Source organism: Pogona vitticeps, chromosome 6 (assembly GCF_051106095.1).
Source record: "Pogona vitticeps strain Pit_001003342236 chromosome 6, PviZW2.1, whole genome shotgun sequence".
In the NCBI taxonomy this organism is placed as follows: Eukaryota; Metazoa; Chordata; class Lepidosauria; order Squamata; family Agamidae; genus Pogona; species Pogona vitticeps.
This window is the reverse complement of record NC_135788.1, coordinates 4,680,303-4,824,481: the sequence shown is the minus strand read 5'-3', so window position 1 is coordinate 4,824,481 and position 144,179 is coordinate 4,680,303. Positions and strand designations below refer to the sequence as shown.

The 144,179-nt window shown below is 45.3% G+C and overlaps 2 protein-coding genes across 3 annotated transcripts; one reads left to right on the top strand and one right to left on the bottom strand.

Moving 5' to 3' along the window:
• Nucleotides 1-42,429: 42,429 nt before the first annotated feature.
• Nucleotides 42,430-63,743, bottom strand: FXN (frataxin). The gene is made up of 6 exons (XM_073002818.2): nt 63,634-63,743; nt 49,630-49,810; nt 48,515-48,612; nt 46,451-46,571; nt 44,896-44,993; nt 42,430-43,635 (listed from the first exon to the last, which is right to left on the bottom strand). Exons 2-6 carry the CDS (start codon nt 49,792-49,794, stop codon nt 43,482-43,484), a joined length of 636 nt encoding a protein of 211 aa, XP_072858919.2. The 5' UTR covers nt 49,795-49,810; nt 63,634-63,743; the 3' UTR covers nt 42,430-43,481.
• Nucleotides 55,449-140,064, top strand: MINDY4 (MINDY lysine 48 deubiquitinase 4). Of its 2 annotated transcripts, XM_073002815.2 has the most exons (18): nt 55,449-55,714; nt 60,026-60,145; nt 62,244-62,464; nt 67,059-67,305; nt 68,206-68,660; nt 82,570-82,628; nt 84,098-84,207; nt 86,579-86,695; nt 88,100-88,188; nt 93,059-93,160; nt 94,108-94,171; nt 95,901-95,966; nt 97,701-97,768; nt 108,245-108,308; nt 110,087-110,248; nt 123,889-124,069; nt 128,945-129,017; nt 138,427-140,064. In XM_073002815.2, exons 1-18 carry the CDS (start codon nt 55,652-55,654, stop codon nt 138,473-138,475), a joined length of 2,310 nt encoding a protein of 769 aa, XP_072858916.2. In that variant the 5' UTR covers nt 55,449-55,651; the 3' UTR covers nt 138,476-140,064. The 2 variants fall into 2 exon arrangements, with proteins under 2 accessions (XP_072858916.2, XP_078234432.1); XM_078378306.1 differs by lacking the exons at nt 55,449-55,714; nt 60,026-60,145 and adding an exon at nt 60,810-60,983.
• Nucleotides 140,065-144,179: the final 4,115 nt, after the last annotated feature.

The window sequence follows — 144,179 nt, the reverse complement described above, 5'->3', positions numbered from 1 at the left end:
CAGTGAACGGCGTCTCTGAAAAGCAATGTTCTCAGAAGCCTTTTAAACATCTGGAGGGAAGAGGCTAGGCACAGCTGCTCCAGGCTTTTTTTTGGGGGGGGGGGGAGAAGTAACACCACCTCTCCCCATCTGGTAATACCTTTCCCCCCTCCAGCCCTGAGATTTGTCTCTCCATCTAGAAATCTAGGTAAGTAGCCTAAGTTCCCTGAGGCTCCAAGCCAGGGGTTTCAGACCTCGCCAACTTTCATCGCTCTCTACCCACTCTCTAGAACAGCAACAGAAGAGAAATGTGTTAGGGCTCCCCCCTGCTCACCTGTTCTGATTAAGCCTTTTCCAAATACCTGAACAACAAACAGCTAAATAGCTCAGTGCCTAACGTCGGTTGGGAGTTCAATTCCCCCACAGTGCCTTCCGGACAGGGTCTAGACAGCATGATCCACTGGGTCCCTTTCCAGCTCTGCAGTTCTAAGATGATAATCAGAAACTGAATTTTCATCCTGTTCTGAAACTACATTATCTTCTTATCTATGTCTGTACGGTCTCGGATGTAACAGACTGGGAGTGGAAATGCGTGCTGGGTGGAGGAGGGCTATGATTGTGGGGGGCTTTAGGGGGCACCCTATTTTATAATACTCTCCTACATGACAAAGAAGAAAATTAAAAGCCATTTTCTGGCAACAGAAAAGGGAATGCCGTAGAAAAGCCATCTGCAAACAGAAAAGGAGAGCAGAGGCGCCGGATGCCTTAGGATTACTGAATTTTTAGTGTTCTGGGTAGTTTTTTACAATTTCACTGGCATGAAAGCATTTCTCCTGCTTTTATTCGGGAAGAGCAAAATCACCTGCAGCATCAAATAAGAACGTTTAGATCCATGGAGGAGCAGCACTATGATCCATTAGGTCCACCATTTTGTTCCTCACAAGGACCAATGAGATGGCCAGGGAGAAACAAACGAATTCTAATGGCCCAATTTGCCATCTTGGGATTCCAGCAACTTTTACCATAGTCCCCTATATAAAAGCAAAGGAAAGCAAGAATTTGGAGGTCTCCTCAGATTACAGCCTGTAGTCAATGAGCAAAAACAAGCAACACACACGCAGAGAAAGACCAAGGGTTCTAAAATATTGGTGCTGGATACTAGATTCGTAACTTTTACCCATTATTAGGCTGTCCATCTGCTAATACTACAGTATCTTCATTGGGGTTTTCCAGCCCTATAACTCTCCAGAATCTCTCCTTCTATCAGCATCAGCCAGATTCTGGATCAATAGCATCGTGTTTCCAAATTGGTCCTTACAGAGGGAGGGACGGAGCAGAGGATAAATAAAAGTCATAGAAACTGGTTTTTACCTGCTTACGTGTTCTGACAATCACCACAGCTAGATCCAGTACCTACAAATTTAGCCATCGTTTTAGCTACAGATTAACCTTGGCAGTATTATAGTGTGATTCTGTTGGTCTGCATTTTGCTGGTTCCATTTGCACTCCAAATGTTTAACAATATTCTTTGGCAGCTTCTTCCTCCTGTTCCTCTCTTAAAAATCCACCTGAAGCAGGTGCTGGAGTTGCTACCGGCCTTGCTGCTTTTTAGAAAGAAGACAGCTTCAATAGCTTTAAAATCCACACTGGGCTTTTGTGTTTCCTATTTATGTTGGAATTATAGCAACCGGCACATTATACCTTTTAGGAGGTTTGGATGGTAAAGACTTTAGGGGGTGGAATGTCAATCACATGGTAGGAGGCAATTGTTCCCTCTCTTACCTCAGATTGCTTTCCCCACCTTTTTTTACTCAATCAGGATGTGGTGTCACTTAGCGATATCCACATTCTCTCTCTGTGTTAAGAGTCTTGACAGTTATGGAGCCAGCAAGTTAAGATTCTGAATGAAGTGTTTATGTAACCAGTCAGTTATTTCAAAATAATGAAATTAACCAGTTAAGGTCTCATATTATGAAACTAATAAACATGTCTGTTGGTCTGATATATATGAAGATTTGTGAGTAAAAGAGAAACATTTCTGTTCTTTCTCAACACTAGAGCCTCTGGCTGAATCTATTGAGAATTGCTGGGTCAAGATAGCCCAGCGGGTCAAGTTTGGTCCAACTCCTGCCTGCTGGGTCACATCGACTCATCGGGCCAAGTCCTGTAGAACTTCTGCCTGGCACGGGTCAAACCAGATCAGCTCAGCAATCAGAATCCAGGCGATTTGGCGACGGGTGACGCACAGACAGGCTTTGGCGTGGGGCAGAGCCTGGCCAGCCCTCTTGGCACACCAAATGTGACTATCGCCACGACAGGTGGCCGGGCCCTTTTGACCCTCCCCCTAGAAACAGCTGGTCCCCTTACCGCTTGCGGCATGTGTGTAGCAATCCTTGTTCGCGCCGTGCCAATTGTGGAAGTAGCCTGGCTGGGGTGGCTTCCCCACTTTCTTGCACTTCTGACCACTCAGCAGCTGAGCACAGACTTGTCAGCTCCCCTCCCTGCTGGAGTGGTCAACACTGCAGGGAGGTGGGGAAGCCCCAGCCGAGCTACTTCCACAATTAGCATGGTGTGAAGAAACACTGGTGGGCAGATTGGTTTCCCACCCCTGGGTTAGAGGGGTTCCTAAGAGGTAGGTTTCTTCTTCCCCTGGGTTATAGAGCTGGCTTGCAGGTAGATTTGTTCCACCCCCCACCCCCAGATTACAGAAGTTGCTAAGGGGTAGGTTCATTTTCCTCTGAATCACACAAATGGCATAGTAGCAGACACAGGCCTTTTCCTCTGACTCTCAAAGGTGGCATCCAGGGAGGTATATTCCTCCATACCCACAGACAGACACACAATTCAATCATCCCAAGGCACACCTCAAGAAATATCTAGAAATAAAATGTACCCGCTGCGTAAAGCAGTGTTCAGGAAACAGGGGCAAATTACTCCAAATGGAGTAAAAAGAGAATCCTGGGATTGATTCTACCCACTCCTATATATAAACAAGGGAAATGTAAGAGACTTTCCCTATCCTCCCCTACCCCGCCATTAATGGTTCCTCTTCCCCCATTTAAAAGGTGCACCTCATGCTCCAAAAAGGTCTTACAGACAACCATGATCTCTGCTTTTTTGTCTGGGAGAGAACCTCACCAGCCTTCTACTTCTCAATTTTGCAAGAACTTCACTAAACAAGCCGTTAAACTCCAGCAACAGCGTCTTCGGTCATTCCTCTGGGAACGTTCCTTGCAACCAGCTCAGACTATGGAACCGTCCCAAATTTCTCAGCCCCCGAAAGAATCTCTGGGTGCAACTACCACCTCTCTGACAGCTGAGTCGATTTACAAGTCTAAACCGAAATCCAAGCCCAAGCCTCCCAGTTCAACAAAGTCCATCCTGGTGCTGAAATCTCCCTAGGTATAAGAACACTCCAAATCGAAGAAACGGAACACGTCTCCCACCGACACTCATCCTTCCAGACAGAGGCCGATACCAGACCTAGCACCATTACATGACCAGCCTACAATCTGCCTTGACTCGCCAGAAGAGACCCTACTTCCCCCCCCTTCTGGTCAACCACCATCTCCACTACTCGCACATTCTCCATCTTCTGTTCTTGATTCCGCTGAGGTTACCATCCTTCCTTGATTGGCACAATTGAGCCCCATGTCCACGGGTTGCTCCGTCTCTATGGGCGATTCCAAGTCAGTGTACCCAGTACCTGACATATCACCTCCGGTACCTTGGTCTCGAGTTCAACTGGAAAGGTTGAGTTGTGCCCAAATGCACCTCAAAGAAGGGGATGCTAGAGGAGATTTCAATGGCCCCTCTCAAGCCTTACCAACACCTGGACCTCCTTAAGAATTTTGCCACCCCCAAACTTAACGCACAAATTGGTCCTGGGGAATGCTCATCGAAATACTCTCAAGAAGATGGATGTTCTGGTCCGGTCCCATGTTTGGAGGTGGCTCCATCTGCCCAAAGACACACCTCTTGGCTTTCTTCACGCTTTAATTCGGGACAGAGGTATTGGTATTCCATACTTTGGTACGAGTATTCCTGTCCTTCAAAAGAACCGGTTTTCTAAGTTGCTGTCCAACCCAAATCCTATCATCTCCGCTCTTACTCAACAGAAGTCCTTCGCAGTCCTTCAGCGGTCAATAAATCGGCCTCTTCGGTTGAGTGGTGAGCTGATCCAGTCAAAGTCCGATGCTGAAAAGGTTTGGTGTGGTGATCTCCAACACTCGATTGATGGCAAGGATCTCTTTGGTCAACTTGTCGATTTGGCAAGTCATAATTGGCTACGGTATCCAGAACGGGTCTCCCCTCGTCTTCATCTCCGTGGGATTCAACTATGTGGTGGTCTTCTACCAACCAAGTCTCGCATTGCATGTTGGTGCAGATCTTCTGACCTTTATAAACTCTGCCGTGGTGCCTGCCATCAACCTGAGACGCTTAATCAAATTCTTCCAAGTCTGTGAAACTACCCATGACGCACGATGTACACGGCACAACAGGATTGTCCAAAGAGTTGATCAATTTCTCAGACGCAAGAAGTTGCAGACAAGGATCGAGCCCATTATTCCATCTGGTTCGTCCTTCATCAAGCCGGATATCGTGGTGCTGGCCAATAATCAGCTAGTGGTTTTGGACGTGTCCGTTGTTGCTGGTTATTGCCTCAAAGAGACCTGGGACCTGAAATCTTCTAAGCATGGCTCCCCTACCTGCACCGCTGCCTTGCAGAAATGGCATGGTTCTCCGATTCCAATTTGTCATTCTCCAGTTATCATCTCCAATCGAGGTCTTCTCTTTGCTCAGTCTGGCTGTCACCTGTGTACTCTTGGCTTATCCTCTTGCGATCTTTCTGATCTATGTCTTTTAGCTATCGCGGGCTCGCTCAAGTGCTACGATCTGTACACAAGAAGTACAATGGATTACAAAAGACGCCGACGAAGACAGGACGCCGGTTGCAACTTATGACCTGCCTTTTGGTGGTGATGTTCCCAGATGTTGATGTTAATATCGATTTTCGCCTCAGATTTACCAAGTGATGAATGATTCTTCTGGTGGACAGTTAGTTATCTTGTCTCTTTTTCACCATTCCATGTTTTCCTGTTACAAAAGGTTAAAGAAGGACGTCACAGACGTGTCATCCCAATGCTAATCCTGTATGACCCATCACTCCAACGGGGTCTCTGGCATCTCAAGAGCCTTCTACTCGGTATCGCCACTCCAAATGGGTCACACTCTATGAGCCTCTGCAGTATTACGACCCTACACTTAAGCGGTCTTGACATCGAGCATATTGGTATCACCAACCCGAGCTTGACTTCTATACTGACCATCGGTAACCTCGACGCCAATACTATGACCAATCCATACTGGAGCCTGGCTTGTCTTTGTGTGAGATACCTCAGAGATCATATGAGCATCTGCAGGACCCATGCATTTCTGATGGGATTTCTCTCTTTCACACACACACAAAAGCAACCAATGGATTCTTGTCTCTGGGTGGGACCCATTGGTCCTTCAGCACATACATTGTGCATCCACATTTGGCTTCAAAAACAAAGAAGATGTTAGAGCTGAAAATGTTCTCTGCAGCCAATGGTGGCCCTTCAGGGGAATGTAACATTAACTTAAAATGGACGGTCCCAATCAGAGCATCAAAAACGCCATCTATTGGACTGTAATTCCCAGAATCCCCCAAGCAGTGGGGCTATAAAGTGAATAAAGTCACTTTTCCAAATGTCTGGTCCCCATGTTAACTATGTAGCTGTCTAGGGCGACGGGCTGATTTTTAATTTAAGCACCAGCCACTCACCGCCATTGATTTATGGTACAAGTAATAGGGAAGCCAAATCAAATCTCCATACACTTTCGAAAGCTATTAAGTTCTTTCTTGGTTAAGGGTGTAATTCAAATTAAGAGTTAATTTCTTACTGTATGTGCCCAGAGAATCTGTGAATTAATTTGCAAGAAGGTTTGTTGGAATGATGAGAAGAACTTTTTAGGAACAGAGTTTGCATTTTCTGTTAGCTGTGTCGCATATAGAGAGATCTACATTCAAGACAGAGAGATTTTTTTTAAAATGCCCAAACAGGAAGGTTGTCAAGATGCCCTTGACTTTCAGTCTCAACCAGGTACCACACTGGACGCAAAGTTGGTCAGAACTGGCAGTCTAGGGAGACATGGATCATGTTTCTGAGAAAGCCATCAAGGAGGCTAGATTTTGGGATCTGAATCTGGATCCGGCACAGTAAACAAGACAATGTGAGAGGTTTCCTCTCTTCGCTACTGGATGGTGAAGGAGTTGGGTCTCCATGTGTCTCATCGTGGAATTTTGCGCATTTTTGACTTTTTGGACAGATACGTAACATTAAAAAACGCACAAACTCTTGCAGGATTCTTAATGGATATTTAAAATCTGTCGCATCTTGGTGCTCTTCGGGTCAATCTCTCTGGGGGAACGCTCAGAGAGTTCTCTCTCTTGTCACACATCAACAACTTACCTTCCCATATCTGTTAATGAGATACGAGATATTTCAATTTTAATGGAATGCTTTCCCATCAAGCTACATGGAAGTGCGCGACATTGATTCCAACATATGGCATCCGTAGGAGAAGCAGAGAAAACTCCCGCAGGCTGTTCGGCATATAAATAAGGGAGGTTATGAGCCAAGCAGATGGAACGAGAACACTTAACAGGGGTGTAATGAGGAGTTCTCATAGAAAGACAAACCACTTAATTGTCTCCCGAAAGCAGCTACATATTGTTGAGCAGATGCAAGAGGCTTTAAAAATTTTTTTTATCAGCCTAGGACTTTGGCCTGAAGAGGACCCAGAATAAGTGTTCATATTTTCCCCCCTCTTTGATTCCATTCACTTGCAAGCAGAAGACAGGCATACAAGAAAGGGATCCGTTGAGCGCCATTTCTGTTCCGTTTGTGCTCCAACCCTGAAGGCATTCAAGAAAAACTTAGATCATCACCTGGCAGATATGCTTTGATTGTACTCCTGCGTTGACCAGGGGGTTGGACTCGATGGCCTTGTAGGCCCCCTTCCAACTTCACTTTTCTATGATTCACTGCTCTCAGAAGTCTACTATTACATAGTAAATGTAAAGGTTCTCCTTGACATTTAGTCCAGTTGCGTCCGACTCTAGGGCGCGGTGCTCATCTCCGTCTCCAAGCCGTAGAGCCAGCGTTTGTCCTAAGACAGTTTCTGTGGTCATGCGGCCAGCACAACTAGACACAGAACGCCGGGACCTTCCCACTGTGGCGGTACCTATTTATCTACTTGCATTTGTACATGCTTTTGAACTGCTAGGTTGGCAGGAACCTACTATTACGTACAGATGTGCAATTACTGATACGCACATGAAGCTCCCTTGCAATGACCATCTCCATTCACCCCTGTGGAGAGCATCACTCTCCACGCATGTTGAGCAGTGTACATAGTGTAACCCTCCTAAAGCAAATGGAGAAGGCCACCCACATTTGGTACACGGGAGAGCGAAAGATGCCAGAGATACGCTTCGATGAACTGGGAAAAGCATCAGCATAAATAAACAAAAATAAACAAATCAATCATTACATCAGATATTTAAGAGGTTGCCTGGTAAAGCTCCTTTTTTTTTAAAAAAAATGTTTCCTGGAGCATTGGGAGAAATTAAGATATGCATTTAACTGTTCTCATTAGGTCCAAGGTAATGAGTCATGTTTCCCATTTTAAATTTCTATAATGTGAGGTGTAGGAAGGGAAGCAAGCAAGCCTGAAAAAACCTCGCTCACATGCTGATCAAAAAGCAACCAGGCTTCTGATTCATCACAGCCCTCGAAGACATTTGCCTCGTTGTGAAAAGAAAGAAAGAAAGAAAGAAAGAAAGAAAGAAAGAAAGAAAGAAAGACAACAACTCAAAAGTTCCAGACTTGGCCGGCTGGCTTGTCACGTTGGAAAGAAGAGGAGGGCAATAGGTTTGTGCAGAAATGGATTCATGCCACGGGTCTAGAAACACATGATGGATGGGTGATAATTCATGTGGACTACAACTCCCAGAATCCCCCCAAGTAAGACAGCTGAAGAGCAGACAAGACCACACAATTCCTGGTTCATTGCCCGTGACAGAAACATTAATCTGTGCTGCAGAGATGTCTTTCCAGCAATCTGGAACAAAGATATTTATACTGTGATTTTGCTGTTTTTAAGAGCCAACTTAAGACCTGGCTCTTTAGGCAGGCCTTCCCTCCGGTCACTACTTGATTTTCTTTTCTATCTTAACTTCCATTTTGCTTTTCCACCTTGAATGCCACTAATATGATTGATTTGAATTGTTGTCTTAATTGTTTATGTGTTGTTTTTCATGTTTTTACCGTAAGCCACCCAGAGTAGACGTGGCGGGTGTGAAGGTGTAGGTCAGAGTGTGCCGTCCTCAGAAGAGAAAGACCTGAAGGAGGAGAGTGGTTGCGCAGAGGGGATATCTTAGTGGAAATAGAGCGAGAGGAAGAATCACAGAGGAGACTGATGGAAGTGTGCTTGGTTGATGAGGGAGGAGCCGAATTGGACTTGATCATGTGGGAGGAGATGACAGGAGAGGGGAGAAAAGCGGGGGAATTCAGTTGGTTGGGAGAGGGTGAACTGGGAAGATGTATGAATAGAGGAGTTCAGACGGACTGGATAACGGGCGAGAAAGGCCAGGCTGATTTGGCTCAAGGCTTCCCGAACTTGCAGAGAGGTGGAGGATTGCTCCCTGAGCCCCTTCCCCCTAGCGGACGTGGGTTTCGGTCTTCCCAGTGAACTACCCTGGTGGGGGCAGGAAGGTCATCCGCCCGGGCCCGGAGTTCCAACAGAAGCCCTCAGAAGGGGATTGGGCCCGGCATCCCTGCTGTGGGACCGTGTGTGCCGTGCGGAGTGCCCCACTACGACCACTGACGGACCACGAGCGTTTCGGCCCGGCTCCCTGGTAAGGGAAGAACTAAACCCGACGGTAGTGAAAGCTAAAAAGTATAATGTGTTGACTGATGAGATGTTAAAGGATCCGTTTGATCCAGTTGAGTTAAGCGTGTATTCAAATAAAGCTGTTAATGTAGAAGAAATAGATTCGCCTCCTTGCATCTTTCCCGCCTTCACCACCCAACCCCCCCCCGGGCGGAAGACGGACCTTATCACAGCGGGATACAAATCAAATAAAAAAACAAACGAACAGGCACAATCCACTTGCAACACATTCCACCATGTTTTAATGTAAGGAAAGTCGACACCGAATCTGCTGCAGTTTTGAATTTCTGGTAAAATTCTCTTTTTTGCTATGAAGTGGAAGTAGAGTTCCGCAGACGATAACTACAGCACAAGTTCCATGGAACCCAGCCCATCCCTTTCTCAACAAATGATGCTTAAAGTCTCAGTAACTCACACTCAGACATTTGTAAAAGAAAAAAAATTATTTGCTTACAGGTGCTCTAAAGTTATACACTTGTACATGCCAACCAACCAAACAGATCAACAGCAAATAAACAGCTACCAAGGAAAGAGACGGGGGGGGGAGAAGCACTCAGCAGAGAGGCAGGGCTGCCTTTTGAATTCAAAAGCTGTATTGGTTAATACTGGATAGACAATCACTCCAGGCCAGAAGAGTCCTATTCTAATAGTGAACCCTGCACACAGCATGGTCTCTTGCTTGTTCTAGTGATTAGTTCTGCTAACTTCACCTTTAGATATATATGTTTCTAGGGTTTTTCTTTCAATATCCGTTAGTATTTTCAGAGTGTGGATAGGTGAATCAACGGATAGTGATCCTGTGGATAAGAGAACCCCTACTCACTCTCTCTCTGTTCACTGATCGTCGTAATGCGAAAAATCGGTTCCCGAAGCAGGATCATCGCACAGCGGATTTTGCCCATAGGAAGCATAGTTTTGCAATCGCTTTTGCGATGCAAAAAAGGCATCGTTAAGTGGATTCGTCATTATATGGGGCAATCATAAAGCAAGGCACGACTGTACATATGTAGTGTGTGTGTATTACATTTAAAAACAGGCTGACTCTAATTAAATGCAATATTAATTTAATTTCAAGTTTCACTTTATGTTTTTTGTTGTTTCACATAATTGCCACTGTTGTAAACAGTGCGACCAGTGGTCAGACGGGCAGTTTAGAAATCAATCAAATAAATAAATAAAAATTTTAAAAAGCAACAATAAAATTCCAAGGATGTGGGGAGTCACCCACACATACAGTATTTGTGTTTCGTAACCTCAGTGTTCCTTTTTCCTTCTTCTGATTCTCCAGAACCGAGGATGTTTTCTGCTGCAGAATATTTTATTTATGGCAGCCGCCTCTCTGAGCAGAAGTTCACGTAGAGATGTACGAATGCTCTTGGTAACAAACTGTGACGGCCACAGCGATGTGGGTAATAAAACCACAAAGAGGAACTTTGTGGTTTTATTGACACAGAAGAATGTATGACGGGGTGGAAACATTACTCTCGCCACCCTGCCTGAGCGCTGGCATCCCATAACTTCAAACGACAGGCGATGCCAGAAGTTCATCACTGCTTTGGAAAGCTTGGGAGGAGGACCCCATATATTGAGAGTTGGAAAGCTAATAAAAGTGGCATGTTTGCTTGTCCTTGGACTTTCCAGTGTTGTACGTTTAAAAAACAGAGACACAGAACCCCCAAAAACAGGAACTGGAAGATCAATCTAGGTAGAAGATAATTCCCAAGGTCGCAACAACATTTATGGGGACTATAAAATTGGCATGATGCCGTTAAAGATAACAGACTTGATGGCTCTTCATTAAGTCCTGCAAGAAAAGGGGGGGTGGCTCAGTGGTTTAGGTCTCAGCCTGCTGAGCTAAAGTTTGGGAGTTTAATTCCCCACCGTGCTTCTTTGACAGAGACTCAAATGCATGATCCAGTGGGTCCCTTTCCGTCTCTGCAGTTACCTTTATCATCATCCTTGATGATAAGGTGGCTGCAATAGGGCAGTGTTTCTAAACGTGGGCCTGAGCGCTCTCTCTCTCTCAACCATGCAGACCTCAAAGAAAGGGGAAAATGCTTCTTTGAAGGGCTATTTCAGACACCGGGGTGGAGGGTTGGAATGAAAGCTGATCCCTGTAGAAACTGTGTTCCAACTGTACAGTGTCTAGAGTTCTGGACCCTGCAGTTTAAGGAGGACATTGATCCTTTGCAATGTGCATGGAGCAAGAAGACCAAACCTTTAAAACATCTGGAAACAAAGTCCCATTAGGAACCACTGAAGGAGTTAGTTGGGTATATTTAGGCTAAAGGCGGCTAAAAAGTGGAGTGAGAGCCACAGTCAAATACCGGATGGGCTCTCACATGTGGAAAACAGAATGGACTTGTTTCTCAGTGGTTCCAGAAGGTAGGATCCAAGCTTAAGGATTCCAATCACCAAAAATGAGATTTTGGACTAAACATCGAGAACTTCCGAGTTGCTGCCAAGGAGGTGGAGGTTTCTAAACAGATGACAGGTTTCTAAACAGATGACAGCTCTTAGCTGTGGATTTCTTCTATTGGCCGAGGACTGAATTAACTGGTCTTTGGGGTTCCCTTCCAACTCTACACTTCTATCATTCTACCGAACCCAAGTGTGAGCCGGTGGAGGAGAAGAAGGAGACAACAGAGAGTATGCTATCCCCTCAATCGTCTGAAAGGGAGATCCAAGAGGAGGGGAGTATGAAAGAGGAGATGCCAAGACAGAGGAGATGAAAGGGTTAAAGGTGGTAGAAAAAGGGGAGGAGTTGGGCAAGGGGATTCAGAAGGAGGTAGACGTTTTCCTCACTTGGAAATCAGGGGAGACACAGAAAGTGGTGATTATTGAGGATGATTGGCTAGAAGGACAGAATGAGCCACGAGTATTTAAAATACAGAAAAAGGTGATAGAGAAAGAGGATCAAGTTTGGGATTTGAATGCAGGCAAGAGTGAAGGGATTAAACCAATTATAGAGGATGGCCAACGATCAGGAGCGCTTCGGGAAGACTTACCGTTAAGAGAAAAGTCGTTGGAAAAAAGTTGACATTATGGGATTGTTTATCTGAGGATTTGACTTTTAATGATCCTGTTGGGAGTTGTTGTAGAAAAAAAGTTCTAGTTGTGTTAATAAAGAATTGTTTAATGAAACACCACTCCTGTCGTTTGCTGTGCAAACTGAGGAACTGTCAAAAGAAGTCAGTGCACCCCGTTACACACCAAGTCTCCCCCAAGCGTGGCACAGGTAAAAAGGGCATCTCAGAGCCCCACTGAGATGCATATAAATTCCATACCCAATGGCACCACCCCATTTTTGGATCTTAGCCACTGTACGAAAAATCTGCCTTCAGCTCCAATTTGTAATTTGACCCTGTTTGTCCTCTTTCTCCCAAATTTTTCCTTCCAAGCTGCAATGAGGACTGAACAGGACGTGAAATCTCAAAAACAACCCACAAGTGAAACAAGACCCCCTTTTCCAGCTTTCTCCGTCCTTTAACGTCTCTTATTGGCATGAAACTCTGTGCAGGGACAAATAATGAGGCGTTAATCTCTCCCTTAATTAGTTGGTATTTGCATCCCATCTAAACACCTCCAAGAAGGCTTTTTAGTAATTCACCCAGATTATCCCTGCGTTTTACAGAGGTTTAATTAGTTTTATTTACTTTAATAACAACTTATTGGGAAGAACATGATACAGTGGTTCCGAATTTCACGTTATTTAGCCTGGGCAAATACAGACGAGCTTCTCAAACACACCAGCTTAAGAACACAAAAGCTTTGCCACACATTTGAAAACACGTTTATGCTGTGTTTTTTTTAAAAAAAGAAAACGTCACAGAGGGATTGACATTTCCATGTAATTCTCCTTGTTTGCACACTGTTGCAGAGAAAGTTGGTTCCACGCTCTGAAAAAATCGGATGCCAAACACGCAGGGGCAGACATTTTTCACAAAACTGCAGAGGTTCAGACGACACAGGAAAGGCCAAGGCCAAAGAACAATCTGCACTTCTTGTGTGCAGATGCAACATTTTGTAGTGGGTTGTGGCTAGAGATGGGGACAACTACAAAAACAGATCGGGCGCCACAGGCTCGCCATCGCTGCCCTAAATCATCAGGACCGTGTGAGAAAGAAATGGAGGAAAAAAAGATATCGGAGAGTGTGCCATCCCCTTCTCCAGCTACAACTATGTGCATGCATGAGCAAGGAGACACCAGTGTGCCGTCCTCCAAGGCATCCAGCCCGGAAGAAGACCGCGGTTGCATTGAGGGAGCGCTGGTGGAGATAGAGCAGGAAGGGAAAAAGAGGGTAGAGATATTAGAAGTTTGCCTGGCTGATGACAAGTGGGAGGAGCAGGATTTGATTGCTTGGGAGGAGATGATAAATGTGGGGGGAAATGCGCACACTTGGAGAATAATGAACGAATCTGCTGGTGGAAGGAAGGATAAGGCAGTACAGACCGAGAGAGAAAGGGGACAGGAGGATATAACCGGACTACTGAAGGAGTTCCCAAACCTCCGCACTGGAGGAGTCTTGCTACCAGATTCCATCATGGATAGTGCTGCAAAAGGCGAACTGGAGCCCGTAGAATGGACTGTGGTCGTGTACCCCCGTAACCAGTGTGGGGGACGGAGGATGATTCATCCCAGTCCCTCTTTACTCCAGCAGCCGCGCGAGGGGGACTGGGCGAGACACCTCTGTTGTGGGACGATCTGGAGTACACCTCTGAGGCCGATGACGGATCGAGAGCGGTTTGGGCCACCCCCGATGTGAGGAGTGATTGGACAATGGGTCCGGAGTTACAAAGTTCTACCAGAGTTAAGTTTGACCCATTTGAAGCAGTTGAACAAGAAGTGTTACGTAATAAAAGAGAACCTGTTAAAGTTTTAAGCCAGCCTCCGTCCCTCATTTCCACGCCTACTGGGGAGACCCCATGGCTAGAAAAGGACCTGTTGACAGCATGGATACAGATAATGAGGGAAAGAGACCAGAGAATAAGGAAATTGAGGAGGATCAGGGAGAAAAGGAAGTGGAAGGAGACAAGGAGAAAGTGGAGGTTGGCTTAGTGGACGATCAAGAGAATGGAAAGGGGCGAAGTTAGTGCTGCTGGTTTGGGAGGAGGATATAGAAGGGAAGGGAGAGAGGCCCGAGTTCAGAGTGAAGACTGGAGGAGGAGGTCAGAAAGTGAATAGGGATTGGGATGGGAAAGGTGAGTATGAGAGAATAAAAAAGCTGTTAGAAGACTTCCCCAACTTGAAAACTGAGGGATTGTTGGCAACACCTGAGAAGCCTCACCCTGAGAATATACCAGAATCCACTAGAATGGACGGTGGTGGTCTATCCAAGGGGATTCGGTCCTTGGAAGAGAGTAGTCAGGCCGAATTCCTCCTTCAACCAACCACCTCCGGAAGGCGATTGCGTGAGACACCCCTGTTGCGGGACTCTATGCGCTGTGAGGAGCACTCCTCTCCACTCCCTCATGAACTGTGACGAAAAGAATGTTGAACCGTTGTCCACCAGTTATGAACAGTTAAAAAACAGAAGCCACTGGCAATGGTGCGGCTAAAAAATATTGTAAATAAAATAAATAAATAAATAAATAAGCTTGTTAGAACCGGCGGAGATGGTTGTAAATTCACCAAATGTTGTTCATAATAAATATGTTAATGTTTTAAAAGAACCTGCTATCATTTTTTTCTGCTTCACAAGGGGAACTGCTAAATAATTATTCCGAACCCAATCACAGGCAGGCAATACCTATTCAGGTCTCCGGCTCAGAGTCATCACATCACTCTCTTCGCAAACATAGAACAAAGAGGTGACACCTTTCTCCAATCCAATATCCTCCGTCACACAGGGAGTTTTACTATTATCCCGAACCATCTCTGTATCCAACTAGAGATGACCATGGTACCATCACAACGGCCCCCGCTATTCTAAAGACCTGACTAAACAGGTCTATTATTATGAACCAAGGAGGGTGAGATACGCTTCTCCATCCACAACCCTCATGATAAATGATGTAAGGGAATAGAGTTGGCTTCCCAGAATGTCAAGTTTCCTTCCTTCTCGGTTGGTGGGAGCCACAGATGATTTGTTATATGCTCTTGATTGATTGGATTCTACAATAATTGACTTTGGTGTGGGATGTTTGGATAGAAAAGCTGTGTTGGGGCTGTGAGTTTTATAATGATTTTCTACTCAAATCTGAAGTGACGAGGGGGTTTGTCCCATGATTCCTTTGCTAAATCAAGCATGGCTGGAATGAAAGTCAAACGCAAGAGGTGGTGTTTTATCGATGATTAAGATCATCGAAGACCAGGTCTTTTTTCTGAGGCGGTGGTTCTTCGATGTCGAGTTGTAACGATTTTCTCATTTGCATAGCCAGCTGGGAATAAGATGTGAAATCTTCTGATGGGGATGGAGGATGGTTTTTGCCAACGTCATAAAATGGAGTAGATAAATTAGGAGACAAGAAGGATGGCAAGTGTGTGAGAGAGAAGGTAGACATGTTTCTGACCACGGAAGAGAGAACAAAGTCTAAGGAGATGGAGAAAATAACTGTATTCAGAGAAACCTTGACAGATAAAACCGACAGAGGTGTACAAGTTTTTGCCGTCCCAGTGAAACGAACTGCTGGTAGCACGATTGATGAGGAGGCAGAAAGTTCAGCTAGTGGAAAAGTAAGACCCATTATCCCAGGTCTCAGTCCAGAAGAATGGACGGTGCTGGTGTACCCCGAGTCGAGGTCCCCCCCTACCATGGAGAGAGAGGCATTGAAAAAGGAAGATTGGGCCCGCCACCCTTGTTGCGGGACCCTGTATGCGGTCCGCAACTGTTTCCTGAGACAACCGACCGAGGAGATAAAGGCAAAAACTTACTACTAAAAGATTTAAATAATGAAAAGTCATTGTTGTGGTTTTGGGAGAGTTCCCCTCCCCAGTTAATACAAAGTTCTGTTGAATATAATAAAGACACGAATAGTTGTGTTAATAAAAGTTTGTTTATGAACAATTCTGAATCATCATTTGTATCATCTGATGAAAAATTGCCTAAAACTAGTACAGAACCCACGTACACTCCCCGTGACATCAAACAACGCCTGATGTCACAACTACCTCCACCATCACTACCATCGACATCAGCGACCAAACCCGCTAACCCGATCATCCTTCACAATCGTCCCTTTCCACTCAAGAGTCAACATCCAGTATGCCCCAGGAATCACCTTCTAATTTACCTACTCCATTTTATGATGTTGGCGAAAACCACCCTCCATCCCCATCAGAAGATTTCACATCTTATTCCCAGCTGGCTACGTGAATGGGAAAATCGCTACAACTCGACATCGAAGAACCACCGCCTCAGAAAAAAGACCTGGTCTTCGATGATCTTAATCATTGATAAAAACACCACCTCTTAGTTTGACTTTCATTCCAGCCATGCTCGATTTAGCAAAGGAATCATGGGACAAACCCCCCTCGTCACTTCAAATTTGAGTAGAAAATCATTATAAAACTCACAGCCTCAACACAGCTTTTCTATCCAAACATCCCACACCAAAGTCAATTATTGTAGAATCCAATCAATCAAGAGCATATAACAAATCATCTGTGGCTCCCACCAACCGAGAAGGAAGGAAACTTGACATTCTGGGAAGACGACTCTATTCCCTTACATCATTTATCATGAGGGTCGTGAACTACCAAGCTGCTATGGGCGCATAACACCGCCAGCTATGGGATAGGATCCTACCGGTCATCCACGTGGCTCGACACCCCCAAGACAGAAGCCCTGAACTTTCACGCTGAGGCTTCAGCCTTAGCTAAACAACAAGAGGCAATTTTATTAAATACCTAGGGCTGTGGACCTACAAACGGAACATCGCCCACATCTCTGGTTCAAATCTTCAGGTTCTCCAACTAAAAAGGATCAACTACAGGAACTGAGGGCTGTTAAGAGGTGCGAACAGGTAATGTGGGAGGGTGGGGGCTCTAATAATCTCCTGAGATTTTTGGCTCTAGAAGGGGCCCATTTTAAAAGTGCCACCGCTGCGGCAATAAACTGCCCCTCTCCGACGGGCATTCCCTTTGCCTTTTTTGTTTTGGAGAAAAGTACAAGCCGCAGTCTTGCCAACGCTGCTGGGGTTTTACCAAAGCCACCCTTTGATGCCGACGTGATTGTTTTGAATGTTCATCTCTGGGAAATCTTCCTTCAAGTTCCTGAGAGGGATTCCTCTTGAGATGCTCAGCGGAGCATCTGATCCCACAAAACCAACTCCTTCCTCCGCTTCTAAGCCTTCAAATCCAAAGCCTCCGAGACCAAAGCGAAGTTTTCGGCACTGAAGACCTCGGCCGCTCCATCCAAATCTTCAAAAAAGAAGAAGAAACATTCGGCCAATTCCGAACCGGCGGCCGATTCCGAAACCCATCCCAGACCAGTCCCAAAATTGACACCTTCTCAAGATGGAGCTCAACGGCACCCCATCCAACGGCAGGTTGTCACCGAGACTATTGCGCTGCCATCCGATGTGATTTTGTGTGCCCTACAGCAAGTCTGCCATGCTGCAAACCCCACATGGCACATTTATTACAATACTGGTATGTATCTGATGTATAGGCATTCTGTTATTTTGATATCTCCCCATCTCATAGCATGGAGAATTCCCCTCCATAAACCAGCTCTTGATTAAGGCAAGAAAACCTACAGTTACAAGTGGGTGGTCTTCTGTGAATTCACATATTCCACTCAGCTTTCCGTCTTTTTATCATGCTGTCGTTTTCCTGGATGCAGCTGACTTTCAGAACTAAGGAGAGTCAGTTGGCGTCAATCTAATCTATTGGTGGCGAGGGCTAATTAATAGCTTCCCCTTGTATCATGAAGAAGCTCTAAAAAGGCCTAATGAGCTTTCCACACATGTGCAAAACACCCAAGATGTGAATTTCACAGAAGACCACTCAAAGAACTAAAGTTACAGGCAAGTCACCTCTCCGTATCCCGTTGCAATCCGCATTCCAGGGGAAGACAAAGGCAGGCTGACCCGCTTAGCTGATGAACAACCTCCTTCCATTCATGGGAGTGGTCTTCCAATATCTTTGTGCACAAGGGACACTCCTGGAAGTGCAACCTCTACTCGTCATGGGCAGGCCTTGGGAAAGACAATGGGGATACATTCCCCATCCCGGATTAAGACTGCACGTGAGGGTTATGGCAGAGGGACTGAATTGTAGGCAGTGAGAGGGCAGCCCCACTTGAGTCAGGCCTGCTCTGCTCCGGCAAGAGAGGTGGGGAAAGAAAAAAGCATTATGCCCTTCAAAGAAAAGGATTCCAAAAGTAGTTTGCTAGAATATCAACACTCCAAGATGGAGGATTTGACCATGTTTAAGGCCATTATCAGGTCCTTCCAAGTGAGGGCAGTGAATCCCTGGAGAAAAGAGGCAGGACAAGAGCATGGGAAGATACAGTGTGAAAATGTGCGAAGGAGGCAAATGATTGAGGCCTGCCATTGTGAGGTCACCTAAATCCCATTCATGATGATCAGCACCCATTTGACAGGGGGAAGGATAGGGCAGAGGCTGGTCCCATTTCAAGAGAGATTTGCTACAGCTAGCAAACTGGATCCTACCCCCAGGTTCTCTCAGAAACATGGTCCACAAGTTTAATGTGGTCCTTTCCGGGCGCAGGGGTGCATTTCTGAGCAGGAGCGCAGGCTGTCCAGGAGGATTAGTGGGGAAGGGGGTCCACCCCGGCCCTTGTTTGTCCTCCCGGTTATGCTGTCCAGCACCAAGGTAGACTGGAGGGATGGGGTGGAGTAGCCATTGTACATAAAAACACTCTTGAGGTTACTAGGTGCCCTGTGGTGGTGAAGCCAGGTTTGGAGGCCCTTCATGTGTCGATAGGGGCCAGGAACGGTATTGGGATTTTGCTCCCCGTGACCCAGCCATCTCCTTACCAGAGCTGGTGGACTTTGTCTCCGCGGCTCTGTTGGAATCCGAGGCTTCTCGTCTTGGGGGATTTCAACATTCATGCGGAGGTTGGGACCTCTGGTCCAGCTCTACAGTTTTTGGAAACCATGGCTTCCTTGAACATGTCCCAACATGTCAACAGCCTCACACACGTTGGGCGGTCATATGGCAGACCTGGTTTTCTCCACCAATCGGAGTGAGTGTGGTCTTCAAGTAGGGGCAGTGAATCCCAGGAGAAAAGAGGAAAAACAACAGGATAGGAAGCTAAGGTGTGAAGATGTGGGAGGGAGGCAAACGATTGAGGCCTGCCATTGTGAGGTCACCTAAATCCCATTCATGATGATCAGCACCCATGCGACAGGGGGAAGGATAGGGCAGGGGCTGGTTCCATTTCAAGAGAGGTTTCCTAAGGCTAACTGTGAAGGAGGAATAGGCCAGAAGGAGAGTGCACCATCTGCTCAAGTTAAGAGTAGGATCATTAAAAGAAGAAAGGAGAGGAGATGCAGAAGGGGTGACTGTAAAAGGAGAAGAAGAGAAAGTGGTTAAAGTAGAGGTCTGTTTGGTGGAAGAAAGGGAAAGGGGAGGAGTTAGCATTGCCCGTATGGGAGGAGGATAAAAAGGAGGAGGAATGTGGGAGTCGGTTTAGAGTGTCCTGGGAAGATACGAAAAAGGGATGAGGGTGAATGAAAGAAAACGCGCAATTTATTGGAGGACTTTCCCAACCTGAAGGTGGGAGGACTATTGCCTAGCAAACTTGACCCTACCCCCATGTTCTCTCAAAACGATGTTCTCCAAATTTAATGTAGAGCGAGCACTGCAGATTCTTCTCAGGAGGGCAACGGGAACAACTACTTCAAAGTCTACAGAAATCTTCAAGGGAAGGGATGGAGAGACGGGACTTTTTTTCAGCACATTGCTATGGTTTCTCTCCTGTGAGCTGGTTGAGATGAACTAAGACGAGAGCTTTTGCTGAAGCTCCTTCCACATTCCATGCATTGATAGATTTTCTCCCCTGTAGGAAACCTGTCAATTGCAGAAGCTGCACCTTGACCAAATGCTGCAGCCACTGATGAATCCACGGACTTCGGTCTGCACCCGAATAACCCACGACTGGTTAGTCTCACAAGATTTGTAAGTAGGAGAGGGGAGGGGCAGGTTACTTAAGGGGGTGCTCCCCCCTCTCTTTTTGACGGAGTCTGGAGCTGCACTGTTGGTTGTTGCAAACTGCGTCCCTGAAGTTCGATCCTCTCAGATAGGCAGGGAGGGTAGCATCATCTGTCTCCCAGGGGTCTGTCAATTATTATTTGCTTTCATACCGTATATTGTTTGGTGGTAAGTGGTTGATGGAGCGAAAGGGAGGAAAGCGTTGGTGCTTTGCATGAGCCGTGCTTCCACATAAAAGTTTTTTTAAAAAATTAATTAATAAAGAATTAAGCTGTAATAGCAGCGGGGAGTAAAATAAGACAGTGTACCGGACGAACAACCTTCAGTATAGCAGTTATTGATACACAGCCACCGTACGGTCGAATTGGATACCGATAGAGAATCCATCCCGCCAGTCTCAAGACAATCACCTTCCCCGCTGCTTACCAGATCCCCATCGCGGGCAGATACCTCGGCCGAGGTATGCTTTTTAGAGTATTCGGCCTGTTTGAGCCCCAAATCTTTGTTGGCTCCATATCAGGGCTTGAGTCTGGATCATCTTCTATCCCTGATCCAGTTACAGTAAAAAAAGAAATCAAAATTCCACCATACTGGCCATTCCGATAATGCCACATGTCAGCCTCCGTGTCATTCCAGTTAAGAATGAATGTATCCAAGGCTCAAGGGCTTGTGAACATCAGCCCAAGCTTTTTGAGCCTCCACTAGTCTTCGAACCGCCGACCATGCCATACCGCCACCGCCGTCGATACTGGCAGCACGGTATGGAACAATATTTTGATCAGGTCTGCGTACTGCTACCCATCGGATTTGTCTGCCTCTTCCTCACCTCGGTACCAGCCGAACCATTATGAGGAACCCTCACACACGGTCTCCCTACTCCAGTACCTAAATCCCTTACCGGACACCGTAAGCGGCACACGAGTGCTACAACAGCACAGCCGGTGCTGAAGAAGCCTAAGACTTCAAAACACTTGGTACCGGCTTCATCTCGGGACCGAGTTGCCTCGATGCCTACTTCATCTAGGGACTGAACTGCCTCGGCCACAACTTCATCCCAGGACCAAACAAACCTCTTAGGTATGGGCTACCACAGTTTATGCTGGCCCATCACCTGATACCAGGCACATGATAAAGCCTCAAAAGAAAGCACCAGATGGTCTTCCACTATCGGAACCGCAAAAACAGGATGACAGGCCATCCAAACGTCGATGAGTTGAGTACTCTCCTGATATCTCTGAGTCCTCCTCTTCTCAGTCATCTGACTCCTGAGTCCTCAGACTCCTTATCCTTCCAAGAATCACCTCCTAATCTTGCACCTCCAGACTCAAATGTCACGGACACCAATCCTACTTCTCCAGCTGAGGATTTTGTGTCATATTCCCAAATGGTCCAGCACATAGCAAGGGCATTGGACCTCAACGTCCACCAACCCACTTAATGGACAAAGTTTATCACGATATGGACGGGGACAAAACACCACACCTCCGTATAGGGTTTACCCCATCATTAATGAAAGTGGTTAAACAATCTACCTCTACTCATCATGGGCAGGCCTTGGGAAAGTCAACGGGGATACATTCCCCATCCCAGATGAAGACTGTACGTGAGGGTTATGGCAGAGGGACTGAATTGTAGGCAGTGAGGGGCCAGCCCCACTTCAGTCAGGGCTGCTCTGCTCCAGCAAGAGAAGTGGGGAAAGAAAAAAGCCTCGTGCCCTTCAGAGAAAAGGATTCCAAAAGTAGTTTGCTAGAATACCAAGACTTCAAGATGGAGAGCTGGACTGTGAAGGACAGGAGGACCCGAGTGCGCCGTCTCCTCCAGAAAGAAAGAACACTGGAGGGGAAAGAGAAGAGAGGGATGTGTCAAAGGGGAAGAGTAACCAAGAAAGGGTTACGGTAGAAGTATGCTTGTCTGAAGAGGATATAAAAGAGGGAACTCTCACGTGGGATTTTCAAATACAGACTGGAAAGAGAATAAAGAAACAGAAGAAGCTGAAAGAGGTGAATGACCTGCTGAAGGACTTTCCCAACTTAAAAGATTGGAGGACTGTTACCTGATCCGGTGTCTGACCAAGAGGGGATGACGGTGGAAGAAACAACAGCACTCAGGCGACAGAGGGAAGGATAGGGCAGGGGCTGGTTCCATTTCAAGAAAGATTTCCTAAGGCTAGCAAACTGGATCCTACTCCCAGGTTTTCTGATAAACATGCTTCCCAAGTTTCATGTAGAGTGGGCACTGCAGACTCTTCTCAGGAGGGTAACAGGAACAACTACTTCCAAGTCTACAGAAATCGTCAAGGGAAGGGGTGGAGAGATGGGAAGTTTTTTTTCAGCACATTGCTATGGTTTCTTCTCCTGTGAGTTGGTTGAGGTGAATTAAGATGAGTCCTTCTTCGTGGCCTCTGTGAATACACACAATAGGGCTTTGGTCTGCGCCGGCACAGGACTCCTCGGATTATTCCAGAGCTTTTGTAAGAAAGTTACATCGTTCAGAATTGCTCCTACAGCGCATGCTCCGCTGCCTGTGCTAGAGCTCCCAAAGTGAACCGACAAATAAAATATAAAAAAACCTGTGAAAACGTTCATTGACTTGGTTTGTTGTGCCAAACTGGCAACAAACCAACAAACTGGCCCAATTCATTTATCAAGCTTCATTTTTCAGTTTGTGCCCACCTCTAGTTAATTTCCTTTACTGGAAATGAATGGCTGTTGACTCTTGTTTAACTCTGGCCACCCTGCAGTGCAATGTGGTGGTCTTTGCCTTGAAAGGGTGTTCTTCCTCTCTCTCTGAATTGCAGGCTGAGACCTGGTTGAGGATGCATAAGGCAGCAGCAGTAGCAGCCCTGAGCGTAACTAGGTGTTTGTTTCGCCAGCATCCATCAGGTGGCCCTCCTCTAAGAAGCAAGACTCAGTAGAAGAGAGTAGTTGCACGGAGGGTATCTTGATCAAGATAGATCAAACAGAGGAAGTGACAGGGAGACCGACCGAAGTGTGTCTAGCGGATGAAGGAGGGGCAGAGCTAGACCTCATTATATGGGAGGATATAAAAGAGAGTGAGAGCGCGCGGGTTTTTAGATTATCCACAGAGGGAGATCTAGGAAGGTATGTGGATAGAGGGTTCCAGACAGAACCCATGCTCTATTCAGGAGAGGCGCCGGGCATCGAGAAGAACTTTCCCAATTTACAACTTGGCGGGGGATTGCTACCTGACCCCTTGATTCTGGGCGGAAGAGGGCGAGGGTATGATCCCTTAGAATGGACAGTTGTGGTATACCCCCGGAATCACCCTGGTGGCCGGAGGGTAATTCGCCCTGGCCCTTCATTCCAGCAGAAGCCTCCGGAGGGAGACTGGGCCAGGCATCCGTGCTGTGGGACGATATGCGCGGTTCGGAGCGCCCCTCTGCGACCTTTAACGGACCGGGAACGTTTCGGGCCGGCCCCCTTTTAAGGGAATCTGATGGGTTCAATGTTGTAAGACCCAAGAAATACAAACTGTTAACGGAGGAATGTTTGTTAGATCCATTTGATGATGTTGAATTGAGTTCTGTTGCTAATAAAAGAGTTGATTTAGAAGACCCCGAGCAGCCTCCACTTCTTTTTCCCCGCCTTTACCACGAGCGCCCCCCTGGACAGAGAAGGACCTTGTCACATTCCGGTCTGGCCGGATAGCCTTCGTCCCTGAAAACGTTGAGCTATGATCCACCGGGTGCTGCCTCTCTCTGCCTTTTCCCACCTCTAGTGTTGTCCTCTGCCTTCAGCGTCTCCTCCAGTGCCACTTTATCTGCCGTTCTCTCACCCCAGAAGTATGGTTTAGCAAATACTGAAAAGGGTTTCCAGTCCTTATTACCTTGCAAGTCCTTCTGTGGTGGCTATGCCACCGAAGTCATTGAAAAACCCACCCTGCGTAGGAGACTATTACATGGTTACCAGTGGAATCAAGAGCTCCTCCATCACTTGTGCTTTGAGGTTGTCCTGTAGGTGGGCTTTCACCTAAAGAGATTGACGTCATGTGTCCTTGGGCACCGTCATGGTAACAATGATGGCCACACAGGGATGTTCGCCAAACCTCATTTCCCAGCTATATAGAGGTGAATTTAGCAGGTCATTTTGGTCACTCCCATTTAGTTTCCTGACCTCGAGGAGTCCCACATGCCAAGCATGAACGGTGCCTCTCACCCACTTGGTGTCTAGGTTTTCTAGGATGTGAGAGGATCAAGCATTATTTGCAAGCAGTGATGCGTCATTGTATTAACCCTCCCCTTTTTCCTCGGAATCCTTTCCAATACACATGCCATGATACTGTATTCCTTTACAGGGGCGTGCTTCCAAAGGAGGGTCTCTGTGTACAGATCCCAAAGTTACAAAGAGGAGACGAGCTAAGCAGCTAGTAGCATCCCAAGCTGGATCTCTTGGCCAGAGAAAACCTGATTTGTCAAGATTTTCGTGTGCTCTTGGGGAGTTGCTTCAAATATACACTTTTGCTGATGCCATCTGTCCGATGGCAGAGCCACATGGTTGCTTGCCACTTCACTTTTGCAACGGCCATGCTTGTCAGCAAACGATTAGGGCTGCACTTTTCTGTCCATTCTTCAAGGACCTGCTGCCTGCCTGCCTCTAAGCCCTGCCATGTTTGCTCATCCCCCATCCACGGGTAGTGGGCTTCTCCTTATGGCACTCCTTCTATTTCGTAGGAGACATGGCATATGCTCCACTGTGCCTGCCCTTATGCCGCCTCTTTTGAGTTGGAGGAAAATGCCAATGCCTGCTACTCTGCCACCTGAGGGTCAGAAGAAATACTTGTGATACCGGTATGTCAAATCCAGGCATTAACAAGGGCTCCCACTCCCTCTGTCCTGCATCTACTTGTTTCCCTCCTACTTACAAATCCACATTGTTGGGCGGTCGTTTTTTCGGCCAGTTTAGCAAAACCTTTGCCAGGTGCCTCCCTGGACAACAAGGAGCCGGGCTGAACAAAAAGCCTAGAAAAAGTGATGGATACACAAGCTCGTCAAAGGGGAAACCAAAGGAGGATAATCCTTGAAGTCAGGTCCTGTAATTGGCTTTTAGCTTAGCATCTGCTTGCTGAAAATCAGGCTCTTTTGAGGTGTTTAAAGAGCTGGGCACCTGGCTTTTCAAAAAAGGAGAGAGAGAGAGAGCCGTCGCTTAATGAAAATGGGTCACAGAGACCCAAGGCTGCCGTTTTATATGATACGCAAATCCCATGATAATAAAACAAAACAAAAATCAGCCATCTGCTTTCTGTGAACGACTTCAGATCTGGCTCCATGAGGCAGTGGGAAGAGCAACGGGATGTTTTTGACAGGGGATGGAACTTGGGAAAACAAGGGAGTCACTCCTTAGCTTTGTTCTGCTGCCGGCTGACATTTTAAAATCCCCGCTGTAAATCGTGCAAAACACTTGCAGGATTTCACTCTGGCCTCAGGATTCTCCCCAATCCTTCCAAATTACAAGGGACAGATGATTTACCTCCCTCCCCCTTTGTGTCCTCAATTCTTTAAATAAATGAATAATAAAAATATTTTTTTTTTTAAAAAAAGAAGAAAGCCTCAGGGTATTATAGGGTTAAAACACTCCTAACTTGAAGTCTGTTTCAGGACATTTTCTCCTCTTTTTTCCTTTTTTTTCTGGGAAGTTTGGAGATCACAAACGTCAGCGTTCGGAGACGGAGATGGGCACGAAACAGTTCTGTGATTCGTACTCACCCATTCCCCAGGCAATGTGCTCTTCCTTCTCTGGCTCCCCAGCACAACTGGCCACTCACTGTTCACAGCACTTGCTTCCCTTCCTCTGCCTCCTCTGGCAGCTGCCCAGTCAGATGGAGGCAGGGCAGGGAAGCTTGCAGATCTGAGGTCCCAGCTGGCAGTCCTTGCCCTCCAAAAACAAGGAGTGGTGTTTGCCTGTTCCAGTGACAGATACAGAGGTAACTCTGGTTCTTTGAGTGGTCTCTGTGAATGCACACTAATGGGTTTAATCTGCGCATGTGCAGAGGTCTCCGGAATATTCTAGAGCTGAAACATGCGCTTGCTGGAACTGCCCCCCCAGTACACATGGTCATTTCCGTTTTGCCACTGCTGAGGTCTCATCTCTGAGCTCCATTCACAAAAATTGGTTCTTTGTGGAAGAAAACAAAATGAAACGTTCGTATTTCAAATAGATTATTTTCTTCAATCATCGTCCTTTATCCCCCCCCGCCCAATTGTCCCATCCAAGCCCTAAAAGGGTGCTGAGAACAGCTTCTTTACCTGACCTTCCTTGATCTCTGCTCCCTGCTCTCATCATTCCTTTGTCTCCTTGCTATGCATCCCTGTTGACCTGACTCAAGATTGCCTTCTTGGCTTCCTCTTGCTTGCTCCCTGACTGATTGATCCGATGAGGCCTTCCTTGATGGACTTGACCCAGCTTGTACCTTATTTTTCCCCTGCTCCCTGAACTACAGTGAACACCTTGCCCGTGAATTGACGGGGCTTTGCTTTAGACTCCCCCTTTCACCTCTGCACTGACAGTCCATATCCTGGACCATTTCTCCTGGGTTGAAGAAAATTGTGGTCTAAAAATAAGACCATCTAGAGTCTGCCTTTTGCAAAGCAGAGAAGAACAAGAACATTTCAACACATTTTCACCAGAATTCAGCAGGAGGCGAATGCAGAATAAATAAAAGCAGACAAGACTTGCTCATACTAACTTAAAACATTTCTTACATCACAAGCCACTGTTTCTCCTTGAGGTTTGTTTTGCTGTTTTCTGGCTCACTGCTTACTGTTTTATCTTTCACCTCGTGTTCCATATATTGCTTTCCACAGCCTATTTTATTTTGGGCAAAGAAATACCGAAGCCCTGACAAAATTTCAGAGACAAATAAGGATTCAAAATATTCAAATGTGAGATGACAACAATCACCAGAACATTGAGCCAAGTGCAGACTGAAGCATGCGTCTTCTGTTTGAAAATTCACTTCCAATTGTATTTAAGACAATGTTCCTTATGGATATGCCATTAATCAAGCCAAAAAGATTCAGACGCTGGAAGGGAATCTAGCGAACTAGGAAAATCCTGGATAGTTTCAACGACAGTGTATCATATAGAAAACACCAAAGAATTCCACTGATTTGGCATTGATGATTGATATTTTAAACGAAATTTCTCTGCTTTCCAATGCACTACAAGCAAGAAATATAGACATAATAAAGGCTGAAAAAACTTGTGGTACGATCTATTAAAGCATTTGAAATGCTTGAAAAAGAAAAGGGTCCGTACCAAAAAAAAAGTTAATGAATCACTTCAGAAAGCTACAAAAATATAGATTTTGTAGAAAATCATCGATTTGTTGGCCTTCCTCAGCAAACACTTTTAGCTTTATGCCCCTGGCAGAGATGAGGCCTTCCTCTTTGACCAGTGGCTGCACCTCATCTACCTGATGCACGTAGCCAGGGGTAGAATCAGAAAGTGTCACCACAAACGAATCGAGGCATCACATGCCGGAAACATCACCATGGAAACACAGGTGGCATCGGTAGTCCGCACCGCCTTTTTCCACCTTTGGCGGATTGCCCGGCTGCGACCTTACCTAGACACAGGGGCACTCACTACCTTAGTACATGCGCTCGTAATCTCTAGATTAGACTACTGTAACACGCTCTACGTGGGGCTCCCTTTGAAGCTGACACGGAAACTTCAGGTGGTGCAGAATGCGGCGGCCAGACTCCTTACTGGAGTGAGAAAATACTAACATATCTCTCCTACTCTGGCCATGCTGCACTGGCTGCCCATCCGTTTCTGCATAGACTTCAAAGTGTTAATGCTTACATATAAGGCCCTAAATGGTTTAGGACCTCGATACTTGGCGGAACGCCTGCTCCCACCTAGATCTACTCGGATCACCCGCACGAGCAGGAGGTGAGGCTGAGGAGCCTAACGCCGAGGGAGGCCCAGAAGGAAAGGACATGAAACCAGGCCTTCTCGGTGGTGGCTCCTCGCCTCTGGAATAAGCTTCCTCCGGTGATTCGTGCGGCCCCTACGCTGAATTACGACGAGTGGGAAGCCGAGAGATGTCCTGTGCCTGATGGACCGGGTGACCGTGGCTGGGTCAGGCACTCATGTTGTGGGACAATTTGTGCAACGAGGAGCTATCCCCTCCTAAACCCCACGCACAGGGCATGGCGTGGGGGCCTCCCGCCATTGAGCCGTTGGGATTATAATACAAGTTGTGTTTCCGAAAATGTTGGCCTGTTGCCAGAGTTAAAACTATTGGGACGTTCAAAGTGATGTGCTGGTGGATGTAGGAGATAATAAAAATGAGACTTTGAAAGTTATAAAAACGATTCCTTTATTGTATCCCGCCGAAGGTGAGGGACTGTCTCGGCGAGGAGTTGAACATGTTTAGACATGGTCCCCAAGTTTCATGTACAGTGGGCACTGCAGACTCTTCTCAGGAGGGCAACAGGAACAACTACTTCAAAGTCTACAAAAATCTTCAAGGGAAGGGGTGGAGAAACAGGAAGCTTTTTTCAGCACATTGCTACAATTTCTCTCCTGTGAGTTGGTTGAGGTGAACTAAGACGAGTGCTTTTGCTGAAGCTCCTTCCACATTCCATGCATTGATAGAGCTTCTCTCCTGTAGGACACCGGTCAGTTGCAGAAGCTGCACCTTGACCAAATGTTTCAGAGCTGTGTTGGAAGCAAGACCATGGGGGGTGCTTCCAAGCCTCAGTATTTTGTGCATGATTCTTTCCCCAGCATTACAGGAAGTGTCGGGGATGCTTCTCAAAAAAATGACTCTTTTTTGTAGTTTCTACAGAGCTTATTGGGGGTCAGAGCTAACTAATGGCTTCCCTTGAATCATGAAGAAGCTCTAGAAAGATCTGATGAGATTTCCACGCACATGCAAAATGTGAATTTCACAGAAGACCACTTGAAGAACTAAAATTACAGGCAAGTCACCTCTCCACATCCCATTGCAATCCACATTGCAGGGGAAGACAAAGGCAGGCTGACCCGCTTAGCTGATGAACAACCTCCTTCCATTCATGGGAGTGGTCTTCCGATATCTTTGTCTACACAAGGGGACTCTCCTGGAAGTGCCACCTCTACTCGTCATGGGAAGGCCTTGGGAAAGACAATGGGGATACATTCCGGTTTACGGCAGAGGGACTGAATTGTAGGCAGTGAGGGGGCAGCCCCACTTCAGTCAGGGCTGCTTTGCTCCGGCAAGAGAGTTGTCCCTACAGCGCATGCTCCGTCCACTCTAGAGCTCTGTTTTACTACTTATTTAGGTTTTGGACTCGGACTGATTGACTCAGATTTTGCCTCGCGTATTGTTGCCCCTCGGCTATTATTCTATCTACGATTCCACCATCTTTATAGCACCGTGATGGCCTCGTCAACCATGGTTTCCTGCTCTTAGGGCAATGGCCTCCGACTTAGTAAGACTTCCACTTCTGCCTCACTTCCTGACCCAGAACGCAGGCAACGTTCACCATCCGGACCAGCAATCACTCTATTTGACGGTGTGGAGAATTCTCCCATGATCCAGGAGGTTCTCGGACAATGCCAGGAAACTCTCCACCAAAATCCTCTATTCTTACAAGTGGAATAATTTTCTCAAGTTTACCCTTGTGGTAGGAGAGACAAGAGCCTTGAGGTTCTCGTTGGAGTGCCGTTTCTTGGTAAATCATCTAAAGGAATACAGACCACTCTGCCACCAACCCCTCCCAGGATGATACACCAGGGTATAGATACCCGGGAGTTGGAAATGAATCTACGGGACAAGATTTGGCGGGAAGGGGAGAAGAGGAGCAAACCGTGGTTGAGGTGGGAGTAGGGGATATAAATATAGGTCGAGATAATATACCGGGTGGTTGGGAGCTGATCTGAGTGGAAGACCCATGGACTGGGAAATGGGAAAAGATCAAAGTACCCAGAGAAGAAGCTGGCAATGGGAAAAGGTCAAAGTACCCAGAGAAGAAGCTGGCTACTGTCGTCGCAGAGGGCTTCCCCAGCATCCATCGTACTGGGGAGAGTAGGAAGCACGAGAGTAGAGAAGACGACTAAGAAAAGAAAGCAAGTAACGAGAGGTTTTTGGGAGCAGTGCAGAAAGCCCGGGATCTTAGGGTAGCTAGAGGAGCTAATCAGACTCCCCTGCAGGCGGAGACCGCAATACCATATCAAACACCCCCAGGACTAGACGTGCAGACAGAGGAAGGAAGGTGTACGTGTGACAAATATCGGACAAGAGTACTTGAAGGACTGGCCAAGTCAGTACCAAGGGCGGTCAACGTAGGAAAGGCATTTGGGGCTCCTCAAAAGAAGGAAGAAATCCCAGACGAACACTGTACTTAGAAAGATTAAAGAAAGGGATAAGGCAGTATACAGGTCTAGATCTGGATTGCCCTGAGAATGAGGCAGCACTGAAACATCAGTTTATTTCTGGAGCATATCTCCCAGGCCCAGGGAACACGTGTATCTTGAAATGCAGCCAAGATCATCATCTCCACCAAAAACTCTCTAGGATCAGGAGTCTCCAAATTGTGGACTGCGGGCTGCATCCACCTTGTCTATTTTTATCCAGCTCGGTGTGCGGGCATACGCACATGTCTTCCTTCGGTCCTCAAAAATGTGGAACATACATGATGTGGCCCTCACGCTTAAAAGTTTGGAGACCCCCTGCTCTAGATTAAGAGGACCAGCTGCAGCTATGGGAGTCATCTTAGCTGAATAAATAGTGCTCCCATCCAAACCCTAAAAGGGTCCAAAGAAGCCTGCTTCTGCCCAGGCTGGTAAGCCGACCAGGGAGGAGGTCACCCTCGAGATGAAAAAAGAAATCATCCGAAAGTATGATGGAGGGAAATGCATTGCGGACATCACCAGGGAGTACGGCCGGAATGCATCCACCATTGACACCATTGTAGCGAACAGGGAGAAGATCCTTGCCACGGGATGCAGTGAAGGGCGTCACCAGGATCGCCAAGAACCGGCCAGCTGTCCTGGAGGAGGTGGAGAAGCTCCTGGTTATCTGGATGGAGAAGCAGCGTGCAGGGGACACAGTGACTGAGGCTGTGATCTGCGAGAAGGCCAGGGCCTTGTACACAGACCTCATGGAGAAACAGCCCGGAGCCTCTGCTGAGCCTGAAGAGTTCAAGGCAAGCAGAGGATGGTTTGAAAGATTCAAGACCAAATCCGGCATCCACAGTGTGGTGAGGCACGGAGAGGCTGCCAAGCTCTGACATTACTGCAGCTGAGGACTTTGCCGTGGAGTTCCTAGAGATTGTGACAACAGAGGGCTACCTTCCAGAGTAGGTCACAAACTGTGACAAGACCGGCCTGTTTTGGAAGAGGATACCCAAAAGGACCTTCCTGACCCAAGAGGAGAGCAAGTCGCCTGGCCACAAGCCCATGAAGGACCGTCTGACCCTCCTCTTCTGTGCCAACGCCAGCGGGGACCCTTAAGATCAAGCCCTTGCTGGTCTACCATTCTGAGAATCCACATGCTTTCAAGAAGCACAAGGTGGACAAAGCCCGGCTGAAGGTGATGTGGCGTTCAAACTCCAAGGCTTGGGTGACACGGGTACTCTTTGTGGACTGGGTCAATCACGCTTTTGGCCCAGCTGTGAAGCGGTACCTGTTGCACAATGACCTGCCACTGAAGGCCCTGCTCCTCATGGACAATGCTCCTGCCCATCCTCCAGGCCTTGAGGATGACTTGTTGGAGGAGTTCTCCTTCATCAAGATTATGTTCCTGCCTTTGAACACCATCCTGATACTCCAGCCGATGGATCAGCAGGTCATCGCCAACTTCAAAAAACGGTACACTATGGAGCTGTTCCGGCGCTGTTTTGAGGTGACTGATACCACCAGCCTCACCCCGTGTGATTTCTGGAGGGAGGAGTTTGATATTGTCATCTGCCTGAAGATGATTGCCAGGGCCTGGGACGGCATCAGCCAGAGGAACTTGAACTCTGCGTGGCGCCCGCTCTGGCCAGACTGTGTGGCTACTGGTGCTTCTGCACCTGCACCTGAGTCCACAGTGATGCGGGACATTGTGGACTTTGGGAGGAAGTCATATTGCGTTGGCCATGTAATTGGCTGAAATTGGCTAATATGAATGACTCTCGCCTTCCTAGGAAGTGATACATAGAACAGCTGCAAAATCAATCTCAAAAATCCTGGGTGAATTTAGTTAGACCCATTTTGCAGAACTATGGGATTGACACAGACTCCCTTCCTACCTTTATTTCAAACAGAGCTAAGCAATTGGTTAAAGAAAAAATATCTTAAGTGGCAGAATCTCCGTACCATCTCAGAAACGTCCTATGACTGTTGGTTCCCTCTGTATAAAACATCATTCTGTTTGGAGGACTACTTTGTTAATTTAACCTCAGCCCCTTTACCCCCTTTAAGAAAACAGTTTACAGCTTTGCGCTTTCAGTGTATGCCATCTGCAATATTAGTAGGAAGATATGAAAATGTTCCTTTTCATCAAAGACTTTGTATATGTGGATCAGGAGAAGTTGAAGATGTTTCTCATTATCTGTTAAGATGCCCTTTATATGATCACCCCAGGAGTAAATTCCTTGCAGGCAGACTTAGATCTTTGTGCGACAGCCCTCCTCTGGGTCAACTCTGCATGCCGCTTGTGGACAGGGATGTATTAACTACCCAACCAAGTAGCAAAATTTGCCTTGGCAGCAGAGAAGATTCGTGCTAAGCATCCAAAAAACCTAAATCTTTCTTTTTAAGTGTAATGTGATATGTTCGATGCTGTCATTGCTATATTGCGATGACCTATGGTTTTAAGCAATCAACTAATAAAGTTCCAAAGTTCCTTAGCTGAATAAGCAGAAACAGGCCTGGATAAAAGGCTTATTTGGCTTCACCGATGAGGTTCTCCTAGGATTTTACTGCCGCCTTTTTTCTCTTGGTCCCTTGGGGCGGTACCAGAGCTTCAGATTTTTTTGCTCTTCAGTGGTTCAATAGGAACGCATTCTGATTTTGACAATGTCATGGATACGGGGATTTCTTCTGGTTCTGTGACAGGAGGCAGCCTGACATGGTTCGCCTGAGAGGCCTCTGTAGCACATTTCTAAATGGACACAGGAGGATAAAATGCTAAGGGGCTGTCATAGCGCTGTCCACTGCTTTCTAGTCATTGTTGGAAGATCCTCGCAGATTACTTCCTGCACGCACGGGACAATAACGTCTGCCCTATTGTGATATAGAAGAGCATGGGTGTTCGTATTTCTTGGGATTAAACTAAAAACCAGTTCCTCTTTCTCCCCTAAACATCCCTTCCATTGGTTCCTGTAAGAGATCTAATGGGATCTATTGAGCAGATGAATGAAAATATTGGATTTTCAGTTCTTATCTCACTGCCTGAGATTCCAAAGGATGACAGAGAAGAAAATGCTGCTGAATCTTATAAAACAGAAAAAAAGCTCTTATCAAATAATTTTTTTCTTAATCTTTCATAGTGGGATACTAAAGTTTGCGTATATATGTATGCATGAGAAACTCGCCCTTTGGGGAAGAAAAAAACACCTCTATTTTCTGAGAAGGGAATGTCTTTTTGTGCAAACATAGCAGCATCGGGGCGGAGGTCCTGTGGGTCGGCGCCCCGATGTCAGTGGTTTGGGAAACTCCCTATTGGGGAGGCGACTCTCGCCACGGAGAGTGTGGTTCGCAGTCTGGGGGGGTCATCGTGACCCGGCACTTACCATGGAGATCTGGGTAGTGTCCGTGGTCCGTTCCACCCATTTACCTCTTTGACGGATCACCCAGCTATGTCCCTATCTAGACACGGGGGCCCTCACCACGCTGGTCAATGCGCTCGTAGTCTCAAGAATAGACTACTGTACGTAATGCTCTCTATGTGGGGTTTTCCTTTGAGACTGATTCAGAAGCTTCAAATGGTCCAGAATACGGCGGCCAGGCTACTCAATGCTCTGCTTTGGGCTTGTTTGTAAAAAAGTTATCTGCTGTGGATAATGTAAAACAATATTTGTTGATTATGTTCAAGATCGCATCGTATCTCCCCTATCCTGGTTACCTATTCGCTTCCACATCGATTTCAAGGTGCTGACTTTTACATACAAAGCCCTGAACGACGGTTTAGGGCTTCCGATACTTGGTAGAGCTCCTCCTTCCACCTCGTTCTGCCTATTCCACTCGTTCCGGCGAGGCTGGGCGGTTGAGGGGGCCTAACTCCGAGAGGGGCCAGAAGGGAAAAAACTAAAAAAACCGGGCCTTCTTGGCAGCGGCCCCTCATTTCTGGAACAACTTGCCAACAGAAATCCACCTGGCCCCCTCGCTGAGGGCCTTCAAGAGCAAACTAAAGGCCTGGCTCTACAAGCAGGCCTCCCCAACAGCCATCACTTAGCTTTACCTCTTCTTTTTCCTTTTTTCCCCATCTTGGACTCTTGTAGCAAAAATTGGGCCTTTTTTAAATGCATTTATGCTTTTGTTTATTGTATTTGGATCTTTGGCTTCTGCATTTTGTGTAAACCGCCCAGAGTAGACATGTTCTAGATGGGCGGTATATAAGTCTAATAAAACAAATAAATAAAATCAGGATGGGTTTTAACACACACACGGACAGCCCCGAGATGGCCTAACAACTACCCCTTTTCTAGCCAAAACCCCTCCCCACTGACCAGAGCTGTGGGGGAGGGGGAATGAAACGTCCCTTCGGTGGTCACTCTTGATGTTGCGTTCTGGTCACAGGGGACCTCGGTGTCTATGAACCCCTCCTCTAGGTCCACGGTGACCTCAACAACCCCTCACTGCACCCCTAAAGCCTATTCACCCGGGGGGGCTGGGTCAATTCTTGACCCCTTTTGTCCCACCTTAAAGGGGCGGGGCACCTGTCAAAATTTGATTTTGTCCCTTTATACTGCTGCGGAGGTTGCACCTGTTCTTGGCGAGGCCGATGGCCCATCCTCGGCAGAATCTCTTGCTTCGTCCTGCCAAGAGGCACTTTTTCCTGATGGGCCCACCGCTCCTGAGAGGGTTACCCGTTTGGAAGGGTTACGAGACAAGGTCTGCAGATTGGAAAGAAGATTGTGGGGTGCCTAACGATGCCTTTCCCTCAGATACAGATGTCTCCTTGCCCAGAGAATTTTGCATGTCCGCAGTTCCACATGTTCCAAAGAAATTGGAAATTTGAAGTAGGTTGGGGGAAAGTCAAGACATGCCGCTGAAAACCGGGTATTTGGGGAATCAACTGAAGAGTGGCCTGCACTTCCTGCAGGACCCGGTGGATCTTAGGTCAACGTTTTCAGGGACGAAGGCTATCTGGCCAGACTGGAACGATAGACACACTGCTACATAGACATCTAATAAATAAATAAATAAATAAAATTAATGGAGGTAACAAAGAATGAAACAGAGATCAAGGAGGGCCACCTGATGGATGCTGGTGAAACAAACACCTAGTTATGCTCAGGGCTGCTGCTGCTGCTGCTGCTGCTGCCTTAGGCATCATCAACCAGGTCTCAGCTTGCCATTCAGAGAGAAAGGAAGAACCCGGTTTCAAGGCAAAGACCACCACCTTGTGACCTGTCCATGCACTGCAGGGTGGCCAGAATTAAAGAAGAGTCAACAGCCATTCATTTCCAGTAAAGGAAATTAACTAGAGATGGGACACGAGCTGAAAAATGAGCCGTGATAAATGAATTGGGCCAGTTTGTTGGTTCGTGGCCAGTTTGGGAAACACAACAAAACAAACCAATGAACATTTTCACAGTTTTGTTTTTCTTATTTGTCAGTTCATTTTGGGGCAATTCTCACCCACCCCTGGCCAGACAGCCTGCCCCCAGAAATCAAATCCCCTAGAAAAACGCTAGAGTTGACCCGGCCGGAGAAAACTTGGTTGTCAGAATTTCACGCGCTCTTGGGGAGTTGCTTCAAATATACACTTTTACTGTTGCGTTTTCCGCTTAGGGGAACAACACCAAACACACTCCTGCCCCGAGTACGAAAAGCTTACTAAGCCGGCTCTAAAACTACGCCTAACAAAGGCTTCGCTCCCACCTTTGGGAAAGGTCTCTGGATAGAGCAGCCTCTCCAACTCTGCATCCCCACTCCTTGTGGATTCATGGAATACCCTTTTCAAGTAAAGAAAGTATCTCCAGCAAATGATCTCAAACCCTTTCTAAATATATCTGAGTGGAAAGCAATGGAGGCAACCTGGCCGAAAGACCAACATCGATTTTGATTCACGTTTGACCAACATGGATACACAGGGGTCATGCATTCGCCCGAGGAGAGGCTGCTGATTACGAGAAAGTAAAGCAAGCCATTCTCAGCACCTTAAATCTCTCAGAGAAAGCGTATCCATCCATGCTTCTGAGAGCTCCAACTTGAAAGGAAACCGTGAGGTAAAAGACACGCGCGTGCACCGCCTGCCTGGTGGTTAAAGCCGTTAGTCAATTCTATTGCTAAGATGGTGGAAACGGTGGTGTTGGGACCGTTGGTGGCCGCTCTCCCAATCGACCGGATCAAGGAACAGGCAGACCCGTCTGCAAACCCCTCAATTTCCATACTGATTTCCAATGGGTCAATGCTATCTCCAAATGTGAGGCCATCTGTGAGACTGAAGGCGAGAGCAGTAGTCCTCTCGCAGGAATAGTGCCCTCCCTCCCCCTCACCACGGAAAAGGAGAATCCAACCATGTCCATCTCTCCCCCCCCTAAGGAAACGGAGCAGCCGGAGACAGACCTGGGAAAATTAGAGAGGAGAATACGAAAGTTGGCAGTTAGAACAGGGGTCCCCAACATTTTTCACCCCACGGACCAGCTGGGGAAGGCGGGGCATCCCTCTGCTCGTGCGCAAGTGCAAATGGTAGCACAGGCACACTGGAGCGCGCATGCGCAAATCAGCTATGTGGGGATGAGTGATTGCAGGGGGTAGGGTGGGTGGTCTGTCTCCATGGCCCGGTCCAGCTCAGGCCACAGACCAGCAGCATGTCGAGGACTGGTGGTTGGGGACCCTCTGAGTTAGAGGAACCAAGGAAGAAACGGCGGGAATAGAGCAGGAGCCGAGGGTGGAGATAAAGGCGGGAACAGTGGATATAGGGAATGGATCCAGATGGAGGACCCCTGGACTGGAGCGTGGGAGAGACTAAGGGTCCCGAAGGAGGAGGCAGGCTACCGGAGACGGAGGAAGATACCCATCACGACCCTCGTATTGTGGAGAGGCTAAAGAGACAGTAGAGAGAGAGAGAAGAGAAAGGCTTAAATGGAGGGTGGGAGGAATGAGGATGAGGGGGTACCCGGAGGAACGTGGCAGACATTCACATACGTGAACAGAGAATGGACAGAGATCGCTGTGGCCCGCGAATTATCGCTACAGCGCGAGTCGGAGGTCTGGCATAATCCGTTCCATGACAAACCTTGATGTGAGAGGGTGGGTGCGGCACACATGCTGTGGGACAATTTGTGCACTGCGGAGCACCCCTCTCCAGAGACCAAAACATCAGGAATGGCGTGGGGGGTCCCACCGCCGAGTCCTTGGGTCTATGAGAAAAGTTTCGTTTCTGATAGTTGTGGCTTGTTGCCAGAGTTGAAAGGTTTTGATCCCATAAGTGATGTGGTGGTGGATGTAGGTGTAAAATAAAGAAGAGAGTTTGAAAGTCACCAAAATGATTCCTTTGACATTTCCCGCCGAAACTGAGGGGAGAAGAACCTATTCACAAATACCCATTGGAGTATCTTTCTCAAAGAGCTACTAGTACTAATGCCACCGGTTCATCCGAGGCTTTGTTGTGACGGGTGACCACTCCCCAAGGGAGGTCCCAGAGAAATTCAACTAGAAACAGGGCTTTCTCAGCAGTTGTCAACAATACTCCAGAATATTCTCCTCGGCTTGTAGAGGTGCACCAGAGATCCCTCAAGATACCGTTTAATTTTCAGAAAGCTGGTGAAAACAGAACTCTATAAAGAAGCCTTTAAGAGCATCCTTCCCTTGCACCAAGTATTGTTTTTTGTCCCTGTGAAGGAGAACCGGGAGGAGAGAGTGCACCGTCTAGGAAAGAAATGCCATAACACAGAAAAGAGATGAAAAAGGAGGTAATTAAAGAAGAAAGGGTTGAGCTGTAGATGGGCAGAGTTGCACAACAATCTCATCTGTCATTTCTATAAGCATGGGGAGAAGGTGGATGAAAGGAAATGTAAAATATAGGTAGCGTGATATAGGTCTTATCACTGGCTGATAATGGTCTATATGTACTTGAATTAAATTTATGGTACATGAGTACACAAAGCTTTAAGTCTCTCCATTTGTTAATGACAGTGGCAATGGTTCTTAATGCCACTGTTGACTGCTGTTCACTTTACATGGTTCAAATGTTCTTCTGTTATAGTTTATTAAATATTTTATTACACTATTTGGTTCACTATTTTCCCTGTTTAACCCCTCTAAAAATTATGTGCGTCTTAAGATCCGGAGCGTCTTATGGAGCAAAAAATACGGTAAAATGGGGATTTGCTTAGAGGAGGAAGAGAAAGGAAAAGAGGAGTCAGAAATCACAGTAAGGGAGCAGGAGATAAAAGAGACAAGGGGAGAGCGGGTTTCTGGGGGTTCCGATAAGAGAAAAGAAGGCAAGCATGTATGAGATTTACTAAAAGATTTATCCAACCTGAAGGTGGGAGGACTTTTGTCTGATCCAGTGAAGGGGAAAGAAGAGTGGACGATGGCCATATCCCCGAGAAGGCGGGGTCATTGGAAGAAGGTAGTGCGGCCGGATCCCACAACAAACCACAACCCGAAGAAGATTGGACCCGCCACCCATGTTGTGGCATGAAATCCGCAGTCCAGAGCGCACCCATGAGGAAACCGACAAAAGGGGGTGGGGGAAGGAAATACAGACCTGCCCTCCAGGTGGAACTCCACCTAGACCATGGTGTCCTGCCTGGTGGAGCAGACCACCATTTTGGAGGACATCATGTCCTCCATGCCCATTCTGCCTGGGAGGTGGGGAGAGAGGTGGGCATCAGTGCCACAGATTGGCTGGCCCTCCCCCAGATGGTAAAGGTGCTCAAGACCTTTCTGGAAACCACGGACATCTTGTGTGGTTATATGGCAATCCTGGATTCATGCCCTCAATTGATTCCTGGAGACTACTGTGGCACCAGGATCCTTCCCTCCTTCCACAGACCAGAGCTTTGAAGAGGTTGTAAGCAGGTGTGCAGAAGTGGCTCCATCCTGTCTACAGTGACTGTAGACAATGGTCCCACATGCTGTGGGACAATTTGTGCACTGCGGAGCACCCCTCTCCAGAGACCAAAGCATCAGGAATGGCGTGGGGGGGGGGGTCCCCAACCGCTGAGTCCTTGGGACTATGAGAAAAGTTTCGTTTCTGATAGTTGGGGCTTGTTGCCAGAGTTGAAGGGTTTTGATCCTATAAGTGATGTGCTGGTGGATGTAAGTGTAAATAAAGAAGAGAATTTGAAAGTCACCAAAACGACTCCTTTGTCATTTCCTGCCGAAACTGAGGGGATGCCCCAACTGAGGGGAGAAGAACCTATTCACAAATACCTGTTGGAGTATCTTTCTCAAAGAGGTAGGTACTTACTCATTTATTTATTTTATTTATACCCCGCCTATCTGGTCAATATGACCACTCTCAGCGGCTTCCAGACATGTAAAATACAGTAACATATACATATAAGAAATAAAAAGTTAAAAAATCAATAATATACTATAAGCAATAAACAATAAGCAGCCACCGGTTCCTCCCAGTCTTTGTTGTGACGGGTGGCCACTCTCCAAGGGAGGTCCAGAGAAATTAAACTAGAAACAGGGCTTTCTCAGCAGTTGTCAACAATACTCCAGAATATTCTCCTCTGCTTGTAGAGGTGCACCAGAGAACCCTCAAGATACCGTTTAATTTTCAGAAAGTTGGTGAAAACAGAACTCTATAAAGAAGCTTTTAAGAGCATCCTTCCCTTGCACCAAGTATTGTTTTTTGTCCCTGTGAAGGAGAACCGGGAGGAGAGAGTGCACCGTCTAGGAAAGAAATGCCATAACACAGAAAAGAGATGAAAAAGGAGATAATTAAAGAAGAAAGGGTTAAATAGAGATTTGCTTAGTGGAGGAAGAGAAAGGAAAAGGAGTCAGAAATCACGGTATGGGAGCAGATGATTTAGCTGTGCTAAATACTGTAAGAGACAAAAGATAAAAAATGCCAAGGCAATTGCAATTATAGGGCTGACTCTAGAAGATCGTCTCCTAATACATATAAGAGGCCAAACTTCTGCAAGAAAGGCATGGGATGACTTAAGGGGACTCTTTGTACGAGTCAGTGTAGGAAGCCAAATTCAAATTGCAAGAAGGCTATTATTCCACACAAGATTGCAAACAGGTGGAAACATTCTGCAGCCCTTAGAACAAATGAAAACCATGATAATGGAGCCGAGAGAAAAACATAACATTTACTGAAATACAAGCATTCATAATTCTATCATCTCTAGACAAAACATATGATCAGTTTGTGACACATTTAGAAGTACTCCCACAAGCAGAGCTGACAGTTTTAAATGTGACCAGCATTCCTGCGCTCGGGGGAGCCGAACAACATCTGCCTTCTACATCTCACTCAAGCCTGGAAATAACAGGCGGGAACACCTACTCATTCACCTCTCCATCGTGGAGGAATGGAGCCGAGGTCCCTGCAGCCGGAGCAGGTTGCAGAAGCTCTAGAGCAGCTGGCTCTGGCTGTGGATTTCTTGAAGGAAGAATGGGCCCTGCTGGATCCTGGCCAGAGGGCTCTGCACGCGGAAGTCACAGAGGAGACTTTGAGCAATGTGGCCTCTCTGGCTACTTATACGGCAGAGGAGTGAGGAAGAAGATGGTATCATCTCCTGGAGAGCTCTCATCGATCAAAGTGGAAATCTTGCTTCCCACATGAGAATCCACCCAGGAGAGAAACCATATAAATGTTTGGAATGTGGAAAGGGCTTTACTCACAGTGGAAGTCTTGTGTTTAGTCGTTTAGTCGTGTCCGACTCTTCGTGACCCCATGGACCAGAGCACGCCAGGCCCTCCTGTCTTCTACTGCCTCCCGGAGTTGTGTCAGGTTCATGTTGGTTGCTTCGCAGACACTGTCCAGCCATCTCATCCTCGGTCGTCCCCTTCTCCTCTTGCCATCACACCTTCCTAACATCAAGGTTTTTTCCAAGGACTCTTTTCTTCTCATGAGAGGGCCAAAATACTGGAGCCTCAGCTTCAGGATCTGTCCTTCCAGTGAGCACTCAGGGTTGATTTCCTTCAGAATGGATAGGTTTGTTCTCCTTGCAGTCCAGGGGACTCTCAAGAGTCTCCTCCAGCACCACAATTCAAAGGCATCAATTCTTCGGCGGTCTGCTTTCTTTATGGTCCAGTTCTCACTTCCATACATCATGACAGGAAAAACCATAGCTTTGACTATTCGGACTTTTGTTGGCAAGGTGATGTCTCTGCTTTTCAAGATGCTGTCAAGATTTGTCATCGCTTTCCTCCCAAGAAGAAGGTGCCTTTTAATTTCAGGGCTGCTGTCTCCATCTGCAGTGATCATGGAGCCCAGGAAGATAAAATTTGACACTGCTCACCACCATAGTCGCTCAAGACTGAAGAATGCCGAATCTAAGCTGCAGGGAAACAACCAACAGCAGCAAAATGGAGCCCACCGGATGTTGCAGAACAACGAATGACATCGCCCTGACCCATCACAGCCCACGGCGAGCCAAAGTGTGAGTTACAATCCTACAGCATCTGCAAGACCACACTTTTCTCAGTCTTAATGTAACAACTCTTCTCCCTGGATCAATTCCCCTTGGTAATTTTAAAAATCTATGGAGGAAATATTTTTCTCCAACTGATAGGGGAAAAAAGAGAGAGCCAGTGTACTGTAGTGAATAGAGTATGTATTGGACTGGGACTCAGGAGAGCTGGGTTCAAATCCTTAGCTCAGCTATGTAAACTCGCTAGGGGATGCCACTGGTAAGATCGCCTGCAAACTCTTATACATCTTGGAAAACCCTACTAGGATTGCTGTAAGTCAGCATCTACTTAGCAGAGTATAACACATTAAATATGTCAATGACATTGTTATTATTATCGAAACAAGGCCTTCTTGTAGGACCAAGAGGTGCACATGGTGTCATAGAATACCATCTGAGACAAAGCTAGGGCTTATTCGTTCACAAAGATATTTGTAACTAATTAGTTCTGCTCCAGAGTGATTGGTTTAGTTTCTGCCGTTAGCTCTTTAATGCTGTTAACCAGCTATGCTGAATTTTTTTAAAAGGAAAAGCAGGATATATAAAGGGGGGGGGGAACAATAAATGACATGTACCGCAATATGTGCATGGTTTTTAATAAGACAATGCATTGTATCCAGAAGTGGTTCTGTAGTAACAACTGTGCACAAACAAGGTAGTTTATGGAATTTATGTCTGTATTCTTTGTCCGTCATAGCCCCTTGAAACCTGTTTCAAAAAGGCTGAGTGGCCCTCTGGAAAATAGGATGGCTATCTTTTTCCATTGCTCTTTCCTCTGTCCAGCTGTCCACACCAACTCTCAAGAGACCATCAGGGTAAATAATCCAGCGGGCTGCTGGAGGAACCCCATCAAATTGCTACAGTGCTCCCTTCCTTTCCTTCTGATAGATCCTGGTGGCCCCCCCAAATAGAGGGAGCCCTTTAATTTGAGAAGAGCCATGTTTAGATCCAACTAATTGTGTTTGAATGATTTTACAAACAAGGAATGCTTTGGCATTTCGTAAAGAAAAATATATCTTTACCTCCTAAAATTTAGTTTTGCATTGAAAGAATCAAAATATAGATTATCAGAGGCTAATGGTTCCTTGCTAATTCAGTAATTCTTGATTCTCATTACAAGAATAATGAAAAGTCAAGGAATATTGCTGGAATATCCCCAAGTCATAAATGATTCATTGCTGCAGAGGGCTGCCAAGCCAAATGCAGATAAGGCATGTCTAACACAAACTACATCTTATAGAAATATTTTTGTCATTGTCTACGAGTCTTGAATAAGACTAAAAAATGAGGTTGGTTTAAGAATTATTTGAGTTCAGTCTCTAGAAGTACAAACTCGGGAGAAGAATTGCCTCGAACGGCAGCATAGCAGAAAACTAACCCAGTACGCAAAAGATGCCACTCATCATCCTTATCTCTTGTTCAGATGTTACAAGACAAACACAAATAAGAGGGGTGGGGGGGCTCAAGTATGTCATAAGAAAAAAATTATTTTCATATTTTTATATAAAAAGTAACATTAACTTAACAATCACAACTTCAATTTTAATAAACACATACAAAAAATGGAAGCTGGCGGTGAGGAAGACCACTGAGTTTAAAGTCCAAAGTCTCTGACCTCTTCTAAGACATCTGTCAAGCACACTCTCTTCCAGTATACACCAAAGCTGATAAGTCTAGTTTGGTTTTTAATGCAGCCGACAATTCCTTCGCTAATAGTTCATGTAGTGAGATGCCATCATGAGAATAAACCCAGTTTTTTCCAGTCCAGTCATAGCGCTTTGGACCACTGTAGAAGAACCAAGAAAATTACTGTGAATGCAGTCAAAACACAATTTCTACAACATAGGGAAGAAGGTTGTACATGCTGAATTAAGCCACCTGGATGTCCAAAGTAACTGTGGCTAAAATGTGAATGAACCACACAGTGAAAACAGGGCAGAATCCAGAAACTTGAGAAATCTTGAATTTTATGGTTGATGTTCACCAGCTTCCCAGATAACAGATTGGCTGAATGTAGTCAGTTCTTCAAACCATGGCCTGCTAATTTATGAGTGAGTATCATGACAGGGACATGGTGGCTGCAAGGTTTTAAGATCAGCAGTTCGAATCCAGGCGACAGAGTGAGCGCCCGTCGCTTATCCCAGCTCCTGCCAACCTAGCCATTCGAGAGCATGCAAATACGAGTCGATAAATAGGGACCACCTCGGTGGGAAAGTAATGGCGTTTCGTGTCTAGTCCTGCTGGCCACGTGATCATGGAAACTGTCTACAGACAAACACTGGCTCTACGGCTTAGAAAACTGGGACGAGCACTGGTCCCTAGAGTTGGACACGACTGGACAATTTCTCAAGGTAATCTTGTTCAAGCCACTCTTCTTTCTGCACATAGTATCTTAATATAATGAAATCTGTTATCTCCAAACTGTCAGCTCATGATTTGAAAGAGTCTTCCAAACCAAACTGCAAACTACGATTTGATCTGGCTCTACAAACTCACTGGCAAGTGATCGTGGTGTGATTAAAGTAAGCTGCAGCTGAACGGGAAAGGACAGAAAGCAAAGTCCTTGTTTGTAGTCTTGTCATCTTAAGGCACTGCACACATAAGTAGCACTGATACATTGTGCAAGAGAGGGTCAAACTAGGTAAGACAGAACATGTGTAATTTATATGTGTCTGTCCACACTCCTCTATTGTACCTTTAACTATTCTATTGCTTTTCCCCATCTGGCGATTTGAGCTTGGAACTCTCCAGATATATTGGGATTATGAATCAGGGATACAAATGTAAATTAACTGTGCAACATGAAAAACGGCTTAAACTATCTTACTAGCGCATCAAATTTACAATGCTGCTAGTAGCTTGTTAAAGTTAGATGGGTGTCAGTTTACTTTGTTTAAATGCTCTGCCTGGAGAAAACCATACACGACATTTTTAAGATTCCCAAACTGGATGTCAGATGAAATTTATGCTGACAGAGTTGAGGTAGGAGTTTAATTTTGCTACAACTGGATTCTCAAGGCAAACTGGCTTTCAGAAATACCCTTACCTGGTTGGAGAAGACAACCATATCTGTTTGTTTGGTGTCTGTTTATTGATTACGTAAGTCCCCATGTTTCCTCCCAGTTTAACTGTCAATACTCCACTCTACAGAATAAAAGAGGAACAAAATATTTGTTCAGTGTTACAAAAGTAAAATCCCAATTCTTGCAAACGGAAAAGAATAATCAGGATTTTATGTATAAAATACAGACATCAGAAAGTATCGAATTACATATACATTAGTAAGTACAACTAATTTATGATCAAATTGCCATTCAAACCAAGTGGCATATATATTTCATGCTGCGATGCAAAGAAAAAACAGCATAGAGTCCTCCTATATGATAACTAAACATTACTATAAGTGGCCTTCTCTGGAAACTCCATACTCCTAGTGAGTCTTCAGTTGCCTCTTAGGAATCTACAGTCTGTAAGTAATTTTGACACATCGTTGACCATTTGCTTTCAATTGCCTTTTAGGAATCTCCTCTGCTGAGAGGGATGGGACTGTTTGGGCTTTCGATTACAAGATTACAACACTCATCCTCCCTCTCTCCGGGGTGTGCTACTGCACAAACTGGTTTCTCCTCCTAGGAGATAAGAGAGACAATGGGGAAATGGAACTCTTGATCTCTGGATCCACAGTCAGATTATCAAATTGAATGAACTATGTGGCCTTAAGCTGATTCTAACTCATGGTGACTCCCCCCCCCCCGGGTTTTCTAGGTACAGAGTACAGTGGTGCCTCGCATACGAGTTCCCTGTTTAACGACGAACCCGCATAGCGATGCGGATTTTGTGATCACAAAAGCAATCGCATTGCAATGTTTAAATAGGGAAAACATCGCATTGCAACGATCGGTAAGCGTTTCGCTTACCGATCTTCGCATTACGATGTTTTAAAACAGCTGATCGGCAGTTCCAAAATGGCGGCCGGATGGAGGATTTCCGCACAGCAGTGAGTCCCCCCCCCCCGTAGGAATGCATTAAACAGGGTTTAATGCATTCCTATGGGGTTTTTCATTCCGTATAGTGACGTTCCCGGATAGCAACGATTTATCCAGAACGGATTATCGTCGCTATGCGGGGCACCCCTGTACTCAGAAATGGTTTATCATTCCTTTCTTTTGGGGGAGGGGCGCTCTGGGACAGCACAGCTTGCCCACAATCACTGTTTTTTTTCTCTCTACAGGACACAATGGGGAATCACATTCACACAGCCCTAGGGTCTGCCTGGGTGCTCTGGATTCACACATCTGGGGTGGGGGAAGGCGAGTGAAGCAAAGCACACAACGTGAATGTTCAGAATCTAGCGACGGTAAAGAAGATTGCTCATTACACAACCTATGTAAGCAGTAAGTCTGAAAGATGTGTGTATGCACATAAGCACAAGCTCTGTAAATCAGAAAGGGTAGCGTGGTTGCCAGGTTTACTGGCTACACAAAATCATGATGGCTATTCCCTTGAAAAGCTTTTGTGTGCTTGGGGTTAAGAAAGCTAGAATCTACCAGAAAAAGCTGTGCAAATAAACATTTTAATTTTTTTTTGTAAATGTAAAATACCCCAAAGGACACATCATAATCTTCAGGAGTGAAAGGCTTGTCTGCCAGGTCGTCAAAGAAATCCATTAATGACTCCAGAGTTTCTTCAGCAAGTTTTTCATATGTCGTTTCATCTAATGAGCTGAAAAAGGGATTTAAATAAAGACTTGCTCAGATTTTGTCCCCTTAAAGCAAGAACAACATAAAGAGTCCACAGTAGCACCTTCAAGGCTAACAAAGGTTATTTGGGATAAGTTTTCATGGAATGTAGCAACACTGAGGAATTGGGGGGAAAAGTCAGGCTAAGGTCAAATTATCTGTCCTTAGAGCACTGGGACAAGAAAAAAAAGTATTGATGACGTTCTGAAATTTTGTTCAGCTGAGATTTCAACTACTGCCTATTGCTCAGCAATTTCTATGGATTATATAACCAAACAGCCACCTGATTAAAGAATTCTTGGTCTTCTAATAGATTAAATTTGCACCAATTTGTCTAGAAGAGTTCCAAAGCATTTTTCTCTGTTTAGGTGACAGCAGGTACAATTAATTTCTCTAAAAACCCTCTGTGCGCAAGAGTAAGAATTTCTCTTCCAAGACACTCCCATCACTGGGGTTTGAAGTTAATTATATTAAAAATTATTAACATTTTCCCCACTCAGCAGCCATTTTAGCTTGCCTAAAGACAGAGGTCTTTGCCTGCTTGCAGAAGGACAGCAAAGATAGGGCCAGGTTGGCCTCCAGTGGCAGGGAGTTCTAGAGTCTGGGAGCCGCCACAGAGAAGGCCCTCTCCTGTGTCCCTAACCAAAGGTACTGGTGAAGGTGGCTGGACTGAGCGGAAGGCCTCTCTTGATTATCTTAACGCTCAAGTAGGCTCAAAGTGAGATGCGGTCCTGCAGAGAGCTTGGACTTAAGCTGTTTAGGGCTTTATAGGTTAGAACCATCACGTTGACCGCTGCCTGGAAACAGCTGGGCAGCCAGTGGAGCTACTCGAATGAAAGGTTGTGTGATATCACTGCGTCCATCCTCAGCAATCTGGCTGCTGCGTTTTGGACTTCCTTAAGTCCGCTTTCCACAGACAGCCCTATGTAGAGTGCATTACAGTAATCCAGCCAGGATGACTGCTACCCAATTAAGCAGTGTTGAGTTTCAAAATTGAGCAGTGTAGATCTGGAACGAACACACCAGCACTGCTTGGAATAAAGCAACGCTGCCGGATAGCTCAGTACGGTTTAGCTATCTGGGTTGTGGAGCCAGAGGTTGGAAGTTTGATTCCCCACTGTGCCTCCTTGACAGGGTGCTTGACTTGATGACCTTTTTCCAGCTCTTCAGTTCTAAATTATTATTGTTATTATTATTATTGACACAGAAGGAATGCTCCTTGAAGCTGGCAACACAAAAGAATGTAAGATATTAAAATAACCAGCTGGAAACATTTCATACATCCTTCTTTATGGCTGAGAGCATACTGATGCAATAATGGCTTGGGAAAGATTGGGCTCCTTTATTTCAATATAAATCTCCGTCACCATGCTCGCTAGGTGCTGTTCTGTATCTTGCTATATTTGTATGTGCCTGAGTTTGCATCAATTCATATTAAGAACTGAGCTGTCGCGATTATTCTAGAGCTGGAAACCTATAACTATTAAGGAACCTAAGAGTCTCAAAGTTATAGGTTTCCAGTTTCTCTAGGCAATTTGCTTTACAATTTAATCTTAAATATATCATTTACACTGTTATTCGCTTAGGACAAAATCCAGTGTCCTAGGAATAAAGTCTAAATGGAAGATAGGACTTTCCACCCTGTATTCAGTATCTATAGCAAAGGAACCTGCAACATATTGTAAAGATGGGCAAAGTGGATCATCAAAGCAGTTCTACTAGCAGAAATTCTTCATTTGAAATCCACAACAGTTAATCCTTTTAGCAACCTCCGCTGTACAAACGTACCACTGGGCACAAGCTTTAATTTCCCCCTCTAGGGATAGCAAAACTCAGTTCCCATTTTGGAACGTGACAAACTAATGGGAGCTGATTTTATATCTCTAGAACACAGTTACCAGGTAGCCAATTCTATATGCAGCTTACCTCTTGTCACTCAGACATCGTGTGTTTCTTCTACTTATAAGATGAATATGCTTGGTTTTGACTGTCAAACTAGGGTCTAAAGGGTGTGGATGAGAATCCTGGTAAAAAAAAATAAGCGCCAAGTACTGTATCTTATTGGAAAAGAGAACAATATTCTGACTTTATCTGAGGAAGTCATACCAAAGTTACTGACCCAAACATTTTTATTAGCCCCAGAAGGAAAGATATAGTCCAACAGAAAGGTATGGCACAAACAATTAATTAAACCAGACAGAATATTTTCTTGCAAACTCAGTTCCTATCTAGCTCTGCCAACCTATTTACCAGTTTGCACAAGTCCTGCCTTACATCTGTATGATCTCCAAGATTAGAGAAAGGGGAAAATGTCTAACAAACGTATCAGTCCCTCATGGCTGGGATTTGTGTTTTAGTGAACATTTTCCTTATCTTGCTTTTTTTGGAAGGACACGGTCAGGCATAATCTGAGACTACTGAGTGACCTCTATTTGTGGATACCCAAAAGAAACTGCTTTAACTAGACCTATAAAGGCCACCTTTAATTTCCTCACCCTTTTCACTCAAGATCTGTGGGCTTGGGAAGTTATCTGGATAATCAAAAAATGCTTTGCTATTCAAAGTGCTGTTCAATACCTTAACACAGAGTATTGCAGTCTATGTAGAAGGGTTGAATTAAACGTATGCAGAAAAGTGGGAAGTAGCATGAAAAGAAACTAAAGGAAGGCATTATTAACACAGTCAAAGGATGGGAAAGAGTGAGTGTGTGGGAAATACACCCTTTCCTGTTTTCATGACAAGGGGGCCCCTCTTATAAAACAGCCACCAGCACCATGAATGGTGGGAATGACAGCTACAAATATGCAGAGCTGCCTTTTCGTCTTCCGGGTCATGAGACCGAGAAGGAATGAGAGAAGGAATGACTCCCATTTCTCCTGCTTTGCTCAGCCAACTGCATTAAAACCTTTTCCCCCCTCTGCTCCATATTTGGAGAGCCCACAGATGTAAGGCACATCTGGCCTCCCTCCTGAGCTTCCCTCCCCCCTTCTCCCTGTCCTGAAGCCGGTGCTCAACCTCCCCGCAGGAATGAGCTCACTCACCGATCGGGAAGGGGGAGGCAAGGAAGGAGGAGCGGCCCTCCTTCGCTGGAGGGGTGCCATCATCCCCGCGGTGGCCTCCTTCTGCCACCCCACGCCACCCCCGAGGCTGCGGGCTGGGATCCGGAAGGCACCCAGGAGGAGCCGGCTTGCTCCGGGCTTCCACATGCTTTGTCAGCCTCGCCTGCCCGGAAAAGAAAACACAACTGAGAAGGGGAGGAACCTGGGGGTCAAAGGCACAAGGCTGCCCCCACATGGTGCCGCAGAGGACGTGCGGCTTTGGGACTTCTTATTGGCCTTGTTCGAATTAACTTGCTCCTAGGAAAATAAGAAATATGCTCCGCAGTGGGGTCTGGAGACACCCTCCAACTCCCCTCCGTTTCGGCTGCTGCTGAGCAGATTCTGAAGAAGCACACACTGCTTCCTCTCCCCTGGCAAGCAGATCCAGAGCGGGGTGTGTGCATTTTATTTTATTATTTAACTTATATGCCGCCCACACTACCCCCAAAAGCTTATAACATTTAAAATGCAATAAAAAGACGAAACAATTAAAATGCAGTAAAAATATGCAACCTTCCTGGCCAGGATCCACCCCCCTCCCTTTCTGCTGCTGCTTTACAGATCTGAAGCAGCCCACGCACTGTTCCTCCTCCCCTGGCAAGCAGATCCAGAAGTGGGGTGTGCATGCACCTCCATGCCCAGGCTTCAACCCCCTTCTCATGGTGCCACAGAGGACATCCTGTGCCTGGTGCTTTGGGACTTCTTATTGGACTTCTCCGAGAAGAAAATTAATTCGGGACTGTAAGCTTCAGCCCACAGCGTTTCTGTCAAATTCGAGATGCGTGGGAGCTCATAAAAATGGAGCGACACAAAGACTGCCCCGGGAGCATCCTGGGCTTTTCTTTGCCATCAGCAAACAGAAATTTATTGCCATGTTATTACTCTGGCATGGAGAAAGCTATTGAATTTCCCTCCCTCTCAGTCCGGAAGACAGAACAATTCCACCAGGGAAAAGTTTGGCAATATATTCTGATGATGCGCAGACCGATGCTTCTCGCTAGCATGATTTGCTGCTGAACCTGTTTGCCATGGATGGGATGAGAGGAGGAAAAGCTCTAGAACAAAAATGTATGAGGCTGGTAATAAAGTTAGTAATAAAATGCATTCTGAACAAGGTAGATCCAGTTTGGAAATTAAGGACTCTGGGCATTCAGATTATGAGTTGAAGGATTTGTTTGGGAACAAGCCAGGATTTGCAGCTCCTCAATAAAGTCATTACAAGTTCGGGGATTTCCCATCCAGATGAAGGTGGGGAGGGGAAATATTGTGGCATTTAAAATTCTAACAGTGTATTTCAGTTTCAGCTGAAATGGATGAAAATCTACATCATCAGATACAAGGAGTGGATTTGGATCCAATCAGTCCTCAGAATGCTGTGGTTATTTTGCCTTTTTCTCTCCTCCTCCCCATTGACGCTGTTCCTCCTGCCCTGCAAGCAGATCTTAATATTAAGGGTGCCAGTAATTTTAGCCAGTGCATTTTGGGGGTTCTGTGTGGGATTGTATCAGATTTGACTTTTCTTCTGGTTTTTTTTTTGTTGTTGTTCCAACACAAACCAAAGAAATGAACATGTGAGTACCAAAACATTTGCAACGGCAACAATTTTCTGAGAAGGGTTGCATTTTTTGACAGAATTGCAAAGGTGCCAATATTTTTGGTCATTACTGTATCTACCCACTTTCTGTGTCACTTTCTTTTGTAACACACACACTATTTAATTGGCAAGTTGGAAGAGAGAACACACTATTTAATTGGCAAGTTGGAAGAGTAAAGAGAATGCATCTACCACATCTTTATAAATGAGTTAAGAGATGCATCAATTAAGTTTAATTTAACTTGAATTTTAAATACATTCTTCTGTTTATTTAAACATTCGAGTCACCCCCAGTGGGACTGAGGAAGGGAGAGATGATTCAGCTAAAGAGAAAACAGAAGGGCAGGTATGCCAGAGGAGAGTCACACATGAGGAAGCTAGAAAGCCACTGAACCACAGGGGATCGTTTTCAACTTCAAATCCTGCTAATTAATTCTTGTCAGCACAACCCCTACCATTTACACCTTTGCAACACTTTGAAGCTGTGTGCCACATGCAAATACCACCAGCTTTAGCTACGACATACTGTATATGAAGAACTAAGCATGCCTATAATCTTTTGCTCTTGCATTTCTTTCTTATTCACTTATGCATTGTTTTTCTCCCTATGTATGAAACTCCAGGTCCTTTAAAACATTGAAAATTAGCAAATAAAATAGAACAAATCATTAAGATGATTAAACAAACAAGAATTAAAACTTCTTACATCACTGCTAAACATTACTACCACCCACCATCCCATAATTCAAATGTCAAAGGCTAACTATGAATCCGCATAGCGATGGCTTTTTTGCGATCGCAAAAGCAATGTTTTATATGGCCAAACATCGCTTTGCGATGATCGGTAAGCATTTTGCTTACCAATTTTCGCATACCGATGTTTAAAAAACAGCTGATCGGCGGTTCCAAAATGGCCACCTGCAGTGTTTTCGCGCCCTTTCCTCGCTTACCGGGCAGCAAAAATGGCGTCCGGATGGAGGATTTCCGCATAGTGGTGAGTTTTCCCCGCATAGGAAAGCATTAAACCTGTTTTAATGTGTTCCTATGGGTTTTGTTGCCCCGCATAGCGACGAATCCGGATAGCGACGCTTTTTTTCCGCACAGATTATCGTTGCTATGTGGGGCACCACTGTATATTCCAGGCCTATTTCAATTAATGGCATTCACAAGGGGCCAAGGAAGAAGAGAGAGATCCTCTCCATCATTAAATGTCTTTGCTAAAAACTAAGATTAACTGTTCTTCTCAACCAGCCTCCTTGTCCTGCTTTTTCCAGAAAGCAACCTGGTCTAAACAGAAAAATGCACCTTTATGTTTTTTCATAGAATGGTTGTGAGACACGAGGCAAGAGTGTCGCCCTCCCTCAAAAAGGAACAAGAGGTACAGACAAACCCGCCTGCACCGCCCATCAAGATCAAACAGGGGGGAGTTGACACCCAGGAGTTGGAGCAAGAACTGTTAAAAATGGCAGTGGCCACCCAGACAAGGGGTGAATTGGCAGGAAAGGGGGAAGTCCGTCGTAGAGGCGGGAATGGGAGATATAAAAGGAGAGGTGGACTTAATACTGGGGGGGGGGTGTTGGGAGATGATATGGGTAAAGGACCCTTGGACCTTCCCGAGAGGAAGCCGATTATCGGAAAAGAGGGCTACAACGTCCTTCCTATTGGGGAAGAGTCTGAGGCCAGGGAGTGGTGCAGACAGCTCAGGGCGGATAAAGAAGCGGTGTCTAGAGAAGAGAGAATGGCAGGTATGGCGTTTAGAGGAAGCCCAGAGGGGCTACTTAACGGGCCGTGGACCCTTCTACGGGATGGAGATTCGACACGATGAGACCACCCTGCTTTGGAAAACAGAGATAGAGATTTGTGAATTAGAAAACAGTAACGTGGTTTTGCCAACAGGTCCGATTCGTTAAACCGGACCTGTTGGCTACGAGAGAAAACGCAGAAGCTGAGTTTGGGCAAAAAGATTCATATCCCAATAAAACCTAGTTATGATTTTACCAGGGGAGTGTATCCAGAGTCTCAGTTGAACATCAGGGAGGCAGTATGAGAACCCTCACAATGGTCCCTAGTACTCAACACCAAGATGATATCCCCAGATCTACCTGGGTCCTTAGAAGATGGCCACAGCAGCACCAATATACAGCCCTCCCAAATTAATCTATGGTAGCAGTCAAGAGCATTAGGAAGAGTCTGCCCCGAATATCAACTAGGCAAGGAACTTACCTAAAGCAGTGAGCCTGAAGGCAGGATGAGGTGGTCTAGAAGAGATGAGGATGGCTATAAAAGGATACAGGAGTGGTGCCTAAGGGGGGACGGCTCCCTGGCAAACCTTCTGCCTCCATCCGGAGGACCCACCTCCAGGTACAACTTCAAGGAGAGAACACACACACACACCCAACAACACGGCAGCCCAAGGAAATGGAGGAGAGCAAGTCCCCAGGTGCAGAGGTCCAGCCAAGCAGGCAAGACCTGAGCAATTGTCCCCGAGTGCCTTTTTAAAAGTTAACATAGTTTTTAAGGTTCCCTTGCTTTTAGTTATTCAATTGTATTTTAATCCATGCATTCTAATTGTTTTCAATGTTTAACTTACCAAGGTTTTGAATTCTATTCTTTCAATATTGTGAGCCGCCTTGGGTCCCCCCCCCCCCCTTATCAGGAAGAAAAGACCGCCTATCTATGAAACAAAAATAAATTTGTGGACGGGAAGTCTTTTCCCTAAAACAAACTCAAGAGAAGGAGGAGTGGTGGAGGAAGCGGTTCCTATATTCTCCTCCTCATGGTGATGCAGAACATCTGCACTGGGGAATGGACCCAGTTCCAGCCTGCTCAAGGCGAGGATGCAGGAGAGACACACTCCTCTACACACACACATCACAACACCGACTGCCTAGAGGCCAAGACAACCTGAGGCCCATGCAGATCCAAAAAGAGGGCTAGAGGAAGCAGCACCAAAAGGAACCCCTTCAAGCAAAGCTACTGGTGGCAGGATATATTTGGGGGACATAGGACTGCACGCAGGAGGACCAGAGAGAGGATAGGGCGTGGGAAGGGGACCATGGGCAGCCATGGAGGAGGTAGGTGCTCCCAGACACAAACTAGTTCAGTTCTTCTGGTGGTTCCTGGTTTGCCACCCTCTGTGGTTTTAAATGTCTTGACACCATCTGAAGTTTTTTTTTTTATGGGTAATGCCTTTGTCCACCAAGTGTTCTACATCCTCAGGGGAGCTGAGAGCATTTTCCATGCCACATATATAGCCTTGAACTCCCACCCCAAAGGTTGACAATATTTAAAAAATCACAAATCTGGCTATTTATTTATTTATTTATTTATTTATTTATTTATTTATTTAATTTACAATATTTTTAGCCACTCTATTACCAGTGGCTTCTGGGCGGCGTACAACATTAAAGACAATATAAAATATCATATATTAAAACAATTCTTAAAACATTAAAAATTAATAAGTCCTGCTGCTCATGTGACCAGCTAGGGAATTTAGGCAGGCATTCAAAAACATCAGACCTGCAAGCTCAGTAACTAGCCTATCTGTCCAATGTCTGCCATCATCTTAAACGTTTTAATGGCTTTGAACGTTCTCACATTTTATAAATTTTCATGTATTTTAGTTTCTTCTTTGTGGTCTCTATGAATATACATTAATGGGTTTAATCTGCGCCTGCAAATTAAACTCGAAGAATTACGAGTTACAGGCAAGCAACCTCTCCCCTCTTTGAAGCTTATTCCTTATTTGTATTTTATTATTTCGATTTCTGTGATATTAAACAGCACTTGGTGGTATTTATAGGCTGTGATTCCCCCCCCCCCACAGTGACCTGGGCCAGAGGGGCAGTATAAAAATGAAATACGTAAATGCCTATTAAAGCTAAAATTCACAAAACAGACTAAGACATATTTGCCCGGTTTTATTCCCTCTGCTTCTCTGAACTTCCGTCCCTCCAGGGAACAGACAAACAGCATCTCCTTCTTAATGTTAAGCTTAGTGATTCTGAAGTGCCAGCTTTTAAAGTCCCAGACTGCATGGGACAAAAAAAAACCCAGTTTCACAGATTAAAGACACGTGGGGTCCTTTATGCTTCATAGCTGCCTTGATCTACAACCCACCGGGAGGGAGGGGTGGGATACAAAGGCACGCTGGGAGCAGGATTCTCTTCCGATGATGCCATTACCATGGCAACATACCAACGAGAAGACAGCAACCGACTTTCTAAGGGAAAGCTGCCCCCACCAGCCAGCGAGCGTAGGGCAGGCTGCAACTGGAGCTGAGCACCCGAGTAGCACCAGTTAACAGCCAGCTGGAACAGAAAAGGAGCAGCCGGCCACCAGCCCTCCAATGTGCCGGGAGGCAAAACCATGGAAACCTTTGCCGTGGAAGAAGTCGCTGCCTCTTTGGTACGCGAATTTCTCAGCAAAAAGGTAACCAACTTTCACCTCTTTTTAGCCGATCCGGTCCTTTTCTCACCCCTACTGAAATTGGGGCATTTGGTTAGCATGATAAGCTTAGATCAAGCCTTCTGCCTTGGTTTTCTCCATGCCTAAAAACAAAAGGGAGCCTGCTAAAAATTTAACGTTTTCAACTTTCAAGCCCTACGGGTTTTTCCAGGCTGCCACGCACTATGCTCAACCCTGGACTACGTTTCCCACAATGCATTATTAGTCAACAAGGCATACAGGAAGCAGATCTGCACTGCAACGCTCGCCCTCCCCCTAACACACTGACTCTGGCACGTTTGTGATTTTTTCCCCAAGACCCGTTAGACTTTTAGCAATCAGAAGCTACGGAATCATTTCGCTCTCTTCTTAGCATGACTGTCTAAAATACTAGCAAGATGAGACAGACCCTTAAGAGAAACAGAAATGTACGATTTACATTATTAAATCTAATTTAAACAGGGGAAAGAACTTTTAAAAATCCTGTTCATAAAGACAAGAGATTGTTAGAGCTTAACTAAGTTTCTAAGTAAAATATCGTAGAACGTAGTACAAAGCTTCTGATTAGGTTTCAGGGTATCTAAATGCACATCTAGGTTCAAAATTCTTGTGCCAACATGGCTTTTCCACTGACTTGCACTGGGAAACAAACAGTATAAACTCAATTTTCCCCATCCAAATGGTCTGAAGAGGAGAATCAAGTCCCTCCCCAGTGATGTGCCATGCTCTCAGATACCAGAGAGTAACAAGCACATGGAGAAAACTACCGGAGTAGAAGACATGGTGGTGTTAAAGCAGTGGTCCTCAATGGGGGAGCGTCCGTGCATGCAGGTACTTGTAAATACAGTAGGTTGTTGGAGGAATTTCCAAGGCATTAGATATACCATGGAACAGAGTGAAGACAGTCGTCATCAAGTGGAGAAAATATCACACAACAGTAACATTACCAATCACTGCAAAAGTGATGAAAAGACTAGAAGAAAATTGGTCAGGGAGGCTTCCCAAGAGGCTGTACAGCAACATTAAAGGAGCTGTAGGAATATCTGGCAAATCCTGGCTGTGTGGTACAGGTGACAACCATCTCTCGTATTCTTCATAGGTCTGGGCTATGGGGTAGAGTGGCAAGACGGAAGCCTTTTCTGACGAAGAAAAGCATCCAAGCCCGGCTAAATTTTGCAAAAACACATCTGAAGTCCCCCAAAAGCATGGGGGAGGGGAGAAAGTGTTATGGTCTGATGAAACCAAAGTTGAACTTTTCAACCATAATTCCAAAAGATGTTTGGTGCAGAAACAACACTGTGCATCATCAAAAGAACACCATACCCATAGTGAAGCATGGCGGTGGTGGCATGCTTTGGGGCTGTTTTTCTTCAGCTGGGACAGGGACCTTAGTCAAGCTAGACGGAATTAGGAACAATTCCAAATACCAGTCAATATTGGCAGCACAAAACCTTCAGGCTTCTGCCAGGAAGCTGAACACAAGAAGGAACTTCATCTTTCAGCATGACAATGACCCTTAGCAGGCATCCAAATCAAGAGAGGAATGGCTTCACCAGAAGATTAACGTTTTGGAATGGCCCAGCCAGAGCCCACACCTGAATATCTGTAGGGTGATCTGAAGAAGGCTGTGCACAGGATACGCCCTTGCAATCTGACAGATTTGGAGGGTTTTTGCAAAGATTGGGCAAATATTGCCAGGTCAAGATGTGCCATACTGATAGACTCAAACCCAAAAAGGCTGAACGCTGTAACAAAATCAAAAGGCGCTTTGACAAAATATTAGTTTAAAGGTGTGCACACAGATGCAACCATAGTATTTCAGTTTTTTTATTACTTCCCTCCACTTAAAAGATTTCAGGAAGGGGGGGGTGAGGTACTAATTGCTTAAAATTATTCAGGACCAAAGAAGGTAAGGCGAGTTCCGTACTTTTCCTGCCTTGTGCCCATGTAGTTGGGAGTAAGGCCCTTCAAGCAGTGTGGAACTTGCTTCTGACTCAACGAGCACATAAGGCTTAACCTGACTGAGTGAAAGCGGTGGCTGAGGTTTCGGTCTCCTCTCTTCCTTTAAGTAAATAAATTAGCGGGCAAAATACGTACATATATTTTTAAAGGTCTGTTTTAGCCCTAACAATTTATTTCCACGTGGGTGTCTTCAGATGTAATAAATTGTATTTGAGGGGACTGCTTCCCCCCTCGTTCCCCTTCGGGTCCCTCAGTGCGAAGCCAGCCTTGCCATCTGCCCACCGCGGGGTCCTTCCTCAGCTTCCAGCTGTCCCTCTTGGCTGGTATATAAATCAAAGTAATTAAGATGTGGGAGAAACTGATGGTACCAGGCAGGGGGAGGCTGAAAGAGGAGACCCTGCCCCCCCCAAAAGCCATATTGGGAAGAGCAGGATAGAGGAAGGCATGCGAAAGAGCAACACAAGGCAGATGGGCTAGAAGGAAGGGAAAGATCGAACTCCCTCGCTGCCCAACAAGGGGGTAAATCAAGTCAGATGAATGGTGGGAAGCAAACCCAATGCCCACGCTGCAGTCTCCACTTGCAGTAGGAGCTCACCTTGGAGGTAACTGGGAGGAAAGAGAGCAAGCATGGGCGTATGGAAGAAGTGGGGGAAGAACCCCCTTCTCTCCCCCAACTGGAGAGAAGTTTGAGCCTAATGGACCTGTTGGTGCCTTGTTTGAAGCCTTTTGAGAGCCATCTCTCATGTCCCGGCTAGATGTTCAACTCATCTATCTGTTCCCCTGTCATTTACACACCTATGAAACGGCTGCCGCGTAGAACAAGCACAGCCTTAGCATTTGGGAAAGGAATTGAGCTTGCCCTTCCAAAGTTGAACGGATGTCAAAATGGTCCACCATGATCTGCTCAGTCAGAGCTCTAGAGCTGGATCTGGTTGAACTTGTCCCATCCTACTCAGATTCCCAGCCATCCCTGCAATGGCCCTCAACCTCCCCTTTTCAAGGCATCCCACTTCTGTCTCTAGAAAAAAACAAAGCCACCCTCATGATACACAGCACATCCTAGCCCGTTTTTCCAATTCCAGGGGAAGGAAACTCCACCATGTTCTAAATATTAGCAAATGCAGTAGTTCCCCTTCTGTCAGGATAGAAATACCTGGTGCTACCTGGGAGCTTTCTTTCTGAACAGGAAACTTAAGGTGGAGATTAACCTTTCAACGTAGGTCTTTCTCCCATTTGCATCATACTATGGTGTTGATAAGAGAGGTAGAACCCCTAGAATGATGAGAATCATGGCATTTATAGTTGAGAAAATCTAAAAATCCCATCCCTAATAGATACTCCTCAAACCATTCCAAATTACTTCCCAAGCAAAAGACACCAGAACTAGGAAGGAATGGATCCATAACCCATTTATGAATAAGCTAGGTGAATCAACTTTATCTGTGCTAAAAGAGGATCAACTGCTTTAGATCGCAAATGACAGTAGCTTTAAAATTATGTTAGAGATGACTCCAAATCTCCATACTTTCTGTATTAAAGTAAGGGTGGAATATCATGGAATTGCCACAAAAACACTGAAAAGCCTGCTTTCATTTTCAACATCCTACTATTGCGAAATAAGGTTTACTACTGTGACCACAACTAAAACAAGATTATGGTATAGCTGTCTAGTTGCAAGAAAACATGCACAGGGCTCCCCGATTCTGCATTATGGTGAGTGGTATATTATGATGAAATGGTGATAGAAATGATAGACTGCCCTATCATGGAAAATGCTGCTGGAGGTCTCTGTGAGGCAGATAGGTTGCTCTGTGGTTGAGTGAGAAAAGGGAGAAGGTAGACAAGCTGCCTAGCATGGAATGGGCTGCTGGAGATCTGAAGTGAAGCAGTCAAGGTTGCTGAGGTAGGTAGAAGGATAGCTTTGAGGTAGGTGTGTTCAGCAGGAAGGAACGAGATCTACAGGCTGCTTTAAGTTCCTTCCTTGGGAATGTCCAGAGAAGGAAAACTCCACTCAACTCTGGCCACACAGGGAGGAGATCCATGGCCACTGTTAACAACTCTGGCCAGATGTCATTTTTATTCACCCAGTACTGGATGGATATGACTAGGTGGGCTCCACCAGGTCCACTCGCACCAGGACCTCCAGAGAGTCCTCTTTCATGGCCCATGCAATCTCTCCAGGACTGGCAAGACAACTACCAGCTCACCAGAGTTTCAGTACTGTGGGTTGCATTCCTGGCCAAGAGACATTCATTACCAACATATGCTGAATTTTGAGGACTGGGTTAGTCTTCCTAGGTTTTAACACTATCACATCTCTCCCTTTTTGTGCAGGGTTTGAAGAAGACCAGCACTGCAATGGACGAGGAACTTCCACGTACAGCGCTCAGCATCAACAACAGAACCGAACTGCGCAATGTCTTGCACCTCCAATCACTGTACAAGCAAAACAAGGTGAAAAAAGAATAGATCCTTTATTATGCAGGATTTCAAGCTCACTTTAATAGTGGGTAATTTCTGAAAAACTATCAACCCTGATTTGGAATAAATCATAGATGTTAATTGTAATAAAGAAAAAAAGCATTGATAAAGAAAAAAGTTAATATTAACAACAAAGATTAAGTAATAAGGGATAAATCTTTTTTAAAAATGTCACAGGATCCAAAAAGAACAATTTTGAAAAACTGGTAGTAGAAGGGGGGAAAAGAAACAGAAAAATTAGGCTGTCCTGGTTTGGTTGAATTATGGTTTGTTGATTTCCTCTTTAAGCAACCTAGAAGCTTCTAAAAAATTTTTTAAAAAATCATTACTTATTAAAAGGAATTATGTGTATAGATTAGAAAGCTTGTGATAGGAATATGGAATAAATACCCATGTAAATCTGTATCATTAAATGTGAAAGAAATGGTTCTGAAGGTAGTGCATGGGTGGCATTTATATCCTACAAAGTTACTTAGATTTAATGAAAATATATCAGATAAATGTTGGAGGAACTGTGGAGAAAAAGGAACTTTGGAACATATGTGAATTTCTTGCCCCAAAATAGAAGCATTCTGGCACGAGATAATTAGAGACACTGACCAGTCAAATAACAGATATGAAGCATTATTATTTACAGGGGGAAATGAGAAACTTGAAAATAATTAGTTGCAAATCTTATAGGCACAACATCTGGATCAGTAGAAATTGGAAAAATGCTCACGATCTCTCATTACAAGCATTTATGAATAAGATATACAATGTTGATGGGAAAAATGACTAATAAAGTTAGACTATATAGAGGAGAAATAAGGTATAGTACATTCACTTAAAATGGGAAGCCCTTATTAAAATATGCCAAATAAAATAAATCTTGAGACACATGGTTTAAGAAAACAATCTGAAGCATTTAGATTGTTGGTTGATATTTAAGATGAGATGGGGAATGGTGTAAATGTCATTTTGAGAATTGTGGGGCACAGAAATTGGTCAGCAGTTAAATTATATAACAAGAGCTTATTATGTTAAGCTTTGTATTTATTACTTGTAACATGGATTGTCTTTAGAAATAAAAATTTTAAAAAAATTAAATTTAAAATAAAGATTTAGAAGCACATGTATTTTTCAAAGACAAAATAAAGATGTTAGAAGGTGAGAAGATAACAAATAATGTGGTTTAGCTGAACCGTTGGATGAAAAAGTGGGACAGAATAGCAGCAAATGCAGAGTTAGAAATTATCAAGAAGCTCTTAGCATTATGGGAAGTAGGTATGTCAAGAAAAGCATATGGCATTTTTTAAAAAAAATCAATTATCTGGGAGAATAAAATTTTTATAAATTGATTTGGAGATCGTATAATCTTTAATTTCACAAGTATCAAATGCTGTCAAAATACTGCAAATTATGTTGGAGATGTGGACAGGGTATACTAACATATGTGCCAATCGCTATGGTAACCCTAAGACTTTTGAGGAGGTATGCATGTTGAGTGGTTTACTCCTACCAATGTGTTCCCACAGCTGAACAGGGACTTGAACCCACACCTCTCAAGCCCCATTTCCAACCCCCTCTACCCAAAGCTACAAAAATTCATTTTATGGTATTCCCAGTTACTGTGTGGCAAATGTGAAAAATAGAAAACAAGGAAAGCAAATGGGGGGTGGGATTATTCCTCCCATGTCTTGGGAGAAAACCTAGCCAGACTCTCACAAAGTAACCTGGTTCTACAGCAAATCAAACCTAAATTCACTAGAGACTGAAATGACTATTGTGAGCTTATGTAAAGTTCTGCACTAAAAAGGAATTGGCCCCTTCCAACACCATCATTTATGATCATGCTAGAATGGAACACCCACTGCAAAGGATAGTGCTAGGCCATGAGGAAATCATGAGAAAAAAGCCCATTATGAGTCAGGTTGACCAAACAAAGGAATCCATAGCTTTTAGGTCTTCAAGACCTGATAACGGGTTACTAATGACAAGCCTTTGGGGACTGAATATATGGAAAATGCATGACTTTCGTCTACTGTTATTTAGAAGAATTGCTGAATTATGTATTTTTTTTCCTCTGCAGGCAAAAGAGAATCCCCTAAAAACTATTTTAGAAATTATGACCAGCTATTTTCTTGAACACACAATCGGCGCTAAAGGTGTTAAAGAAAGACCATCCATTCCACCCAATAGAACCTCAATAGGACCTCAAGTCTTATCTGCGGAGAACTCTGCCCCTATTTATTGCCTTTATGATGGAGCTAATTCTCCCTCACCACTGCCAGAAAAAGATGAAACCTACAGGTAACATAAGGTGACTCCTAAAACTTTGGGGTGCCATTTTCCATGCCTTTCTACTATTATTAGTTTGTTCAGATAACTTATCATTGCAAATGTATGTCTACTGTTCCAGCAAGAGTACTGCTTTCCCTCAATTAATAGTTCCCCGTTATCAATTTAGGGACCCCTAACCAAGCACACACTGGTCAATGGGCTAAAAAACAGCATTATCACCTTAAATGCTGAAATAAGTGGTTAACTTAATATAATCAAGAGTTTTATGTCCCTTTCCCCCTGTAGTCAGGCTAGCTGTTCATGTTTTCTTTCAAATCTGCTTTTCTTATACAATACTACTAAAGTACACTATTCAATCTTGGAAAAATGCAAATAGAGCTACACTTTAATGCAGCACTTGGGGAACAAAATCACCTTTTACAGGAAACTTCCAATATTTATAGTTGTGAACTGCTAAAACATTTCTCAGCAGCCCTCTTCCCTTCTATTAATAACTTTAGATCATAAAATTCAAAAGGTTTGTGTCTCTGGAAAAAACAGCTCTTCTCTTTAAAAGATTTGGAATTTACCCTGATCTAATTAGCAAAAGACAAGCTACATGTGTAGTTTTATGCAGCTGTATTCTTTAAGATGATTTGTAAGCAGTAACATGGCTTCACCCATGCAACATAGCTTACTCCCTTGCACCACTAATACCTCATTAAAAATCCTGTAAGCCCTACAAAAATCCCACAGCAAACGGTCTCTGGACCAACAAATTTGTGAAATAGTCCCCCACCCACCCAAAATCCTAACACTTCAAGCAGCTTAACTCTTCAAACAGAACTATTGTGGTGATACAGGTCCATTTCTTCTCAGATTAAATTGATTGTAAAAGCACCGGGGTCTCTGCTCCCCTCCCCAGCCTATCTTAGTCCTCAATGGGGGGGACCCCATGCACTAGCTCCTATTTCAGGCAGAACTGGAGCCTAAAGACTGGATTGCGTTGTTTGAAATAAAACAGCATCTCCCACCCACCAAGAAAACAGCGTCACAGTTTCCTCCACTAAAGCTTTATGAGGTAACTAGCCTCTTGCCACCTACTAAGCAGCTCTAACTCAGAGCCATCCTAACAGCTCCCCGGCCCAACACAAAATGGCGCGGCTTCAACCCCGGCTCCCTATATTTATAGAAATCACCTGAGCATGCGCGCTGCTTCCCTCTTTCTTTCGCAGCGGGATAACCGGGCAGTAAGCGAGGCCTCCTTCCTTCCCTCCCTCTCTCCCTCGCCCCTCCCTTCGGGTGTTTAGGAACGGCTGCCAATGGGAGCGAGAAAAAAGAGCAGGTTCTCTGTCGTGGGGGTGGGGAAGGAAGGGAAAAAGGCGGGGGTCTCTTTCTGCGCAGGCGCGAGCGAGCCCGGTGTGCTCCGTGGACTGTTTGCCTTGGACTACGATTCCCACAATTCCTGAGGCACCATGACCAGTCTTCTGCAGTCATGGTGGCTGAGGGGAGTCTGGGAGTTATAGTTCAGTAATGTTATCTCCCGTGCTCTTCTGAAATCCACTTAACACAGGGGGGTTCAATTTTAAAAAAGCTGAGGAAAGTGTTAAGAAATGTTAACTGCCCGCATGCAAGCTAAATATGCATGGCTGTGTCAAGAATTAATTTCTACAGGTTTTATTTTTAAAAGGATGCCATTCTCTTCCTACCACTACGTGGGAGTAAGGAAAAGGTGGGAAATGGCTTGCGTGGACTACACCCCACTGGACTACAATACCCACAGTCCCCTATAATTATAAGCCACACCAGACTGGGTGTGATTTTTTTTGTGGGGGGATGCTGGAGATGTCTGTATAAAACAGCTTTTCCCAAACTTGCATCCTGTGGTGGTGAATGAATTCATTTTGGGAATAACACAAAACCCTTCATGTTTCCTGCTCCCAGTGGCTCCGGCTCCTTTTAAAACTATATTTATAGCTTTAGAGGGTTATTTATTTAGATTTATTTATTTATTTAATTACTTACTTACTTACTTACTTACTTACTTACTTACTTACTTACTTACTTACTTACTTACTTACTTACTTACTTATAGGTTCCAAACAGAACATTGCAATTTTGAAGGCATTCTTTTTTTTCTGGCTAGCCTTGGTAGCCAAAGAGTATGGAGAGTCGGAGAGGCTAGGATTAAATTATATTTTCTTTTTTCTTGTCGTTGCTGGATCTTGGCCACTGGGTGAGATCAGACCAGAGGAAACATGCGTGCCCAAAATCACACTAGAAAAAGTCAATGGAACAGGAGCAATCTCCCTGAAGGGGACCTTTCTGTCGGTCTGGGGAATCTTTCCAGGCCAGTTCCCAAAAAGCAGTTAGGCCTAAAGCGGGACCAAAAAGGCCCAGCTGGGTCACGGATTGGGGCCCGGCTGAAGGGCAATTCCCCCATTACATGGCGTGATCACAGCAAGACAAAAGGCTATCAATTCCCCTGTGTCACCAGACTCTGCAGTTGATTTCAAACAGGGTCTTTGCATTACCCGATCACCCCAGGAGTAAATGACCTCAAAAAAGCAGCCTCCTCAACAGTCCTGCTTAGCTCAACTCAAATCTGTGACTTCCTTGACAGAGCCCATCCCTCTCATCTTGGGTCTCCCTCTTTTCCTGTTGCCTTCAGCTTTTCCTAGCTTTATGGCACCGTACAGAGAAATCAATTAATAAGAAGTAGTTTGGAAATTTCACTGCACATAATCTGACAGGATTTACATATTTGCTTCTGTCAGTTTAAAGAGAGGAGAGGATGCCTCAGCTACCATAACCTTGGGAAATGGTGCTCCCAATGCTGAAAGTAGACTTGAATGCAAATTTCAATGGGTAGGACAGCCCTTTGAAGATGTGATTTTAAATGTCATTTAGGTTTTAATAATAGTCATAAGCGTTTGAACCACACTTTCATATGTTCAAAACACATCACGTGGCATTCTGTTTACATCCAAACGGCTCTCCAGTGATTTAAGGCTCTTCAAGCAATGGCTTTGTTCTTCTGTACTTTATCCTCACAACATCCCTTTGAGGTAGATCAGAGATAAAGAGACAAGCCCAAGGTCACTCAGTGAGTCTGATGCTTCAGTGAGGAGGAATGGCCTTGTTCCTTCCATCTTTATTATTCTTTGATTCTGTAACTAGGATCAGCTCTCCCGTGTCCCAAAACCCTGATCACTTAAATCTGTGTTATTAATCATGACATGTGGGAACTGCAGCTTGGCTTAAGTCCACATAAGGAATGGGAAGTGTTGAAAATTCATCCAGAACACTTCTTGATTTCTAGCTCGACCTCTTACTTGGTATGCTGTGTGAGCTCTGTAAAGATTTACTGATTTACTGTAATGCTGTGGTGTAAGGAATTAAATACAGTGGTGCCTCGCACAACGAGCGCCCCATAGAGCGATGAATTCGCTCTACGGTGACGCTTTTGCGATCGCTAATGCGATCGCAGTGCGATGCCCCCAATGGGTGAAAATCGCAGAGCGAAGGTCGGTAAGCGGTTCGCTTACCGACCTTCGCTTTGCGACCCGCCGATCAGCTGTTCTGCGGCTTCATAATGGCCGCCGGAACAGCCGAAAGGGCCGGGCGCGTTTTCGCGCCCTTGGTAAGCAAGGGGAGGGCGCGAAAACACTGCTGGAACAGCCGAAATGGCTGCGCGCAGCGTTTTCGCGCCCTCCCCTCGCTTACCAAGGGCGTGAAAACGCTGCGGCCGGCCATTTCGGCTGTTCCGGCGGCCATTTTGGACCCGCCGGACAGCTGATCGCAGCCATTTTCGCGCCCTCGTTCAGCGAGGGGAGGGCACGAAAATGGCTGCCGGCCATCGGAGAAACATCGCTGAACAGTGAGTACAGCAGCCGATTGGAACGCATTAAACACTGTTTAATGTGTTCCAATGGGCTTTTCTGCCCCGCTCAGCGATGTTTGACACAGCGAGGGTTAATCCGGGATGGATTAACCTCGCTGTGCGAGGCACCACTGTACGATATTTCCTTACCATGGAAGTGAGTGCTTATGTTTTTACTAAATACTGTTAGCAGAGTATTTATTTATCCCCTATGTTTCCTTTCCATCATTCTTGGGGTAAGCTCCAAGTGGCATTCGCAGCTCCCTCTCTTCCCCGCTTAATCTGCTGGATAGCTCAGTGGTTTAGGTCTCCGGGTGCAGAGCCAGAGGTTGGGGGTTCGATTCCCCGCTGGGTCTCCTTGACAGGGACTTGATTCAGTGATCCATAAGGTCCCTTCCAGCTCTGCAGTTCTAAGATGAGCATGGTGATGATTAATCTTCACAACAATCCTGCAAAGTAGCTCAGACTGAGAGAGAAGACTGACCCCAAGTAACATGATGAGTTTCTTGGCTTAATCCAGGTTTATCAAGTGCCATGGCCAAGACTCTAACCGTTACACAACACTGCCTTTGCATTACTCAGCTTTCTATTACTTCCATTTCTCAATTACCTCAGGTTTCCTGAAATATACCATAAAAGCAATTCTTATGGACAATCTGGTGACTTGCAGTTTTATTTCATTTGTCTCACTCACACACACACCAAATTATTTCATCTGTTCTTGCATCTGTGTCATCCTAGCTTTGCAATCCATGAGACAACGACCAGACCCGCTAGCCTTCCCAGGCAGCGTCTTCACAAGAGAAGTGAGAGAAACACAACTGATCCTGCGGAGGGAGAGAAGAAGCTTGTAAATCACTGCGGGGGCTGGCAGACCCCAGAGCAACATTCCTGGACCAAAACTGCCATGAGGCAAAACCTTCAAGCCAGAGCGGGTGGACTCATTGCTACCGAAATGATGGCTGGTCCCAAAGACAGCTCTCCAGAGGTCATTAAATCTTGTCCAAATTATTTCTCTCTACCCCCCTCTTCCTTCCTTCCTTCCTTCCTTCCTTCCTTCCTTCCTTCCTTCCTTCCTCCCTTCCTTCCATACAGCCATCATCTGCTCCTTCCTTCCTTCCTTCCTTCCTTCCTTCCTTCCTTCCTTCCTTCCTTCCTTCCTTCCTTCCTTCCTTCCTTCCTTCCTTCCTTCCTTCCTTCCTTCCATCTATCATCTGCTCCTTCCTTCCTTCCATCCATCTGTCATCTGCTCCTTCCTTCCTTCCTTCCTTCCTTCCTTCCTTCCTTCCTTCCTTCCTTCCTTCCTTCCTTCCTTCCTTCCTTCCGTACATACATACATACATACATACATACATACATACATACATACATACATACATACATACATACATACATACATCATCTGCTCCTTCCTTCCTTCCTTCAACCTCAAATGAGGTTGAAGAAGGTTGTACAGAACATGTCTCAATTTTTTCTGGAATATTCTGGGATGACATTAGAAGAGTGCTGAGGTTCCTGCACACATGAGCTGAAGTAAACAGAGTTCCCTGTGGAGAACAATTTTGGAACTTTTCTGAGCAAAACTGCTTCTTTCTGGTTGCTTCAGCCCATGAAGATCTAGCAGGACCTGGAAGTTGACGTGGGTGAGTTTTTTTTTTCACACAGCTACCATGTTGAACCGAAAAAGGTCACCCAAATAAGCCCCAATCAAGAAAGCAGAGACACATTTGTGGATGCTCAGGAAATCTAGTGTTTATGGAATTCCATATAAATTGGCCAGATCTACCTCTCTCAGGCTAGCATATCCACCTGGACTTAAATGTTTTTAAAAAGTTTTACATGCACCGGACTCTAACCATGTATATTCTCTATTGGCCATTTATTTTAGGATTCCTTAAAAATAAAGCCTTTAAAATGGCCTTCTGGAATGGGCAGCCCAGCATCTCTTGCTGAGCAAGAAGGCAGAAAGAGCGGTTTGACCACACCAGAGGAAGATTCCCGCAGAACGGTAGGAATTTCAAGGAGATCTGCAAATCTCTGTTCATCACACAGTGCCGATTCCTTGGATTTAAGCCAGGATGGTTCACCCAAGACTTTATTCAATCCACCCACAAGCACTAACAATGAACTAGCCACCAGTCCCGCCTGTGGCCGAGGTGAACCGTTGGCCAAACGGGTGCCGCAAAAGGGCCAAGCGGGGGAAAAGAAACCCGAATCCAGCTGCAGCAGTGAGATGAACAGGAAAAGCTCCCACCTACACATTTCACAGTGGAAGATGTCAGCAGGGAGTGAGAAGCGCATGGAGTTGTCCCAGAAGAGGGAGCTCCCGTTTGCGGCATGCAGGTAAGGCTACCTCGAGAGGTCTTTTCATGCCCCATTTTCCCATTCTTCTTCGCATCACGGAATACCGAAGGCTGAGGGTGGTGAAGGAGGCTGAGTTTTGGGGTGAGTTTCCGTTATCAACACTCTTGCCAAGAGGAGAAAAGGGAATGGACGACAGGGCTGCAGTTTTTGGTCAACATTACAAGGTTAGAGACATTAGACATAAATCAACGTTTTGCACTTCTTTGAAAGCAGATGAGTTTCCAAATGGAAATGCGATTTTTAGCATGCCCAATCTTTTCAAAATATTCCCCCGGGGAATTTTTAGTTCAAGGTCATCTCTTTGATTTCCAAGATGTTTCGAAGGACTAAAAGTAATATTTTTAGTCAGCATGACTCTCGAACAAAAGTTACCCTGAGAGGGAACAGGATCACATTTGGGGAGGGGGCCTGATGTGCACGCATGATGTGCCGTTTTCTGGGTAGAGATTGCACAGAAGTGGGCTACCATCCCTTTCCTCTAGGGGGCACCCTGGGACTCTGCTGCTTGGCCAAGGCTACCCAGGCTGGCTCTACTCACAAAGGCACAAGTGGGGAATCGAACTCACCGCAACCAGTTCAAATACTTTATCGGCAACAAAAATAATGGGCCAGATTTGGGGTTGTGCAGCGTTTTCCCAAAGGTGCACAGCTGGTCTGCAGGATCCTTTCAGGTATCTATCCAATGCTAGATAGACCCATCTCAGACCCATCTCAGACACTGGGTTGTGCGCATGCATGTACAACAGTGGGCCAGAAAAAAACACTGAAAGCTTCTTCTTTTATGCACCTGGAATTTTGCACTAAGATTCTAGCTACAAACAATAAGGTGGCAATTCTACAAGTTAAAGCGTAAATACTTACATGGTGCTTCTAAGCATTCAAAAGGGAACAGCCCAGAGTGTTGTAGTGGATCGAGGGACCCACGGAGTCTCAGAAGATGTGGGTTTGATTCCCCGCTTAGCCATGGAATCTCATGAGCGGGGTAGAACCAGAAAAATGACTCCATAAATATCTCACATACTGTGAAAACCCTGGAAGGACCACTGTAAGCCCAATGCGACTTGACAGCATCTGACAGAAGCCACGACGGTCCTATGAAACCATTAAGAGGAGAGGCTTGAACAGCATTTGGCTTGAGGGGACAAAGGGCTATAAATTGAGCTGAGAAGCATGTGCCGCCTCCTGGTTTTGATCCATATTGTGCGTTATTTTTGTGTTACGGCCTTTACCTAAATCCCTCTTACAGACACGAGGGCACACAAAAGTTAAATACTGTATAAGTATTTATTCCTCAAATAGGTCGCTTGCATTTACAGTGACGTGAGTAGACCACATGAGGGCTCTCTTCCCTTCTATAAGCCATCATTCCAGGTTCTGTGTTTATTTTGTGATTGTTTAACTGTGCTCCCTGGTTAAGGGTGGGATTGACCGCCCGAGTGCTCTGACTCAAAGCTGAGTAATGCTTGAAACACACCCAGTTCCTGCCCTTCTAAGCGGGAGACTCTTGAAAGCCAATTTGGTGTGAACAATGACGGCTACTCCTTGTAAACTCCTTGCTTTACAAGGAGTTGCCCGTTGGGGGGCTTTTATGCTTTACAAAACAAGTTGATTCAGAAAGGGAAGGCCCTTCTATTGTTTTTCTTTCCACTTCCATCACCCGCCCTGGCAGGATCAGCAGCTTGACTGTCAGTGACACAGCCACCTTCTTCCATGGATAGGTTGCCCCCAGGGGAAAATCACCCAGGGGATGATGGATATGGGAGGCCTGGCAGATAGCTCGACTCACAGTCATGTAATGAAAATAATTTGCAGGCCATTGAGAAGGGAATTATTTTGTTACCCCATGAGTAACCTGTGGAATTAACCCTGGATTTGATAGATTTATTAAGAAACAACTGGTGCCTGCAACAAAATGTTGCAGTACAGAATGTTCTTGATTGGGGTTCCAGCCTTGACTACGTGTAAGATACTCTACCCTGTTCACATTCACCCCTGCGTTTCTCCTCCCCTCAGCACCCAGCTTTCTTTGCCCCATGAACATGCTGACTCCATGGGGGTGTGGGTTTGACTCCTTTTCCCTTGGATATATATGTATTTCTGTATGTTTTTCCACTCCCACTTTCCCTCCTACCTCTGCAAATCTTTGTGTTTGGTCTAGCATGGATGGCTTAATGAGCAGGGGTGGTGCCTCCTCTGAATCTCAGGGTGCTTTCCATCTGCCCAGTTCCCAAGCAACTCTTGCCATGAAACACCTTCAAAGCCTTTATGGGGTTCTAGATGGCCAGGAGCACAGTATTTGTTAAATATATATTTATTAAATATTTGTTTTATGGAATATTTATTTATTTATTGGGGGGGATCACCGTAACCATGCTGCTCAGACCTGTGCAATTCAAAGGAGAAGTGTGTTTCTCCATTCCCTTCATGTAGAGTTCCACAGCTCTGTAGGGGAGTTACCGGTAAGTTTCTTGAGGAATGTTAGATAATGAACCCTCCGAATAGAAGGGTCAGTATATTGAAACTGGGAACCATTGACAAGAGTTTGGAAAAGTTGCATTTTTTTTCAGCAACAACTCCCAGGATGCCCCCATGGTGGCTCTACTGCCTGCAAAATCTTTGGGATTTCTGGTCCTCCTAAATGAATGAATGAATATCCAGCTTTTTAAGCAGTGCTGATAGGAAGTCGCTTGCTGAATGAGGAGGAATCGTGTTCAGAGGGAGCCTAGCAGCTCCCCAGTTTTCCAAGACCAGAACTGAAGATGCTTTGCTTAAACCAGAGCCTCCCCGAAGGGCTCAGCTGTGGGTCCAGCTGGCTCAGCAGCTGCCGGCAATTCAATCCAGGCTGGCCAGCTGTGGCTACGATAGCCCTTTTCCTTCTTACTGTTCTCCTCCTCCTCCTCCTCCATGAGGTCAACACGGAACACGCTCTGTCTCGTTCCCATTTCCCTTGTTTTCGTTTTTCAAAATGGTGGTTTGATGTTTTCCGAAACACCCGTCTCTGGTCTGACAAAGAGTCCCCGCCACACCCAACTTGGTTTTGCCTAAGCATTGGGTTCCAGCGAAAGGAACGAGAAACGAGAACCACCACCCTGCACCACCCAAGGGGCTGTCCAATGCCTCGGTGCGCCGGAGCCATCAGTGGGAGAGCATGGCATTGAATGCCCTGTGGAGGCTTTTTAAAGCCACCCAGAGCATGGTTTCCAATGTGGTATGGTGCAGTGGCCCCCAACCTTGGGCCTCCAGATGTTCCTGGACTACAACTCCCAGAAGCCTTCACCATATATTCACTATATCTCACATATACAAATTGGTTCCTACTTGACAGCTCAGAACATGTGCATTGTAGGCGAAGGTTTTCATGGCAAAGATAAGAGGGAGAATGGGTATTTCTTCTGCTGAAGGGGCTTTGTTCATCATCAAGAGGAAGCGAAGTCCAGCAGTTAGAATTATTAATTGTGAGCCACGAAGAGAGATGGGATATCCGTATTCATCTCCTGGGGGAAACGAATATGAATATTACCACCACAGCTGGCTGGGTCGATGGGACCACAGAAGAAACGGGAACACAGAACATACCTTGTTACACAGAGTTGTATGGGACTGGTGTCCTTCTGTTGACGGAAGGGTCTTGAATCCAGTGGAACATCCACCCCATATGTATTTAGCCAATGGGAAACAGAAGGAACGTCAGTTGGATGTAACTTGTTCTACTTTCCATTCTACAATCATCACTGATCAGGGCGAATAGGCTAAAAGATCTGGAGGACATGAGATTGAGGAAAGCTGGACTGTAGGATAAATTAAGAAGGCGTTATTTGGCAGTCTCTGGCTTCCCAGACAAATTACCTGAATTGAATTGATAACATCTAATCAGGACACGCAGAGAACAGCAGCAAGATTGACCAGCACTATTGTTAGCACACCGAATTTCTAGGTTAAGTGCATTTTCAGACCTCTTGAATTTAAGATTAATCTTCCGCTCACCTTTTGAACACAGGATACCCGGGCTCCGGGCCCTTGTTTACTCCTTCAAGGCTTCCGCAAGCCCTGATAGTAAAATCCATTCAACATAAAGTAAACTGTTATATAGTGCCAACAAGAGATTATCATGACACCTCGCATTTACAGGGAACTATGAAAAGCACAGCATCTCAACAATGCTTATAACAGTCCTGGGAGGTCAACCCAGTAACCAAGAGCAAATGGTGGTGAGTCTACCATTGTTGTTGGTTAGAGTCAGAGGTGTTGCTAGTCATGTTGGCACCCTGAACAAGCAACAGGATCTCCTATCCATTCTGACCCACGGTAAGGGCAGGAAATCTCACCTCCAGGAAAAAGGAATGGAGGGCGGAATATGATGCTTCCCCTAAAGGAATATCATTTTAAAGCTTTCAAAACAAGAAAAGTGAACAGGGCCAGGAGGTACAGCCAAACATTTTCTTTACCTTTACGAGCAGATTCACTGCTAGATTTTGGAGACTCTTGATTAGAGGTTTCCAAGTTTGGGCCCCCAGATGTTCTTGGACTACAACTCCCAGAAATCCTGGCCAGCACAGCTTCTGGGAGTTGCAGTCCAGTCCCAGAAAGGCTTCTGGGAGTTGCAGTCCAAGAACATCTGGGGACCCAGAGTTGGGAACCACTGCTGTAAATTGTGGGGACCCTGGGTGACCTGCTGTCATTACAGCCCTGGTTGGAGTTGGCAATGCCGGACTAGATGGAACAGTGAGCTGAGTCAATATAAGACAACTTCCTGTGTTCCCATCGCTCTCACCCATATATTTTGCTAAGTCTTAGAACTGCCTCAGAAGCAGGAGGTATTGTAAGCTGTGTGCCTTGTCTCTTTCTATCTCTGCCTTGAACCTTCTGCCCCCTTTCTCCCTCCAAAGCAAGTCATAAACCCTGACCTAATCCTTCCTCCTCCCCTCCAACAACTGCCTCCATGCAAGCACTTTTTAATAGCTCCTGAAATACCACCGCAAAACCTTGTTATTTGGTAATGGATTGTTTTTGAGCTATGTCGTGCCTTCATGTGCACAAAGGGATCTGTACATTGCCACAGGCTCTGAAAGAGCTTTATTGGGAACTTAGTCATATTTCATAGAATAGTCATAAAAATTAGAGATTTGAGGCCGGTTTGTTCCCAAGTAAATTATTCTGTACTGTACGTGAGACAGAGAGAGAGAGAGAGAGAGAGAGAGAGAGAGAGAGAGAGTGAGAGCACATGTACTTGAATAAAATATTTGCTTTAGCACTTTTTTCCGGGAGATTTTCCATCTAAATCTCAGACGGTTATTGTGGCAGGATTTTTACAGCTTCCGTCAGGAAAATATGCCACATTCTGAGAGATATTCAGATTTACTGAGTATTTTCTTAAACTTAATTTTTCCTATGCGTTAATCCATTCTATTTTAGACTGCTACCGCGCTTTCAACTTTGCACATCCATCTACCTAGGATGCCGTCATAGGATTTTTTTAAAAAATCACCTAAACTGAAAGCTGTTCAGATTCTGGCAGTGAACGTTATTTCTGGGGGGCTCCCGTCGGGCTTTAATCCAAACTGTTTTGGTGCTCAGTCAACATTTATCCCATCAGTCCGGTGAGTCTGCTCTAGTGAGGGCTACCAGTTGGATCCACGCCATGCCATATTTCTTCCAAGGCTTCTTCTTTATAATTCCATGTCTCTTTGTTTTATCTTTCAGTCTGATTACTAAGGGCTCCTATATCATTCTAAAGCAGCGTAAGAAAGGAACTGGGAATGCGGCCATTTTGGAAATACCCAAATCTCTATAGGTGCTTCGTGGGTTGGCTATGTTTATCAAAGTAACTGGGGGGGGGGAGAACCCTTTCTACCTCAGTGTGGGAATTTCCCATATCCCCATGGATGCTTGCTCCTTTAGGGTAATTTGTCAAGGGCTACATACTGGGGATGAGCAGGGGAAAGCCAAGAAATGAATTCCGACACCCCCTTTTGACTGTTGTTCATGGATAGCTCAGTGGTTTAGGTCTCAGGCTGCAGAGCCAGAGGCTGGCCATTCAATTCCCCACTGTGACTCTCTGACAGGGACGGGACTCATGGGGTCTGCAGTTCCAAGGGGTGATGATCAAACACAGACTCGCAAGGCAGAGTCTATTCACCAGTGCAGATCATAACCACCCTTCAGGTGGAGCGCTCTGCCACTTGTTTAACCTCGGTTTACAGTGGACCATTGACTTACAGATGGCTTGACTTACAGACTTTTTGAGTTACAGACTTCTCTGGCCGCAAAATTTAGGTTTGACTTGCAGACTGAGATTTGACTTACAGACCAGAAAAAAACCAAAATGGAACAAAAACGGCCTGTTACGGGATTAATCGGTTTTCAATGCACTGTAGGTCAATGGAGACTTGACCTACAGACTTTTTGACGTGAGAACCGCCTTCCAATACGGATTAAGTTCTCAAGTCAAGACCCCACTGTATTTATCCTGGGCTGGCCAGAGGCTTATGGAAGTTTTGGACCCAAAGAGCAATGCGCCCCTTTGAGCATGCTCCTTGGCAAGGAATTCCACAGCTATGGGGTGTTCAAACCACTCGATGATCTATTTAGCAATCTAATTATAGACGTGAACAAAATATCATAAAATCCACCACCCTAGAATCATGGGGCGGGGCATCCGTACCTTTGTGCCAATTTGGCCTCTAGGGTCCTTCTCTCCTGTGACTCACTTACTTCGCCCCAAAGGAGTGTTTTTTCCCCTCCCTGCATGACTTTGAGCAGCTGCTGCAGCTCAATTATTTCCCCTCTAAAATGCAGTATAGACTACCTGTGGTTTTCTTCTCACTTCACCCTATGCCCATCCGAGATGCATGCATCTATATACAGTATGTTTGTTGGGTGAATGACACACCGGTCTCTGCAGGGACCATTTAAGGGGAAGAGTGTCAGGTGTAAATCGATGTGTCTCTCCCAACTCTCTCTTCTTCTCCTGTACCTGTTTTGTAATTCTTAGATGTGTCCTGAGAAACAGCCCTTTCTATTTGTGGAAAATATTTCCATTTTCCAGAATCAAGTATGAGTCACACATGCATGGCCTGGCAGAATTGTCTTCATGGAAAATGGCATTTCCTGTACCCAGGACAGGATAGAAGAATACCAGTGGAATCAACCTTTTTGAATTTCCGTGTGGAATAATTTGATTGTCTCTCCTTGGGGGTCAAATGAGATGATGCAGTTAGCATGACATTAGAAGCGGAGTTCACTTAAGCGGTGAAAGATGGCTATCTCTCTGAGCATGTGCTTGTTTCACGAGTGCACACTGCAAATTATCTTGCTTTCATTTTGTGATTGTTCACCGGGGACTGATTCGTAAGTCGGATGGTTCATGCATGGGCTTTGAAGGAACTGCGTGCCTGGAAGGAAAAGGTTCTCATAGCAGGAAATCTGCATTTCTCTGAACGTAAGGGCCCTAAGACAACTTTTTCCATGACGGAGGGCATCTTCTGCATCTGGGTGGGGAACAGGGATGCCTGTGAAATTCAGCATGTATGAATTCCCATCCAGAATTACCTGATCACCTCTATTAGAGTAAGGTGCACATTGTGACTCATGAGATTTGTGTATATCTCTACTAAATGTTGTGGTGCACTTCTCAGCCGTGTAACCATATCACAGTATGCCTTTTCGCAGTGCAGTCCTAAATACATGCTGTGTGCATGAGCTCAGGATCTCTGCTGACACAGACTTAAGCTAGTCTTAAGCCAGGACGAAGGGGGTCCCAAGACATTTCCATCCCGCATGGGGTGGCTCAGAATACGATTCTGCAGAGGTTCTGCTCACCTAGCATCAATTCAGCTGGTCCCAATCATCTGAGCTAGTTAGGATTGTGCTCACGATTACTTCTTTTGCGAGAAAAATTCCTGTCCAATAGGGGTGTCAATCCTTGTTTGCCTCGCCCTCACAGGGAACGAGGAAAAACGGTGGGTTGTTGTATTAGTAAGTATTTTGTATTCTTTGTTTTAGAAATTCAAAAATAAACAACAACAACAACAACAACAACAACAACAACAACAACAACAACAACAACAACAACAATAACAATAACAATAATAATAATAATAATAATAATAATAATAATAATAATAATAATAATAATAATAATAATAATAATAATAATAATAATAATAATAATAATAATAATAATGTCCCAGCCAAGTCACTGATATGACTCAAGTCTGACTTGAGTCACCTCTTTGCAGCATGTTGTGGAGGGAACACGGCGGGGGGTCTTAAATCCATTCTGTTTAAGGATTCTCAGCCATGTTCACAGTAGAGACACACCGAACATCGCTGTTTGTCCTGCCAGCTCTTAAAGCGAAACTCTTGTCTGGTTGTGCAAATAAAGCTGATTTTTTTTTTCTACCACAGAATCTTTTTTCTAAACAGCCACAGGCAGAGGGGCTAAAAAGTTATGCCATCAGGAGGAAAGGGTGCAAAAAGTCTTCCTAAATGAACACTTGACATAGCTGGGGCCTATGTCTTAACTCTGGTGGAAAACAGACGCGTTATCTATATCCCAGCTTAGTTCAAATCTCCACAAAGCTGATTGTGTGCTACCAATGGTCAAGTTGTTTAATACATTAGGTTTTTTAAAACCACAGTTTTAGATAGAAACAATTTGGATTTTTGTGTGTGTGTCATGTACTAAAACATCTTAGTCAATGAAATTTTGAGATCCATGGAGGTCTGGCACTTATACAGTCCGAAGAGACAAGGAGCATGCTTGGTGAAGGGAGGCAGGGTTGAGCGTGACCAGTGTCTAGATGGGAGACCACCTGTGACTATTCTTATATGTCTTCTTGGGTTGCATGATATGGGAAGGATAACAAAGCCCAGATGGACATGGTTGGGCAAAGTCTAAGGACCTCATCTTAGCAGGGGATGTGCCATCAAGAGAAGTTGGGTTCATTGGCTGCGATTCCTCTTCACAAGGATCGCTGACGACTCGTTTGAGTGAACGACTAAGCAGTGATGGTGAAAACAACTTCTTCAAATCCCAGATGGAGTGCTATACGGAAGAGGTCAACTACTTGCTGTCTGTTGTCCCAGAGGGCAGAGTTAGAACTCAGAGCTTCTATACAGTTTGACCCAGAATTACCTCCTTCTAGCTGAAGCCCATGGAGTTAGATCTGCTGGGCTTATTAAACTAGAAGGGGTTAAATCCGGATGAAATTTTGTACAAACATCTGATGATAAGAACCATTGGATAGTGGTCCAAAGTACTTCAAAGAGCGGGAGTCTCTTTAGCAATGGAAGCCATCAAGTAGAACTTTTGGATAATCATCTGTCGAGATTGCTCAAGTTCTGGATTTCTTGCATGGAGCGTAGACTTTAATGACCCTTTTACATTCTGTGGTGCTAGTTCCGTTGGTCAAACCCTATTAGTCAAAGAGAGGCCAAATGTGGTCCCTCCTTTCGGGAATGTGCTGATACGTGGGTGTGAACAACCTTCTATAGATGGAGGCCGGTCTATACATCCACCCCAGTTGCATATATGTACAGTATATAAATAATGCCACACATATCATGTGTCCTTGTCTGTGGTGAGGCCCTCCTGTGAGGTACGGCCTAGACTTAATGGCCATAATGGGCCACTCCCTTGAGGGGCCTGGCTAGGGGATGAAGGAAATTATGGCCGAATATGTAACCTTTCCAATCTCTGGAAGTACTGCAGGAAAAATGGGAGGAAGTCAACAGTGACATACTTCAGTTGTTGTGGGGTTTTTTGAGCTCTTTGGCCATGTTCTGAAGGTTGTTCTTCCTGACATTTTGCCAGTCTCTGGCCGGCATCTTCCAGAGCATGGACAGAGTTCCTACTCCTGTCCTCTGAAGATGCGGGCCACGGAGACTGGCGAAACGTCAAGAAGAACAACCTTCAGAACATGGCCAAAGAGCCCGAAAAACCCACAACAACCATCAGATCCCGGCCATGAAAGCATTCGAGAATACAGTGACATACTTTATTTGTTAGTGGAATGGCTAATATTGATGATTTTGTACAGGAAGTCCTCCATGATGGCCAGGTTTGGTGGGAAGGAGAGCCCCCCTCCCCCTGAGTCTGGACTCAGCTTCTGAGCCTGTCTCCGTTTCCCCTCTGGCTACCAGGCTTTGTCAGGCCGAGGGCAGTTCCACCCAACGCCACTCCTTTCTGAGACAAAACTGGTGACTTCTTTGCCATCCCTTGACGCCAGCATGGCCTTTGAAGCCATCAAGGCAGGAGGCAACACAAGGAAGCGGTGGGTGTGGGCACCTTCCTTCAGGGCCGGAACACCTTTCCCATGTCAAGCGCTCCTCTGAGGAGCAACAGAGGAAACGGTTGACTCGTGCCGTTGAGTCAACGCTATTACAAAACGCACCAAACACTGAGCTAAAAAGGGAGCAAAGGACGGTGGTCATCGTCTCAGGTTGCATCACTCTTGTCATAACAAGACTTGCGTGGGAAAGAGAACTGTAAAAGAGAGATTATGAAACAGAACATGTTGACTCCCTCTTGGTTCCAAACACCAGGGAGAGGACTTTCAAAGCACATCGGTGGGCACTGCCTCCCTGGTGTTCTGCCTCCCGGATCCCAGATGAAGTGGTACTTCTCAGCTGTGTTTCAGAAGCTGCGTCCAGACTCAGGGGGGAGGCTCTCCTTCCCACCAAACCTGGCTATCATGGAGGACGTCCTGTACAAAATCAATATTAGCCATTCCACGAACAAATGAAGTTAGTTTTTTGGATAGCCCATTTCCACATCCGTCGTGAGACACAGAGGCTGTGCCGGCAATGATTCTACTTGCAACTGTGCTCCCTGATGTGGATGGAGCTCAGTACCGTGGGATCATCCAAAACAATGGGAAGGAGGCAAAGCCAAGGACGGCTGCCATAAAGCCTACGGTCCCAGAACAATGCAGTCTAATTTCTCCAATAATAAAAGGTGGCTGTTTTGTTCTTTTGAAGTGGCCGGTGACTGTTGCTTATTTTAAAGCTCTTTTGTGTGTTGGCACTACAGTATGAGCTACTCTAAACAGGAAGCTGTAGAGGTGCCTCATTGTGTGCAAAGAGTGACTTTCTCTCAGAGCGCCACCATTCGTGTAAACTTAACGATTGTGATGCCTAGAGATCAAAGGGGAACACTTGACAGTTTGGAGAGGAACTGAGCCGTTGCCATGTAATGAGGCTCGTTTTCTTCCTGCCCTGTTCTAGCAGGATAGATTGCTTCCTTCTCACAGCATGTATGAATCACGTACAATGGTACCTCGCTTAATGAGGATAAGCCGTTCCAGCGAAATCGCTGTAGAGCAAAATCCTCGTTAAGCGAAAATAAAAAACCTATTGAAATGCATTGAAAACCCGTTCAATACGTTCCAATGGGCTGAAAACTCACCGTCCAGCGAAGATCCTCCATAGGGGTAGCCATTTTTGGTGCCTGTAAAGCGAGGAATCCATCCAAAAACACAGCGGGGGGGCATTTTAAACAGCGGGGGTCCATTTTGAAGCTGTCGATCAGCTGTTTTAAAATGTCGTAATGGGAAGAATTGTTAAGCGAGGCACCACTGTATCTTCTCCCTTCCCCCATATATACAAGAAAAGTGAGTGTGTAAAGAGGAATAAAATTTCCCAAAACTTGGTGGTGTATGTCAACCACATTATCCGTTTGGGCAGTGGCGGTACGTTTTCAACAGTGGGTCTTCATCATTTTGATCCCTGTAGCCACACCTCCAAGGTGAGTCCCAAAATTTAAGCAGTCATCTTGGTTCACGAAACTGTGGTTCAGCATTTGCCCCAGTGGGCAACAGGGTGTAAACAGAGATGACCTGAGACTGTTCAGTGGTGGAACTTGAACTGAAAGTGTATTTAAATCACACCAGATAAAGAGGGAAGAAGATCCATGAGAAGAAGGGACAATACAAAAGAAATCGGAGGAAAATCAGTACATGTCAGACAAAACACCATAATGACATGAAAAAGTATAATGCAGAACAATCTGGACTGAAATACATTAAGATCGTGGTATCTGCGGGGGATCAGTTCCAAGCTGTTAAACACGCACACGCACACACGCACACACACTCCAAAATTGGTATATTACCAGAATTGGCCACCAGAGGGAACCAGAGACTATGCCATATATAGTCTCTGGTTCCCTCTAGTGGCCAATTCTGGTAATGCACCTTGGAACAATGTATTTCTGGATGTGGGTGTGTTTTTTCAACGATCTTTTCAAGCACTCATAAGTGAAACCATGGGTACAGATCCTACAGTCTTACTGTATCGCATGAATTATAGTTATGCAAAATTAGCCTCAGTTAACCCTTTATAAAACACAATATTTGTCTCTAATCTTCCACCAGCCTCCAAGCCAAGGCTTATTGCGTTCTAAGCTGTTTATCAGCCTGTGGCTTAAGGATTTAGGAAGAAAGATATACTGTATCACAGGTTCCCAATTAAGTGGAGAAAACCCAGAGGTGGGTTCCTTTTACAGGAAGCAGAGAACTCTCGCTGGTGCAAAACACTATGAGAATTTACTTGAATACTCTTTGCATTCTTCTCAGGAGGCTCAGAAACTGGATGTAATAGCTCCCGCCCTCCTCTTTAAAAATCCCAGGCATTTACTCTGAGAAGAATCTTGCAGAAGGCCCAGTGATGAACAGCAGTGAACCTCTGTCCTTCCCGCTCCAATTGCACTTTATGAATGTGCATGCAGTGTCTGGGGTCCTTGTAAAAGATAACTCTATTTTATTGTAATACAGTTTTGATTTACTTGCAGACTTCTTATTTATTTATTTATTTCCACCTCCTTATGACTGGCCTTCTAAACTCATTGATGCTGGTAGTTTTCTCTTTCTGCCTTGACTCATCTCTAATGTGGATGATTCATTTTCCACTCTGGCATATTACATGTACGTGGTACTGCCATGTATTGAGTCAGATTTTGTTCATTTGCAAACAAGAGGACTGATTTGCAGCTTAAGATCTACCAGACAACCAGTTGCCAGAAACCATATCCGTGTTGTGGGTATTCCCTCGTTGCTCACCTTGTGCTATAAACCTAAATACAATGATGTAAGCTGCCCTGGGTCCTTTTAAAGGAGAAAGGTGGAGTAAAAAATATTTTCAATAAATCAACAGAAGTAAATAAATCTTAGAATGGAACTGCAGAGTTGGAAAGGGACCTTATGGATAATCACGTCCAACCTTTGTCAACGAGGCACTGTGGAGATTCAGATTTAAACTTTATGGACACACAGTATGTGAAACATAAGAAAAATTAAAGGGAAATTAAAATGTTAAGATCATGAGACTGTTTTTGACCAGAAAGGCTACTTCAATAGCATTATCTTGTCCATTTGCTAGATCTCCTTTTGTACACGTGGTGGGGTGTACATTGCATGCACATAAGTGCTGAATTCATAGAAATTCTCCACTGTCATAGAAAATATGACCTGTATCAGAGTAGCCCCATTGAACTTGATCATATTCTGATCCTGCAGGTGACAAACAGATGAAAGGAGTTGACTTTCATCATGACTCCCAATGAGAAATGGAATTAAGCATATTTTAAGGCGGATGTTAATTGATTGCCAGGATGGGGAGAGTGATCTGAAGTGGAAGCAAATATGCACCCTTCTTCCAGAGTTTCCCACTCACACCCACCTACCCCAGATTGGTGCATTCCCTTGCTATAATTTGCTAGAGGAAAGATTTAATCCTCCTTTTGTCCCATCATTCCTAGTATGAGGAGGGAATAGAAAAACATATATGTCATCTATGCTAAGCTTTTCTTCCACTCAATCTATATACAGCTCCCAGCCTGATCAATTACAGAGATGTAATAATTTGTGTATTTAATTTTCTTTCATATCAGAAAGGCTCTGGCGTCCCCACCCTGCAAAGATCGCTTGCCCCGAGATGCTTTAGAACTAGGTACGTTCTACTGAGAGAGGCTGTCTTCAATTATGTCGTTTTCTTCATTTTCAATTAGATTTAGATTTTAATTTAATTAGAATCCTGTTGCTGTTCATGTTGTAAGGTTTGGGTAACTTGCCCGAGTTAATCGTGGCCAATTAATGAGGTGCCGGGCCATGTCTCAGTTGTCATGGGCCCCATGGGGCAACTGAGAGGTATCCCAGCAAGCTACACAAACCTTCTTTTCTATTCTGCCATGCGCAATGAGCCCTTGAAGGGAAGAATTCTTGGGTAAAACATCAACAAATGAGATTCTGTGCCATCTTTCCACAAGAGGCTTGTTTATTTCCCCCAGATCAACTTCTGTTTCTGAGACCAGTGACTTTGTCCATGCACAGGTTTGTAAAGGAAGGATCACCAGACATCATCTCCCCCCTCTCCCCCCCACAAAAGCCACTGGCACAAATCATCATGTGTAATGTATGGTAGTTTGAACAGAAGGCTTGTAAGTGGAAATGGCACCAAGCTGTTCACCAGTAGCTGGAAGCAATGGAAAAACTTTCCTTCCTTCCTTCCTTCCTTCCTTCCTTCCTTCCTTCCTTCCTTCCTTCCTTCCTTCCTTCCTTCCTTCCTTCCTTCCTTCCTTCCTTCCTTCCTTCCTTCCTTCCTTCCACTCTAAAAAAACAGGCTCTCCTTTCTTTAACATTGCATGTAAGCCACACTAGAGTAGGCCCATTGGATCAGTAGGAATTTGGTGAGTCGACCCCTGTGTAAGTCTCATTGTTCAAATGAGCCTACAATAGTCCTGTAGCACAGCAAGTTGCAACTAGAGTAGGACCTTTTGAATCAAACTTAGAGGCGTTGACTCACCAGATCACCACTAACCCAACGGGCCTACTCTAGTGTGACTTAATATGCTAAGTAACAGGATTCCAGGCAATGTTAAAGAAAGGCAAGCCTGTTTTTTTAGAGAGAAAGAAAGAAAGAAAGAAAGAAAGAAAGAAAGAAAGAAAGAAAGAAAGAAAGAAAGAAAGAAAGAAAGAAAGAAAGAAAGAAAGAAAGAAAGAAAGAACTGCAACCCATCATTAACCAGTAAGCACCTCTGGTTCCCCAAACATTTCCACTTTATTTTGCCACCTCTCACACACACATGTACAAGGGGAGATGTGGGCAAAACTTTGGAACATTGCTAATCAAAGAATAGTCCAAGCTTTGGATTCCCCTCACGATTTCTATTCTAATACTTGGTTTTCAGAGAAATTGATGCAGGGGTGGGTAGCCTCTTTCCCAGCCTATAGAAAAGAAATTTTGCATGTTCATACATCCTTCCCTCAGACAGCTACTGGCTTCATTGGGGCTGTGGTAAAATGAATCTGTAAATTACGGGCCAGAAGCTAAAACTGGCTTTGCTGAAAACTAAGGAACTGCTTGAGATAGAAGGGCATTTATTTGAGATATTCAACACTAATTTCATTCCCCCTTTTCAGAGGATGTAGAGGATGAAGGACCGGTGGAGGAGGGTTACAAGATGCCTGACCATCCTGCTCTCAACATGCTGCAAGTCGCATCCAAGCCCATTGACTTCTCCCTTGCGAGAGTAAGAGATTTATTCGTTTTTTCTCCAGTCTTCCCTACACCCTGAACCCCATTCCTTTCCATCGTTTATGTCTCAAACTCAGCTCTTTGGGAAGAAGGTTCCTTCCATGCTTGGTGACCTCTGATCCTTCAACGGTTAATGGGATGAGGTTAAATAGGAAATCATTTGTTAGCTATCTGTCGCTGAAGTTTACTCCTGTGAATGTGTCTTATCCTACGGATTGGGTAACCTAATAACCTCCCATAGTTGTGGACTATAATGCCCATCAGCCCTGCCTATGAGCCATGATGTTGCAAATATCGGTCCAACTCTAGCGACTACACCACACCACAGCCCCAGCCTCATGGTCTGTGCTCAGAGATGATAGCTGTTTCCTCATCATGCCCAGCAGACCGTTTGTCCCTTGTTCTCGATCCATTTGGAGTGTAAGTTTTGTTCTACCTTGGCAAAAGGTGAAAAAAACCCACAAAACCAACAGGGATGGGAAACTGACCATCTTAATCTTATAATAATTATCGTCTGCCATCAAGTCAATTCTGACTTATGGTAACCTTTTTCATGGTTTTCTAGCTAGACTCGCATAGGTTCCCAAACTTTTTTTGCCCCGTAGACTACTTGCTGTCTTATTTGTTTTCCGTAGACACCCCCCCCATGCAATCGGAATGACTACAAAACAGGTATAAAATTTTGTACTTACTTTTCTTAGGCACTCCTAAAGAAGATGATTTTGAGTCACTTGACTTTTACCTATTTTCGATCTATATTTTTGAACGTATTTTTAAGCCACTTTTCTTCTCAAAACTCAGAAAGCAACCCAATGTCTCTAACGCTCCTATTGATCAATTAGGAATCAAACAAGTCCATGCAAAGCTTTGATACAAGTCTAAACAAGTACGTACGCGCGCGATGTGTGTGCCCTTATAGCTCAGTAATGAGAAATGACAAAATGTTGTCGATCCCATTTATAACACGCCAAAATTTACCATAAAATTTTACCAATAATTTTACGAACTTACACACGAATGTAGCACACCACAATACAGATAGTACATAATACCTAAATAAATAATATTATGAAATAATATGTACACTGAATCTGTGTTTGGTGTAATTATGGATTGCCTAAATATTTATTATGATCTGCCTAATGGGATCTGCTCACGTAGACCCCCATTTACATCTTGTGCACCCCCAATTTTTTCTCTCTCTGACGTGGACCCCCTGCAAGTTGAAATCGACCCCTGGGGGTCCATATAGACCACTTTGGGAACCTATGCGCTAGAGCAGTGGTCCCCAACCTTGGGCCTCCAGATGTTCTTGGGCTGCAACTCCCAGAAGCCTTCACCACCACCTCTGCTGGCCAGGATTTCTGGGAGTTGAAGTCCAAGAACACCTGGAGACCCAAGGCTGGGGACCACTAAGCTAGAGGATACTCAGATGTGTTTTACCCTTCCCTTCCTGTAGGAGCGCTGTGGGACCGTGCAGCTTGCCCGAGGCCACCCAGGCTGGTTCTTCTCTCAGGAGGCCCCGTGGAGGGAATCGAATTCAGAACCCCTGGCTCCACAGCTAGCTACCTAAACCACTGAGCTATCCAGCCAGCTTATATCTGTGCTGATGATCTGTTTTACATGCATTTCATTACAACTGGAGAAATATCTATCTAGCTACACACACACACACACTCCACGTCATTAAAACTGCAAATGATTGTTCTCCCCACTCCGTTCAATTGTATCTGAGAGAACCTGGGATGCTGGACAAATTCTATGAAAAGACGGTTGTGCCCTTTCCGACTTTAGATCCACGGTCGCTCCTCTGCCCCAACAGAGTTCCGCTTTGTTTTTCAAGAATCGGCACAGCCTTCCTGCAAATGATTAAAGAGCATTTGAGCCCCGGCGGCTGGGCAGCCAAAGCCTCGTGTGGTTGCGGCCACACAGAACAATTTATGCTGGGGGAACATCGGGAGGAAAGGAAACGATGACTCCTTAGCTGAATAAGCTGGCTGGATACAGTATTTATAACACAGAAATTAAAAAGGCGGCTAGGGAGTCTTCGGCGTTGTGCCACTGTTTTCCTCCCCACAGACCAGAAAATGGTGGCAATGAAAATATGTATGCGTGAGTACGGATGAAGACCGAGAAGGGAGAGCCATCAAGAACCCGAGCATCTATTTTTAAGTGAAAATGGGATCCTACATTTCATGTTCATGTTCTCCTTTCTTTCTTTCTTTCTTTCTTTCTTTCTTTCTTTCTTTCTTTCTTTCTTTCTTTCTTTCTTTCTTTCTTTCTTTCTTTCTTTCTTTCTTTCTTTCTTTCTTTCTTTCTTTCTTTCTTTCTTTCTTTCTTTCTTTCTTTCTTTCTCCCCCTTCAAGGAGCTGAAAACGCTCTTCTTTGGCTCCAGCCTGGGCTGTTTCAGCAAGGAATGGAAAATCCAGAGCTTTGCATTTAATGACAACCCTCAGCTGAAGTACGGCATCGTACAAAAAAAGGTACCAGAAAAGGGCCAAGTCTTGTTTTAGAAGCTGGTGGACTAGGGGAGTTTTCCTGGGTTGAAATGCTCACGTGCCTGTAAGTAAAAGTTTTGGAGAATGCAGGAGAACCTTTCCACAGCCCACCCATGTAGCAGTGGCTCATGGAGAATGAAAATGACACCAAGGTGGTTTTCTAAACTCTGTAATTCACAACTGGGCAATGGGGCACCTGCAATATTGGAACATCACACAGAAAGAAGTGGGGCTATTGTGCACGTATATAATCACCACAAGGAGCTTAGAGGAAACAGATTTTCCTTTATATAAAATGCAAGGCTGGACAACTGAGTTGGTGCACAACAATCTCCAAGATTCCATGTTGTAGTTACACATCTATTAAGCTGTTGTTAAATTAACCAGAAAGCAAATCTGTGTGTGCTTTCAAGATCTCCAGGAAGTATTGAAAGCTCACATCGATTTTGGTGACTTTTTTATATTGCTGGTCCCCAGTGTGGTGAAGTGGATTGACTAGGACCCCAGGAGAGCTGAGTTCAAATCCTTGCTCAGCTATGGAACCCACTGGGGGAGCAGAACTGGTAAAGCACTCCTTAAATATCTCACTTCCTTTGAAAGACCGATTAGAGTCAATATAAGCAACATGCGCTCCCTACTACAGCCACCCATGCAGCCACCCCTCGTCCAAGCTAGCCTGGAGGACAGCCAGCCTGCTCCATGCACAGTGAAGACAGAGCCACTGAAGCTGACCCCCCTCAGCAAAAACGACATTGCCAGCCAACCAGCTTTGGGAGGCTTCCCAGGTACTCTGGCACTGGTTTAACTAGGACTGATTTTGCCCTGGCCGGGCGGGTGGGGGGAGAATCAGCCATCAGCTCCATTTTCACCACATTAAAACATGCCTCTGAAAAAAGCGTTTTTGCCCCAGATGGTAAAAAGTAACAAGCCCACTGCAGGTTCTCTGCAATGTTGAATTCCAGCTGCAGAGCCATCAGCAGCTGCCGGGCAAGCCCTTCTGCTCTCTCTGAGTTTTTGCTCCGGCGGTTGGCTCACCCATTGTTCCCCGGTCAGGCAATCTCATTTCGTCGCGGCCGGCAGAACGAAGCCACCGTGCGCCTGGAGAGTGTTGACTTCCCCCAGCGCACATAAGCGTAGAGCTTTTCAGCATAACATAGAGGGAGGCGACCGTCTGGTTGGAAGTACAGCATTTCCAGCCCCTTGCAACATAAACGAGATTTTGGAAATGGCAGCCAAAGAGAGAGAGAGAAAAAAGAAAGAAAGAAAAAACAGGGGTTAGGCATTGCCTGGCACGTCTGAGACAAGCCACAGCTACGGATGGTCTCACCAGGTTCACAGAGCAGTACTGATGTGTTTTTCCTTGCCTCTTTCCCTTCTGATACCCTCCAGGGTGGGCCATGTGGGGTCCTGGCAGCTGTCCAAGCCTCTGTCTTGGGACACCTTATCTTCGGCGACGGCGTCAAGAACAGCGATACTCGGTAAGTCAACAGCCCCAAAGGCCTCCGTATTTTCCATTCCAACTGGAAGAGAAATCCCCGCCATTGTTCAGAAGGGAAAAGGGGTCTTCCTGATCTTGACCTTATTTGAAGGGAGCTCAAGCACAAGTTGAGGAACTGGCATTGACCAGGAGGCTAATGGACGCTGCCCTTGAAATATTCAGTCGGGTGTCAATTAATATTGCTGGATCCTTAGCAGGAACAGTACACTTAAGTGCATGCATGTACACAGGGGCACCCACCCAGCAAAATCTCTTCTTGTGCCAGTCAACCCACCCGCGGCCCAAGTGTGAAACTCCTGGCTCTCGGAAGCACTGCCAAGTTGCTTTTTCTCCCATAGAAAGGCAAGCTAGCCTTTCATATCCATGGAAGAAAGCAAAAAAAGAAAAAGAAAAAAGATGCACAAGCAGCTAGACGATGGTTCCAAATGAATAAGCACAGAAGGCCAACATGTGGGGTTGTCACAGCTACGCTGTGCTGAATCCTTTGAATGCTTCGAATTGAAGCTTTGCAAGATTCCTTTCCATCATCGGTTTTAGGGGTGCCATTAAGACCTTTCTGTGCACAATAAAAATAGTTGCAGCTAAGAGATTTCTGCACACGATAAAAAATATATTGGAGAAAGGGGAAGAGCGTCACTCAGTATTCCACACTTTGTGTGGGAAACATTTCTAATTTAGTCCACTGTCACTGGAGATAAAGTGGAGGGACCACCATCTTTGAGGGGACCACGGACCACTGGGTTACAGAGTACTGAGCCACGAGGACCGATGGTCTCATTTGGGATAAGTCAGCTATCTCTGTTTTAAAGAAGTGAGCATGGTTTGGGGAACGGATGTATGAGGTAACAAATACAGTATATGCATCACTGGAGCTGGAAGGAGGTGCTGTGAGAAATACAGGAAGCGACGTCGTATTGAGTCAGACCACCAACCCACAGAGGCCTATATTGTTGACTCTGACTGGCAGTCCTAACTCTCCAATGTTTTAGCCAGAATTCTTTCCTAGCCCTCCTTGGAGATTCCCCCGCTAACCCGCTAGCCCCGCTAAGCCCCAACAAACCTTCCCAAATCAGAAGAGATCAAGTGAGTCCATGAAGGAAAGGTAGACTGTATCGTACTTTGATCTCCCTAGGTGCTCGTGATGGAAATCAAGAAGCCCCATTTTACTGTTGCTCCATCTGACCCACTCTTGGCAGCCACTCTGACTGGCAGAAGCAGGGTTTGAAATCTCCTTCTGGAGCTTCCAAGGAAGAGGACCCTCTGTATGCAAAGGGCTTCGTGTGCCACTTAGCTGTGGTCTGTACTACAGGAAGGAATACACACTGACCACCCAGCCTTTCTCTTTCTGATATTCATCCAGACTCTCTTCCTTCATTACTTGACAGACTTTTGTTCTGTTTTTTAAACAGTGAATCTGTTGTGCCGTCGGTCTGATCCTCTAGGCATCTTAGTTAATTTTGCTAATTTAGTGGATGTTGAACTGGGCTTCCTCCCCATCCTACATTTAAAAACGTACACAGATTCTGCAACGTGCATTAAATCGACCAGGATCATTATTGAAGGGTGCATGTTTGCTAGTTCTTGAAATGAAAGAGAGAGACACTTCCCCCCCTTTCTCTCTCTCTAAAAGGTCTTTCTGCCTACATTGTTCTAAACTGTAATGCTTTTTAGAGCTTTTGACAAAGACGCCAGTCAAATCTGAGACAGTCCCGAGTGTCAGACTGAGATTTAAGCCTGCTCAATGTTCCCACCACTGGCTGTAAAAGATCTAATGATTTAAGAAGACAAAACAGCAAATCAAAGCAAACGAGATGAAAGAGAAGACTTTGGTGTTGTGTTCATTTGCCTTTGGGACAAAGTGGAACGAGGGCCTTCTTCCTTTGTCTTTGAAGGGCGTTGGATATTTGAGCAAAGATAAGGAGAAGCAAGATCCTGTGCCACCCGCAACCAATCCGGATGCCCCTGGAGGGCGTTTACACTCCTTGTGTAAGACGTACACTCATTGGGGGCTCCAATCAAGAGGTCTACTTGGCCAAGTCTCCATTCCACGATCTCAGGGATGGTCAAGAGCTATAGGATAGCTCTTTGGATGCCGTTCTCAACAGTCCTAGCTAGTATCGCCCTTGGTGGGGGCTGATGCAACTTGTATTTCAATAACTCCTTCCGTATAATCGTGGGAGACTGGTGTTTGGAGGAGAAAATCAGAAGCGATTCATGATGGGACTCAACACAGTGGTAGGCCAGAATCCTCCTGGGTCTTGGGAAGTGGGTGAGTCCCATTGCCACTGTCGCTTAGAACAGGCCATTGGCTAGAGAATGTCACGCCTTGGACACTGTGCTCCTTACCTGCCCCCCAAAGAGACAGTTACTTCCCCAGCCGTGTGGAGCTGCCTCTTGGCCGCTTGCCATCTTGGGAGTGAGTCTCCTTCTCCTTAGCTTCAGCTCACGGCAAAAGCGATTTACCCACCTCTCCTTCTGATGGCGCTCTGGAGCCACCCTGAAGCTTGTCCAAGGCTGCCCAGGGGGGCAGGTCGTAGAAACCCATGAGCCACTTCTAATATGGGGGATCTCAGATGACCCTGCCTCCCAAGAGCTACGGTGGGGGATTTCGAACTCTTGGCCCTTGGTCACCAGGCTATCCAAATCGGAAAGTATATATGGAACTCCTGCTGTTAGGTCAGAGCTGGAGAACCTTTCTGGTCTGCCAGGTCTGGAATCCTTTCCTGTTGGCCATTCTAGATGGAACCTGTGAAGGTGGTCACCTGAGATATGAGGAGGGCCAAAGAGTTTCGCGGTAGGGCAGGACAGAGCGCCTGAGGTTCCCTCCTGTGCTCCCCCCAGCCATGCGTAGAGCATGAGGTCCCCAGAGTTCAGGCAAAATCAGGAGAGCAAAGTACCATCCCATGTGCCATTATTCTGACATTTTACTGACGTCATCTTAGTTTGTCAGATTCCACAAGCCGAGCGGTCCTTTCATGAGAAACATGCAAAGCCTTCCTTTTGTAAGCTGAGAAAGGAGGAGGCGTAAAAAGCCAACATTTTCATTAATGCCCACTTATCTGTGTTTTGTTTTCCCTCCGCTGCTGTGCAAAGTGTCTCTCCTGAGGGAGCTTTCTGCCCCACCTCTAATCATCTTCTCCCACATCCTAAAGAACTGGCCGTCCCACTCCTGATACCTGGCCTAAAATGGGCCCCTTTTTAAAATGTCATCCCATTATTTCTGCTTTTAACCAGAATGCCATGCACACCATTTCCTCTGCCGCATCATATTTTTTTGCAGCTATTTCCAGACCGATGCCATCATCAGCTCCGTCCCGCCACTGTTTCTCTTGCCCTGATTCCTCCGTCTTTCACGGACGTTGGTTGGCATGACACCAAATGAAACTAATCAGCCCTATAAAGAAAGGGAGAAGAATCTCATGCTTTGAACTGCGAACCCAAATGGAAAGTCCTCTAAGAACATGGTTTCCACACTCAAGGGAGGGTCGGGTTCGTGCATCTTTCATAGTTTACAGGGAAAAAAGGACCTTTCAGCACATTTCTCTCTCAGAGTGAGGAAGAATAATTTCTGTAGCGCAGCTCCCAGAATTCTCAGAGTTATAACCCCCCCAACCCAGTAACTTTTCCAGTCTCTGAGCCTTATTTATTTGTCTATTTGAAACCCTTCTATGCCGCCTTTCTCCCCAAAAGGATTCAAGGTGGCTTACCTCACGGAGCCTTTCCTATGGAATTGCCCTCATAAACTTCTGCCTGTGAGGGGGAAAAAAACTCAGTCTCACTTTCTTCCTTATTTGGGGTTTCAAATCCCAAGTTTTCTTTCCATCCTGAGGCTGCAAACCTTTGGGGCACGTTGGGAAGGGATACCAAACAGAAGCCGAAACAAAATTTTGGCCCCGTTGGCTGAATCAGGGGGGCACACCTCTCCCCAGGCCACAGAGGGTCATGCTATCTCCAGCTTGCCCTAGAGATTTCGGAGATGAGGAGCATCTTGGCAGTGCCAACCCAAGCTCTCTGCCTGCCTGAGGGTGGAAGCGAATGTCCATCCCCGCTGGCCATTCCTCTACCACCACCACTCTGTGGGAACACTAATGGTGGGAGGGAATAACCTCCATATTGCACCTGCTTCTCAACTATTGGGGAGGAAACCTGGCTTTGGGGCCTTCACGGCCAAATCATTCTGGGAGAGGTTGCTAAAAAAATCACCTGTGATCCTATTCCTAGGTAAAAGTAAAGGTTCCCCTTGACCTTTAGTCCAGTCGTGTCCGACTCTACGGCGTGGTGCTCATCCCCGTCTCCAAGCCATAGAGTCAGCATTTGTCCGTAGACAGTTTCCATGGTCACTTGGCCAGCGCGACTAGACACAGAACACCATGACCTTCCACCATGGTGGTACCTATTTATCTACTCGCATTTACATGCTTTCAAACTGCTAGGTTGGCAGGAGCTGGGACAAGTGATGGGAGCTCATTCTGTCTCGTGGATTCGATCTTACAACTGCAGGTCTTCTGACCTTGCAGCACAGAGGCTTCTGCGATTTAACCCGTAGCGCCACCACATCTCTGACCCTCTTCCTACAGTCTCCCAAAATTGGCACAATCTCAATGACCAGCCAAGAAGCGGCCATGTAAACGTTATGGGCAAGGGGACATTTTTAAAAGAAAAAGTCGGTGGTTAGTGGCTGCGGGCAATCGGGTAGCAGTATGTGGGGGCTGGCGGTGGCAGCTCTGTTTGGCTAATGATGGGGCCACCCCTGCCCTTGGAGAAGCAGAGATCTTTGATAACCAGCTTCTTTGTTCACATAACATAAGCAGACCATGTCTTGTGCTTCTTTTACTTTCTCCAAACACAAGGTGCCTTCAACCTTCAGAAGCTCACAGGACCAAATGCCTTACTTTGGCTCTGGCTGACATTTTATGGCGGGCAGGTGGCAACAAGAAAGCTGTAGTTACCTTGTAAGTAAAAGGCACATTTAAATATATCTATTATATCTATATCTAATCTACATTTGTATATCTATAAGGATAGATAGACAGACAGACAGACAGACAGACCGAACAAACGAACGAACAAACAAACAAACAAACAACTTCTGGGTCCACAAACCAGATCCCTAAACCACTGAGCTATTCAGCAGTTCTTGACTTCTCCTGTTCCAGAAAAAGCAAAAGAATGGATGGATGGATGGATGGATGGATGGATGGATGGATGGATGGATGGATGGATGGATGGATGGATGGATGGATGGATGGATGGATGGATGGATGGATGGATGGATGGATGGATGGATGGATGGGGCAAAGTACAATTTTGGGAGTGTGGGCAGTTGACTGTGATGGCCACTGGAGATTCTGCCAGGGAACTGGAGGTGCTTCTGGGATGCTTCTTTCCCACCCTTGCCCCTCACACAGGGGTGGTCAAACATGGCCCTCCAAATATTTTTGGCCTAAGAGGTCCCATCAGCCCAAGCTGGTGCAGGTGCTGATGAACGATGACGGGAGCTGTAGCCCGAAACAGATAATGAGCCACCACGGCTTTCTTTTCCGGTAGCTGATGTCTGGCGTGTTGGACCAAGCCCTGGCATGGGAGGTGCCTGTGAAGAGAAAACGAGAAGGGCCAAAGCGAGGTGGCCTACACTGAACGGCAAGAGTGCATCCCTTCTCTTTTGAACTCTTTTGCATCGAGCAGGGGTTCCCAACGATGAGTCTCCAGGTGTTCTTGGACGACAACTCCCAGAAATCCTGGCCAGAACAGCGAGTGGGGAAGACGTCCGGGAGCTTTTGTCCAAGAACATCTGGGGACCCATAGGTTGGGCAACCGCAGAATTAGAGAGGTGAGATCCTTGTCCATTCTCTGCCTTTTACAGATGTTTTGTTTACCTGCCCCTCCCCCCTTTTTTTAGGCACACAGAAGCACAACAGTTCACGCCTGCAGGGAAATACAAAGCTGACGGGATCTTGGAAATGGTATGATTTTGTGCAGCTGTGTTTGTGTAGTAAGGAGCACGTTTGCTGTTTCTTAACGGCTGTGTGTAAATATCAGAGATAGGGTGGTCTGTGTTCCTGTTGTGCGGGAGTGGAATCTTCAGTCTTCCGTGTGGCAGCTGGAATCCTGTCCATCGCAGCCATCCATCAAACCAGGGAAGATGGCTCCTAGCCTGTAAGGGGAAGAAATAAGAACAGTCAATTGTGTGGTCCGTGCCTGGTAAAGGGCGTAAGAAGCCAGAGCAAGGCCTCTGGGCTTATCCGCTTCCAGTCCCTTAAAGACTCCCAGGGCTCCAGATGTGCAGGTATAAGAGCCTGAGGTTTAATCACCTGGTGCCACTTGCAAAGGGAAAGGAGATATACCCTATCATCTTCCAGATGCCCTGTTCTTGGAAGGAAGGTGAGCTGAGCTACACCTTACACCCAAATGCAGAGATCAGTCTGGCTTATTCGTTTCAGGAGATATCCCGTTCCCCGAATGGCAGTCTCGGCCTCCAAATGAAAATTAGCACAGATTTCAGTGCCCGTCGTCCTGCTATTTTAAAACTATGGTTATCAACTGACCTGTTCCATCAGTGTCTAATTTTTTTAAAAAAAATGCGTAGATCAGGACATCCTTCTGTCTCCCTAATTTCTCCTCACTTCTTCTGCTACCCACTGGAAGCCGGGGAACAAGGCGAGAGACAAGATTAAGCTGACATGGAAGTGGAAAGTCCATTCTGGTGGAATGAACCTTATAAAATTACAACACATTTCAATTAAAGCCGGAGCTGAAGGGGAAGTAGCGTTTTGTCTTTTGCTTCGGCAGGGAGGTTTCTTTAGAAGGGGTTCCCCGGCTTCACATCAGAATATCTCCACCCATCATCAAATGAGGGCAAGGGAGTAGAAGTGGTAGAAAACACAGCTTTAAACCCGCAGTTAAAAGGTTCAACGTGGCAATCAAAGAGGAAAGCACTGTCTTGGCATAAGATTCTGGAAAGTGGCTTCCAGTCCGTAGGCTTAGATGAATAACTGGTCTCTCCTGGAATAAGGCTGTTGCCTCTATTATTTATAGGCAGGGCCTGGAAACAAAAATCTTAAGTTTCTGGATTATAACTCTTAATAATCCCACCGCTAGTATTGAACAGGTCAGAGCAGACAAAAAGTAACTTTGGCAAACTCTGCTTGTGGTGTGAGTGAATCACCCCCACACACATTGTGTTATGCTACTCCTAGATCTGGGCAACTCAACAACAGGGATGGGTGAGAATTCCATTTGAGGGTGTTTTTAAAAATAAAAAATTACCCCAAATCCCCATTTTTCTTACATGTTCAGAATATGAAAGGACTTGAAATTCAATGAGGTTAAATGTGGAAGAAAAATGAAATGGGGAGATGGGTCCAGGAAGGTCGCAGGCTTTAAGTCCCGGACTCTGCATATGCTGATATGTATGGGGCTGGATTGGGGTTGCCATCTTTTCCCCCCCAACACGCTCCTCAGCTTTAATACGAAACAGCTGTACCAGTAAAGCTAGGCAAGTGGAAATGGGAGAGAGTTTTGCTTCCCTTAGGAAAAAATGATTGCTAGTATTGATTTCCCAAAACTGACACATTTTCTTTGCATTTGGAGTTATCTCTCAATGAAAGCTGATTCATTTTTGGGGGGTGGGTGGGTGGGATTGCTACCTGGTTATTCACATTTGTATCCCCTCCATGGACTTCATCTTTACAGCTCACGCTGCACACTGTCACGAAATATGAAGACCTGGTGGCGTTCCTGCAACAAAATATTCGCCAGGTAGGGAACTCGCCCCCCCCCCCCAAAGAGCTTCCTGTTTTTGTGCGCCGATATTTTCGTTGCCCCAGCAAAAGTGCTCATGAGTTTTTGTGGGCCTGCTTGGTTCTTTGCTTAGAATATTGACTCTTTTACCTCTCAATATATAGGTTACGTGAGAGCGTCCAGGGCAACGTTTGTAAAGCGTAAAATCAGAAGCCAACAAAAATGAAACAAAGCAATTGCAGCAAAATAATAATAAAACTGTTTAAGACAGGATACGGTGACAATAAAATCCACAGATCTAAAAATCATAAACATTTCAAAGCAGCTGTTAAAATTATCCCCTTTCAGGCTGAATCAAAAGCTTTCCAGAAAGGAATTGTTTCAACTTGGTGTCCAGAGTGAATAAAGCTAGCACAGGGCACATTTCTCTAGGCAAGGTAGCTCATAAAAAGAGCTCCAGCAAATAAAATGCTTATCTTTTTGGTAGCTACCTGTCTCAGGATTGATGGTGGAGGTGTTGACAGGCAGTCTTAATGTATGGACAGATTCTTGTGGGCTCAACTAATGGTTTAGATGGAGAGGTACTTGCAGCTTTCCAGATGTGGTTGAACTGTGGCAGATATCCGTAGTAATAGCAATAAACAGAGTGTTGAACAGAAGAACATCAGAAGAGCCCCAGTGGATCAGGCCAAGGGCCCCTCTAGTCCAGCTTCTTTTATTTCACCATGGCCCCACCACCCCTTCCTGTATCTCACAGTGGGCCCACGAGATCCCTGTCTCCTGATACCCCTTCCCCTGCATCTGGCATTTTGATTGCCGATTGGATGATGTGTTTTGGAGGGGGGCAACAGGAGAGTAACACTGTTTAAATTTTGCTGACTGATGGACTGAAAAAAAATCAATGTATAACTAAAACCAAGCTGTTCAGACCAGTGCAATTCAGAGGAGAAGTGTACAGACATAAATCCCCTCCATGGATTAAGACAGAGGGCAAAGGAATAGACCAGATCTTGTATTCTGTTCCCTTTAATTACTAACCAGAAGTGGTTTCACTCCGTACGCCGTGGGTGAATCACAGACTCGTGGAGTTGGAAGGGATCTCTGAGGCCATCAAGTCCAACCCCCTGCTCAAGGCAGGAATCCAATTCAAAGCAGACCTGACAGAAGGTGGTCCACCTGTTCTGTCCAGCTACCTTTCCTTCAAAATTGAAAGGAGTTTCTCTTCCTCGTTATTTGAAAGAAGGCAAACCTCTGGAGTTCATTCATTCCTGGCATGCCGGTGATAGCCTCCCATCAGAAAAAAGAGAACGGAGCTCTCTATGGCCCTACAGTCCCTGCCCTCTGGCTATGGTGGCCAAATCCAGCTAGCATCCATCTCCATTCAGGGGGTGGCTCTTGAGTTCCAGACAAACTTCTAAACCTGGGAGTGTGATGTGTTCCTCCTTTTTATTTGTCTTGATATCCTGCTCCCTTCACTTCGACCAACATAGCCAGAGGGCAGGGACTGTAAGGCCAGAGGCTACTGGAGAGTCCATCACCCACCCTGCTTAAACCAACATCTATGGCTGTGGAATACATTATCCTTGCCATGGGGAGCAGGTCTTCAAACCAGGAATGAGGGCACGGAAACGTGGTAGGAATGAAGCGAGTACATTTTGCAATTCTGCAATAATGGATGGGTTGGAAAGGGGTGCTCAGCCTTCCCCGCTCAACCGAATGTTATTCCTTCTCTCCCTGCACTCCGGCTTCCAGTTCGAAGTTGGTCCACACGGATGCATTCTTCTGACGCTGTCGGCGGTGCTATCAAGATCAATCAATCAGTGAGTACATCTGCATTTCTTTCGGACAGGCGTCCTTGGGTCCTAAGCTCCTGGGATATTACGGGCGAAATGTATGGCGTGCCGTTTCAAAGTATGTTCCAGCTTACCATAGATGGAATTCCTTAGGCCTGGGTTTCTCGGAAACAGGCTACCCTGGACCTCCCACCCGCATCCGTGTTTCTGGTATTGGAGGCGCTCCGCAACGTACGTGATCCGAGGGCACCGTGTGTTGCGAGGAGCCCCTGTTCTGAGTTGAGATACGAGGGTACAAACTTGAATTGTTTGCTTCTGAGTGGATGTTCAAAGGTGCATGTGATGATGCAACAATTCTACACTCTTTGCACAAACTGCACAAAAATCATTCTTACAAGTGGAAAAACGCTCATCCGTGCTGCCCCAAAATGTCCTTCTAACTCAGTGGTCTCCCTACTTTGGGTGACCCGGGAGTTCCTGGACTGCAACTCCCAGAAACACCAGCCAGTACAGCTAGTGATGAAGGCTTCTGGGAATTGCAGTCCAAGAACAGCTGGATTGCCCAAGGTTGGGAACCAGTGCTCTAACTGAAACATTTTTTGGTGTTTTTTTTTTTAAACCCTCACATGCAAAACAAAACTAGTGAGAATTGGCCTCTAGGAATGGGATTTTTGGACCACAAATCCCATCATTTGCCATTCAGGGACTTCGACCTGACATACAGACACCTACAGACATGTAACTGTGGCTCGCCTGGGAGAAAGGCCTGATCTGGAAAGCTTTGTGGCCTAGCTAGGCCTAGCTCCACCTAGGTTCCTGTTCAGGAAGGAAGGGAGGATTATGGGATCTATAGTCCAAAAAAAAAATCTAAAAATCCTATGTCCGTTCCGTTCCTAGTTGGAAGAGGTGGAAAAGCTTCAAGGCCAAGAAAACTGTGCAGTTTGTCAATGGGCGTCTAATAAATTTAAAACCAGATAACATTTGAATCTGAGACTTCATTCCCTTTGTGACTATGATAGTGCACTCTAGAAAACAGACCATCTAATTTAAAAATATGAAGCAAGAGAAAAAAAATCACTCACTCCAGAATTACTGGTAGGAGAAACAACACATCGAGGAACTAAGCTGCCTTAGTCCTTATCTTCTGTTTACATTAAGCAAACTTAATGAGTTTATCCCTTATCGCTGGAGAGAATGAAATGTTGGGTTTTCCTTGGCAGTGCCGAGCAGGGCAGCATTTAAAGAAGCAAGCTGTTCTTTCTTAAGTGCATTTTAATGGCAGATATCACCGTCTTCCCCTTCAGATTAGACAAATGACGGAAGATAGGTTCCCTCAGTTTTCCTCGTGTGAGGAAATGCGTACCGCTGAGCATCTGGTACAGGCATTTTGAGGGGCAGCCATTTGGAATAACTTGCATAGTTTGGAAGCAGTGTTGAAAAGGCCAAGGATGGCTTGCTCGTGGTCAACGGGAGGTTGCTCAGGTGGAAGCCTGCGCAAACGGAGACAGCCAGATTTGTCCCGTCTTACGTTTTCTTAGCAGCATCAAAGTCGGAGCAGCAATGCGACCCCTTAAGCAGAATTTGTGATATACAGTACCTCACTGCTACTACTGTGTCCTGCCTCATGATCAGAAGAACGCTGTGGCTTCTGAATGTGTTGTTTCTGTCATTACCTTGTTGAAATTTCCCCTTCTGGTTCACGTAGCCCTAGTTTTATAATGTTTAAAATACTCCACTTATCTTACCAGCTTACCCATGCCACATATTTGTTATATGTGTCATGGAGCGTCCTTTCCCTCTCTGCACATCAGCAACTAGATGTCCTTTCAGCTTTAATCCACTTGGTTCATTATTGATTGCATTCTTGGTATGCACTCCTTTGTCCTTCCACATGAGCTGAGTGAATGACTCCTGGCCTGGGTCTCTCATCTTCCAGCACTATCCCTTGTTTCCTTTTTGATGGCCTCCTCACAGGATGTTCAAAGTATTAAAAAACCAGAAATCGTTTACCTCCATTACCTTTCCTTGAGCGGTAATAACAAAAGCTAGCTCGAGTGTCACTGCTGTTGTCTATGCAAAAAAAAAAACGCCCACCGGTGTCACTTTCCGCCATGCGGCTGCTGGGCTTCCAATCTCTACTCCTGATGTGATTGTTAATTCCTGAAAGGGATGGAAACAGTACGGGCTGGTGTCCCAGCTTTGACTCTACTGTCTTGGATGACCTTGCTTGGAGTTCGGAGAGCCTGGACATACTCAGGTCCCTTCACCTGCATCTGTGAGAAGGGATAATTGAATGAATGAGAGAAAGAAAGAAATTTATTTATTATTTATTAGACTTTGATATAATGCCAAGGCCATTCTTGGGGAGGGAGGGAGGAAGCAAGGAACCCTACATTTATAAAATTGGAAGAAACTTTTGATGTCATCTGGTCTAATCCAAGCTTGTAAAAGTTACTTTTGAGGACTGCAAGGAAGTCCTGCCAGTGCAGCAACTGGCTTGGGGATTCTGAGACTTCTAGTCCGTAAAAGTAACTTCCCCAAGCTCTGAATCCAACCTCTCCTCCATGCTGGATGAAATTGAGGCTTTAGATGCCTCAATGTCAGCTTGGAAGGCTTGTCGCAGAAGGCGGGCCCACCATCTCCAGTGGCAGACTGTTCCACTGTCAAACATCACTTACTGTTTCCTCTTGCGTTTAGCCAAAAATCTGCTTCCCTGGACTTTCCACCCATTATTTCTAGTCGTGTCTCAGAAGCAATAAACAACACGCCTGCTTCATTTTCCAGGACAAAGTGGCTCTAATAGGTGATCGCCATGAAGATGTAACCCGGGAGAACTTTCTTCTACCCTCCACAATGAACTTGTGCCCCATGTGGATTAAAGCCTGTTTAGAATTATCTCAGCTTGGAGTTCCCAAAATTTTTCAACTTTTTAATCCTCTGAAATGATTTTCTTTTTCTTGAAGGAATGAAGAAAACAATGGGTGGTATTTTCATGTTTCATATAAAAATACAGAGCATCCTTTTTAAAAAAAGAAGAAAACAATAGTATTGAGAAAACAGATTCGACTCACTGGGACACTGAAGGTCAACGAGGAGGCTGTTCAGTCCATTAAAATCCATCTCATTCTAATCCATGGAAAATGTGATTCAGTCTCACTCCTCATGTTACTTGAATCTCAGAAGTGACCACGCCCCTACGAATCTCTCTTACCTTCCCGAAAATAGGTCTCCCTCCCCTTTGAATGGAGTGATGTTTCTGTTCCACAATTCGGTGGTTTGCTCTACATCCTAATTTCTAACATATGGTATATTATTTTTTAGCCAGGAAGGTTGGCGAGCATTTGGGTCTGAGTCCTAAGTCCGAATCTTTGATCCGAAGTCCCAAGTCTGAGTCCCTATTAAAAAAACAAGCTTTTCCCCCTAGAGTTGTGAGTTGGGTCATTGAAGTCATTGAAGGGTGTGGGGGGGGGGGACCAAGTTGACTCACTAATACAACTTGAAAGCGAGTCCCAAGACTCTAGTCCCTATGCCTGTTTTCAGCACACATTCGCATCATGTGAAGGTTGTGTCCCTCTTCCCCTCTCCAAACTGTCTTCAGATTAATACAGGGTTGGGTCTCTCTGGCTTCTAGCATGCATTTTGGACCACTTGTGGTGCAGTCTATTGTGAGCTCTTTCCTGACAACCCCATGGCGTACAAGGAATTGAGTTCCAGCCCAACTCCAATCCACGACCAAGCTGGACTTTTTCTGGTCCAGCTGTTGTTGTTGTTGTTTAGTTGTTAAGTCGTGTCCGACTCTTTGTGACCCCATGGACCAGAGCACGCCAAGCCCTCCTGTCTTCCACGGCCTCCCGGAGTTGGGTCAGATTCATGCTGGTCGCTTCGATGACACTGTCCCACCATCTCATCCTCTGTCGTTCCCCTTCTCCTCTTGCCTTCACATTTTCCCAACATTAGAGTCTTTTCCAGGGAGTCTTCTCTTCCAGCTGTAGGACCGCTATTTTGAGGGCCTAGGCTGGAGTAATTCCCCTACAATGGAACAGGTGCTATAAGAAAGATCACTCCCAAGAAAACGCTCACACCCACCACTTCATTATGCAAACAATTCAGTATTCTGAATATTTTTTTCAGTAGATCTTCAAATTATGGGCTCTTGTGTGTTGCGCGGCAGGCAAGGTACAAGCTGAAATTAAACATGCAGGAGCACGATACGGAAATAAAATGACAGATTATGAGTATTTGAATGAACCAGCGGGTTGGAGATCACAATTTGGCAACTACAAAATAATCCCTGCAAGTAGAAGAAAACCAGCAGAGAGGAGCGAAGATTGGACTAGAAATGTTCATCCTGATCTCTTACATTTCTGCTTGCAGGGCTGCGCTTTTCTCCGCTTACCAACATGGCAGAATACTTTAAAATTGTGCCCAATATCTGTTGCTTAATGCAGTAAATTGCACTTCAGTTGGGCTTCTTGACTCAAAGGGGATTTGGTGAACCTCTATAAGGTCCATTGATTCAAATGACTGTACTCTAATTTCAACATGTTATGCTAAAGTAAGTCACAGTCAAAGTAGGCCCATTTGAATGGATGGAGGAGTTTACTTATTAATTCAATGGGCCTACTCTAGTGCATTTTACCATGCTAGGCTACAAGATTTTGGCTTGTATCTGTTTTTTAGATGAACCACAAACACCCAACAGCCTGCTGTGTTGTGTTAGGAGGCAAATATCAAAATTAAGGTTTTTGGCACAAGTCCCATTTGAATGTAACATGTACTGTACATTTCTGAGAGCTACTAGGGTTGTCTCCCAGTTATCTTGAACCTGAAGATAGGAGGAAAGTAACTTCCCTAAATAGTCTTGAGAGAACACTGCTCTGGCATACCGGCTTGCCTCCTGGTTTTATTCCCTACAAACCAAAATGGCGGCATGCACGGTTGCCCAAATGGAACATTCCTCTGGTAATCACTCTGCTTTGGCCGCCCTTTCTTAGAAACTTCTCTTTCCATCACTTGGAATCGCTTTCCTCCTTACCATTCCAGGATCTATTTTTGTAACCGGCTCGTAATTGTGTGTTTGGTTAATGTTAACAGTCTGTTGCCATGAAGAAGGGGCGTGAAGTCACCCAAAGAGCATTACAGCCTTGCCACATGGATCATCGTTGTGAGAGAGCCAGACCTCCCCATTAAACACTCATGGGATTGTTATTTTTTTTATGTAGCAAACAGAAGGAAGATTTACAATGAAAACAGCAGGGGAAAGCTTGTTTTTTTTATGTCAGCATTTTCCACAGAAGTAATCTATTAGTCTTTTACTTTCTCTTCAGGGTTTTGCCCGGGAGCAACCCCTTTGACTTTACTCTCAGAGGAGACTCTGAGAAACATGGATTTCACAAGAGTAAAGCAACGTGTGCTGCTTATAGACCATCCCTCGGTGCTTAAAACTCTCTTGTTTACAATTTAATTATTCAGGCTACACAGCAGAGACTCGCCGGACATATAAACATTTGTAAAAAAAAATATCTTGGACACAAAACCTGCCAAAAACGCCATCGGTAAATACCACGATATAAATCTTGTCTCATTCCAGAAGCTAAGCAGGATAGGGCTTGGCCAGCACCTTGGGGGGGGGGGAAACTTGCAGGAGGTGCCAGGTAGGACTAGGAAAAGATGCCACCTGATTACCTGCCTGTTGCTGCCAGTCCAAGCTGACTATATTGGGTAGATGGGCCAATGGTCTCATCCACAAGAAGATAGCTTCCTAAGTTTCTGTGCATAGGATAGTTGGGAAACTAGACTTCCACAGGCAGGTATAGACATTTTAAATGGTTTTTTTTTAATGGTGTGGAGTTTCACTTTTCACTTTCATTTTATCTCATTTATTCCAAGGTGTGGCTGCACCCCAAAAGCAACACATTGTTTTGTATCTGTTTTTCTGAAAAGGCCTTTTTATGCTTGGAAGGGCTGTGGGAGGAACTTTTGTCATGTTTCGGGGGGGGGGCTGCAACCATACATACCCCTAGTCCCTCCAAATTGTATTTTAAAATTGGTCACTAGGGGGTGTGGGTGGGCTTTTTTTTGCTTTCAAACAGTAGAATGAAAGACACAGTTAAAGCACCCAACAAGTTGATGTATTAAAACACAACTGAATTAAAAACATATTAAGAAGATTAATAGAGAAAATACAGAAAATATAACATCCCACCAATATAAAACTCCTTTCCTAGCAACATGACAATGGTCAAAAGCCCACCTGACCACTTTGTGCGGACAGTTGTGAAAAGCCCACCTGACCTCCTTCCCCAACACGTTCAACTAATTAGGTCTGGTAATGTCAACATAAGGATCTGCCAACATAAGGATCAGTGACTCAAGAGCAGCCGACACAGATCAGCAACAGTTGTGGAATCATCATATTTCTCTTTTGAATCAGAGCTTGGAAAATATTAGTTTAACTGTTTGGGTGTTGTTGTTTTAATTATTTGTACCTCATCGCCCAGAATCCCCCAGCCAGCATGGTCATGCAGGTTGACCAGATTCTGAAGTGATAGTTCAAAAATGACTTTCCCCTTTTCTAATATGAATATATATGAAGCGGCCTTAAAATTGGGTCAAACTGTCGGTCAGTCTGGGTCCGTATCATGTCCTTTGCCAGCAGCTCCCCTAAAGTCTTAGGTAGAAATCTTTCCCTCAGCTGCTTCCTGATCTGATCCTGCTCAAAGTAAAGCCACAGTGTTCTGTCCATGAGCTCTGCAGGCCACAGCAGGGAATTGCAATTGAAGATTAAAATGTCCCTCACCACATAGAACTCCCAGAGCAAGATTGGCCTGCCATTTTATGATGAATTGCCCTCAGGGATATATGTGTAGCTGGCTGATTGAGGGCCAGGTTTCTCATCTCTGTCTGTATATGTCAACGGGCAGAGTGCCCTGGAGTGAATTTGCCGTACCGCCATTTTAGAAAATAGACTTTCTCCATCTGGAGTCCTGAGAGGCTACAGAACATCACTCCTCACCACCACCATTGCCACTGGGATGATGGGAGCTGAAGGCCATGAGGAACCAAGACTGGGAAAAGTTGATTTGAAGCATCCGGTCTCAACTTTTAGCGCTCCAGATGTTGTTGCCTTCAACGGTTACAAGCCTTCAGTAAGACCAGTGGCCAGGAATTCTGGAAAGTGACTCCGTAAACATCTGGAGAGTCAACGACTGAGAACCTCAGATCTACCTCAGGCAGCATGAAATGAGCAACCGATGGGGTGGAGATCAGACCTACCACCCAGGTGTACCACCACCAGTTAAGGGTCAGCATTAAGTTCAGCGGTCCAGGGCCCCTCACATCAGGCAGTCTCTTGTGTTCACCCAAACAGCCATCTTTGATGACGTACCCCCTTTTCTGGGGTTGTGTGTCTGTAAAGGCAACAACCCTGGAAAATGGGTATACTGTATGTGATTACAGTACAACCCGAGCCGGCTGTAAATCATCAGGATGCGTCCTTGATGGTTACTTCCTCACCAACCCAGATGATGGGAACTGCAGATGTTCCTTCTCCTTGCATGTCTTAGGTAAAACTCAACATTCCCATAATGTTTGCACCCAAGGATGGATTTAGCCACTTCCTTCTATTGTCCAGACTCTGTGTCCCACAGCCCCTAATTGACGCATGTCGCATCGGCCTGTCGTCTCCAGCGCAGCAATGGGATTTCCACGGCGTAACTGTTCCTGAAGCTGAGAAGTGGCTGGTGGCCAACAGTGGTTCTGGCTGTAGATGCACAAGAATTGCTCCCAATCTCCTTTGTCACATCAGCCCTGAAAACATTTTGAAACAGTCAGTAATGCAGCCAACTCTAGGAGAAGCAGTAGGAATAGTAATGTTGATTTCGTTGGAATCCACTCTTTATAGGAATACTGTACATTGTTTGCTTGAAATCAGCCTTCTGAGTTCTACTTTTCATATACTTCCACACCTCCTGAAATTACCAGGTGGGATTTATATTTATGCTTGATAATTTCCCAACTCGGTGCCTTCTGATCACAGGATGTGCTTCCACCCATTTTTCAGGTATCTCACTTTGCCCCCTTAATCTCTGCATTGAAGTCTAACTCTCAGTTCACAATGTCATATTTGTAGGGATCTGGAGAGGCCACCACAGGAAAAAGTTCAGGGAAATCGTAGAATAATAGAATAATTGAGTTGAACGGGTCGTATAAGGCCACTGAATTCAATCCCCTGCTCAGTTCAGGAATTCAAATCAAATTATATCTGATAGACTGTTGTCTAATTCTTCTTTTGAATGCCTCCAGCGTTGGAGCTCTCACCAACTCCTGAGGTCATGGGTTCCATTGTTGTTCTGCTCCAACAGTTTGGATGTTTTTTTCCCCCTGATATTCAGCCAAAATCTGGCTTCCTGTAGCTTGAGCCCATTATTACATGTCCTGCACCCTGGGTTGATCAAGAACAGATCTTGCCCTTCCTCTAGATGACTACCTTTCAAGTATTGGAGAAGTCCTGTCCTATCTCCCCATTAATCTTCTTTTCTCAAGGCTAAACTTGCCCAGTCCTTTCTGTCTTTTCTCCTACAGCTTGGTTTCCACTTCCCCTGATCATCCTTGTTGCCCTCCTATGAACTTGGTCCAGTTTGTCGGCATCCTTCTTGAAGTACAGTATCCAGACTTTTTCCAAGGTCCTTCTCTCTCACTGGAAGGACAGATCCTGAAGCTGAGGCTCCAAGACTTTGGCCATCTCATGAGAAGAGAAGAGAAGACTCCCTGGAAAAGACCCTGATGTTGGGAAAGGGTGAAGGCAAGAGGAGAAGGGGATGACGGAGGACGAGATGGTTGGACAGGGTCATCAAAGCGACCAACATGAATTTGACCCAACTCCGGGAGGCAGTGGAAGACGGGGGGTGGTGGCGTGCTCTGGTCCGTGGGGTCACGAAGAGTCGGACACGACTTAACAACTAAACAACAACAATCTCTCTTCCATCTTCTAACTCCGCATCTGGACTTTTTTTTTAAAAGGATGTGTATGTATGTGTCTTCTAGTTCACTTGCATACCCCTCAACCTACTACATATTTTCTCTCGGCATCAAAGGAACAATTAGGAGGATTCTCCGGTCTGATTCTTGTAATCATCTTTTTTTCAGATAAACTTGGGGGAAAAAACTTGGCTTATAATATTTGTTTTTTGTGAGGAGGATTTTTCAAGTCAAACCCATCGCCTAATCCACTCAGATTTCCTTCAGAGTCTTGACTTCATTATTCCAAATCTATAAAATGGTTAGCTGGTCTTTTAATTTTTAAGCGGGGATTTTAAAAAAGAGAGAAGAGATTTATCCATGAGGCCAATCAAAATGCCGACAAGTTATATTTGCACATGCTTATTATAGGATTTGGGGTGTCCCAAGCATGACACGGTAGCTGTTACACAGAAAGTCACAATTCCTGGTGGGAAGCAAACAAGTGGATTAGATGCACTAACGGGGTTGCTTTGGCAGACTTCCCAGGAATGCCACTTTGTCCAAAATACAGCTCTTGGTTGCTAAATAGGACTGGCTGAAGCCTTTAATTCGTCATACTGTGGTGGCTATTCCACCATTTTGGATGAGCATTCCAAAGGTTTGGTCTTTACTTTCTAGGCCTGATGTACCCCAAAAGACTTGTCTGACACCTAATTCAGCATTTGCCAGGTGTCCAGCTTTAATAGTTATAGTTTAACAGTGAGGCTTAACAGTTTTAGTTGACTCTTATGTCTACTTTTAAAATAGGTATTACTGATTCTGCCACTTTGAGCTAGTTTTGTCATCATGCCAAAATGTAATGTATTCCAGTGTTTTCTTGTTATGGAAAGAGAGTCATTGCCAAGGGCTTTTATGCTTCTGTGCTAGATCTGGGTTTATATGTTTGCAATTTGCGTGTAAATCACTAAATATGTAAACTACATCAAGCATAGGTATACCCAATGTTTTTTCCAAACTTGTTTTTCTTTAAACAAGAGAATCCCAACTTCAGACACATTACGAGCTCTTTTAATGGACTTAAGGAAATGTGCATTCCCTATAGGTCTGTTCCCAAACTGAGATTTCTTCAGAGATATATGCCTGGCAATCAGACTTGCAAATCAAGCCTGTGTTTACCTCCTGGTGACCAAAACTATGCATGCTAATTGCAAGAGGAGTAATTGAGGAAAAGCATGTCCTGTAGCAAGCAGACATTTTTCACTGCTTGAGGGAGCACCTCTTCTAAAAATGTGCCAATAGTGTATCCTGTAATTGCATCCTTTGTTCTAAGCTCCTTTGAGAAGTACTGTAGTTCTACACCTGTTTGCTTCTGTGTGTTATTTCACAGTATATTGCGTGTGCAATAGTCTTTTGAAGATTGTCATCACTATTATGTGTCAACATACCCTATTTTCCTTTATTGTGGGAAACAATCAGGTTTTGCAGCTTGTTTTGGACTTCCTTCAATGCTCAGATATTAATCCTGCTCTGCTCCTTTTCTAGAGTTCGTGGAGATTTTGATGTGAGTACCAACCAGCTCATTGGTGCACATGGATACTGTACACAGGTAAATACAGAAATGGTCTTTATAATGGGATAGAAACACCGACTCTGTATAATGGGCACTTCTGCAGAGCTCAGAAGGACTAAAAGTCCCAGGCTCCCCTGGGTTAGGTGGCTAGGGGATTCTGGCAGTTGTAGTCTAAAAGGTAACTTTTCCAAGCCGTGGGTCTCAAGAAGAGCAGAGGTGAGGCAGTACAAAGCAGGGTTGTTGAATAATGAGGCTGGGTAAGCAGCAGCTTTATTGGTGCCTGGATTTTAACCATCCGCCTGTCTTCTTGCCCACAAAGTGCTGGAGTTATGTGTGCCCTGGCATCACATGCCTGGAGATGCAAGGGCTGGTTTACAAGAGAAACGGGGTCCTCCCCCTTGTCAGATGGTAGCACCAAATGTTGCTTTGCCTACGGAAGGCACAGCCACGCTAGAATCCCACTGGCAGGCGTTCGGCTTATGAGAGCAGAATGTTGGACTGGAGAAACTTACAACCTGTATGAAGGTAGCATAGATGTTCTTACCTTCTTAGGGTCCAGGCTGCTTCAGCCCGAGATATCTGACAGGCTAGATCTCACCATAGAACCCTCCTCAGGTCTTAGATCTTCTGGGGAGGCCTCTCCCCCCCCGTCCTGTCACCTTTTACAGGTACACTTGATGTGGTCCCAAAAGATGGCCTTCTTGGTGGCTGCCCCCACGTCCTCCCCAGTGAGGCTACGCTGCCCCAATCTTCTCTTGGCCTTTTGAAGACAAGTGAAAATGCTCCTTTTCAGACAGGCTTTGAATCCCTAAGTTCAATATAGTTGGATGCTCTACAGCAGTGGTTCTTAACGTGGGCGATAATGCCCCCCAGGGGGCGATTTCATTTTTCAGGGGGGCGGTAAAATGAAAAGGGGCGGCATGGGGGTGCTGGAGCAGAAGGGGGGCGGTAGGGGGGCGCTGGAGCAAGCCAAACCCGTGAAGATGGCTGCAGCCTTTTTACAGTGTGCATGAATATATATTTTCTTCCAATCTTAATTTAGTTTCAGAATTTTCGTCTTGAAATTTTTAGTTCCTGCATTGCAATTTGTTTTTATGCCCTTTTTATATTTCTTTTTGTGTCTTAAAATTCACTTGCAACTAAATCATTAAATGTAACTTTTTGGGGGGGCATTTCATTTTCTTGGAATTGAATTTTGTTTTCAGGGGTCATTGGAGTTAAGTGTTTTAAATAAATAAATAAATAAATAAATAAATAAATAAATAAATAAATATCAGTGCGGGGAGGGGGGCGATGATAACTTCCTCAATAGCTCAAGGGGGCGTTTCTTTCAAAAAGGTTAAGAACCACTGCTCTACAGTTGCAGCCCTTATATCCTTTTACATGCCGTCTTAATGTGCTTACGCTGTTAAAAAGCTGTTTTAGATGAGTGCTTTCATATCACCAGATTTAATAGCTTTATGAGGGTTGAAGTATTTTGCTTTAAGTCAGAAGGAAGGAAGGGAGGAAGGAGCAGATGATGGATGTATGGAAGGAAGGAAGGTGGTGTTTGATTGACTCAATGGATGAAGGGTGTTGTGCTTGCCGTTCAAAGCATCACTTACTTCATGGCAAAGATTGGCAACTTCTAGGAGTCTGGGGGGCTATTTTCCCACCTACCAGTGACCCACTGTGGGCCATCTTGATGCTAAAGATTTGTGTGTTGTGTGGGGTTTGGGTGTGTGTGGGGGGTGGGGGGGTGTTGCAGGGGGCTGTCAATGGCAAGGAACCAGAAGCTCATTCTTCGCACCCCCCTTTCATTCCCTTGAACCTAGGAGCTGGTCAACCTGCTGCTGACCGGCCAAGCCGTGTCCAACGTTTTCAATGACACGATGGAACTGGACTCCGGGAACGGTCAGGTCACTCTGTTAAAAGGCATTGCCGGCCGCAGTAACATTGGTTTGCTGTCCCTCTTTGAACAGTACAATGTCTGCAAGGTATGTATCAAATATTTTGCCCATTAAAAGGAGCAAGGTGTTGATATTACGAATGCCCATACCTGCAGGAAGATCATCTCTGTGTTATCGTCCGCCCAATCCAGTCTCACTCTAACCCTTAAGGCTATATTACTAGCCTTAAGGGTTAGTAATATAGTGCTGTTCTACATATAGAAAACAATGTGAAATCATGATGAAAATATTTCACTTTGTGTTCTCGAAGGTTTTCACAGCCAGGATCTGATGGTTGTCATTTTTTGGGCTGTTTGGCTGTGTCCTGGAGGTTTTTCTTCCTAACGTTTTGCCAGTCTCTGTGGCCGGCATCTTCAGAGGACAGGAGATGGAACGCTGTGTTCTGGTGTAGTGTGCGGGACAGTTGAGTATTTGTAGCTGTGGGACCAGCTTTTTGTCCTTTTCAGGAGATTGGGTGATTATGGTGATCAGGATGTTTTTTTGTTATGGGTGTATTGACTTTCTTCTTTTTTGTTGAAGCTGTGCTGACGTTTGTGGGTTTCAGTGGCTTCCCTGTGCAGTCTAATATAATGATTGCTGGTGTTGTCCAGTATTTCTGTGTTTTGAAATAGGATTTCATGTCCAGCTTGTTTCAGGCCATGTACAGCTACTGCTGATGTTTCCAGTTGTTTTAGTCTGCAGTGTCTCTCATGTTCTTTGAATCTGGTGTGGATGCTGAGTTTCGTGGTCCCAATATATACCTGGCCACAACTGCAAGGTATCTGGTATACTCCTGCAGTGGTGAGGGGGTTCCTTTTGTCCTTTGCTGACCGTAACAATTGTTGTATTTTTGTAGTGGGCCTGAATACTGTTTGTAGGTTGTTTTTTCAAAATGTTTCCCCGTGTGGTCCTGATCCCACAGCTACAAATATTCAACTATCCCACACTCTACACCAGAACACAGACAGAGTTCTAATTCCTGTCCTCTGAAGATGCTCACCACAGAGACTGGTGAAACGTTAGGAAGAAAAACCTCCAGAACATGGCCAAACAGCCCAAAAAACCTACAACAACCCTGTTTCACTTTCTTCCTTGATTGTTCCATAAGGGACAGCTTGTGGATCAGTACTGGGGGAGGAGGGGTGCCTCATCCCCAAATTTCAGGGGAGACACCCCTCCTCCCTTTCTGGTCATAAGACACCATTGGTTCCATCTTCAGAGGACAGGTGTTGATTTCTCTCACTGGGATCTCACGCTTCCTGATTTCTAGTTTAGTTAGGATGTTCTCTCAAATTAGTTCCAGAGAGAGCTCGCGAATGCTGGTCCTCTCACCATCCCTTAAGCCCATTCATGTTTCTATGTGATCAATGCACATGTCTGACCTTGACCAAAATATGGCCAAAGTGGTCACTTGGATGTGAGGGCCATTACGATTGTACCATGATTCTTCCGGTTCCATTATTAGTACATACCGACTGCTAAGTTCCACCCCTTCCAAACAGCAATCTTGATAACTTCTTCCTGAGATACCTGAGCCCATTCCAGCATAAAGAAAAAATAATAATAATTTTAAAAATAGCCTGTTGGACCAGATCAAAGGCCCACTGAAACCACCATTCTATGCACATAGTACCCCTCTCCCCACTGTATACCATCTCTGGTATAAAGAGATGTTTTCAGTGTTAGACAAAGAAATGCAAATGCATAAGAAGGAGGCCAACAAATTGGAGCAAGTTCAGAGGGAAGGCAACCAGGAGTATCAGGGTCTAGAAACCGAGACCTAGGAGGAGGAAAGACTGGAGGAACTGAGTACAGTCAGCCTTGAGGAAAGAAGATGGAGGGGAGAGAGCGTAGAAGGACAAGCAGTGTCTGTTCCCGATCCTTCCAGAGGACACGTCATCTTGGGCTCAAGCGACAGGAAGCCAGATTTAGGCTCAATCTTAGGAGAAACTTCTTAACTGTTAGAGGAGTACAACAACGGAACCAATGACCCCAGGGAGAGGTGGAGAGCGCTCCAACGCTGGAGGCACTCAAGAGAAATTTAGACAACCATAGGTCATATATGCTTTGATTTGTAGCCCTGCCTTGAGCAGGGGGTTGGACTGGATGGCCTTAGAGGCCCCCTTCCAACTCCATGATTCTATGATTCTCATGTCCACCAGTGTGCTTTTTCTGAAGCCCTCCACGTTCGCAGTCATCACAATTATTTCTTGCATCAAGGAATCCCACAGTTTAATTATGCTTGGTATTAAGAAGTCCTTTTATCTATTATGGGTCGTCCACTGTTTAGTTTCAGTAGAACCTCATCATCATCATCTTGGAACTGCAGACCTGGGAGGGATCCTATGGATCATCATGACCCCAAGTTCTGGTATTATGAGACAAGCATAAAACCTTTCCTCATCTATCATCATCATCATCAGAACCACAGAGCTGGAAGGGACCCTGTTGATCATCAAGTCTAGCCTTTATCAAGGAGGCAGAGTGGGGAATCAAACTTCCAACCTCTGCCTCTGCAGCCAGAGACCTCAACCCCTCAGTTATCTAGCTGTTATCTACTTTCTCAACATCCTGCAGAAGTGTTTACCTCTTGCTAGCAAAGATGAACAGCCCCTTTCTGATCTCTTTCCTTTCGGGTTTCTAACAAACGTTTCTAAATCAACTGAGACGTCCGTGTTATTCTAGATCTTGCCCTTTTGGCAGGATGTTAGTATATTGCTAATGCGCCGTGTCTGGGGAAATGGGGCTCCCAGCAAGCGAGTTAATCAGTTGCAGAAACGCAAGCAGAGGGCAGATCAATTCTGTCTGCCGTCTGCCTCGAAAATGGCCGGTTTCAAAGCAGCTGGATTTTGATTAAAAACATGTGCCCGCCATGGTGGGGTGGAGTTCTCAAGTCTTCAAGTGCACCGCAGCGCATGAGGGACGACAGAGAGAAAGAAATCAACACTCGGTGGCCTGAGGTCTTTCAGACCTGGTTCTGACGTAGAGAAATAGGTCACTCTGTGTGTGTGTGTTTTTGTGTGTAAGAGACAGAGACTACCACCTCCCCTCATTTGCCATGGTGTAAATATGGAGAAATTCACTAATACCCTTCTGAGCAATCTACGTTGACTTTGGCACTGCCAGGAAAAATGAATTTAAGCCCCGTTCACCCACACAAACGCTTCCCCTAGGCAGTATTTCGGTAAAAAGGCTCAATTAGCGTTGAATTATCCTGTGGCAATGGAAACCAAGCATGGAAAATAAGTTGACGGCACCCTGGTTGAATCTAAATGCAATTTCTACGTATGCAGGGGGCATAGTGATGAGGACATCTCTGGAGGTTCTCCAAAGTTATGTTCCTTTCTCATTTCAAGGTACTGGTGATCTTGTGGGAGCCTCTGGTTCTGACTTAGAAGCTGATTCCAGTTCGTTAACCCCCCCCCCCAGACTAGGAATTAAGTGGGGAAAGATACATTAATCAATAATAAGCTGAATAATTTAGTTTCATTACTTTTATGTAGATAAGAGGGCATTTGAACTGATGTTGTGTTACGTTGCTGCACTGAAAACTTTGCCAGAATAAATGTGAAACATCTCATCTGTGATTTTTCTTTTACTTTCCTCTTCTTTTTTGCTTTGAGAAGAAGGGTATAGCTGGAAGAATTTTTGAGAATCCTGTCGCTTACCTACCTAACAAAAACTTCTTATCTCGCTTTCCTTTCCCCCTTGTTTCTAATCTCATTTCCTGATACTTACCCTTTCTTTAGCGTATTTACAGATCGTGCCTCTGCCTGGGCCATGTGGATTTGGGCATAGGAGGAGTAATTTTTATTGATGATCCTGTTCCCCGGCAACAGCTTTCTTTCCTTCCACTTTCTCATACCTGAGTGTGAAACATAGATGAGGAAGGGAAAAAAAATCAGATCAAGTTGAATGCTAACTACATGACTCAATTATGTTAGAAAATGCCCTGCTTAGTTGATTGTAACCTGTTAGTAGTGCCCATCCTTGATTTTGTCATATCATGTATTTTGGAAGGAAGGAATAAACAAACAAATAAATGTGCAATGTGTCCTGTGGAGAGGACATGTAGACCAATTACATGGCCAATACAAATTCAAAAACCAATTAAAAACGTGGATGTTTAGGCAGGCCTTCCCCCCAGTTCATTCCTGATTCTCTTCCCTCCTTTCTCTATTGTGATTTATTTTGTTTGCTCTCCATCTTGTAGAATTGTCTAATTGTGTAAAAAATTCCTTTTCTTATATCTGTTCATGTATTTTGTGTTGTAAGCCACCTAGAGTGGTCGCAATGACCAGATAGGCAGGGTATAAATAGAATAAATAAATAAATAAAAATAAATAGACCCTTCTGCTTACACTGAGTAAGAAAAGAGGCAATGAGAGAGGAAGAGAAACTTGGCTGGGGGTGTTGGTGTTGGACTACACCTCCCAGAATCCTGCACCAAGCATGATGGGTATGGGATTCGGGGAATATTTGTCCAAAAGACAAGAGGTGTGTCTTCTTAGGAGGAAACACCACTTACATTTTGGATCAGGGCTAAGCAGTGCTGGACCAAGGCTTGGGACAAGCAAGCTGGGCAACACCATGGCTTGGTCATGTACGGTCAGGGTCTCCCTTGAGGCTGGACATTACTTCTTATCAGTTGGCAAGAGACTACAACTTACCAAGGGGGACACACTTTCCCCCCACCCCCATCTTTTGTAGGACAGTATACCAATTTGTTTGCTGTTTTTACTGCAGTGGCGGTAACCAGCAGAGACACGATGTCTTATCCCTTATGATTGTTGTGGGTTTTTCGGGCTTTTTGGCCGTGTTCTGAAAGTGGTTCTTCCTAACGTTTCGCCAGTCTCTGTGGCCGGCATCTTCAGAGGACAGCAAACTGTGCTCTGGGTAGGCTTGAGAGTGGGTGGAGTATTTATGGCTGTGAGAAGGCTAGTTTGTGAGATAGGCTATTGTCCTGATCAGGAGATGGTTGATTAGTGTGTTTTGTTGTGGCTGTATTGTTTTGATAAGGAGGGGAGATTATCTGTCCCTGTGGTTGATGGGTGTCATTAGCTGGTCTTTTGTGTGCAGTATTCCCTTGACCTTGTGGCTGGGTGGAGTTCCATGACCTTTTGCACTCTGTGTTTTTGAGAGCTGGGAGCCAGGTTTTATTGAGTTTCAGACATTCCTCCTTCCGGTTGAAATTTTGTTGATGCTTGTGGATTTCAAGCCCGAAAAACCCACAACAACCATTAGATCCCGGCCGTGAAAGCCTTCGCGAATACATTCTTATCCCTTATATTGATTGTAAGAAATTCACCACCCTTGAACAACCAATGTACTTAGACTCAGGGGTGTGATCATACAGGGAAATCCATTGCAATCTGGATTCCTTGTGGAGTGGTCTGGTGCCATCTCCCCCCACCCCACGTCCACATGACGCACGGGGAACCCGATGTATACCCAAACTGAACCTTTTTTGGTCCAGCTGGAGAGCTTCTACTTGTTGGGGTTGGGCTGGAGCGATTCCTTGGCAGAAGGAAAGGATTGCTTTAAGGGTGCTTCTCATTACAGTGACCCTTTCCAAAGCAATCAGACCTCCGATCACACCCTCCGTGTGCTGATTTATTGTGTTTTACGGTGACCTTTTGATTGTTTCCATCCGAACCCCTCTCTGCCTTGCCTTTCACATTACTGACTTCTGCTCAGCTCTGCAAGTGATCCCACCAGGGGCCAACACGCCCTTAAATGCATTTTCATAATATGCAGGCAATTCGTGTGGGAGTGTGATTTATTAATGACAAAGGATCCAGACTCCTTTAAGTCGCCCGTGATTTATTTTAGCTTTTTAATTGGCCTTGACAAGGTTTGTTTTGTTGCCCACTCTCTACGGTGGTTTCTCTCCTCTTGGCACACAGCATAATATTTTGCCCACTGGAGTATTTCCCTTGTATCGAAGACTCTTGCAAGGGAGACCCACACCTGGCATGCATCTGTATGTATCCATCTTGCATTAGACACGGGGCAGAGGGCTGTCAAATGACCCTATCCTCTTAATTACCTAAAGAAAGAAAGAATAAAATACCAGGGCAATTCAGCTTTCTTTTCTCCATGTTTTTCCAAAAGCAACAAAATCAGCAAACAGCGCTCTAGAGCGGACAACAGCCAACATGCTTACATTCATGACGGTGGTAAAGCTAGAGGAGACCCAGAGGCCTTTTCGGCCTCCTTCTAGCACCATATTACACGAAACAAAACCGGGGGGGGGGGGTAGCATTTATAATGTCATTTTTTCCTAGAGACAACATTTTAAGCATTTTGTGCTGTATGAATTCCTATTCGTGTCATGCAGCCCTTGAAGAAGGCTTAAAAGGCCAATCCGGAACCTGTCGGGCTTTTAATTTGGAATAATGGGCACACACAAAAATTTCAATTTATGGGAGCAGAGTCTCTTTGTGCTTTACAGCTTTGGGGGAATGTACCAGTTCCTTTTTGGTTACTGTACATTTATTTATTTTTTCAATTTTTTTCTTTTTTAAACCATTTTATTCATATCTAAACATCCCAACTTAATTAACAATCTAACAGATAGTTAACCAAACAAACGGGGGGGGGGGGGAGAACACAGCCAAAGCATCCATCCTTCCCCTATGGCAGTGGTTCCCCAACCTTGGGCCTCCAGATGTTCTTGGACTTCAACTCCCAGAAATCCTGGCCAGTAGAGGTGGTGGTGAAGGCTTCTGGGAGTTGTAGTCCAAGAACATCTGGAGGCCCAAGGTTGGGAACCACTGCCCTATGGATCAGAGATTTCACCATTGTCTGCTCATCAAAATATCTTCAAGGGGATTCCGGTGAGCACTGATTATTCACTATAGACTTAATCCCCCCCCCCCCCCCATAGCTCCTATGTTTTTCTGGGCCAGTTATATATCAGCTTCCAACTTTGGTTTACAAAGTCTCTTGGCTGATCCCGTAGTTACTGTACATTGATGAAGGGCCTTTCGTTCTGTCAAAGCTGGCGTCTGGCTTGCTGGCCCGTTGAGGTCAGGAAAGCCCTAAAAACAGAGAAAATGCTTTGTTTGATATTCTTTTTCCCCAGTCAGCCATAGCTTCAGTTTGGGGCAGGGTTGTTGTGGTGTGTGGGTGTGGGTGTGTTTTTGTGGTTTTTTTTGAAAATGCTTGCCAGATATCAAATGGTGTGGAGTAATCCAGAGTGGTGCCATGAAAGTGCTGCCACCAGTGAAGTTGATTACGGGCAATGCCTTTCTGTTTATGAACAGCAGGGAGGGCTGGGCACAGTTGTGAGATGTCGAGGACCACGGTTTGCTCATTTGATGAAAATATATTTCTGTGTTTTATGTGTTCACAACAGAAGTGACTTTAAAGACCACCCCACCGCCCCCTTTTCTCAGCTCATGGTGTGTGTCATCAAAAGGGACTTCTTTCTATTTAAAAGAAATTACCACCCACCTGGGAAAAACGCAGTATATTGTTTTTCCCTTTTTTTCTTCTTCACCATCCAGAGATGGGCAGGGCAGTAGCGTTCGTTTCATCACATGTCTTGTGCGAGGTGCAGAAGGAATTAGCTGCTGGATAGCTCCGTGGTTTAGGTAGAGCCAGAGGCTGGGGGTTCGATCCCTCCCCCGGGCCTCCTTGATAGGGACTGGATTCCTTATCGATAGGGTCCTTTCCAGCTCTACAGTTCTAAGATGATGATGATTAAATTTAACATTACATATTAACGTGGATGTTGGCAAGTCTCTGGGTAGGAGTCCGAAGTCTGAGTCTTTGGTACCAAGTCCCTATTAAAAATAAGGCTTTTCCCCCCAGCGGTGGGTGGGTCCCAAGGTGTGAATCGAGTTCAAGTTATTGAAAAAAAAAAACGAGTCAAGTCTGGGTCATGTCAAATTAGTCCAATTTGATAGCAAGTCCCAGGACTCAGCTTTCCCATCCCTGCATATTCATATATTTATTTCTTACTCTTTGTTTATTTAGTCAGTTTGTATCTTGCTCCCATGAGTGTCACAGCACTACCTTGGGCAGATTACAACTCGTAAAACAGAAGACAAAAATAAAAATAGAGATATTAGCATTTATATAGTATTGATATTGTAATGTAAGTGCCTTTTATGCTATCCCTTTGATGGTATCAATCCTATGATGGTGACAGCCACTGTTAAAGCCTTCGTTGTCGTCAGTTTAGGCTCCCTCACTTTTGCAAAACATCTCAATGAAGAGTTTTGAAGGTTGTCCCTTGTCATGATCTCTAACTGATACGACGTGTCTCTGCGCACGTGGCACCCTTTTTCCTTTGGGGGGGGAACTCACACGTACAGCAAACAGAGGGCTATCTGAATTAGAATCATAGGGTCATAGAAAAGTGAAGTTGGAAGGGGCCCATAAGGCCATCAAGTCCAACCCCCTGCTCGATGCAGGAATATGAATCAAAGGATCTCTGACAGGTGGTTGTCTAAATGTCTCTTTAATGACAACGTTGGAGCGCTCACCACCTCTCGAGGTCACAGGTTCCGTTGTCATACTGCTCTAACAGTTAGGAAGTTTTTCCTGATATTCAGCCTAAATCTGGCTTCCTGTCACTTGAGCTCATTCTTGTGTGTCCTGCACTCTGGGATGATAGAGAACAGATCCTGCCCCTCCTCTGAATGACAGTCTTTCAAATATTTGAAAAGTGCTCTCCTATCTCCCCTCTGTCTTCTTTTCTCAAGGCTAAACATGCCCAGTTCTTTCCATCTTTCCTCCTAGGACTTGGTTTCAAAAACAAGCCATGAAACCATTCCTCCCCATTTTGTTGCCCTTGGAAGTCCATGCAGTACCCCAGCAGCGACCGTCTGTCTGCAGAATCTATATTATTTGCACTAAAGCGTTATTTGCACAACATTGCATGCACACAACCATTGTTGTTCCTGTCTCTGGCTACAAAACACCTCCCCTCTCACAAGGCAGGAATTATTTGGCGTGTCATTATCCTTCCCTGGAAGGATCAGCAAAGTGTTTGTACCCTATTCTTTCTATAATGTCTCCACTTGCATAGGAGAATCTAATCACAGCCTAGTTTGTTTCCATTTGCACAGTTGCGCAAGTCCTGGAAACAGTTTCCTCCTCATCCCTTTTGAGCTGGCTGCAGAGACGATGCCTCTCTCCTTGCTGTAAACGTGCGGTGAACTTACAAGTCACTCCTCTGGACCTGTCTGGGCCACTGTATTGTCGAGGAGAATTAAATCAACCATGCTGGGTTAAGAAATAAAGTCTAACATGTGTAGAGACACCATCGTCACCCCCCCAGGGAGCTGAAAATTAGCCTGCCTTTTCAGGTGCCCCCCCATGAAAGAGTTGACATTTGACAAACAATGAAGACTGGCTTGCCTGGAAGAGAAGAGGGAAGGGAAGAGCTCTGATTTTGCCCCATCTCTGCCATTTTTTTCTTGCCGTAAATGTGTCAGGAACAATGCAAAAGCGATGAAGGGTTGGTGGTGTTTCGAATCACCTTTGTGCAATAATAATAACACAATAACTCAACATGCCGGCAACTCATTTCCCTTCGGGCAAATGGATTTGTTCTGTGTTTTGCCAAAGCCACTTATCTCTGTATCACCCGAGCCTTGCCACAGCTGGGTTCAGCTTCAACAATATATCGGCTGGGCTTGGAGGTGATGGGGAACCATGGTTTCCTGCTGTACTGACGAACAAGCTTGAGTGAACTTTGAGCCCTCGCCCTCTCTTGCTCTCCTCTTTCACAGCCCCAGTGAGGGTTTTTTCCCCCTTCTGATTTGAAAGAAATCACATGTCTGGATTAGGGAACCTGCCGTTTGTTTAAACTCTAGATTCAATTAGGCATCCTTCAGTCTCGAGAGACAATGGTATAACGTGCTCTGAATGGAGGACTTGGAACAGCGTCTCGTGTGGCTGAGAAGGCCAATTCGAGAGGGACCATCCCTTCCACACTGAAGACCAATACAGTCTGTCCCCTGTTCAGCTCCCTGATTTTGCTGCTTCCGGGACTGCCTCTTTGCCTCAGCCTGCTGGACAAGGGTCTCTTCAAATTGGGAGAGGCCATGATGCACCGCCTGCCTCCAGGCTGAACACTCAGAGGTCAGGGTTTCCCATCTGTTGAGGTCAATTCTTAAAGTCTTCAGATCCTGCTTGCAGATCTCCTTGTATCGCAGCTGGGGTCTCCCTCTGGGGCGATTTCCCTGTATTAATTCTCCATACAGGAGATCCTTTGGAATTCGACCATCAGCTATTCTCACGACATGCCCAAGCCAACGTAGACGTTGCTGTTTCAGTAATGTATACATGCTAAAAATTCCAGCTCATTCTAGGACTACTCTATTTGGAACTTTGTCTTGCCAGGTGATACCCAAAATGTGTTGGAGACAATGCATATGGAATGTGTTCAGCTTCCTCTCCTTTAAACTCCAGTGAGCTACGATTTTGAAGCCACAAGCCATTTTATGCTGGCATATTCTTAATATTGTGGTTAAGATAAAGAGAAAGGAGGGGAAAGTGTGTGAGCCCAAAGTTCGCGGAAGTTTGGTCATCCAGAAGGGAACACTAGCTCTGTCTTATGCTGAACCAGGCTGCAAATAATACTATATATTCCTACAGCTGAGCTGTAGAGACTAATGAAAGAATAGGAACAAAGCTTTTTGAACACTGTATACTTGTGTTGGGAGTGAGTGTCTTGGTTTGTTCCGAGCAACTGATTTCACTTTTTGGACATTTAACCAAATCAGACCTTGAGGTGGCTTCAGGTATTATTCCCAGGAAAGAATAGGAAAAAAAGAACCTATAGTGTCAGAACAAAGCCTGATGCGGTCTGTATTCTGTTCAGATCATGACCCAATCAGTTGTATATTGGAAAATCCATGAGCGGGATGACAACAGAGTATTGACCTTTAATCTGAAGGTCAGTTAACAAAGGGTGTTCTGACCTCAAATACTGCTTGCTGACCATTGTTTATTTGTTTCTTTAGTTGATTCATTTTATTTTTTAAACTTATACTTTTTCCATCTAGTGGACAGGCCTTTACTCTGGGTGGCCTCCAAGAATATTATTATTACAAACAAAACTGAAATAATAATAAACACACATAAGCAAAAACCCTAACCCTAATCCGCCCTTCCCCAGTCTATGGACCATACCTTACAATACACAGCATATTGGCAGAATTAAAGGGACAGAAAAGTGGAGGGAACCCAGGATAAACTATGATGGCATATTAAAGATTAACCCATTTGTTTCTGCCGGCGCTTTTTTGTGGCTCATCATCCACTTTTTGGTGGAGTACTCCTGTGTGTTTGAAGAAGGGAATTGTGAATTCATGAATGCTCACAGTGAAACTCCATTCATTAGTCTTTAAAAGTGACCCTCTATTTAGTACTTGGTGGGTTGTTATTTCTCACCTTACCCCTCTCCTTCAATTTTGCCAAAATGCGGTGGCGGACTTAACATGGCTCCTTCTTTGGAAAGTTACAGTACATGGTTGCATTGAATGCTTCAATTTGTGGAATTGAGGAAGACAGAAAACCCTGCTTAGCAGCCAAATTCAGCCAGGATCATTATGTGCCTTGTAGTAGTAAAATAGTATTTGTTTGTAGAGAGGAGCGTGGGGCAGCGGTTGTTCTACAGATGCTTTCAGAGATTGGCATGGACTTCTGGTTCAGTGGTTTGTACCAGTTTGTTTATCTTGCCTCCCCTGGCAGGCGCCCACTCAGGGGCAACGCCCGGAGGAGGCAGGGCAGGGAAGCCAGGGCACAGCTTCTGAGTGGGCACTCACCAGAGGAGCCGGAACTGGGAAGCACCAATCACCTGTTCGGCTGGTAAACAAACCGGCACAAACCACAGAACCTAGCAGTTTGTGCCCATCTCTATGTTTGAATCCTTCCCATCATTCCTCATTTATGGGCTGTGCTGACTAAGGGGTGATGAGAACAACAGACAAAGAACATCTGGAGAACCGCAATTGCTCATCATTGTCACAGAAGAAAAACGGGATGCAGTAGCTTGGCCAGCATCCTCTTGGAGGCAATTGTGCAAGATGTGCTGTTTCCCAGAATCCTCTGTGTCACACAGGTTTTCTGTGATAGCCATGAAAGTTCATTTTGCTTATTAGAAGACCTAAGAATGTGGGAAAGTTGTCCTTGAACTGAGAAAGTTTAATCACTTTACTTGGGCCATGTATGTGGTTTTTACTCCAGAGAAACATCTTGGCATGTTTCTAATTTCACATCAAAAGACATTCTTACGAAATCGTTCCTTCTGGAGCTGGGGCAGGGGAAGGAGCCAAACCACTTGTTTGATTTTCAAAATGCCGCCATATGCATGTATTTAGAAAGGAAATCCTTCTGATATTATCTTCCCGGAGAGAAATCTGCCTTTTGGTCTTTTTCTGACAACTTATTTATAACTTTGGGTCTCTCTGCTCACAATTCAAGAATTTATTGAAAAAGCAAACAAGCGAAGCAAAACTGTTCTGCGGGACAATGGCTTTAAAAAAAAAAGGGGGGGTTATTCTTGGAGTGATGAGGCAGAGAATGGTTGATCCATCCAGCTTGGAGAGAAAATGTATGAGAGAAATTTGAATTTCTAGTAAAATTACTTTTGCTATGCAGTAGAAGTACAGAGACCCGCAGAGGAAAATAGCTACAAGTTCCCCCTTTCTCATTGACTAGTACTTAAAGTTTCAAGAACTCACTCTGAGACATTTACAGGAGAAAGATTTTTTTTTAAAGTTTCTTTACTTACAGTTGCTTGAAATTACAGTTTTGTGCACGTTGCTTTCTTCCTGCACACATTTTTAGCAACCAACTGAAGAGATCAATAGGAAAGCAAACAAACAAACAAACAAACAAACAAAACCCTGCTCCAACAGACTACAGAGAGGAAAAGAAACACTCAGCAAAGAGGCAGGGCTGTCTGAATTCAACCTCTGGAAGGAATGATTGGCTCGTGTTGGGTAGACGGGCAACCACAGATTGCCTATGCTTCCTTTATCCAGCCTCTGCTTGAAACATCTAACAAAAGCAGAGCCGACCACCTTCTGAGGATGTCTGCTTTGTTACGGAACACCTCATATTGTCAAGAAATACATCCCGGCGCATGAAAAAATTATTTTCTTCAATCGTAACTCCCCGAATCTCCCATTATGGCTAAATCCACTTAAGGGACCTAGAAAGTGATCTTGACCGATGTAGTCTTTGCTTTACTCCTCTCGGCCCTGCAGGGAATCTTGAAAGCCCAAACTGCAGAGGATCAGGGACACACCACGGCAAGTCTTTCCCACCCGGTTCTGGCCAAGCCGTGAAGGAGGACCTCCATCACTGGCTCTGCCAACATGGTTGAGATTTCAGATATTAATTATGCAATAATTAACAACGTAATTAATGAATTGCCTGTTGGAGCATCTCTTCTTAAGATCGTCTACCCGGGCAATCCAGTCTATCCAGGTGTCGCAATGAATCAATCGATCAATAATGCATAATTAAGCTACTAGGGAACAGCACTAACATGCAGGAGTCTCTCCTCTTAGTCTGAAATGTTTCTGGAGTTGCTTTCGTAAGGGCAAGGATCTGGAAAAATTCAAGACACTGCAGCCGTTATCGAGTTCTAAATGATTCTTCTTGTTTGAAATACCGGTATCTCTTTTTTAAAACAGATGCCATTCTTCTCTCTTCTTCAGGTTGGCTGTTATTTGAAGACCCCCAAGCTTCCCATATGGCTTGTGTGCAGCGAAAGTCACTTCAGTGTCCTCTTCTGCCTGACCAAGGATTTACTCGGGGACTGGAGGGCGGAGCGGCGGTTTGATCTGTTTTACTACGACGGCTTAGCTAATCAGCAAGAGGAGATCCGTCTAACCATCGGTATGGAAAGCAATAGCTCTCAGGAGACTAAGCTATGGGTGTGTTGGGCAATACCGGTGGTAGAATGCCGATCATGGCAGGACTCCAGATGTGTTTGGATGCCACTTTTTTGATCCTCTACACTGGTGCTTCTCAACGTGGGGTCCCCAGATGTTCTTGGACTACAACTCCCAGAAATCCTAGCCAGCACAGCTAGTGTCAAAGTCTTCAGGGAGTTTTCTTCCAGGAATATCCAGGGACCCAAGGTTGGGAGTCACTGCTCTACACCATGTTTTCAGGGATCAGGAATAAACTCTGGAATCGCATGCTCTCTCTCGATTTGATCCTGGCTTGGAGGGTTTTGTTTTCACGTTAGATGAAAAGCCAGTTTGATCACTCAGGGATGTGGGAAGGGGGACTCAGAGTGTCATCCATCCTTCGGCTTTTAAATCATGATTTTGAGGACCTGCAACATCATGTCCAAAGGTGATGGGATGGCCATAGTTGCTGCCACCAAGGGGGGGGGGAGTTGAAACTGGTGCAATTCTTTGTTTGCGTTACCAGTTCAGTCTGTTTTCGTTCTGAGGAGGTTTTCCTGTGTAGAGATCAGTCTGATAGATTGTTGTACTCAATCCAGTCATATTTTGGATCAAACCCTGATTTTGCTTCCAAATACTTTCCCAAACATTTCCAGAAACACCCTTCTACTATAACATTTCAAAGTAGTGAATGGGTCATTCTATTGCTGTTCTGTGTCACTTTTGCATGAGTGTGTACATTTCTCCTGCCTCGTTTCCTCATTAATCTTCATTTTAATCTGCATAAAGACCCATTCTCTAGATAGGTATTTTGGACTATATTCCTTCTCAAAAAATGAACTTTTGGAAAGCTACCAGGTTGTGTTTGTTTAAACAAATATTTAAGATGCCTTTTAAGATCATGTCCTTACAAGAAAGCCAACAATTTTTTTAAAAAATGAAAATATAACCATGTTTTCAACAATCCAAATCAATAAAACAATTGCATAACTGCAGGACCAAAGGCCATTAGAAATAAATTATAACTCAAAAGAGTTACATATTCAGATGGAACAAAGCTGGAAAATGGTTCTTTAAGCCCTCTTTAAAATAAGTCAGGCCAGGTGTATCTGATGGACAGAGAGTTCTAGGTTGAAGTTCGGTAATTGAAAATGGCAGTTCGTTCTGGTTCATTTCTCAGCCAAACAGGTGTTTGGCGGTTCTCAGCCCTGCCTCCTCTGTTGCGTGCCCATTCAGAGGCAGTGCACAGGGGAGGCAGGGCAGGGCAGGGAAGCTGGAGCACTGACTCTGAGTGGGCCCCCACTGGAGGAGGCAGGGCTGGAAAGCTACGAATACCTGTTTGGCCAAGAAACAAAGTGGCGTGAACCAGTTTGGCAGTTTGTGCCCATCTCTAGACCTAAAGCACCTTACAAAACTGGTGGATAAGGACACTATAATATTACAGATGCCATTAAGCATACATTAGTATTCAAATACCATTTTGGGCCAGGAATAAGGCCCATTGGCAGATGAAGTTTCCTCCATGGGGGGAAAATAAGAAAATTGGGTGTGTCCAGAAATTGCCTTTTGATTTTTAAAAACTGGATCATTAAGGATGTTAAACATGGCAACAGTCCAGTGTGATCAATTTAAAGTGTTTTTTGAAGGCTTCCAGGAGGAGCAGCTCAGCTTTCTGAGAGGTGTTTGATGGAGCTGGGGGACCTCAGCCCTATGCTAAGTATTGCTGATGGCACTTACTTTCTCACAATATCTAGAGGTATGGCCGAGGCCTAAAAAAAATCAACTTTTCTTCTCTTTCTATAAATAGTTTGGTGCTCAGTGCTCAAACCCAACATTGCCAGCTTTTTAAATTTGCTTTGCTCTTCTACATCTTCTATCTGTACAACACGGCCAACTCTTTAGATTGGCTTTGCTCCTATGTCTTCTGTCTTAGCCCAGTGTATGGAGATGAACAATATCTGCTCAGCCCCTGCCACTCCCGTGATTACACAAGAACGTAATAAAAACCAAGTGGATCCAACCAAGATGTTGGCCATCTACTGCAATATTATGTTCGCACAGGGGCTGACCAGAAAAAAGTTGGCAAAAAAAAAGTTGGCAGTCCAAACCTCCCCACCATCTCCACTAATGCCCCACCCCTCTATGGAGCAGACCTACAGTCATGACATTTCAGGACAGCTATTTGAGAACGTTGGATTCCCAGTGTGATGTAGTGAACAGAGTGCCAGACCAGGACTCTGGAGAATCTTGGTTCAAATCAGTGGTGGGATTCAGCAGGCCAACAAACGGTTCTGCAGAATCAATAATACATTAGCTACCGGTTCTGTAGAACTGGTGCGAACCTGCTGAATCCCACCACTGGTTCAAATCCCACTCTTGGCCATAGAAGTTCACTGCGGGAGGTGGGGGACTGGAAGTGGTAAAACCACTCCGTAAAATATCTCACTTACCTTGAAAGCCCTGTTAAGGTTTCTATAAGTCAGTTCTTATTTGATAGCACAAAACACACATTTGAGAATATGACTGAAAACAGAAGCAATTACAGTGATGTCATACATTGCCCCACTCCTCAGCTACCGCTAAACACATTAGCCGCCTAGAGTGGTCCTCGCTTGACCAGATAGGCGGGATATAAAATAAATAAATAAATAAATAAATAAATTCTTTACACCTGATGTCTTCCTACCCCTGTAGCCCATGTGGGTTTCCCACTTTGGATGCTGTTCTAAAGTCCGTTTTATGTCTGCCTTCGGTCTCCCAGTCCCTGTAAGTACCCGGAAGGCTCAGCCTTCCCAGAATTTGATTGTCTTGCGTGTTGTCACGGAGCAGCTGCAGCTATGAAAAAACCCTTGCGTTCGCAACCCGCCCACGCGTCTAACCATGTTGTCCCTTCTAGACGCCCAGCGCGCTGGAGCTGAGAAGCGCTGTTCACAAAAGGAAGTGAGGGACGGGAGTGGGTGTCCCTCAAGAGCTGTCTATCCAAGAGGTGGAATTCGCAGGCGAAGGAGGAGTGGAATTTGGTGCTGAGTTCTGGCATTCTCTTCCATTCTCCCGTTGATTTCTGAGAGCATTTGGCCCAGAGCGACACCACTGACCTCTTCTCTTCTCCCTGTATTACCAGAAGGGGGCTGGAGATCCACACGGTACAGATTCAAATATTGCGATTCTCCCCTGAGAAGAACACACGGTTGCTGCCAATGGGCCCGATGTCTAGATAAACATCTGTGAGAAGATGGCACTGTCATTTAATGTTAAGGAGATCAACTTTAGGGGAACTTGCCCTTTACAAATTCGCACACGCCTCTCTTCTCAAAGGGAAAGGAAACAAGAGATGGGCTGTGTAAATTACCGAAAATCTGGGCCGGGGGGAGCTTTATTTCAATCTTGCCTTAAAGACACAGAATCTTGTGGGCTTAAAAAAATTCTCCACGAGATTGTTTGTTGCATTAGGGCAGGTAAAAAAATAGGAGCGAATGAGGAATCTAGAAGTATTTTTCCCATGCCAAGGAAAAAAGGACTTTCTATGGGGTGTCTTGAATCATCCATCATTTAGCTACGTTGGGTGACTCTGTGTTCTATTCTTACGGCCAGAATCCTATTGTCAGTTTATGCTTTTAGAACAGGAAGTACATAAGACTTGGTGACAAATTGGCACTCATTAACGAGGTGCTGCTTGGGTTCCTAAATACATACCTGATGGTGCACACGGCCCAGAAAGCCACCAGCTCTAAGGAATTGCAGTTTGTTGTCAAGACTTATCCAGATTCTCCTGAGCAAGTGTACATTATCAGGAGGGAAGTAAGGGAAGGAGAAAAACTTTTCTATCCCATACATAAACACTTGCCCTTTTATCATAGAATCACAGAATAATGGAGTTGGAAAGAGCCTATAGGACCATCAAGTCCAACCGCCTGCTCAAGGCAGGAATCCAAATCAAAGCAGATCTGAAAGATGCTGGTCCAGTTTTCTTTTGAATGCCTCCAGTGCTGGAATCACTATCACTATATATATGCGCATGTGGGGGGGAATGAACCCCTGCTTCTTTTCCATCTCCTAAACCAGGGGTCATCAACCCCCGGTCCGTGGCCCGGTGCCGGTCCGTGGGTTAGCTGGAACTGGGCCGTGGACACAGATCTCCACCCCCCCCCACCGTGGGGCAGCCAGCCTGGGAAGCGCCCCGATGCACAGCTTTGCTTCTTTGCTTGCTGGCTTGCTCGCTCCCCACCCTCCGTAACAAGCCAGCAAAGAGTCAAAGCTGTGCGTCAGGGCACTTCCCAGGCTGGTTGACCCACGGCAGCTTACCCGTAGGGAAGGGGCGCTGGGGGAAGCATTAGCATGAAGGCCACACACCTGCAAGTGTGACACACCCACCAGCAAGCATGACACACCCACCAGTAAGTGGGGGGTCCTCACCCCTCAACCGGTCTGTGCATGGAGCACACACACCCCAAACGGTCCACGGACCGAAAAAGGTTGGGGACTGCTGTCCTAAACCAATGGTTCCCAGCCTTGAATCTCCAGACTTTCTGCCAACTTCAGAACTTTGAGACCATCAGCCTTTTTATGTAACCGCCACCTATTTTAGTTTTTTTTTTGGTTTTAGATGCTTGTTTTGAGTTTGCTTCATGCATGTAGCTAGCACTGCAATTCCCGGAAGCCTTCACCACTAGCTGTGAAGAGCAGGATTTCTGGAAGTGGTAGTCCAAGAACATTTGAGGAACCAAGGTTGGGAACCACGGTCCTAAACCTTTTTTCTTCTTCCCTTGCCCTTGATGCATAGACGGCCCTTAAGACATTTCCGCCACCCTTGGTCCAACCCTGGGAATAGGATAATAACATGCCAGGTTTGTTCTTGCAGATACGTCTCGGCCGTATGTTGAGGACAAGGATGACGACTTAACTCCTCCCCTGGAACATTGCATTCGGACCAAGTAAGTGAAATCCGCTGTGGGAGTGGAAGGCATTCCTTGCCCTCACCTTCCTTGATCTCATATTCCTTCTCAATATTCTTGTTATTTATTTCCTTCCCCCCCCCCCCACAAAGGTCCTGTGCTTTCATATGGTGGTAATCCATGCCAATCTTCAGTTCTTTTGCTCTTGACATTGGAAGTGAAAAGTTTCACAGATATTCTCCTGGCTCTGCAAAAATATGATTTTTTTGTGCATTGCTCACATTTCAAGATAGGGTTTCCTGAGATTCGCGCGGCCCCTACGCTGGGTACATTCAAAACTCAACTGAAAACATGGCTGTATGTCAAGGCCTTCCCTCCTGCCAGCACCTAATCTAACTTAATTTATTTTTCTCTCCTTTATCTATTTATTATTTGCAATTATCTATGATTTTTGTCATTTTCTGTTAATTGATTTTTAATTTATTTTATTATAATTGTATATATGTTCTTGTTAGCCGCTCAGAGTGGTATAGATTTACCAGATGAGCGGGATATAAATCAAATAAATAAATAAATAAATAAATATTTTTTTCCCTTTTTTGCAAAGCATTAGCAAAAATTCATTCTGCACAAAAACACTGTTTTCTTTTCTTAATGCTGCTGCTGCCACCATAAATCTCCCCTTCCCCCTACCTAAAAAAAAAGAAGAGAAGGAAAGATTCTGGTCTTTTCACTGAATCTGTGGTGGAGCCCCTCCAAAGAAGTATACATATAATCCCAAATAATTCCCTGATCCTTCTTTGAAGGCATCACAAAAGGAGAGGGTTTCCCCACACCTGGTAGCCTGAAGTTCCATAAGCTAACAAGGCACCACGGGGCAACACATTGCTTTCTGCTTCTCTCAAATCTCCTGCCAATCAGTTGCCATTGATGCTGGGTTTTTCTCTCCAGAGTGGAGTGGGATGTCTCCCAAGATGCTTTGACAACACAACAGAGAAACATCTGTTTGAGGATCACAGAGGGACTCCTTTGCTATCATCTCAGCAAAGATGAGAGAGAACCTCTTACATCTCTCAGCTGTCTAGCATGCAAGAATCAACACCCGGAATTTCCCCCTGTTTTTTGACTCCAAATGCCAGGGGAAACTGGGCTGTTCTTTCCTCTCTGTTACCCAGCTGCTAAAAACAGAGAACTCTGTGTGTCCTCAAAAGGTCACAACCCTTGGGGGCAAAGGCAGGCGGTGCTGTCTGTGGCCATTTTTCCAGTGGATTTTTGCTGGTCTCAACACAATTCTTCCTAGCACATCTTGAAGAAGAAGAAAAGTCTGATTCATGCTCGCACAGAATTGCGCTCAGTTGCCTGCACGGTCAGATTTGGTGAAAATTGCATGCCCCACTGTTTTGAATCGTAGATCGCTCTTTCTGCGAAGCGTCGGTTGGGAAACCTTGCAGGATGCCAACCGAAAATTGCAAACATGGGCTTTCCACTTCCCGTTCTCTTGTCTTCAACAATGCCAGCTAAATTGCACTGTCGCTCATTAAGTTATCTTTTGCCTCCCGGGCATCTTTCAAAGAGCTGGTTTCAACAGCCGTTACACACTTTGTTTGTCTGATCATCATGATCTGTTTTGTCACTAATTAGGCCTGCCTGATTTTTCTTCCCTCTTGAGTGTTCTTCTCTCTGTGTCATTTCCAGGTGGTAGCTTTCCCTCAAGAATTGAAGGTAGTAGGATAAAATTGTTGTTATCTGCAGTGCACCCTTGTGTGTATGTGTGCATCTGTTATGAGCGCTTAAGTTGCTTCCAGTGTATGGTGACTCTATGAGTTAATGACTTCCATAAGGTCTGCTCAAGGCCAGCAGACTAAAAGCTGTGGTTCCTTTACCAAGTTAGTTGATCTCATGTTTGGTCTTCCTCTTTTCCCACTCCTTGCTAAGAATTTGACAGAGTTGGTTTCTGTAGCTTGAATGAGCTCTATTGGTCTCTCTGTGACTGTTGCTTTATTTCTTCTAATTGCTTTGAGAGCAGCTTTCCCTTCACTTTCTAAAACTGCATTTTTCTTCCACCAAAGAACAAGTCTGCACTATTTTTTAAAATTTTTTATTGAATTTATACCCCGCCCATCTAGTCAACTGACTCCTCTGGGCAGCTAAAGTAGACATCTCCATTCCTTTATCCATGGTCTTTAGTGAAACAGCACTGGTAGGTTTCTTAACATTTCAAAAAGCTGTAAAACCTGTTTTACCAATGATTACAATGACACACAAAAACAAAGTATGTTGTTATGGCAGGCAGTTATGTTTCCTTGAAGAATCTCTGGAAAACTATAATCTGCTGCACAAGCTAAATAAGCGGGATGTACAGTCCACATTTAAGATACCTGTTTTCTTGTTAGATCTGTAGCGGGTTTAAAGGTAGAGCATAAAGCCATGACAGTCAACAGGAACAGGCTATATATCGGGTACATTATTCAGATTTTAAAGCTGTTTGTTAATGATGAAGACTGAGCTTCAGAAAATTCCTAACAGTCACCAGTCCAAAGGATCTGGGTTCCATGGATCCTGAACATATTCATTTAGGTCAAAGTCAAGGTTCCCCTTGACATTTAGTCCAGTCGTGTCCGACTCTAGGGGGCGGTGCTCATCCCTGTTTCCAAGCCGTAGAGCCAGCGTTTGTCCATAGACAGTTTCTGTGGTCACATGGCCAGTACGACTAGAAACGGAACGCCATTACCTTCCCACCGAGGTGGTACCTATTTATCTACTCGCATTTTTACATGCTTTCGAATGGCTAGGTTGGCAGGAGCTGGGACAAGCGATGGGATCTCCCTCCGTCGTGTGGATTCGATCTAACGGCGCTGGTCTTCCGACCTTGCAGCCCAGAGGCTTCTGTGGTTTAACCCGCAGCGCCACCATCTAGGATGGGCAAATTAGACCACCTTGCTTAAATCTAGAGGCCAAACAAGAATCTCTGTTGCCTAAAAGCTGAGAGTTACTTTTTTAGACCACAGTTCCCACCCCTTCCACACCAGCATAATGACTGGCCATCCCGAATTCAGAATGGCGGGACTCTCTCTCTCTCTCTCTCTCTCTCTCTCTCTCTCTCTCTCTCTCAGAGAGTATGACCCCTGAGAAGCATCTACCCTTGCCCTCCTTTTACCCCTTGTTCATAAAAATCAAGGAGGCCAGGTCCCTCTCTCCCGCGTGTCTTTCTGATGCCATGTCCAACCTCAGACTGCTGTGGACTGCCGCGAGAGCATTCATCCTTGCCCCCCCCTCGCTCAACACAACCTGGGCTTCCAAACATCTGTGTCAGCGGCTGGATTCTAATCCGAGAGCCCAGCGGAATGTGCATCTCTTTGAGCTTTCTTGGCAAACGCCACGCGGGCTAATCCGTTCCATCACCCCGAGCAAGAGAGCGAGACTTCTTCTCCAGTCCCAATCCTGTGTTCTTTTCTGTCTCCGGCAGAGGAAATAACTTTGGTTAGCTCTCCCCGAGGGGAAAGTGGGGGTGCGTGCGTGTCTCTTCTTTGATCTGGCCTTGATCTCGAATTCGGTGGCATATTTTGTTAACCCCTCCAGTCTGCCTGGCTTGGATGTATACCTGTGGGATGCGATAACGTTTTTCACCCCGCTCCCCTGTGGCACATTCCGCAAATAAATAAATAAATAAATAAATAAAAAATCTTTCAACCAGAATTGCCCCCAGGTTGCGTCGATATTAGCTGTTACGGGAAAGGAGGCTTACTTGATGGTCCAACACGACCGGCGAGGTTTTCCAAAACAAGACGATTTGAGCTTTGCAGATCTTCTATGCTAGGGATGCTTCTCAATTATGTATATTGCTCTCTACCCTCAACCTCACTAACTATAAGGCCAACTGGAGTAGGAATGGGGGTGGGATCCTGTCCCTTTCTCTCCCCCCCCCCACCGATTGTCCTGGCTATCAAAGCCCTTCAATTGCAGTCTTGAAATGAGAATCAAGATTCAAGAAATTTACAGGAACTCTCCAGCAACATGGAAGGGACCACAGCTTGGTCACCCCCAAAAAGAAGACTACCTGAACTCCCATATGGTCTCTTCTCCCAACATTGTCCTAGATCTTACCTGCTTGATTGCTCCACTGAGAAATATGTCCAGTCGATCAATGGCATTTGTAGCCCACTTTTTCTCCAAAAAGCTTAAAATGGAAAACATGATTCTCTCTCTAAACACATACACCATATATTTATTCTTACAACAGTCCTGCACAGTCACTTAGGTTCCTTGAGAGTAAGTATCCAAGATCACTCAGCATGATTCAGAGGGAAAGATTTGAATTTTTTTCCCTCCAGCCCTAGCTCACGCTCTAACCCCTACATCACACTGTCTCTCTGCTAATTCTCCCCCCCCCCTTTCTTCCTTGTTACTTAGCCACCGTCTCGGATTGCCAAATTACATGCAGGGATGGGAGGAAGAGATGAGAAATACTGGTCTATCCATGGTCTCTTTGTGTGTCTTAAACAAAGCTTGGGATGGGAGATCACCCAGTCCCACCAAACTGGGTCCTTTCCAGTTTCTTCATCTTTCTGGAAATGATTTCCACCCCCATAATCCACCTACAGCCCAGCAGGAGACGCTTTGCAACCCTCCTGTTGCCCTTTCACCCAGAAGCCTTTCCTACGAGTCTAAGTAAGTCTTGTTGATCTGCTGGGACCAACCAAGTAGATTGTACACTACTTCTCTTAGTGGTCCAAAGCCATGTCATTGTGCTTTATACATCGGCTGGGTGCTTTTTTATTTTAGCTTCATTTTTACACCTTGAATGGTCGTCTGATGTTACGGTCTGTGGACTAGGTCAAGCACTCCATCTGTGGATCCAGAATGGATCCAGCGTGTCAAAGGATAGAAGAGGGAGGCTTGAGTTCCATGGAGGAAAGGTGAGGAGTCATTATAATGAAGTGAAAAGGGGGGGGGAAAGCAGTTGGACAAATCATCTCACCTGGTGTAAGATACGGCCATATGTCTCCAGGTCCATGGTTTGTGGGCCCCCTTCCCGTTGTCCATCGGCCAGCAGGAAAAGGTGTTCTTATTTTGACAAGCTTTTTACCCGATGTGCTGGTCTTCCTTCTCTTATTTTAAGTAAAGTTGCATTTGTGTTTTAATTAGGTTTTCTTAACCTTAATTGCATTTTAATAATACGAGTTTAATTCTGTTTCAGTATTTGCAACTTAGTGCGTTGCAAAGCTGTTTGATTTAAAAACAACCCAGTAGATGATGAACTGACACTGGTTTCAGTTCTGCAAGAAGGGCAACACACCAATCATCAATCAGTCAGTCAATCAGTCAATTATTCACTTAGACAATCACACACATACACACGGCTGTCTTCCAAAAAAAAAAAATGGTGAAGAAAGACCTTCTAAAATGAGATGGAAGCGCTGCCAAGTGTTTCAGCCCCTGCTTTTACGGCAGTGGTGTCGAACTGTGGCCCTCCAGATGTTCTTGGCCTTCAACTCCCAGAAATCCTGACCAGCAGAGTTGGTGGTGAAGGCTTCTGGGAGTTGAAGTCCAAGAACATCTGGAGGGCCACAGTTCGACACCACTGTTTTACGGCATTTGCTGTTAGGAGGGGGAGCATGAATGCACATGAATTCATCCCATGTGCAAGATGATCCCAGTCCTGTCGATTCAGCCCTCAACCCTGGAATTCTTAGGACTTCAGCCTCAGGTTGACTCTTTCTCTCCACTTCAAACAAGTCTTGCAGAACGAGTGGATTTTGGAGTCACATTGTTCCGTGTCAGCCACGATCGCTTCAGCATCAGGCCCACGTGCATTTTGTAGGGGGGAAATGAGATAAATGGAATGAATGCCGTTGGCGCCTTAAAACCAACAAAGCAAACACCAGCAGATGCCCATGGAGCTGCTAGCCGCCTTGAGAGGGTCTAATGGAGCATTTGCTTAGCGAAAATGTTTATGGTTGAAATAGAAGTTGCAGTTACTTGGGAGTCTTCAGATCCCGTACATGAGGAATAGGGAAGAGTATGCGGACAACAAAGAGGTTGATCCTTAGATATCAAAAGACAGGAAAACAGATGCACACAGATCCTGCCCCTGGAAAAAAATGCATTTTGATGAGCAGAGCGCACCAACTTCCATATATAGTTGTAAAACGGGCCTAACAATCCAACTCCAGATTTTATTGAATCGCTTTGACAAACATTAGCTCTAGAATTATTGTCAAGCTTTTGAATCATAACATGCCGATGTAAAACATTGAATTAGGAGTTATACGGTCCCATCCTGGTGATTTTATGGCGGCGTTAGTGTTGTCTTTAATGCTTTAAGGGTAGTTTTTGTGGCTGGCTTTCCTGTTTTATATTCTCTCTCTTTTTTTAATTCTTTAGATTTGTGCACGCCACCCTGACGGAATATTTAGAAAGGCAATATATAAACACTTCCTATAAATAGCACAATAAAATAAAACGGCAGTGACGAACACCCCTCGCGAATTCCCAGACCACATGCTCCTGGGTCAATAGTTTTGGTCAGAAAGGATTAGAGATGTGCAGATTGCTTTCAGTTTGTGTCCCTTTCGCATGTGATATTTCTGTTGATGACCAACTCTGAAATTCGGGATCCTATCAAAATCTACGAATTGCAGAAATTTGCAAACATGTGGTGTTTTATAGCACATACCTTACCTTTTCGAGCATCCTTTCCTCCACAAATAATAGGTGTGATCCAATGAGCATTTGCCCCCTTCTTGGTCCACTACAGGGACAGTAACTCCTGTTACTGGTGGCCAAGTGACATGAGAGTTATAATGACAGCCTGTCTCCAGAACGTTCGTACCTGTACCTTTCTGGATCCCATTCAGGGACGACTGTTTTTTAGGTCCCGGGAGGATTGCTCCATTTTGGTTTCTCTCCAGCACTTGCGAACACTGGAATTGAACTTGCGGCTTTCAATTTCCCTTCAACTTAAAGCTTCCGGATATTGTTAAGTGGTTTAAGAAGACAGCTGAGTCACTCTGTGATATTCGGAAAACAAACTTTTCTGTGGAGAGGCAGAGGAAGCAAGCAAAAGTTTTGTGTGTGTTTTTTAAGTCTGTTAGAACAGTGCTGGTGTACTATGTCTCTTAGCAAAAATAATAACAAAATTGAAAGCTTCCTTGCAGAAGGAAGAGGAGAGGCATCAGGTAGGGGGATATTTTACTTTGATTTCTTAATGGAGACTGCTAAATAGGCGTGGATGCGATTTGGATGCAAGGACCCTAGTAGGAGCATGGCATAGATGGGTCGTCTAGTGGGAGTGAGGTGGTTTTCAGTCAGTCCCTGAGTGCAATACTCTTTTACCTTGGGAACAACATTTAGCTTTTTCAGTGGCAGATGTGTGGTCATAAGAATTGAATTTGATTTGGCTTAAATGACACGGACAGTGTCGGTGTTAAGTCACTCATTACAGGGCTTCACCCCAGATACTCCAGTTACACTCTTTTGGGGAGAACTACTAAACAGTTACAAAACTGCCATAGCACTGGGTAAAAAAAAAAAAAAAGATGATGTCAGACTTGGTGTGGCCCTACTTTGGAACCCTGATGTATGATCCCTCTGTTACGTCATTTGGGGGCACTCTCTAAAATCCGGAGTTCACTCTGTAAACTAATGCAACTTGAGTTCAAGACGTTGGTGTGTCGGGTGAGAGAGCACCCCAGATTTTGGAACTCAAGCGAACAGAAATGTGCGTGATTGTTTCTCACCCATGTGGGAGGGAAGGATCTGCAGAAATCCACACTGCCATTTAAAATTTGCGTTTCAGTGTGTACCATAGAGTAAAATGCACCTTTTAATAAGCATTTGGATATGAATTTTTGATGCTGCATGTTAAAAGCTAAAGTTGTATTAGATATCCAGTGTGTTGTGGTGGATACAGAGGCTGACTAGGACTCAGGAGGACTGGGTTTGAATCCCCTCTTGGCCACAGAAGCTCACTGGGGGAGTGGAACTGGTCAAGCCACTCCTTAAAAGATCTCGCTTTTCTTGAAAGCCCTGTTAGGGTCACGATAAGTCAGTTCTGACTTGATGGCCAAAAAACAAATAAAAATACACAAGCTGTACTGTAAACTTTAGTGACGGGTTAGGGTCCACTTAGTCATTTAAATCAGGCCGCTACACTGCAGAAGGTAAGCCACTGAAATTCCTGGGCATCCCTAAATTTTGGGGGTGCACGGTGGCCAGATCAACCAGGGCGCTCCATAAATTTTTCTCTGGTGACCCTGTGTGAAGGCAGCTGTCATGGAGCTGATGGCTGCCTTGCCTTGATTTAGACAAGGAAATAGGTGATCTTCCAGGGTCCAGGGAGTGGGAGCCATGTCCAAAACACAGCCTTCTATCCCATATGACATATCTATGTGCAGTTTCAGTGGGAAGAAAAGGCAGAGGCTGAGAGCTTTCCTGCTTTCTTTCTGTTCCTTTGTTGAGTGTACGTAAGGGCATCACAGAGGTTATAGCACACACTGTCTCCCCAGGTTGACAGGAGTCAATAAAGACGGCAAAGATGGTAATGTTCCAAAGAGCCTTTTCAAAGAGAGCTGATGTCCCTCCACCCCTCTCTTTCCAACCTTTCCGTGTGGTTCTCACAGCCCATTTCAACCCAGTGAGTCAATTTGGCTGCCTTTTGAGCTCCTTTGAAGTCATGGCCATAAATAACGATGTATGACAAAGATGTCTTAGGAAAACAATCAGTCCAGGTCAGGGCAGGTCCCAGCCCTCGTTCTGAAGGACGCCAGCAGGAAAGGGGCTACCGATGAGTTCCCATTTTCACAGCTGACGACCTGGAGCCAAGGCTCTGACAGCCCCCTTCCTAACTCAGGTTGCCTCCCTCCAGCAGATTCTTAAATCTAACTTAACACCTATAACTTTCATTTTGTTGTGTTGACCCCACACCGTGCCTTTCCACCTTTCCTCACATGCCCTTTAGTTCTGCCTTGGTCCTCGCCAGATCTTGAAACGGTGGTCTGACTCCAGCTCCCATAATGCTGGCCGGGCAATTCCGAGAGACCAGCGTTGGCGTTAAATACCATGAAATCGCTTGTGGCTTATGCTGGCATGAAAAACGTGTTCAAGGCGTGGGAGAGGTTCAAGGGGCATCGTTGCAATTCCTCTGACTTCCCATGGCCGAGCCAGGATTTGGACCCTGGTGTCCTGGGTTCTAGACCAAAACCTTTATCGATGACTCTACACGGCCTCTCTTTCCCTTGCACCCCGAAATCATTTTCCTAAGCTAATCATTGACCCTTTGGCTGTTTCTCATAGTTGCAGGGGCCACCTGGTGCTGCCTTACGTGGTTTGCAAAGGATCCCAGTCCTTGCTGTTTTAAACAGAGCTCACCCCACGCTTCACAGGAAGAAGGCAGGGAGGATGAGATGATGGAAACCCCTCAGAATAAATCCATCTGTTTTGCCTCTAGGTGGAAAGGAGCGGTTGTCAGCTGGAATGGCACAGAACCCATCCTGTGACTGATAGGAACCAGAAAGCTCAGGACCTCTTTCTTCCCACACTTGGAAGGAAGCCGGGAAGGTGTTGTGTTCCCTCTTCGCACATGCAATGGGACCAAGTGTCATAGGGTGGGCCGTCCAGGGTTTTTCACCTCGTGCACACATCTCTCGTGTAAACACTGGCCGCGCTCCTGCGGAGTTGCATTCCTTTGTTCCGTACAGAGTGGAAGAGCGGAGGATCAACAGGGAGAGCCGACAACAAGGTGCAGGAAAGAGCAGTAAATCTGTCGGCAGCTGGCCACGTTCCACGTTTCTGAATCCATTCCACGTCCTGCGATTGTCTCGACTGAACAACACAAACTGCACCCTTTTGTCTTTTCAAGCATCCATTCTTTCCCACTGCCTCCTTTTCCAACCAGGAAAACAGAACCAGACCGAAAAAGAAAGAAAGAAAGAAATGTAAAAAGGGATTATATCTCAATTGTGTCTCTGTCTTAGGCTACGGGAGATTTCCCCTGTCCTAAAAGAATGGGTGTCACTGTCAGCTTTTCTCTCTCCCCACAAACCAGGACCCTCTCCTTATCCTGGCCATATCAGGAGACACAGGGGGGTGTTAGGCCTCTTGTTTGCACAAACACACTTCTTATCAAGGCCAAAGAATATGGCTTTACAAAACGGCTCTGTGCTGTCATCTTATCTTGACAATATGGTCTTTTATCTTGCCTGGTTCCAGCCCCAGAACATTGCTTGACCAGCGAAATGGTTGGGTTGCCATTCTAAGCATTGAGGATAACGAGCTATAAACCAGATCCATTGAGTTATACACTGGAGCGGTGTACATTTCTGTTGATCCGGACATGGACCCCACAAGATTCTAACATTCCCCCATAGCAATTTCCCCAATAAATTAAACTCCGATCAGTTTAATTTATGAGACGTTAGCTTGTGAGTCCAGGTCATAGCATGACGCCCCCCCTCTGCTGGCCAAGAGAATGAATATGGATCAAGGATATCTCTGACTCACGCAGAGGATCTGATAGGCAATACAGAAAAAGCTGAGGATGGGATTTGCCACTATAAGCCAGGCAGCAATGCCAGGCACCTTGAAGATTCCTAAAAGGTTTAGACTGGATCTCTATCAGAAGCATTTCCAGTTATTTTATGACATTATTTCTCTTGACATAGGTATCATAAATAAAAACTGCACCCCAAGACCGAGCTGGGGAGATTCTCCTTTGATCAGTCTCATTGATTTATACAAAGTCAGGCAGCTCAATCAATGGTCGGATCACTCGCAGCTCGGAGCTGTGTCGGACATCCTCTGCTTTTTTGCAGGGTGGGGCTGAGGAACTTTAAGCTGATTTATCTTCCTCCGTCATGTCTTGGACTTTTCAACAGCCACGCCAATGTATTATTAGCAGCCTTTACTTGTAATTTCTTTCCCTACTAATCAAAGCAAAAACCACCTTATTTTCCAGAAGCCTGTTTTCAAAGAAAGATAAATCTGTGGTTTCCCTAACACTACTTGCAGCGTCAGAATTTTTATTTCCATTAAAAACAATTAGAGGGTATCTACACACATTTTTAAATAAAAATTTGCCTTAAAAGAAGATTTGGCAGTCGTTTTGTGCTTGCTGTTTTGCCACCCATGAGTGGCAAACTGAGAAATTCAGCACTGCACTCGACTTTCCTGACAAGTGTGAAGCAGACAATTTCACACCTGTGTGTGCAAACTTTCAACTTGAAAATACGTTCAAGACGTTCTTGGGAAGAAAAAATGCTTGCCGTCCTCGGATGGAACTTCTGGATCCCGCTGGGTTATCGAAACATGTTGTGATGCTGACTAATAACTTCCCTTGGATCAAAGCTGTATTCTTGGCTGCACATTGTGGAGATGTTAGCTGCTGTTTCGCAGCCCCATCACGGCGCCTGAGAAAGTTACTGTGAGGGGCTCTCGCTCCTGAAATCCTCCAGGGTTGGGAGTTTGAGGAGTGGCAGTTAAAAAATAATTAATTCTTCCAAGCTCTGATCATGTCTAGCAGCTACAGAGAATGAGAACTGCCGTGATGGTCCTCATACTTAGTTCAGGAAAAAAAATCTGTGTATCTGAGTGCTGCTCTCTCTCTCTCTCTCTCTCTCTCTCTCTCTCTCTCTCTCTCTCTCTCTCTCTCTCTCTCTCTGTGTGTGTGTGTGTGTGTGTGTGTGTGTGTGTGTGTGTATAAAAGAGAGAGAGAGAGATTAAAGAGTATTAGACCTGTAGAAGCACAACCAAATCAATGCCTTCCAGCTGCAAATGATTAATCATATTTATAAATGCTATCATGGATTTTTTTTTCTCATGAGAAGAGAAGACTCCCTGGAAAAGCCCCTGATGTTGGGAAAGTGTCGAGGCAAGAGGAGAAGGGGACGACAGAGGATGAGATGGCTGGACAGTGTCATCGAAGCAACCAACATGGATTTGACCCAACTCCAGGAGGCAGTGGAAGATAGGAGGGCCTGGCATGCTCTGGTCCATGGGGTCACGAACAGTCGGACACAACTAAACAACAAAATCATGGATTTTTTTTAAAGTGTGGGTGGAGGGGAGCCATCTAAAACAGTGGTCCCCCAACCTTTTTCACACCGTGGACTGGTTTAGCAGGGGGGTGTCCATGCGTGGGTGGGTGGGGCATGTGTGCTTCCATGTGGGGGGCATGAGAGCATCTGTCCGTGTGTGGGTGGTGTCTGCATGCATGGTAGGGTCGTGCATGCATGGGTGGGGGCATCCATGCATCAGTGTGTGCATGTGAGGGGGGGGGAGGGAGTTTGCTTGCCGAGGGGGGGAGGAGATCTGTCTCCACAGCCCGGTCCTGCGAAGATAACAGCTCGCTATGGGCTGCGGACCAGGCGTTGGGGACCCTCTGATCTGAAAGGTCTCAACTTGAAGTCGGATGTACCACTCACCGTCCTTTGGTCCTTTCCACCTTATTTGGCTCTGCCGGTAAGCAGTAGGAGAGTATCATTCCTTCATTCATTCATTCAAAATATTTTTACCCAGCCTTTCTTCTTAAAAGGACCCAAGGCAGCTTAAATCATTAAAAGGACACTATTTAAAAGCTGAAAACAGTAAGTATACAAATATTTAAAAAGGAATTAAACAAGCATCCTATTAAAAAGGGCAAACGAAACCAACCCAAAAACCACATGTACAAGCAACAGAGCACAACAATCCAATTTGAAAAATCCCCTCTCAGATGGGGCCAGTCGCTAAGGAAAAGCCTGCTTGAAGAGAGAAAAAAAATCTTTTTTTTTTGTCTTTGCGGAAGGAGAGCAAAGATGGGGCCAGGCTGCTCTCCAGTGGTAGGCAGTTCCACAGTCTGGGAGAAGCCACAGAGAAGGACCCTCTCCGGTGTTCCCATCAAGTGTGCCTGTGAAGAGTACTTTGGTCCAGGTGATACTGAGTTAACAAAATCAAACGTACTGTACTGCAAAAGTAAGAGTAAGATACGGACAGAGGAAAGCATGGCATTTGGGGGATTTAAACCTTCCCATGTGGGTGTTTAAAAGTGGGCGGGGGATCCTCATCATCAAACTGCAGAGCTGGAATGGCATCAGTCGATGCATTCTATTGTTTCGTCGGCCGAAGCAAGGGATAAACAGCAAATTATAAATAGAAGTGGGACGGGAAGGATTAAGGGCACTGTTCAAAATCTGGATTGGGGCCATGTGTGTATGAATAAAAAAGATACGGATCTTTCTGCATTGCATGCTCCCAGTTTCACGTAGCTTTTCATTTGTAGGAAGTCAACGAGAGCTCTCTCCTTTAGCGTCCGGGCCGTTGAGAGAAGCAAAGTTTGGCTCTCAGCGTGTACCAAGTTTCACGAGCCTCAGGCGGCCTATTGTCTCCTGAGTTAATAGACTAGATTAGTCTATATTATTCCATTTTTTATTGCGTTCATTGTGGTGAGAACTGGCAAACAAGAGCAGCCTCCAAGGCCAACTATGGGTAAGGGAACAATCGTTCCTGTTGCCGAGTCCAACGCCCCTTCTCGTCAGCTGTGTAAACTCTGGAAGGTGGTCCCAGCAGGCTCCCGTGTGGAGCCACTTCCTATATTTCGGCAGCCTTTTGTATTTCTGTTCTCGTCCAGCTGTGAGCCCCGAGCGAAGGAAGCAATCTGTTTCGAAACTGAATAGGATTCAAAAGAGAGCTGGCTATTGGAAGGGGAAAGGGAGTCTTGAGACGGAAATGGTAGAAACGGGCCGCACAGACAAGGTCCAGTGCACCTCTACGGCATAAACAGAGATCAAGGCTTTTGAGCACCCCATATGTACGAATAACACCGTTTCCCTGTAACATCTTAAGGGGGACAAAAGAGTGGCCTTCTTTGACAGGCGCTGACCACGGTTTTCCTGATGGACACACGTCTACCTGGCATACGGCAGATCACCCTGGCCAAAACCTGCCAATGAATACTTTGTTGATAGTCGTGTCTTAGAGAACCATGGTCAGTTTTGTATATAACCTGTACCCTCACCTGGACATGACTCTCACCACGACGCAGTAAAAACAGGGAATGTTTATTTATTTCCACTGCTTTTATGTCTGGAGAAGTGTGTTTGGGTCTACCAAAGCACACACTGAAATCGGTGAGTCTTTGAAGTGCTGCAGAGTTTTGCCTTTTCCCCCCTCCCCCCTCATTTATTTATTTGTTTCTTTGTTTGTTTGTTTAACATACCAGCCCATGAGCACAAAAGCACCATTTGGGTGTGTGTGGGGATGACAAGTTAAAACATAGATTACAAGATCAATGGACAGAAGGTTCGAAACCCTAGCAGCATTAAAAACCAAATGGTGCCAAAGACAAGTTCCCAATAAGAGCAGGATAGGAGTTAAACCGACAGTCCCCCAGGGACAGGAAAAGGAATGTTTTGAGTTGTCTTCTTGGAACGACATCAGCGAGGGAGCCAGACGTAACTCCTCCGGGAGCTGATTCTGTTGGTTTGGTGCCACCGCGGAGAAGGCCCTGCCTTGTAGAAGACTTTCAGGCCTCCCCCGGGGTGGCTGCATGGAGGAGCATGGCCTGGCAAGATCGGGTGGGTCAGGCAGATGACATCGGGGAAAAGACGCTCCGACAAGTAACGTGGTCCCAAACTATGGAGGGCTTTATACATGGGTGTCCAAACCTTGAACCTGATCCCGGACATAACAGGAGACAAGCTAGAACTGGAACCATGTGGTCAAATTTGCTCACATCATCCACCGCATTCTGGGCCCACCAAAGTCACTAGATCAGGCCCAAGGGAAGCCCCACACAGACAGCACTGCAGCAGTCAATCCAGGAAGATGACCCATGCTTGCACCCTTGATCCACCTGGCCTTTAAAATGAAGCACATACTGCCTGTCGGTGGCTAAAAATGTGCAATGCTGAGCAAGTCACTAGAAGCTTGGATCTCCTCTGTCGTTCTGGCAGAGATCTCTGGGTGCTGCTGTTCAAAAAATCGTGAAAATCTGACCCACGGCTGCTGCAACCTCAGGGATTTTATATGTGTGTCGCTTTTCCTTCAGAATCAGATCTGCTGCCCTCTCCCCGTGAAGTCCACTTCCTGGCTCCCTGTTTTTCTGTGCAAAAGGACTTTCCGAGGATAGAAAGTTTCTTGAGCCATGATGCCTCCTCTGCTTCTTTTGAAGGCCCTAAGTTATGAATGCTAAGGGAGGAAAAACAAATGGTCTCCTTTTTCCATACA

Excerpts from the sequence above, each read along its gene's own strand:
- FXN (XM_073002818.2), bottom strand. The coding sequence starts at position 49,794 with ATGTGGAAGCCCGGAGCAAGCCGGCTCCTCCTGGGTGCCTTCCGGATC. Across the intron at positions 48,613-49,629 it reads TGCCTCCCCCTTCCCGATCG|GATTCTCATCCACACCCTTT; the intron begins GTGAGTGAGCTC and ends TTTTTTTACCAG. Across the intron at positions 44,994-46,450 it reads ATTATGATGTGTCCTTTGGG|AGTGGAGTATTGACAGTTAA; the intron begins GTATTTTACATT and ends TTTATTCTGTAG.
- MINDY4 (XM_073002815.2), top strand. The coding sequence starts at position 55,652 with ATGGAAACCTTTGCCGTGGAAGAAGTCGCTGCCTCTTTGGTACGCGAA. Across the intron at positions 62,465-67,058 it reads GAAAAAGATGAAACCTACAG|CTTTGCAATCCATGAGACAA; the intron begins GTAACATAAGGT and ends GTGTCATCCTAG. Across the intron at positions 82,629-84,097 it reads CCGAGATGCTTTAGAACTAG|AGGATGTAGAGGATGAAGGA; the intron begins GTACGTTCTACT and ends CCCCCTTTTCAG.